The following is a 144,179-nucleotide window of genomic DNA, read 5'->3' on the forward strand; positions in this document are numbered from 1 at the left end:
TATTTAGCTGTGGAATGGGTAATACAATCTGAGAGTTGACTCGTTAATTGGATCTTTTGCCACTTTTGCAATGGAATGAATATTTATAGTATTAAGTAAAATATTAAGAGAGAATGATAATGATAATAGCTTTCATTTAGGGGCTCCTCCATTTTCCAGGAACTGTACAAGGTACTTGTTATACACATGATTTCATTGACTTTCCATCTTCTCTGTGTTAAAAGTGGCATTATACCCCATTTACATGTAGGGTAATTGAGGTTTCAGGAGTTGAAAGAGGTTTGGTACAGGTCACAAAGCCAGTAAGCATGTACCCATCCATTTCTGACAATTTGTCACCACTATATCCCATATACTTCCTTATATGTGGAAGGAGAAGGGAGACTAGTTCTTCTCCTAAATATGACTAACCAAAAGGTGATATGCCGTGACAATGAAGCAGGCTGGTTTGCAAACTGAATATTCATTCACAGAACATTCTATGAATTTGGAGAAGAGAGTAGTTTGATCTGAGAGTGGATTATCATCACACGGTGTTTGTAAGATTTGTGATGCTGGTTGGTTGGAAACCAGCAAAAAAACATGGTCTGACTTTAAACATCCTGAGTGAAAATTTTTATGACCACAAGCTTCATTTTAGGCTCCAAAGTGTTCTTGCTTTGAACACTGTTTGGAATGAAGGCATAAAAGAACAACACTACATTTCTTTTTCTTTTTAATAAAAGTGTCATGTCCTTGAAAGGAATTCTCCATTAAAAGCTGACAGTCTGCTCTCATGTTACTTAATGATGTATATAGATATGTTTGAGCAAGTCTTTCACAAACTTGGGGGAAGAAATAACCTTTCATTCATAGTCTCTGTTTACTCAAAACTATAGTGACAGTAGTTTAATGTTATTCAATTTCTAGACATTCACTTTTAATCCAGGAAGAGCTCTTAAGTTAGCATTATGGATAGCACACTGGATTATTTGATATTCTAAATAAGATGCTGGATGGTATACAATTGCTGCAATTATCTATTATTTAACTTTTTTGAATTGAGTTTAATAAATGCCATGTTGGTATAATATTTGAGTGTCCTTAGTTAATCTGAGCACAACATGGAATAAGCATTTCCATGACTCTGATTTATATATTCATATATTCAAATGGGGGTTCTATAGATTCTGGCACTAAAATAAATGTGTGACCTTCAGGGTTCCCTTATCAAAACACTTGTTTAAATAATGATGCTATCAAGCTCCAGAGAGATGCTGTAACTTGCCTAACATCACACAGTTAGATCGTGATTAGATCCCAGGTCATTCAGACTAATAGACATGTTCTCTACCACACTGAATGAATATCGCCAATGGGGCAACATTCATTACAAATAACTCTAGCTTGTGGAATCAACCCCTGGCTTAGGAAGTTACCCCAACAGTAGCAGCAAAAACTACACAAAGCAGAGACTGCCACCACTACAGAAAGCATGGGAGTAGTGAAAACTGAGAGAGCCCATCCACACGCCACCTCCCCAAGCACGTTGCCTTCTGTTTGATCAGCACCTTCACAGATGCACTTGTGTTTAATCATCAGTAACTTCTAATGTTAAGCTCCTATTCCCATTTTTTTTCCAGAGGAAACTGAGGTTTCAAAGGAATTGTTTCCCCAATTTTCCTAATTAGTAAAAGACAGTATTAGCCTCAATTCATATCTTCACTCAGCCCATCCTGCACATTCCTAAAAGGGAAAACTGTGTTTTAGTCTTCAATATGCAACAATATGAAGGTGCTAGAGAAATTTGCATTCTAATATTCGAGGAGGGAGTTCATTGTGGAACAAAGAAAAAACACTAGCACTTTTGAACCCATCTGGTAAACTTATTTCCCCCAAAATAAGGTAAAAGGCAAGCAACCTTGCTTCAGGATTCTACCCTCGATTCCTCTCAGTCAAGCAGAATAAACAATAAAAGGTAATAATACTGTTATTTCTATAGTATCTGCATAGATTCTCTATCTAAGCTCTTGTCTATTATTAAAGCCAAAGTTATTTTGTCTTGTTAAAATTCAACAATGATTTTTCAAACTGTTTTTCATTTAGAGAATGATTTAGCTAAATGCTAAATGAATGCTTTCATTTAGAGAATAATTTTAAAAATATATTTAAATGGGAGCAGCAAAAGCAAAAGCATTTCAGCTTTGTATGAACTCTGTGGAAATCTTGTTTATATTATCTTTAATGCCTCTTTTCATAACTCTTTTATGATCAGAAAACTGTATGAAAGTCTAGGGAAGGCTGAACTTGTTTGGATATACAGAGTTCATGGTGCTTAACCAAACAGGTATGGAGAGGGGAGGAAACAGCCCTTCTCTACATAGGAAAGGGAGACTTGAGGCAATGCACAGTGATTGGAATTGTGTTGCTAGGCTGCTTCTTTATAACAAAAACTCCTTGGAAGTGTCCTCTGGACTACTTAAATATGGAGCAAACATTTCTCCACCTAAAATCTCCAACCATTTTCTGCTAGCTACAGAGGGGAAGGTGAGTGTGCTAAATGCTGGAAAGCCTCTAGTAGATTCTTTTTATTTAAACTCCACAAATACTTCGATGTGAGTGGTTGCCAACAGGTCACCAATACAGGAATCCCAGCATTGGCATGGAGCCATCTGCTCAAGTGTTTGGATCTGAACTCTACAGATATAAACAACAGAGGGTAAGAAATTTGCAGATTATCCTTTTTATCTAATTTCTTTAAGAAAATAAATCATGAGTTAACTATCCATTTCAATTTATCATTTTATGGGCACTTTGTGAGACGGTAATGTAGACTATGATAAGATGAGGCAAAAGAAAACATCTGTAGATTCTTCAAAATAGAAAATGAATGATGAATGAGCATAGGATGGAGGAGATTTATTCAATCAACTGAGGAGGGGATTTTTGGCATGAGGCATATGTGCAAACTATATATTTTTGGTAGGACGGTTTTACAAACTTGAAATTAAAATATGGTCCTATTTCTTTACGTGTATAACCACCGTGATGCATCACTTAAGGACAAGGACACATTCTGAGAAATGTGTCATTAGGTGAGAAATGAGTCATTAGGTGATTGCATTGTACAAACATCTCCAAGTGGACTTACACAAACTAAGATAGCTCTGATATCACTAGGCTATATAATCTTATGAACCATCAATGTGCTGTCCACCATTGACCCAAACATCATCATGCAGCACATGACTATTATTTCTTGTTTAAGCAATTCCTGCCTTATTTGTAGGAAACCCATTTTCTTCCTCCTGGTCTGTCTTCTCACTAAATTGTCCTGAAACACTAGGAGTTTGCACCATCTAAAGAATGGGTCAGGTCTACCCATTTGTTTCAGCAAACTATTTTTGTCACTATGCCCAAAATACCTGACAAAAATAACCTAGGAGAGAAAAAGTTTATTTGGGAGCCATGGTTTCAGAGGTCTCATGTTGGGACTAATGACACATTAACTAACTCAGGCTGACTCCTTGCTTCCTGGTGAGTGAGCAAGATCAAGGCCTCAAAGGCGGTTTCAATAGTTAATGACGATGAACTGGACCACCCTCAGGGATTGGTTAACAATAGTTCCGTGATCAGCTCGTGCTTGCCATATAGTTCTATGGGACTCTTGCCTGCGTGAACACCCCATGCCTTGCTGACCTTTAAGCTGATTGGTTCCCACCTAGCCCCCACCCTACATAAAAGCTGAGTGATTTCCTCAATAAACGAGTTCCTGCTGTGTCGGGTTTCCCTGACGCATCTGATTGTCCTCCGCCTGGAGGGCTGCGAGCAGGCGGTCAGTCGGCCTTACCTATCCAGGTCTGACGTGTCTCCTTCCCTTGCCGCTGGCTGGTCGAGAAGAGCAGCGGGGCTTAAGACCCCAACAGTCTCAGTCCACAGATGGCTGACTCCATTACTCTGGGCCCAAGGCAAGGCACAGCATCATGGGCAAAGGGCCCAGCAGAGGAAAGCTACTGGGCTCATGGCAGGGAGCAGAGACAGTGGTGGTGGGGGGCGGTACAGGGAGAATTCGCCCTTTCAGGGCACACCCGCAGTGACCCACTTCTCCAGTCCCTCGCCCCCAGCCTACTACACAGTCCATTCAAACTAGGATGCACTGATTAAGTTACAGCTCCCATAATCTAATCGTTTTACCTCGGAAACTTTCTGCGTTAACGCAGGAGCTTACGAGGGCACGCCTCACATCCAAACACCAGTTATCATTCAAGTGAAAAGATGGAAATCTCAAATGCACTCCTGCAGTTGCTTCCTGCTGTTGCAGGGGTGATGCTGAGGACTCATGACTCAGCAAGCTCAGGTTCCCCAGCTGTAGTGATGCTAGTGGCTTCAGATCTCTACTCCAGACAACCGGGTCCAGTGAGGGAAAATGACTCTCCCTCAACTCAATTCTAAGCATGCGCCCCAAGACTGAGGTCTTGGGATTGTCAACTTACAAGTGTTTAGTTCTTCCAGTTCCCTTACACAGCCACCTCCTAGGGTATTACTTGGCCGATGGCAGTGGGTTCTGATGCCTGTCCACCGGGGTACCAGAGCTGCCATCTCTCTTTTCACCTCAGTTAGCCTTTTCCTTTAAATTCTCAAATCATCAGGAGTCTGTCTAACTACCCTTCCCGGAAGGTTGGAACCGATAGGCCACTCTTCTGATGCCATCTGCGGCAGTCACTTGAACGAGCTCTACGTTCACCACTCTGAAGATTTCCAGGTACGCTTGGACACGGAACTACTTTACCTATTGTTGAATAAAGTAAAAACTACAAGGTAAGACACAATAATTGCAAGCATCGCTACCAGGGTACATGTTATTGCTGTAAGAAAGTTAATTACCCGGATCTTTTGTTAAAATAGTAATGTATAATTAGGTATAATTGCTCCATTTAATATTCCTAAGTGGCAACTCCAGAGCAAGAGCTGTACATTAGACAGGGTTCTCTCTCTCTCTGTAGCAACCTCTTTGTATTTTGGTCATACTTATTGATTATCAGGATTTTTAAGGGAAAGCTTATTATTAAACAAATATAATGAATTTTCTTTTTTTACTGTATGCACCTGACTTTCATTAAAGAAACAACTTTATAACCTTCCAGAATTGATAAGTGAGATACAGAGTTTAGATCAGATGATGATATTTCTAGGAAGGGTCTATATATGTAGAAATATAAATTGATCCACATGTATAATTTAAATTTTTTTCTAGTAGGCACATTAAAAAATTAAAAAGAAATGGATTTAAACTAATTTTAATAATGTATTTTGTTTGAGCCCAATATATTTGAAATAGCATTTTGACATGTCATCAATACAAAAATATTAATGATATCTTTTACATTCTGGGTTTTTTTTGTACTAAATCTTCCACATTCGGTGTGCATTTTACACTTATAGCACACCTTGAGCAGCCTAGCCACACTTCAAATGATTGGTATCCACATCTGGCTAATGTTATTGTATTAAACAGTGTTAGTCTAGACTGTAGAATATTGGAAGACAGGAATAACATCTCATCTCAGTGTTTCAATTTGTTTTTGGAACACTAGCTCACATTAATAGTGTCATGGTCTTATCAGAGAAAACATTTGGCCTTTATTTTTTTGGGCTTGTCCTATTCCACTTAGCATGATATTTTCCATCTTCACCCATTTATTTTCCAACTTCACCCATTTACCAGCAAATGCCATAATTTTATTCTTCTTTATGACTGAGTAATATTCCATTGTGTATATATACCACAGTTTCTTTATCCATTCATCAATTGAAGGGCATTTTTCCACAATCTGGCTATGCTGTGAACATTGATGAAGGAACTTTGGATGGAGGAAAAAGGGGTGGGAGGGGGTAGGAATGGAAAAACAGTAGAATGAAACAGACAGTATTACCCTATATATATGTATGATTAAATGAATGGCATGAATATACATTGTGTGCAACCATAGAAATGAAAAGTTGTACCCCATTTGTGTACAATGAATCAAGATGTATCTGTAAAAATAAAAAAATATATTTTAATAAAAAATAGTGTAATGGTTAAGTAAATATGAGAAATGTTGCCCATTATATTCTGCATAGAGATGTAGGACAGATGACCTATATATCAAAATCACTGAGAGGTCTTGCAATAAATGTTAAATGTTATTCAATCCAATGTTATATAACTTTTGATTATGAAATTTCTTTGGTAAAGCATCACTTGACATTCCTCAAGTTATCATTCTGTAAAATATACTTTCAACATGCTATCTCAAAGAAGTACAAATGGAATGGGGATGATGGATAATGGGTATAGTGTTTTTGGGGCTGGTAAAGAAAATGTTCTGGAGTGACTGGTGATGGTTGCACAATTCTGTGGCTATACTAAAAATTACTTTCTTGTGTACTTTAAAGTGGTGAATTTTATGTAATGTGAATTTTATCTAAGTTTAAGTAGTATTTAAAAATCCATAAAATGAACTTGTTCATATAGATCTTTCTATAACCATTTTATACAAGCTGCATATTTATAGACAATGAATATGCAATATATTTTAACTTTGAAAGGTATTTATTTCACAGGGTTATTATTACAATGCCAATGTAATAGATGAGGTCTTTCAGGGTTATTGAGATGCATAGGGCTCTTTGCCCCTCAATGAAAGGACCTATCAACTGTACATTTAGTATCACTAGACTTGCTTTTTAAAGGAGTGTGTGTGTGTGTGTGTGTGTGTGTGTGTGTGTGTGTTCTCTTACTGTCAGCTGTCACTTTCATCACAAGTTTGCTTCCCCGGCAAACTTGATACTTTTATTTGACTGTTGGTGGGGTAATCAGATAACTAAGTACCAGAACAAGTATTCTTCCAGCTCAAATATTCTTCCAGCTCTGTTTTCTAGGGATGTTTCCTTAAACTATTTGCTCCCAAATCTGCTAAATCTGGAACTTTTACCTGCCAAAGGGTTGAATTCAAACTTTTCCATATATTGTATCTCTCAAAGAAAATCCAATGATGTGTTCATCTCATTGCTGATCGTGTTACAAATCAGCATGTGGTTATTTTGTTCAACTGGAGATAGAAATCATGAAGAGACAAGCAATATCATCTGAATAAGGCTTATTGGAACTTGTGCTCCAGCACAAGGGAGACAATGCATGGGGTCGGGTTCCTGACAGCTCACAATAAAACACTGTAGATGGAGAGGCTTATGAAACCGAAAATAGTTTCTCAGTTTTGCATGCTAAAAGTTCAAGATAAGGGCACCAGCATGTTTGGGTTATGGTGAGGACTCTCCTCCTGGCTTGCAGATGCCATCTTGGGATCCTCACATAAAAGCAGGGGATAAAGGGAGGATGAGAGAGAGAGCCAGAGGAAGAGAAAGGAGAGAGAGAACACAAATGAGCAATCTAAGTCTCTTACAGGGACACTAAGTCATCAGGAGGGCTCTCATCCTCATGACTTCATCTAAATCTAAATACCTCCTTAAGTGTCCATCTGCAAATACCATCACATTGGGGGTAGGAGCGTCAAAATATGGATTTTTTTTCTGTGTGTGTGTGTGTGTGTGTGTGTGTGTGTGTGTTTCTGTGTGTGCGCGCTGCCGCCTGCAATTTAGTCCATAGCAGGGTAACTTTCATTTTTGTTGTCGATGTCCCTACTGTTATTTCCTATAATCTGACTTCTATTGAAATCCTCACCCTTAGATGGTCAGATATGGAATTATTCTTTCTGTGTTCCTGGGTCCCAAAGAAATCAGGGGATGTGACAAAATACTTGATTTAAGTGGCTCTGAATGTAATAGTTACCCTTTACATCAGCCAATTTCCAAGGTGGCTCCCAAAGATTCCCCATCTCCTGGTACATACACCCTTATGTAGTTTCTTCCAACACTGTATTAGCATTGGTCTGTGAGAACCTACCAATCAAGACATTTTAAGTTCTAAATCTACTTGAGAACTTTTCAAGATAGCTAATGCAAGACAAGAGTTGGCAAACTGCAGGCAGCTGCCTGTTTTTTTAAAATAGCTTTAAATGATTATATTTTAAATGGTCATATACAAGGCTGTACAATATCTTTAGTTTTATCACTTGGTATTATGATTAAATACCAATTAAATCCTGCAAAGCCTAAAATATTTACTACCTGGCTGAACATTTAGAAAGAAAACAGTGTACCAATCATAATGTCAATTAAAACATTTTAAGTTAATTGTAACGAAATTAAGTTATGACAGTATTACAATATACTTAAATATGAACCATCATATAAATGTAATTTTTTAAAAAAATTTAAAATTTTATTTGTTTTAATTAGTTGTACCTGATAGTTGAATGCATTTATACATTTTGATAGATCATACATAAATAGAGGGTAATCTCCCATTCTTCTGATTATACACATTGCAGTAACACATAGGTCATGCAGTCATGAACTTACATAAGGTAATAATGTCTGTTTCAGTCTACTCTCATTCCTTCCCTCATATACCTTCTCCTCCCTTCACTCCCCTCTACCTAATGTAATTTTGTATTGGTTTCTTTACCTACACTTATACCATGTTCTTGTCCTCATTTAAAAAATACTTTTGTGAGTGCATAACATGCTATTATATAAATATGAGATAACTTATTTATATTTTCTCCTATTATTGAACATATAGATTGCCTCTATATTTAGTTATAAGAAATAACCTGAAAATAAATATCATGTTACACAAATATTTGCACCTTTTATTATTTTATTAATATGAAGCCCTGGAAAGAGAAAATACCAGTTTAAAAATTTATGAAATAAACATTTTTAAAGATTATAATGAATATTGCTAAATTCCTTTCAAAAAAGATTATACCTGTTTATTCTTCCAACATTAGTGTATAAAAGTAATAATCTTGTCACAGCACTGGAAACTCCTGGGATCTTTTAAATACACAGCTAAATTTTAACGGGGGGGGGTTATTATTAATGTTTCTTTACATTTTTATATTGCTAATGACATTTTGAATTTTTGAATTTCTTTTGCATTTTATCTGTGCATGTGATTTTCTGCCCCTTTTGTTATAGAAACGCACATCTTATTTCATAGATATATAAATTTATAAATTCTTTACATTATGGCATTGATGTTTGGTCTCTGAAGTATTTTGTAGATGTTTATCCAAGTGCATCCTTTTATGAATAGTTTTTCAGTTAATTCTTTTTTGATATATTGAGTAACATTTTAAGGGAGTTGAATAAATAGAAAATATGTGTGCTTTAAAATGTTTTAAACTCAAAATTCTTGAGCTTAAGATTGTCTCATTAAAGGTAATATATGAGACACTTATCAATTTTGTAGAGTCATACAGGAAGCCATTTATGGAACTCACCGGCTTACTCTAAATTAGAATTTTAAGGTGCGACCCACTGATATTCTAGAAGTGTAGCAATTGTGCCCTGTTTCTTCCTGTGGAACTGCATCTATGTTAGATACAGGATCTAGAAATAGATCTGAATGGAAAAAGTAGGGTCGTATTGAAAACGACCTTTGTATTTCTTACTCGTTCACCACAGATGATGCATTCCTCCATACTTAGAGGTCACTGGGCCCAGTATCTTCTGCTAGATTGACAGATTGGTGTGCTTCCACTTCCATTTGCTACTTTACCAATCTCATATTCTCTTTCCTAATTATTCTCCTATCCTTTTCAGATATGCAGCCACTGGTAGAGAGAGTAAACTCGTCAGAGTCCAATAAACTTTTATACGAGAAAAGCAGTTCAAACAAATAAAAAGGGAGACACAATAAATTCGCCTTGAAGCCTGGTTTCATTTAGGCCTACGTTGTTATTCATGTCTAAACTCTGTTCTAGATGGAAGTTGCCTTTCTGTTTTTGTTTCTTTCTAAATTTGATTATTTTTGTTTTTCATCTGTGACTATCTGTACAAAGATTGTAAGAAGCTTTGATCAGCTTGCTATATGTATTTGAATCTTGCTTCTAAATCTGACTGAACTATAATAAAGAAAAGTGAGAATATGGAGTGTACTGGGTAATTGATAAGTCCATTAGTTTTGCACTACAGATTTTGTCAACTGAGACCAAAGTAGGTCCCTTGGGTGATTTAGAATTAATGAAAATAATGTTATTCAACTGGCACCACGTTTTCTCTGGGATCCACATGGCGGTAGGCTTCCATTGAATGATAGGTAGGTCAGATCCATTCTCTAATTAGGAAATTATGATCATTTTATAAGGTAGCTGTGTCTCTAATTACTCTGATACACAATAGAAGCTCCAGAGAGGAAACTTCCTAAGGATAGAACATTGCCAATAGGCAGAATAAAGGTCTTTTTTTCCTATTCTGGTTTGATTCCAAAGGCCAAGATCACAGTAATTAAAGAATACAGAGAATGACTCAAGTCTTACGAGTTTATTTTGCACATTTTCACTATCTTCCTGACTTTGAAAGTCCAGGCTGTTTCCTGGTAACTATGGCAACATCCCATTTTTGTTGGCTCTCCTTGTACTCTCTTACAGGGTTATCTATTTCATGCTTCCTCAGTGTCTTCCATTTATATTTTACATCCAGGTCTTAAATAAAACATTGAGTTGACTCAAACGTGAATTCAAAACTAGTTACATTGTCCTGATTATTGCCCCCAAGCCACTACTTCTACACTTCAATTTATAGAGGGGTGATCAAGTAGGTAAATGCATGACAGGCTCTGGAGACTCCTTTGTCTCATTGTTTAACTACAACTCTTGTAGACAGGGTGCCTCCTGAGCAGAACTGGCCTATTTTAGCAGGATCTACTCTATGAGAGAAAGGAGTGTTTTATTCTAAAAACAATGGGAACTTCCAGGGGCGGTTAAATAATTTAAGAGAAACATATGATAGAAATATAAAACCTGTCTTTATGTGATTTTCCTCAGGTGAGTGAATTTATTTTCTTAGAAGAAAATGTGAAGCAACATCTTTTGTGCCCATGGAAACATAGACCCTTGTGTCTGAATCCCTGTGTGCCCTCACAGCATTTTTGTTATTGTTTAGGTTTGGACCAGAGATGAATGGGAACAAAATCAGTCAGGTCTGCTCACTTACTAACTGTTATGATTTGGATGTGAAATGTCCCCCAGAACTCATGTGTTGAAGACATGATCCCCAATGCAGCAAGGTGTGGCTTTTTAGGCAATGATCGGATCTATCAATTTGATGGATCAATAATTTTAATGGACTACTGGGCGGTAACTGTAGGAAGATGGGGCATGGCTGGAAGAAGTGGGTCACTGAGGGTGTGACCTGGGGACTGTGTCTTTCTCTGGCTTCTCTTTCCCTCTGTCTCTCATTCCTGACTGCCAGGAGCTGAGCAGTTGTTTCCTTATCACGCCTTTCTATGTGGAACATGGTATTCTGCTTTACCTGAGGCCCAGAGCAATGGAGTCAGCTGACCATGGACCAGTCCTCTGAAACCATGAGCCAAAATAAAAATTTTATTTGAGTTATTCTTGTCTGATATTTTTGTCACAGCAACAAGAAACCAACTAACACACTGACTATGAAGAATGATAATGCAGGTAACTTTTTCTGTGTGAAGCAATGGAGTACTAACTAAAGTGTCCAGTAAAAGTCTCAATAGTCTGAACCCTTGATCTGGGGTCTAGATTTTAGAGCCTTAGTCTGTAGTCCAAACACTGGCTCTTTTATTAGCCATGTGGCATTAGGTAAGTCAACTTAAGCTCTTTGTGACTCAGTTTCCTCATCAGTCACATGAGAATGTTGCTAGTGACACCTAACTTATGATCACTGAATGGATTGGGAGGGCTAATATAGGAAAAAATGTAGGAACCTGGTACACAGAAAACACTCAGTGTTAAACATGTTGTTTGTTCATAATTCTATTGAATATTTTTTATTCCTAAGAATAAATAATAAGTTGCTAACTTAAGGTGACTATCTCTGCTCTTAACAATGTATTTTTAAAAGCAAAAGAGAGAGCAAAAAAATACTGAGTGTTGCTGTGTAGGGAACATTCCTTAAGCTTATCTGACAGCAATCACTGACACCATGGTCTAAGTAAAGCCAAACAGTCTGAACAGAGAAACTGAGGTAATGGTAAAGACTCACCATGGAATGAAGGTCTTTTTAGCTGTTGAGGCTGTTTGAACTGAGGGAAGGCCTCGTTCTGTCATGCATCACAGAAAGCTGTGATGTGAGCTCACCTGCTCTGCCTTGCCTCATGTTGTGTGCAGAAGCTTGCCATTCCCCCAGTCCTTTGTCTCAGACCTGTTGCTGGGCAGAATTGCTTAGGCATGCTTGGTTTGTTTACATTACCTGAACTCTCGACGTATAGTTCACCTATAGGCTGACTCTGTTATACTTTAATAAGCATGTTAACCTGATTGGATAATATGCCTATATATGTCCTGTGCAACCCTAAATAAAATTAGATCCGTGCCTTCAGAGCTTGATCTCCAATGCCTGAGTAAGCGCACTGGGTAAGGCTAGGTAGGGTAGGCATTGTTCGTCCTCACCCTCAGCAAACGCGTCTCTGAACATCTACATTGCTGAATTTGGGTAAGACCATTATAAAGACTTTTTAATTTTCATAATTATTATAGCGAAGACATTTTAATTTTCATAATTATTATAGGGAAGACATTATAGGAAAGACATGGTACCAGTTTAATTACTGTAACCCAGCAAAATACCAAAATTTAGTATTTATGGAACGCTAGATGAAATTTATGGCATTTTTGTAAATTCTGCATTATTAACATCAAATTAGACAAAAAGTTCATATTAGGGATGGTGACAGAAACAAATTTTTATATGTAGAATGTTTCTTAACATTGAAAAGCATAGGCTTCTGACTAGGTATACATGCTCCCACACTACAGAAACCTGGAGAATCCTTTAGGGAAAGTGCAGTGGAAGTTTCCCATGCCCTTGTTAGTATGAAGAAGTACCCTCCATGGTGTGTTATATGAAATGTTCAAAATCTCTAACCCAGGTGATCTTTGATGGTGTGTGCAGGCCACACACATCATCTGGTTCTGTTATCTGGAAAGCAAATATCACAATGGCTAGTGTTTAAACTTGAAAGTTCTTTCACCTTTAATGTTGGCATAGCATATCTGCATGGGATTTTTATATTTATATTTATATTTATATTTATGCTATTCTGAGAGGGATATGCTATTCTGAGGTCAGCTTTGAACTTTTGGTCCTCCTACTTCAGCCTCCCAAGTTGCTAGGATTACGGTTGTGTGCCACCATGCCTGGCTTCAGTTTACCTTTTAACACGGTCTGCTTACATGTTAAATTCACCTGTGATGTGATGGTTAAAAATATATTGATGCCAGCAAAATGCCAAAGGTCTTTAGACCTTCTGTAACAGGTCTGAAGAAATGGAAATATGGGTGTTACAAACCCAGTTGCCCTAATTTCCATCACTTTTTTTGCTATTCTCCGTTCTCACCAGTCTTCCTACAGTCCCATAATTTTTAAAATTGAAACCTGGTAACTAGCCTAACAGAAGAGTCTTAAATGCACAGAAAAACTAACGTTTTTGGAGAGGATAAATATGATTTTGAAAATGAATTTTGTTGTCAGATTTATTAAATTATTTTAGGAGATCCTAATAGAGACCAATTAAAAATGTTACTTAATGGAGATTTTTAACCTTTCTACCTACAGATTAATTTTTAACATGTTTCTTAGAAGTATAATTTTTTTAGGTTGGTGGAATCTTTGAGGATGATTCTCTGGCATCAATATATTTTTAACCATCACATCACAGGTGAATTTAACATGTAAGCAGACTGTGTTAAAAGGTAAACTTAAGCCAGGCACGGTGGCACACAACCGTAATCCTAGCAACTTGGGAGGCTGAAGTAGGAGGACCAAAAGTTCAAAGCTGACCTCAGCAACTCAGCAAGGCCCTAAGCAACTTAGTGAGACAATGTCTTAAAATAAAACTCAAAAAGGGATGAGGATGTGGCTCAGTGGCTAAGCACCCCTGGGTTCAATCCCTGGAGGAAAAAAAAAAAGGAAACTGAAGCACAATAAAATTTTAAAGTTTTTTTTTTTTTTTAAACAAATAGCAATTCATGAATTAGGCAGCTTCAAACCAGATGTAATCCAAAGGTTCTATGGACGGACTGCAAGGGGAAGGCTTTTATAGGGTAAAATTGAAGTAAATATTTGGTTACAGTTATATAGTTGATTTGTGTGTTAGCTAATTTTCTGATTTTCGTCACTGTGACCAAACAAATATGTGACAGAAACAACTTGGAGGAAGAAAGGTTTATTTTGGCTCATGGTTTCAGAGGTCTCAGTCCCTAGTTGGTTGGATTCATTGCTTTGGAACTGAGATGAGGGGAACATCATGGCAGAAAAGCACAGCAGAGGAAAGCTGCTCAACTCATGGCAACTGTGAAACAGAGAGAAAGGGACTGAAGAGAAGATAAACCTCCCCAGGCACAAGCCCAATGAGCTATTTCCTCCACTACTTCATGCCTCAGTAGTTCACTTAGCCTTCAACAGATCAATCCACTGAGGAGGTCAGTCCTCACAATCCACTCACTTCTCAAAGTCCCATCATTGATCACACAAGACTTTGGGAGACATTCTAGCTCCAGATCATAGCAACTTATTGGGTCTGTTCTGCTTGAACATCTATCAGGTAGTTGGTGGCTTCTGATGATTACCCTTAAGTTTCATTTTTCTTTAATATGGGCATTTACAAAGAAATAACTCAAGCTAAGTTTTGCTTATATAGCAATTAAGAAAAGTTAGGGTCACTTATGAGGCTTAACTAGCTTTGTCTGCTCAGAAACTCTTTTGCCTTGTCTCCTCTTAAATTTACTTTAACAACTGCAATCCATTATATGAGGTCAGGGATTATCGAATTTTACCTATGTCAGAATCAATAGGAAGACCCCCAGAGTTCTGGATTTGGTGTGTCAAGAGTAAAGTCAAAATTTCTAATAATCTCAGAGATGATGCTGATGCTTTTGCCTGTTCCTTCATATTCTCAGTTTGGCTGAGTAGATGTAGTAGGCGAGGAGGGGCGGGACTAGTGGATTTACCAAGGTCAAGCTGAATGTGAGGGTTGAAATCTTGAAAATTATTTGCAAAATGTGTTTAACAGCCTATTCTCATAACCCTTTTGTCTTCTTTCTCCTGTCTAAAGGTTCAGTTGCTAATTATTGTCATTCAATTTGGAATGTTTGAAAGTGAATTTCTGCAAGAATGTCACCTTGGATATGGTTAAAAGACTATGCAAAAATTGTAGACAGTAAGGGAATATGGATTATCCTATTTGTGTCTCTTTCAGTCTTTAATGCCATCGTAAAGTGAAGAGGAGGTTTGACATTAGCTGTGCTATGGTTTGTGTTCCTTCAAAAGTTCTCATGGTTATTTTCATTTTTTCAACACAGAATTCTAGCAATCATTAAATTTCACTCAAAGAGTAGCTTCTGGTAACTTAATTTAATGATGAAACAGGTTTTCATGACCTTTTCAATAGCAGAAAATACATTAGTTTCTCTGTACTTTGGAATTTATAAAAAAAATTCAGAAAATAGTTGAACAAACTTAAAATGAAAGACCATGCAGTCAGGGTGACCTCTGTCTTTGAATACCATTGACCAGAATAATGCAATAAGCTAGGAAAAGAAAAACATGTCAGAGGTTATAAGAATTGAAGTTACGATTTCAGGTGTTCCATTTTTCAAGAATTATTTGATTAGTCCTAATCTGCTCTGTGAAATCTGAGCTTTTTGAAAAAAATCTGAGATTTTTATATGCTCATGGCCTGACTGATTTTAGATTTCAAAGCAAAATAATGGAACAGTTTAAGGATATTTGGTTTTCCAACTGTATCTTTTAAAAAATTAATAATTTACTCATTGCTGGAAAATATGAGTTGAGAGCTTGAAATATACAATGAAACCTACATTGTTTAAAAAAGCATCTCTAAAGGTGTGGAATTCTTAACAAATATGTTGGTGGGAGAGGATTCTGTTTTCTTTCACTATTGCATTTTATGCTTTAGATGAAATCTTTGTTGTTGATTTTAAGCTCTCCATTTTCTCGGACATTAAAGACTGGAAAATTAAGAAATATATGTTATATCACTAGGAATCCAATTACTATATTAGTGAAACATTTGTGTCCTTGTTCATTGCTCACCTGAGACTTCAGGATACTGGTGAGGAGAGACTTATTTGAATAGCTTCTCCTTTGAATAATGAACTACATATAATGCTTTCCAGGGGAATAGGAATGATTTTTGGAATTTTATAGATCTCTTTCTCAGTGATCTAGTTTGTCTCATTTTGTACTTCTGGGAAAAGGAGCTTTAATCTTTTTTAGTCTAAAAAATAGATTAATGTTTTAGCTTCTCATAGAATTGGGGACTTCTTTCAGTACTATATAGAATAGTATCTCTCTCATTATTTTGGATAGATATAGGTACTTCTCATCTAATAATGGATACATTGCATTCCCTGGACCTAAAAGTAATATTCAAGTGTTTGAGATCAAATTCATACTCTTTTCTCAAATGACACACATTGTGGCCTTAGAACAGGACTTGTCTCTTGTTAGAATATAAACTTGGAAAAATATTTAATGTGTGCCAAGATGCTGTAAAATAATTAGTAAATTAATAACAATAAAGTGTTGGTGTGATTATCTGACAGTACAACATTAAAATAAACACAACTGCCCAAAAGTTATTTGTAAATATTTATCATTTATAAATCCTTCCTGCCTTCAAAGAAGATTTGAGGTTCCCTTCTAGTTTAAAAACACATATTCATGCACACACACACATGCACACACAAACACACACAGCTGAACAATTCAAAATCATACTAAAATATGATTGACAAGAAACTACCTTGAGAAAAAGTGGAAATGGAATTGAGGTGAAGGTAAGAACTGCAGTTTAACAATCAGTTTGTACAGACTATATTCAGACTGTCAAAATTTGCTGGCAGGTAAGACAGAATGGGAAACAAAATAAACATACTGGTCCTTTTTGCCTTTTAAGAGGCCCAGCAATTCTTCACAAAAGGCAAAATTAATGCAACTTAAGAATTTATCACTGGATCCTTTTATAATGCTGAGAAACCAAAAAGCTTACTCAGATAAAATTGCACAAGATTCTGCAGATAACTGGTCTGCAGAAATTACTTTTAAAATTACTTTAAAAATATTTGAGTTGCCATTAGAATTTCCAGTCTTCCTTCATTCTACCATTTCCTTGTGATTTCAGTTCTTTATTTGGGAGTTGAATTATTATGCTTTTATTAGATCTGAAGGATTTTTAGAGGTGTCTGAAAATTGAGGACTGGTTTGAAAATAAGTAGATTCTTTTCCATTACACAAATTAACTGTGCTATGGGAATAACTGAAACATCCCCTTTCCTCACTTTACCTACCAAAGCTGAGTTGGCAAACTTTTTCTGTGAAGGGCTCAAGAGTAAACAGGTCAGGCTTTCCAGCTCATATGTGTCACAGCTACTTAGTTGTGCTCTTGCAGTGGAAAGCAGCCATGACTGTGTTCTAAAAAAACTTATTTATGGACACTGAAATTTGAATTTCATAAAATTTTCACATCCTAAAATATTTTTCTTTTGATTTTTTTCTATCACTTCTAAAAATAATTTTTATTTTCTTCAGTGCATGGGCCCTCCACAAACAGGGGTGGCTGAATTCCCTTACTAAATACACACTCATGTGTGATAAATTTTAAAAATATATGTGTTATTCTCATGTTTGATGCTGTATTTCTTCTTTGAAAAATACAAAATATTAGTCAAGGTTATCTGAGAAATTTTTATGCATTTATCATGCTTAGAATCTAAGCTAAATTGTATCCACTCTATGTAATCTGTGATCTTCCTCTTCCATCCTCCCCTTCCTCTCCCTGCTCTTCCTCCTCCTTCTTTAAAGATTCTCCATCTCTATGGTTGCACCAGCACCACTGAACCAAGCAATATAAAAGAAACTTACAAAAGAGTCAAAGTATTTCTGCCCTTACCTGCTGATAGTCTCAGAAAATAGAATTTCTATCAACAAAGACCTTGAAAACACACTTAGTTAAATATGTCCAGAATTTTTCCCAATTAAATTGAAATATAATTCATTTTTCAATTTAGATTGAAATGAATAATCAAGAAATAATCACAAATGAAAATTTAGCATCATATAAAAGTAATGCTTTTTTTTGTATCAGGGATTGAACTCAGGAGTGTTTAGTCATATCCCCATTCCTTTTTTAATACATATTTAATTTAGAGATAGGGTGTTGCTAAGTTGCTTAGGGTCTCGCTAAATTGCTGAGACTGGCTTTGAACTCCCTTCCTTCCTTCCTTCCTCCCTCCCTCCCTTTCTTTTTGAGGTGCTGGGGATTTGAACCCAGGGCCTTCTTGTGCATGAGAGGCAAGTACTCTACCACCTGAGCTATCTCCCCAGCCCTGGCTTTGAACTCTCTATCCTCCTGCCTCAGCCTACCAAGCCACTGGGATTATAGGCATGTGATGCTGCACCCGGCAAAAAAATAATATATTTTTGAATGTCAAACACTCTTCCCCTCCTCCAGATAATGATAAAGTAAAAAGTACAACATTTTAAATATAAGTATTTTATTGTTTGTTTGCATTATTTGTTTATAATGCATTTAAACTCTTACCTAAGATTACTAATTAGCATGTTGCCATCTACTGTTCTTTAGTCACTCAGCAAATTAGGACAGAAGAGTGAGTCAGATAACTCTAGGAGGAATATTTATTGGTTTATACCCCATAAATATTTAGTTACATTCCCAGTGGCTTTATATGTGTTGTAGCAATGTCAAATGCACTGTTGACTTCTGCAAGACTTGTGCCAGGGCACTGCAGTGCCTTCCAGATACCCTATGTATCCTATAGGGTCCTTACTCAAACTTTGGACAACACCACATCCTTAGACTTGAATCTCTTTAGAGGCTCTTCATGCTAAAGAAATTGTGCACTGCTTTAGCACTGCCCTAGCTAAGCGATGCAGACACTGAGATAAGGAGTGATAAGAATACAAAAGGTTAGGGGAAGGTAAGACTGGGGAGGAATGGGGGATAAACCACAGCACAACATTGATAACAAGCACTGTCATTCTGGGGGATGATTTTGGTCTCAGTTCCATTGCTGAAGATTATGTAGGGCAACCTCAGAGTTGTTCTATGTAGAGGGCAAGGGAACTGGGCTATTTATTTGTTCAAGGCCTACTTTAGAAGAGATGCAAATTGCTAGGTACCCATGGCTCTCTGGACACAGAGGGAAGGCAAACTGTAGCAGCCTGAGGGTGGTCTTATAACAAGTGATGAAGAGGCTGGTTATTGGTTCACAGGGCACACAGGCCCTGAGGAGGTGGGGTAGAGCAAGACAGCCTCTGGGGGCATTCACAATAGAGGGAAACATGCAGCAAATTTGAATCAGTGATAAGGTCTGAATTCTAGTTCTACTAGTTGTGTGATTTTAGTCATCTTGTTCAATCTGAGGCACGATTTTCTTGTTACAAAATTGGGAAACCTACCTTGTGAAGGATGCTTAAAAAATGAAAACAAAACAAAACAAAACAAAAAAAAACTAAACAACAACAACAACAACAAAAAAAAACCCATGGCAGAAAAGTAGGGAAAGGAACCTGGGCAGAGGAAACAACATGCAGGAAGCATTAAGTCTTAAAAAGAGTGCTTAATATTTGTGAAACAGAATGCCTGGAGGGCAGCGCACACGTGCAGGAGGTATGGGTGTGGAAATGGGGTCCTGTGGGAACACTTAGGAAGGCAGCCTAAAGGCTGCCTGTTCCCTGGAAGGCCTAAAGTGATACCAAATTGAGGATTAGAACAGAAAAAAAAAAAAAAAAAAAAAAAGATACTGATCAATATAGTGGACTGAGCTGACGTGGGAAATACTTTATTCAAACATATAGACATGCAGAAAAAAAAAAAAAAACACCAAATGTTTATTGGCAATATGAAGCCAAATTCAAAGAAAGGAAGATGAGATCTTTTTAAGATGACTTCAAGTTATTTTCTACTCCTCCCACTAAAGGGAGATTAATTTCCTCTCTCTTGAATCTGGGTTGGCCTCAGTGATCTTCTAGACTGAGCTAAGATTCCAGAACTCAGAAGGCTAGGTCATAAGAAGTCTTGCATCTTTGGGCCCAGACTATGAAAACTCACTTCTAGAGCCTATAGCCACCATTGAAGAACTCCAGCTAATTGTTGGACAGACTAATAAAGAAGCTCTGAGATCAGATGGAGAAAAAGAATTGGATTAAAATGTGAAAATCCATTAATATCATTTACCACATTAACTGATCAAAAGTGCAAAAGGAACTTGATCATCTAAGTAGATGCCGGAATCATCTAACAAAATGCAAAATTCACTCATGATAGATATTCTCAGCAACGTAGGAATACAGGAGAACTTCATGAACAAAATAAAGGGCATCTACAATAAAACCCTCTAGTTAACATCATGATTAATGTTGAAAGATTGAATGACTTCCTCCTGAGATGAGGGAAAAAGCAAGGTTATCTGCTTTTGCTACTGCAGGTTAAGGGGGTTGGTGCTTATTATCATTATGGGAAGTTAGGCCAATTTATAAAGTAGTATCCAGGGATCATTTCTTATGATTCACCACCCTCGTCATTGTCTAACACAAAGTTTCCTAGTCTCAAGAGCACTTAGTGGAAAGTTTGTAGAAATTGAAACCAAACCAAACACTAAACATTCCCATATTTAAAAACAATTAGGAAATATTAGATTAAGTAGTTTTCTTTATCTCATCCAAAAAGGAATTTGGGAAGGATTCTTTTCCAAATTTGTGTTTTATGAATGTATTTGATTGTGAAACTCTCTTTCCAAGGATATCTTTTCACTACTTTAAGAAACATGCTCTAACACAAGATTATCTCTGATTTTTAAGATCCTTGGACAGCAAGAGAGCAAGCTGATCTCTCTAAAAGTCATGATGATAACCACGGGCAAGCTCTCCTTTCCTACCAATTCATTGACTCTCAAAGGCTCCTCTGTTCCTGGCTAGCTATTTCTGGGTACTAAAATAGAAAAGAAGGGGATCCAATTTCTTTCTTTCCTATGCCTCTTGAAAAAAAATTAGAGACTGATTATATGACCTTGACTTTCCCCTGAGATTATTGCTGAGGATATTCAAAAGCATTCCTGAAGCCTAAAAACATCACAATAAAATGGAAGAAACCCTGGTAGGAAAAGCAGGATCCAATTCTACTGAAGCTGGGAAATGGCTTGGTTAGGCAGAAGAGGGAAAAGCTGAAGAATTTGCTCAATATTTACATTTTGCCCTGATAATGAGCTATTAAAGTAATCAAGTAAATGTGGCTAAAGGGAGGCATGCTTGGATCTCTACAGAGGGACTAGATTGCAGAAGGCTTTGAATATGAAGAGTTTACCCTTGGTTCTTTTTATTGGGGGCACCATTTGAGGTTTATGAGCTAGGGTGCTGTCCTTCTCAAGCTCAACACTACTAACAATTTTGACCAGATAATTCATTGAAATGGAGTGAAGGAGAGTGTTTTAGTCAGCTTTTTTTTTTTCTGCTGTGACTAAAGGACCCCACCAGAACAACTGTAGAGGAGGAAAAGGTTATTTAAGGGCTCATGATTTCAGAGGTCTCAGTCCATAAGTGGCTAGCTCCATTCCTCAGGACTCAAGGTGAGGGAGGACATCATGGCAGAAGAGAGTGTCGGAAGGAAGCAGCTCACATGATGATCAGGCAGCAGAGAGAGAGGTCTCCACTTGCCAGATACAAATATATGCCCCATAGCCACACTCCCAATGAAACGTTTCCTCCAGCCACATCCCACCTGCCTCCAGTTACCAGTTAATCCGGTCAGGGATTAATTCGCTGATTAGGTTAAGGCTATGACCCAATCATTCTCCTCCAAACCTTGCATCATCTCATACATGAGCATTTGGGGGACACATCACATCCAGACCACAACAGAGAGTGAAGGAGCTGGCCTGTGCATCACGGAGTATTAAGCAGCATCCCTAGCATCTGCCTACTGGATGCCAATAATATGCCTTTCTTCTCAATCAAAAATGTCTCCAGACATTTCCAAATGTATGCTGGGGAATAAAACTGCCACCTGATAGGGAACCACTGGGCTGGTGAAAGACAGAATAATTGGTTCCTAAGGACTGCCCAGTCATGGCATTACAGAGTCAACTGGAGGACAGTAGGACAGATTCTGGGAGAATAGGGGTTGTCGAAGTACCCTCAGTGTGGTCTATTGTTATAGTAAGGGTATCGCTCTAGATCCAAGGCTTTGTGTAGTTACTTGCCACACAGACTTAGGGCTTGGCCACATGACTTGTATTGGTCAATGAAATATTAACAAATATAACACAAAAGTACTTGTTCATAGGGCCTTACCCTTTTGAAACACTGTCACCACATGACAAAGCCCATGCTCTCTTCCTGAAGACATGTGACCCAGCCAACAGCCAGCATCATCTTCTGGACATGTGAGCAAGGCCCTCGAAGACCAATAGCCCCCATTGGCTCATAGGAACTGCTACCACTTGAGTGATCCCAGGTAAGCCAGCCAAAGGGATGATAAAGAAATTATGAACAAATAAAAAGGGTGCTGTTTTAAATCACCATGTGTTGGCTGTGTTGTTATGCAGTGATAAATAATTGATGTAGTTGGTCTAAGGCATATTAATACCAGTGGAAAGAAAATGTATGCATATGATATTTGGAATAATATGTGTTTCTTGATGATTTGTGATGAAGAGTCTCAAGGAAAGGGCAAAGTGGGTCAAAGAACAGAATTCAGAAATAATAGGCACAAAGTTCAGTAAAAATTCAGGAATGAAGTTGAGTGAGCAGTCATTAAGAAATCACCTAAGCAGTTAAAAAATATTAACTCCTCTGTTTTGAAAGAACAGTCATTAATGTCTAAACAGTATGATACTATTTCAAAGATTCAGTTTAATAAGTGTAACTGTAAAGTTTTAAAGCATTACCAAGCTAGTGACTTTTTACTTTGAATGGAAAAATCAATCTTTAGAATAAACAGAAAAGCAAATAGACTCAAAATCAGTTAACTATATTGCACTAATGAAAAAAATTCATTTCAATGTGTTAGTTGTCCAACTATATAGCACTACATTCATTTAGCCATTAGGTTGCTAAACTAGGGCTTCTAATGGAATGAGTCTCATAATTAATAGTTAAATTTGCAGATGGAGGTTATCAGTAGTACTTAAAGCATGATAGAGGCTGTGAATGTGGACCTGAGGTAGTGTACAACTCAAGAAGAAACAGTTCCTCTGATGTTTAGCACTGAGCTTTATGTTTAAGAACCTGAGCCTAGAAGGAACATGTCAGTCAAATCCCCTACTTCTTATCATATTTTAAAAATCCAAGTAATATGCAATAAAGGTAATCCAGAATGAGACAAAAGGGAAATACAGTCATAACTAAAAGAAACAGGAGTAAAAGTGTTAGGATTTGGGTGATATGAAAAACCTACCTGTGGAGGGGCCCTCCTGTTAGATGAATATAGTTTAACGGAAGCTTATAAAATGAAACAAGGGGGTCTTCTTTTAAATCTTGTACTTTGGTTTGTCAGAAAACTTGAACATAAAGGTCTACCAAGTTTCTGGAATTAGAAGAGAATACGATGAACATAACTAGCCGGAATCTTACCCCTCCCTTCCTTTCCCCTTTCTGTCCTTTAAACCTCCAACGCTCATCCCAGCACAGCATCTGCGGCGAGCTGAAAGATGTGCTTTACTAGAGCCATCAGTGTTTATGCCCAAGCACCCTTCGTTCCTGCTGGGTTGGGTTCCCCAACTTCTACAGGGTCGGCTCAGGTCTGCTCCCCGAGGCATGGGAAGCAGAGCCGGCTGCCTCCTCTTGGGCTGGGCGGAGCCAGGCCGGCGGGAGATGGACAGTGCCGCCGCGCTGCGCCGGCGGTCAGCAGCCCGCAGGTGCCGCTGCTCGGTGCGGGGAGCCCAGGGAACACCGACCTCTCTCGGGATCTGCAGTGGACCGGCGGTCACCAGCGTGGAAGCGCGCCGCCCGCTAGGCCACCCTCGACCCGCCCAGACGCCTCGCCCCGCCCAGATATTCCCGCAAGTAGCCGAACCTGCCTGACGAGCCCAACTCGCGGCTCCCGGCAGCAGCAGGTGGCCCCGACTCCCCACAGTCGCGCTGCTCCGTGGCGCTCCGGGGCCCTCTCGGCAGCCCTCGCCGGCGGGATGGAGGTGGACAGGGACCCGGAGGAGCTAGCCCGGCTGCGCTCCCTCTTCGCCGCCTGCGACGCGAACCGCTCCGGGCGCCTGGAGCGTGAGGAGTTCCGCGCTCTGTGCGCTGAGCTGCGAGTGCTGCCAGCGGACGCCGAGGCCGTCTTCCAGCGACTGGATGCCGATAGCGACGGCGTCATCACCTTCCAGGAGTTCGCGCGCGGCTTCCGTGGGGCCCGGCGCGGAGGACGGCGCCGGGGCTGGGGACCCTTAGAGCCCTTGCCTGATGCAGCGGAGCCGGGACCCGAACCAGCGGACTGCGGCGAAGACATGGGCAATCTGGACGCCGCCGCGGATCTGTCCGCCCCTTGGGGCCCGACGAACCTGGGCCGGGCTTGGCAGGATTTCCAGGAGAGACTGGGGGAGGAAGCCAAGTTCATCCCCAGGTGTGTGTGCTTCGGGGGCGGGAGGTGACGATGGTATTTCCTGCCTTCTCTGGTGCACTGCCTTCTATCCTGAACTTTCAGGGCATGCAGACCCAGTGGATCCGGCTCCATTAAAAGTTGTTTTTCTCCCTTCAGCCACTTACTTTAAACTTTGCCAAAAGGAGATCCCCTAGAGTTAAGGAAAGGGAATGCATTTACATAATCAGACTTTAGGGAGAAAGTTTCGCTTGCTGAATTCTGAGCCCTGCAAATGGCACTTTGTTGATTACAGGAGCCACGGTGAAATCCGCAGCCTCCGGCCTGCAGCACCGGTTTGAGCGCGCTCCTAGTCTCTTCAGGGCCCTATTACGTCATCCTCTACTGATGGCCTACTGGTTGCACCCCGGAGGCTAACGCCTGGGCAGTTTGCCAATTTGGCATCCTCTATAGTAGCTTTTGGATTTGTTGTTTTCGCGAGACTAGGTAGAAAAGAAAACTTGGTTAGGCATTTATATTACTGGATACAAATATTCACTGATGCCTACTGTGTGCTAGGCATTTTACAGAGTTCACTTCTTTAATTTTCATAATCCATGGGAAGTAGACTTACCTGACTGAAGAAGAAACTGCCCCAGAAATTAAGGTACTTGGTTGGTTAAAGACCAAGGAGTCGACTCTCGCTTTTTATACACTAGAATAAAATGACAAAATTATACTGTATGTTCATCACCCCTATGATTCTGAGATAAATAAGTAATACCAAGTTACTAACTTAATTCCCAGGGGTGAGGTAATGGCTGCAAGTGGGATTTCAGGGCACAGATGGAGAGAAGCTCAGAGTTTCTTTCAGGTTAATTTGCATCTGTCCATGTCTTGGTGTCATAGTAGGTCTCCAGCTGCTTTTCAGACAATTCAGACCTGTAGTGCTGAATGTTTTCCTACTTCCTGTTTGGGCATTAGCTGACAATATGTTGAGCTGTAGATGTCCTTATTAATATATGAAAGGCTCAATTTTAGCCATCAGTTTGCATATCTGAGACTTAAAACTCAGAAAAGGAAATAGCCTTGGGAATTGTCTTTGGGCTTGTTCATTGGTTCAGGGCTCACACTTGCAGGGCTGGGAGTCCTTGCTTCCTCCCCCTCCCAGTCTAGAAAGTAAGGGGAATACTGGGCATAGGGAGTGACTCACTCAGGTGTAAGAGGGATTGTGTGGAGAAAGTGGGTGTGATACTGATCCTTTCTACTGTTCACAAGTGAGGTAAAAATGCAGTACCTCCACCAGGGAAGTAGAAAAATTTGTAAATTGCTATAAACTATATTTGAGTCATCTTTCATCTGTAACTTATTTTGGGTACAGTTAATTTTTTATATTAACAATCTAAGGAATGAAGCAGGGTGAGTCCACTTCATATTTGATGTGTATGTGTACTCACGAGCATGTGTGTGTGTGTGTGTGTGTGTGTGTGTGTATGTGTGAGAGAGAGAGAGAGAGAAATCTTTTTCACAGGTGTCAAGTCTGCAGCAGATGTTTGACACTTGGCCTTTAAATAATTAGTGATCTTTTTTAGGATCAGAGTAGATCCAGGAATAAGATCCTTGGTGGAATTACTATTATCGTGCCTTTCCAAACTCTCCAGAGGCTATCAAATTTACTTGGGCACCAGTGTCACCGGTTGACTTGTGTCCTAAGTGCCACCTCCTTCCTGAGATTAATAAGTATAATATTTGCCTTCCAGTACTTGTTAGTGGAAAAGAACTAAACTGAGTTGCTTCATGTGATTGTAACTATGGCAACCGTTAGCTATTTTGGTAAATTGTATTGCTTCTACTCTACTTCCTCATACAACTGTTCATCTTTTCTTCCTTCCATCCAAATGCAGTAATAGTTTTTTTGTTATTAATAATGCTATTGCCATTATTTCAGCCAAATTAATCCTACAGACATTATTGAGTACCCAGGAAGTGATAGATACTATCATAGGTACTGTCCTAGGTCCTAGGGGACAAAGAGAAGGACTTAGATGTAATTCACACTCTCAAGGAGTTCACGGTGTGGATGAAACATTTCCTAAAAGTTTCATCAAAGAACATTTAAGGGCTGGTGGTGTAGCTCAGTGATAGAGCACTTGCCTAGCATGTATGAAGTTTTGATCCCTATCATAACCCCCTCCTCCCTGCCCCTCCCTCAAAACCTTTAAAAGGCAAGAGGGTCATTTGTAGGAAATGCCATATATTGTGGATGTAGCCCAACAGACTGCTGTAAGTAGGAATTTTCTTTAAAATCAACTAGTTGTTAATTTTACTACATGATATGTTGGAGCGTCTTTTAATATAAAATATTATATTTCTTCTGAGGGGAAAATTATTTATCTAGGAAGGTGTGCCATCCCATCTGTGGCTTTGTTTCATACCTGAAACTCTATCTTATCTGGTGGTGCCCTGCCCTTAACCTGGGGGGAGGGGCAGTATTCATATCTAGTTTGAGAAGTGTGGTTATTTGATAGAATAATGTTTTATTCCTATAGAGGCAAAATAATAGTGTTAACAGGATTTCCATTTCAAAGATCATTCAAGCAAAATATTAAGTGATTTTGACTTTAAACTGCCCAGTCCCTGATAATTGTGAGATTAGAGAGAAAATAATATTGCATTGTGAAATGATGTTAGAACAGCCTTTGAAATGTGTGCCAAAATTGTTTTCTCTTAGAAAATCCAGGGGACACTTCCCTTAAAGTCTTGGGAGGGGAGAGTCCCAGGGAATGTGTGACCAGGTAACCTGAGCCCAACAGCTGTACATGTCTTCAAATAAATGTTTACTGGATGAATCAAGTAAATTTGTATTCACATTTAAGTATTTAAAGAGAGTGCAGTTAGTTTATACCGAGTTTTCTTCATTTCTTTTGTAGATTCTTCTACTTTCTTTTTGGGGGGCACGGGGGGGGGGGGTTGAACTAAGGGGCACTCAATCACCGAACCACATCCCCAGCCCTTTTTTGTATTTAGTTTAGAGGCAGCAGGGACTCACTGAGTTGCTTGGCCACTCGCTGTTGCTGAGACTGGCTTTGAACTCTCAATCCTCCTACCTCAGTCTCCTGAGCTGCTGGGATTACAGGCGTGCTCCACCAGCCCCAGCAGCTGTGAAAATTTTAAGAACCAGTAGCAGAGGCAAAGTTTCCTTACTAATCAGGGTTCTTTTGTATTTCTCCTCCTTGGGTTCCCCTTCAGCCCTTTCCAGTGTGATTGTTTTCTTTTGTAATGCTGTAGTTGCTTCATTAGTGTGCTTCATATACATGACCTTGGCAAGGTAGGAAAGAGGAGAGAAATGGAGGCAAAGATAGATCAGCACAAGATGGAGGAGGGCGAGGACGCTGTGAGAGGGAACAAGATAGAGATCAGCCAACAAGGGAGCAGGAGGGGAGAAGGGCTGTTTGAGTCCATCATGCTTCATTTTCCTCCTCCTTTCATCCACTGAGCTTTTGGCACTGATCCACCTAGAAATGGGAGAGGAAATTCAGCTCTTCTATCTTTGATCTCAGCTCTTAACTGTCTTCAACTTGTGAGCATGTTGGTACTTTGGTGTGTGTTTATAGTGCTTAAAGATAAATGTATATTTTCATGCATATGGCTGGTAATATGTGGTTGTCATCCAAGAAGATGAGATTTCTTCCAGTCTTTCAACATAGTGATGGATTTTACCCCAGTGCTGAAAGAGGTTGAAGGGTGTTTTGGATTGTGTGATGTTTACCTTTGGCACTGTCTTTGAGATCTATTAGTGTACTAGCCACAGGCTTTCTGGAGATCTCTCTGCCTTTTCTGGATTCTGAACCAGGGTCCTAATATCTGTGTCTATATCTATATATCTTTATCTCCATCTCTTTATTGTCTTAATTGTTGCTGTTCTATTGCTTTTCTCTCTTTAATATGTCTTCTGTCATACTTATATGTATTATTATCCTGATGAGTGGGAGCAATCTGTCTTTTAAAACCACAAATGTTCTTTTAACCTTGGAGCCTTGCTTCTGGGTATGAATCTGTGCATGGCTTAGGTCTCATGGGCTCTACTTGCTGTTGGTGGTCACTCTCATTCTGATACTTGAATTTAATCTTAGATAGTAATTTCTTTTCAGCTTTCATCCTTGGAGGACTCAGTTTTGGCCTTATGGACAGTGGTTTTCTGACTCTCAGATCTCAATGCTCAGAGATTGGCTCTCAGAATTTGAAGAGATGACTTATTCTGTCCTTTTGATTTGGACAAATAAAAAATACTTAAAACTGAGTGTACTTGGGAAAGCTAGACTTCAAGAACTAAAGACTGTTCTCTAGCTTTTCTCTGAAGCTGAACTTTTGAGTTATTCTTCTCCCCAATTATTGTTCAAATTCATGGTTTGTATTGATCCTATCACTGAACATTTAAATCTTTCTCTATTTCTTCATTTCTGCCTGGGTTACCTAGTCTTTTTTCATTTGTAACATGGAAGTAGTTGCATCATACTGATATGCCTTGAATGGAAGTTTGGAAGCCAATAGTTGAAAAGACAGCCTTTAAGAAGCTGGGAAATGTCACCATGCAGTGATAATTCAAAATGTACTTCCTTTTTCTCTCCTAAGAGTGTGTATTCAATGTGTGTCCTTGCTTCATGCATAACCCATTGCAATTTAGGTAGCACTTGACTGTGGTATGTAGTTGGAAGGAAGAACTGGGAAGATATTATGTATTCTGGGTGTGCAAACTGCTTCATTTGATGTTACTAGGCTTGTATCAGGTTATAAAATGGAAAGTAAACACTTTTCCCGGAGGAAAGTTATAATGGTGGAATTTATCTCTGACATATGATATCCTTGGAATTATTTCCTCAAATATACAAGTTCATTGTTTCAACTCACAAACATCTAGGACCTTCCAAGTTATAATTGCTTTTGTCAGAGTAATTATAAAAGTGAAATTTAGAACAGTGAATTTTATCCCTGATAGCCTTAGTCTGTGTCCTATAAAATCAAGATATACTGAAACAGTAGCACAAATATGTTTCTCTCATTCTTTCTCTAATTCACTGTTGGCATTGTCCTTAACATCTCACTGGGTGAGATGTACATAGACCAGATTCTGATCTTTAGGGAGCTCCTTGTCTCACCATTTTAAATACCTAGGAATTTTTGAGACTTCATGGTATCAGATGCAGAGCAATGAGTGGAAAAGTCCTTCCTGGTTTACCAGAATACTGTTCTCTCTGGACTATGGATGCTTCATGTCAGTGTTTCTCAAAACAGGTGCCACAGACCCTTTCAGGTATTTACACATATGTTCAGAAGTTTTAGAAGACAGCCTTCTTGTTTTCTTTTTGGACTTGTTATCAGACAAATTAACGTGAGCACTTTACATGGATGACTCCTGCATTGCAGATTGGCTATACTGTTTCAAAACCTGCCTCTGTGTTTGTGTGGCATGGGTATAGTACCCCGGGCTGACAATGAAAGAGGAAATGTGGGCTTAGCATCTGACTGGTGTGTTCAATAAACTGAAGGTGACTGAAAACACAGGGTGGTGGATTTTCTACTGTCTCAATCGAAAAATGATGGGACATTTTTCGAGTTGAGTGTAAAACTCAAAATGGATCCAGGATCTAGGAATTAGACCTGAGACCCTGCACCAAACAGAAGAAAAGGCAGGCCTGAATCTCTTATCACATTGGCTTAGGACCAGACTTCCTTAACAAGACCCCCATAGTGCAAGAAATAAAAGCAAGAATCAATAAATGGGATAGATTCAAACTAAAGAGTTTTTTCTCAGCACAGGAAATAATTAAGAATGTGAATAGAGAGCCTACAAGTGGAAGAAAATCTTTTCCACACACACTTCAGATACAGCACTCATCTCCAAAGTTTATAAAGAACTTAAAAAACTTTACACTCAAAATACAAGGAACCCAATCAATAAATGGGCTAAGGAAATGGGCAGACACTTCATAGAAGAAGATATACAGGTGATCAACAAATATATGAAAAAGTGCTCATCATCCCTAGTAATTAGAGAAATGCAAATTAAAACCACCCTAAGATTTCATCTAACTCCAATTAAAATGACTGTTATCAAGAACATAAGCAATAATAAGTGTTGGCGAGGATGTGGGGAAAAAAGCACATTCATACATTGCTGGTGGAGTTGCAAATTGGTGCAGCCTCTCTGGGAAGCAGTATGGAGATTCCTCAGAAAACTTGGAATGAACCCACCATTTGACCCAGCTATCCCACTCCTCGGTTTATACCCAAAGGACTTAAAATCAGCATACTACAGTGATGCAGCCATATCATGTTCATAGCTGCTCAATTCACAATAGCTAGATTGTGGAACCAACCTAGATGCCCTTTAATTGACAAATGGATAAAGAAACTGTGGTTTATATACACAATGGAGTACTACTCAGCCATAAAGAAGGATAAAATTATGGCATTGCTGGTAAATGGATGAAGCTGGAAAATATCATGCTAAGTGAAATAGGCCAAGCCCAAAAAACCAAAGGCCAAACATTTTCTCTGATAAGTGCATGACAATATATAATGAGGGTGGGTGGTGGGGGGGGGAGAAGAATGAAGGAACTTTGGATGGTGTAGAGGAAAAAGGGGTGGGAGGGGGTGGGGATGGAAAAACAGTAGAATGAAAAAAAAAATAAAGAAAAATGGTGGGAAGAATGGGGTTTGGTTCATGGAACTGCAATCAAGAAATCTATGTGCAAAATGCCAGCACCTGATTTAGTTTAAGTGAAACTGCATTCTCTGTCAGATTGGTTAAGCATTGCTAAGTTTAATTTTACTGATTTTTGTAAATGTATGTTGGTTTTACAAATATATTGGAGCTGTCAATATCAAGAATTATATTTGATTTTCATGTCTGCTCATAGTTAAGAAATGTGATATTAAAAATATTTTAAAGTCATTTCTAGGTATGTACAGGAGATTTTTCCTTTAATGAGGTCTGCATGATAATCAAGTATGCTAGATATTATTTTAGAGGGACTTGAAATCCTCAAGAACAATATAGGTTTCACAACATTGGTCTATTTTTTTTTTACATATTAATTTCCTGCATTTAAATTGAGGACATAATACTGTGGAAGAAGTTCATCTTAAATTATTCAGTTTTGAACAAGGACTATTTTTGTTCTTATTATATTCTTTTCACACAGAAGAAACTCTTTTTACCTTTCTCCTATAATTTTTCATTCATCCATTCATTTCTTCATTAAGCAAACAGTATTTTACATCCATATTTCCTGCCCCAAATCAGAAAGTTTCATTGGCACTTTCTCTTTGTCCAGAAAATGATAATAGCAATGAGGATCTCAGGAGAGAAGAATCACAGGGGTGTATGGCCTGAGCCCAGCTCTCAATGGTGGTCAGTAATCAGGCAGATAAGCCCCATTCATAGAATGGAGACAGATGTCTACATTGATGTCTTCTAAAGTAGGCCAAAACCCATCCTTTTTCATGGTGGCACAACAGTTCCATCCAGAGGGACTCCGAGCCCCTGTCAAATGAGTCCCAAGTTCCCTTCCACCCTTACCACCCATAGGGTGCAGTTGATGAAATGGAGCAGAGTCACAAACCAGGAGGCTTCCAGGGCTAGGCAGGTACATTGACCCAATGATTTGGTGTCTGTGGCCAGTAAGGGCCTCTGCTTTATCTACTAGGGATTAGCCACACTTCAGCTCTGTCTCTTCTCAGCTGTAGATAACTGCCATGTGGGATGTCTGCTCACTGTTGCTAAGAATGCTGGATTTCAAGTGGACATTTTCAGTTTTGCATAATCTATGAAGGTCAAAAGATGTAGATAGGAAAGACATCATTTGTACTTTGCAGCCTCTGAGTCCATGCCCTATGAATTCAGGTGTCAGGTCTGATTTTGTTTTGATGACCTCTGTTAATCTGAGCTTCTGGTTCTATTGCATCCCGACTTAAAATCAAATGGTGTTACTTCTTTTCCTTTGTAAATTTGTGGGATAGTATTTTAATCAAAGACAGTCTCTATTTTTCGTTTTTGTTCTTGATTATTATTGCACTTTGCAGAGTTACCCTGTTCAAGCTTTATCAAATATTGCTGAGTAACATTTTCTATTTCTAAGTTATGCTGCCCTAATATGTCTTTTGGGCATATTAATATGTCTGAACCCTTTTGGGTTCAGAGGTTGAGTTCTCAATAGGATGTACAGGATTTCTTTTACCCTGATATTTTCACTTTTTTTTTCTTTGAGTCTGGAATACTTGGCTATTACATTGTAAGACATGTATGAAGTCAATTGAAATAGAATGATTTATGATTAAAATTAAGGGAATTTTAGTTATATGTGGATATATTTTCTGGTATTGGAGTGATATTTTCTTTTGTTGTTAGAATATCTTATCTTTCATGCAAAAGAATTTTTATAGGAATTTCAATAGCTACAAAAACTGTGTGTCTTGCTTCTTATCACCCCACCCTGAAGCGTGTTAAATATATCCCCATATGTCTGGTCTTGTCTTCCAATTTTATGTGACTATGTTAGTCAGCTTTTCATTGCAGTAATTAAAATACCTGAGAAGAACAACTTAGAGGAGGAAATATTTATTTTGAACTCATGGTTTCAGTCCTTGGTCAGCTGACTCCATTGCTTTGGGATGTAAGTGAAGCAAAATTTCTTGGTGGAGGGGTGGAGTGGAGGAAAGTGTCTCACCTCCTGGCAGCTGGGAAGTAGAGAGAGAAAGAGAGAAAGACACACACACACACACACACACCAGGGACAAGATGTAGTTCCCAAGATCATGCCCCCAGTGACTTACCTCCTCCAGTCTTTCCCCATCTGCCTATGGTTATCACCCACTAGCTTATTCAAATTATTAATCCAGCAAGCGAATTAATCCACCAGTGAGTTATAGCCCTAAGCACTGTGTACAAATCCCTACCTCTGAACCTTGCTGCGTTGGGGATCATGCTTTCAAAACATGAACTTTTCAGGGGACATTTCCAGATCCAAACCATACCAATGACCAAGCAGAAGAAACATTGGATTTTAATTATTCAAATTTAGGTTTGGGGTATTTTATGAGAATGTTTGGCTTTGATACTCCTTTGTGATCATTTAGAACTACAAACTAATGTCACAGGCTCAAGTGGCCACTTTATTATAGCACAGTCTTTGACCAAGAATAGTTTTGAAATATCCGGGTAGAAAGAAAAGAGGTACAAAGGAGTCGTCCATGCTGCAATCTGAATGCAGTGGTGAAAATACAGGTGTATCGTTGGCTGCCTGTAGCTACCTTGGCTCAGGTTAGAAGTGGTCCTGGGAAGTTGGGAGCAGCAGTGCAGATTTGTTGCCCATCTGTGTAGGCATGGCAGACCACACCTTTTTATCCTCTTGACGTGTGACAGTCATCTTGTAATTCTTGCTTCGAAAGAACAGAGTTACAGTCTGATCTGGACTGAGGTGGAAAAATTCCTAAAGCACCATGTTTAGGATATCCATATTGTTTAGGACATTGCTAGCTCATGCTTCCTGACATGACAGGCTGTAAATATGTTTGTTTAGGAGATCCATATTGTAGGACATTGCTATCTCATGTTTGCTGACAGACATGATGTAAATATGCTTCAATGTCTGTGGTGCAAAGTACCTTTTCTATTCCACCTCAGCCTGTGCTTCAGAATGGCAGCTAGGGGTAACTTAGAGAAGCTAATGAATGAGTGGCAGTGCCCACATTTCTGCTCTAATGTACCAGGTTCACCTACCCTGAAAATCACCTACTCTATTGAATGATATTTGATGTTCTGAAAACATACTCAGGGTATAGGGAAAAAAAGAAGGGAAGGTACAAACCACTCAATATCTGTACAATTCTGTAACCAGAGTACTCAAAAATCAATCATCCTAATGAAATTCTAGCACAATAAGAGAGTCATGTTAGATGCTTAACAGAAGTAGAACTACAAGAGTTCAGAATACCTATAGATGTTGGGGGAAAAAAAAAAGAAAAAAGAAAATGTAGAATTTTTCCCCAAAGGCGACGGTAGCTGGATTAAGCATATATGGGTCATAGCTGCTTGGTTATAGTGACAAGAACAAGTGCACAAAGACCTGGGAGAAACCATGGAATGCAAAAGGTCTGTCTGTGCCAAGAAGAAACTGCCTATGAGTGGGTGTTGTGTCCAGTCTACCTTCCTCTGCAGCCCCTGCATCAGTCATGTTTATGGTCTTGCATTCTGTGGCTGTGACTTGGGGGAAAAAAGCATTAAAATTCTGGGAAAACCATTTCTACCCTAGTGCCATTCACCTGTTGACCCGGGAAATCAGCTAACTGATGCTAAAGGAGGCTGCGTTATGGCAGAGTGGTCCTAATCTTGGGTTCAAATTCATGGGAGTCTACAGCAAGGCACAAAGACAGAGAGTCTGACTGTATACAGATCTGAGACTTCATATTGGTCTAAAAGAACAGTGCATCTTCTCCCCTAAGAAAGTACAGTGATAGCTGCTTTGGGGTAATAAGATTCTGCAGTTCACAAAAGTTCACAGACCTGTTAGACAGACTGTTACAGACCTAATGACCTAATGATCCCCAACTAGAATTAAAACATGGTATAGCTGAGATGTGGGGCCTTAGAAAGTCACCTACTCTGTTGAATGACATTTGAAATTATGATGTTCTTTTCCAGCAATTAAAGTTTTCACAGGCCAGATGCTTACACATGTCAGCATCCAGACTAAGAACCAGGATGTTTCACCACACTGCAGAGGCCCCCTAGAGTCCCCTCCCAGTCACCTTAGCCCCTTCCCTCCAGGGCACTCATTATCTTTTGCCTACATTTTATTGCATATACATAGGTTCATACAGAATATTTGGCATATTTCACTGAGTGTTATGTTTGTGAACTTGTAACTCTTCTATTTGCACTGCAATAGAGTGTTCTGTGTGGAGATATCATAATTTATTTATCCACTTGACTTATTAATAGCTATTGGGTAATCTCCACTTTGTGGCTATTTATGCAGTGCAGCAACTAGCTATCTGACACATCTCTTTTGTAAGTGTGTGGTTGTATGCAATGAATGCATTGCTCAAAATAATTATTTGCAAAATCACTTAAGCTTTCTTTGCTAACTCAGGGTGATCATTATGAAGTCTGTTTTTACCCAGGGCTGTGGTATGGGGATGTCCCTGGGATTTGTGGACATAGTGATTCAACTTGGCCTTTTGAGTTCCTGTGTATGTTTTCTGTTCTTTCTGTCTGACTGCCAGCTGATGTTTTACAATTATTGGTATGTGTCCTTCCTTTCCAGGTACCTTTATCTGTCGAAGATTTCGAAAGCAATTATCAGACTTCAGAATTGTTTTAAAACCCCTGTTTGAATGCAGGTTATTCCTTTACCAAGCATAGATGCATTAGAGATTGCTTTTTTTTTCCCCTTTCAACCTTCTTTTGAATTCCTTATGGTACCAGACACCTGAATTTCAGATAGCTGGAGAGATGCCATTATTTTGAAATGATTAATGTTTGTGTTTTAATTTCTTTCCCATTTTTATTTATATTTAATCCCCCTTTTCAATTTTGTTTATATTGAAAATTCCCCCAAGTAGACATTGTATTTCCAAATTGCCCTTGTTGACATTATGCCATTTGGAAAGATAAACACAAAGCACAGGTTTCAGATAACAGGAGGTGTCTAGCCATGTGGGGGCATGGCTCAGGCTGAGATGAATTCATGGGCCTCTGTCACCTGTATCTCGGACCAGCCGCTTAATGGTCATGGAATTATTTTAATCTTTTTTTTAGTAATTTTGGGAAATGCTTAAAAAACTATATATGGAAGTAGACAAATACAACTGCTTTGTGGGATTCACCTTGTTCACTCAGGTAAATTACTGTAATAACTTTTTTACAGCTCTGTCCTTAGTACTTTGATTTAAAGCAGCCATTAAGCGTTATTTCCATTTCATTTAGTAGCATTTGTGCCGATTTTACTGCCCAGAGGGTATAATATCTGATCAGGTGAGGGAGAAATACAGCTCTGACCACAGGGAAAGGGAACTGGAAACCAAAAGAATGTAAAGGTTTGGAATGAAAAATATAAAGTGAGATAAATGTAAATACAAAGCTCAGTGGAATAGTTTTTTTCCTTATCTGATGAACCTGTGAGCTTAGATGATGGCTTAATTAAGGGAAAACTGGTGTTGATTCTTTTCTCTACACTTCTGGAAGGTTGAAGGTCAGATTCCTTCAGCAGATAATGTTTGCAAATTGAAAGGTTTGTTTGCCCTTTTAGTGAGCTGTGGTTCAGGGAGCTTCAAAGTGGATCTGTTTTCAGAACAACTGATTCTCATATAATGTAAAAAAGTCAGTAAAAATAAGATTTTGAACATCACCCTTCTGAAGAAAATCCAATGCAAAAGCAGTTAAACTTTTTAGCATGATGCAGGGAAAGCAATAGAGTGGACAGGTGATGGGAACTGGGGGTGTCTCAAAGTGTCTCTCTTGCAGAAGATACAGCTCAGCCACCACTGAGTGATTCCAGGGGCCCCTCTAAAGATCCCAGCTGTTGAAATGTCAAATTAGAGATGTCAACAGCATTTTATTTCAAAGGGCAAATGTGTTCAAAAAATTTATAAGAACATCTCTACAACTAAATTTGCTTTGGATTCCATGTTCTGGGCCTACTTTTGCATCTTTTTATAAAACAGACTGAATAACTGTTACCGATTTATCTTTGTGTTTGTAGTGATGTAGATAGATAGAAATCAGTGTTCTTAAAGAGAAAAGCAGGTGATAAATTTTTTGACATCTTTCCAGATAGTAACTACTTTAACAGTATCGTGTATACAAATAGTTATAGGCTATAAATTTAATCAACTCGGATGGGAGGCCTATCAATAGATTTTTCTTTCAAGAGGAGAGTTCCAAATCATAATTATTGAGTTTCACAAGTAAATTTATATATTTGTGCTCATCATTTAATCTCTTTAGTTCCTCAGTGTCTTTCTGGTTTCAGGCATAGTTTTCAATTAATTCTAATCTGCTAAGAGCTTCAAAAGATGAAGGTAGTTTTCATAACTCTTGTTATTGAGTGATTTGATTAGTTTTTCAACTGATTTTTGAGCAAAATGTAATGAAAGCCTGGAGAACTGGTTTATGAAAAACACAAGACCTATAGGATGACTAGCTGAGTAGTTCTTTAAGGTGTAAACATTTCCAAAACCCAAATGATGATAGACCACAAAGATGGAAGAAAGTGACTCTTATAAAATGTTTAGTTTTTGTTATGGTTTGAATATTGAGGTGTCCCCATAAAAGCACATGAGTGAGGCAATGCAGGAATGTTCAGAATTGAAATGATTAGATTCTGAGAGCTGTAATCTTATCAGTGGATTATTTCAGTTCATGGATTAATAATTTGAATGGACTACTGGATGGTAACTACAGGCAGGTGGGTGTGGCTGGAGCAAGTAGGTCATGGGTGTATGCCCTTGGGGATTTTATTTTGTCACTGGCTCTTCACTTTCTGTTTCTTGGCTTCCATGAACTGAGTAGCTTTCCCCTGCCATGTCCTTCCACCATGATATTCTGCCTCATCTTGTGCCCGAGCAATGGAGCCCACTGACCATGGACTATTCCTCTGAAACCATAGCCCCAAATAAACTTTTCCTGCTCAAAGTTGTTCTTTTCAGGTATTTTGCTCACAGTGATGAAAAATGGACTAACATAGTTTAGATACTGTTATTGTGTGTACAAATATATTTAAAAATTTGACAGAGCTTTAATTTTATTTGGCAGAAATTTGTTTGAATGTAGTTGTATGTATCACTGTTCTTCACAGACTTTTTAAAAAATTAATTCTTATGTTAATTATACATACATAGGGGCATCATGTGATAATTTAGTATATAGATATTTTACATCTCTTTCAACATTAAACTTTAAAAAAATTTTAACACATAATAATTGTACATATTTATGGGATAGAGTATGATGTTTCAATACATGTTTATAATATGCATTGATTAAGTCAGGATAACTAACATCTCCTACTTTGTGTTTGGAGTCTTCAAATTCCTCTCTTCTAGCTATACATAAAATACATGTAGGATTTTGTGAGCTCTAACCACCCTATTTGCTGTAGAACATTGGAACTTGTTACTTAGATCTAGTTGTGTTAGGGTTCCTGTTATCCAACCTCCCCCAACCCTCCCTCCTGCACACCTTTTCCAACCTATGTGTGATGCTGTATTATTCACAGTAGCAGGGAATCCTAGATGCCTGTAAGTGGCTGACTGGATAAAGAAAATGTGGTGTAGAATAATATTATTCATCTATAAAAAGAACCAAATCCTGACATTTGAAAAATGAATAGAACTAGAGGATATTATGTTAAGTGAACTAAGTCAGATACAGAAAGACAAATATTGCATGTCTTCTCACAGATTTCTCAATTCAGTAAAAATATAATATGAGCCATAATGCTTTATTATTTTATTTTTCTTTGAATTTACTATAACATTTATAATAAGGTTGCATGTTATACCTTTGACAGAATGAACCTGTGAATGCTTTACTTTGATTCTATGCAGTGGATGGGAAAAACCAACTAGTATTATAATTAACCCAGCTGATTCTTTTTGAAGCATCTCGTTCCACTGATGTAAAACTAAGCTTATTTACTTCTGGGAAGTTTTGTCTGTTAATGGAAACAACATAAATAACTATCACCTTACTCTTTGCATTTGTGCAAAAAATTGGGGATAAAAAAGGCACAGAATTAATTTAGAATAACAGTCCCTTTGCCTAAGGGACAAGGCATGCTTCAGGGGTGGTGTGTAAATGAACCTTTTGTAGTAGCATAAGTCAAACTGCAGACTTTTAAACAGTTTTCTGGAAGACTTAGTTGCTGTTGTTTCCTCGGGAAATATATGTCTCTGGTTTTCCTGTGGTTAATGTCTATCACTGTGGTACAGCATCATGGAAGATAAATACTGACCAGCAATTTTTTTGAATAAAATTAAATTTTTTTAGAATGGTTTTGGATTTAAAGAAAAATTGGAAAGATAGTACAAAGTTCCCATATAACTTGTACCTACCTTCCCTTATTATTTGCATCTTGCTTTGGTGCAGTGGATTTGTTACAATTAATGAAATAATATTAATATGGTACTATTAACCAAAATCCATAGATATTCTGATTTCCTTAATTTTCCTGTTCTCTCCAACTCAGCTGGGTGCAATCAGGAGTAATAACAGATCATAGCAGTGACTAACACCTTTTGATTACCTATAGCAGGGCAGGTGCTGTACCCAGCGTACTTTAGGAGGGGTCTATCCTCAAAACAACCCTAAGAGGTAGGGTTCTGTTCTTAGACCTATTCTAAGGTTGAGAACACTGAAGCACAAAGAGGTTAAGAGTTTTGTCCTGGGTCATGAAACTAGGATTTGGTGGAGGAAGCATTTGAATCTGACCAGGCCATCGTGCTCATCCTGTACCATTTATTCATAACTTCAGAAGCCTTCAGATCTTTTGAAACTGTGCCTTCTCTAAACCTGCAGCACAGAGTCTCTTGCTATTTCTCTTTTCCTGCCTCCATTGGCAAACTAGATGCCTGTGATTTTAAATAGAAAGCAATTTGCAATCTGAATTGCTCCTAGCCTTTGAGTGAATCTAGTTAACTCATCTTCCAGAAACTTTTCATTTTAAAACTTTTTGGGGATTGTTACTCAGATAAAATACCAAGTAATACATTTTTGAGGGTGATACAAATGTGGAAAGAGTTTCACCTGCAGGAGATATATTTGGGCAGGGGGTCCTGGATGAAGCCTTGGTGGTTTATCACTTGGACTAGATTCTCCTCTGATCAAGCAACAGTAGAACAGAAGCCAGGAAAGTCCAGGCCATTGTAGCAACTTGTCCTTCCAGAACTGCTGAGTGAGTAGACCAAGTGGAGGAGACCATTATGTGTTTTCTGTAGAATGAAGAACCAGATAATCATTCTGCAACTGAGTTATTAAAGGAAAAGAGCTATTGCAAGAAGACAGATGGGAACCCTTTCTTGGCATAGGGGTCTGGGCTTGGTGTCTGAGTGGACAGAGGCACATTTCTGTATAGAAAGCAAGATTGAATCTGCAGAAAGAGAGTTAATGTTATCCTGCTCTAGCAACTGGCTGGAAACTTATTTTACGGCTAATTGGAGTTTATTCCAGTAGTAAGTGTACTATATAATCAAAGCACATTTTAAATGAGTAATTTGTATGGAGGGAAAAGGATAAATCTTTGCACTTACTGACTGACAGTGTGGTTTATTCAGGGGATCTAGGAGTCATTATTCTTAACCTCAAAGCAAGAAGTAATTATACTATCAGATTTTAATTGTCTGTAATTTTACCTATTTTGTAGTACAGTAGAAGCTGGCGAAAACTCCTGAATTCCCACATCTCTGGATTAAGTAATAATGGCTTTAGATTTAGCTCTATCTCTACAGATTTGTTTCAGAATCCTTTCTTTAATTCTCTGCATCACAAAGCTGTGTGAAGATGAAGTAGTTAAGGTGCAAACTTGATCATGTCATCTCTTAAGTTTTTCATTTCTTCCCATCCTCTCAGAATAACCCCACTCCCTGTTTTTTAAAATTTATTCTTTTTAGATATACATAACAATAGAGTGTATTTTGACATATTATACATGCATGGAGTATGACTTATTCTAATTAGGATCCCACACTTGTGGTTGTACATGATGTGGAGTTTCACTGGTTGTGTATTCATATATGAGCATAAGAAAGTTGTGTCTGCTTCATTCTGCTGTCTTTCCTATTCCTATGACCCCTCCCTTCCCTTAATTTCCCTTTGTCTAATCCATGAACTTCTATTCCCCATCCCCCTTATTGTGTGTTAGCATCCACATGTCAGAGAGAACATTTGGCCTTTGGTTTTCTGGAATTGGTTTATTTCACTAGTGCTTACAGTCCCTGTACACTCCTTTAGTTCAGGCTAAGGTCTGCAAACCCATCTGATGTAGAACTCACTTTGCCTGAGGTTACAGCTGCCTGTGGTTGTCAGTGCCTAGACTAGGCCACACCCATCCCACTCTCTTCCTGCTTTCTACCTTGGTTGGTTTCTACACATACTCCAGGTCATTCCCAGTCACTTGGTCATCTATTTTGTGCTATCAGAGCATCGTAATCTTCACAGAACTTTTCCATCATGTATGAGCTTTATGTTGGAAGGAACTCAGGCTGATTATAGCATTTTATTTCTAGGTCTTCACATGATGCCCCTTGAATGGCATGAATATTCTCATTCCTGTGCTCAGATGTTAGAATCAAAGCATTAATTCTCTTGTGCCATTCCTTAGTTTAGAATGATGAAGGCATTGGCATTTAATACTGTTCACTTTTGCTCATAAAACCTGCTTTGGGTCTGTATAACAGGTAGCTTGACTAAATAGTTTAGCTCTCTATTTTAATGCTTAAGCAGCAAGACTTAGCATCTGAGGGCCAGTTTTTTCCTAGCAACTCTTGTGGGTCATTGTGTTCCTTAGTGTGGAGTGGTATTGTCTGCCTTTGACTGTTTCTCAGAAATGTCCTGAGACCAGAAATGTCCAGGCATTCTAAATACTAGCCCCATTGCATTGTAGATACATAAACATAAATATATATGAACTCTATGTGAAATTTTAATCTTATAAAAAATCTGTGAAGGTTTTTACATATCTTAAGTTCACTTTTTTTCCTTCAAGTGCATCTGATTTCCCTTTCAGCCTCAGTGATAATGTTTGCAAATGCTTATTTCTCAAGGATTGTTTTAAAATTTTTTAAGTTGTGTATTTTTCATTAGTATTTAGCCCTTACTGCTGTATTTTTTATAAATCATCTTGTAATTTATCGAACAAGAAGAGTAACAGGTTCAGATTTTAAGCATCTAAAACTGACAGGTAATTCAGGGTGGATTGTTTTTCTAGATTTCATTTAATATCTTCAGGAATAATTTAGGGGTTTTTTTGGTGTTAGAGGCTCCTTAGCTCAGAAGTAGAATCTGTCTTGATGCATTTAACTTGACCTTTAATCCTTACCTAGTGTTTGTCAAGCCCACCTACAGCAGGTCTCCATGGTGTCTGTGAGTCCAAGTGTAATTGCCTTAGATGAGGCTTAATGTTCATGAATGGAAAGTGTGTTCAAGCCTTGTCACTACCTGGCATCCTTCTCGGGACTCACATGCACCAAACTGGGTCAGATCCAGAAGGAAACAGAGTTGTGTGTACAGCCATTGTGTGGCTTCTGCTTATTTAATCTTTGACCTCAGGAGCAAAGATGCCATGAGAGGCCAGTCACTACTACACTGTCCAACGAAAGATGATCTTGACACCAAGCAGTGCTGCCAAGACTGTTGTGTCAAAGAATCCATAGGTGTTTAGCTGCCTGTGCAGGGCACAGCATTAAAGTACCACACACAGTGTTTTCCCCAAATAACTTGAAGTAAACCAAATTATATCTCATCTTCATCTCAGTTATGTTTCCATTATTTCAAGGAGTTCATTTGTAATGTGCATAGGCCTTTAAGCAATAACATAAGTCCTCCTTAAAAGTATTTTTAAAAAACTTGATATATGACATTTTATTAAATGGGAGTATGTACTTGGGACTCTAGAAAACCAATTTGTCCTTGCTTTGGGCATGAGGAGCTACTTCATCCTTAGAGAGCCAAACTCTGAAGCTAGATGGACTGAGTTGGAATACTAGCTCTGCTCTCTCTGCCTCAGTTAGACACTGGTGAAAACTTAATGGGGTTACCCTGAGACATAAGTGAATAATACATGTGAATGTTTAAATCAGTGCTTATACTGCATATATAAAGTGCTCAGTAAATGTCTTTTTCAGAATATAAATGCTTCTGACTCTCTTGTGCCCTCTAAAAGAGAGTGGATGGTGGTGGTAAAGATTTACCTTGATCATAAAAGTTTTATAACTTGGTTAATATGAAGCTATCAAGTAAGCAGATCAGGAAGTATATTCTGTTGAAAGAGGATGGTAAAATACTCAAAAAGGAAACCATCAAGCCAACTGTAAGCTAAGCTGACTAGAACAAAGAACCTCTGAGTCTTAGTGAGTTCATATACTAAAAACTTCTTTTTCTTTTATGTGTAGAAGAGATTAATGTGGTTAGGCAGGACTGTATGGTTTCTTTCTGCATGGTGACTCAGGGATCGAAGCATGGTACATTGTGTGACCTTCCCATATTGGAGTTCCTCAATATGAGTGAAGGTAAGGATGAGGAAGAAAGAGGGTAAGAGGAAGGAAGAGTAGAATGAGAGAGAAGAGAGAGAAAGAGAGGGAGAGACAGAGAGAGAGAGAGAGAGAGAGAGAGAGAGAGAGAGAGAGGGAGAGGGAGAGGGAGAGGGAGAGGGAGAGGGAGAGGGAGAGAGAGAGAGAGGGAGAGGGAGAGGGAGAGGGAGAGGGAGAGAGAGAGAGAGAGAGAGAGAGAGAGAGAGAGAGAGAGAGAGAAGAAAAGAGAAGACAAGAGAGAAGAGAGAGAAAGAGACGGACACTGTACTTCCTCTGCTGCCCTGTTCCCTAGAAATGGCCCACCAGGGGTTTTGAGAAATCAAGTTTCCCTGAATTCTGTGCAACAAGAAGCAGAATAGATGAGGATCAAGCAATTCTGACACCAACAGTTAGCCATACAACATATCTTCTACTACTGAAAGACATTTTTTCTAAATAATGTATTTATATACTTCATTGTAAACTCTTCTTGAAAATCTGTAATGCTAAGACCAGCAGATGACCCAAGAGAATTTATGAGTCATTATGTTCCATTTTAATTTTTGAAATTTGCATAAAATAAGGGAATCTACTGAGATACCTACTTCTGAACATTTCATTGTTGTTCAGTTAGCCAGAAAACAAGAACTCCAGGGGACAGTTTCTTAGTGGCTGTCCCTGGCAGTTGGCTTCCTATTATAGAGAAAGTTTTTAGGATTTTTATCCTACCCTTCTTCAGTAAATGACAAAGACAAAGAAGTCAGTGATCCTCTTGTGCCTTGAGGTTACATGGGACAACTGGTCTCAGAAGTTGAGATTTTTTTTACCTGTTCTCTAATATATATGGGTCGCTCTTGGAACCAGTATTTGTCCTTAGCTCTGATGGGAGAGGAAATGGTAGCTTTCTGTTTTAAATCCCTAAATGAAGTGACTTACTCCTCCAAGTTTATTAATACTATTTAACTTGAGCAGTTCTTTTGAATCATAATTAGCCTCTGCACAAAGTTGGTAGACCCTGCGACTTTATAGTCACATGGGTACTTGGGGCCATGCTTAAGGTTCAGAGTTAATACGTACATTGTGTTTCATAGTTCTTTGGATTAATTTTGAATTCCACTTTTCTTCTGCTAAAGTTGAGATGTTTAGCACATTTAGGAAACAATAGGTCATAGTTGATTGTGTGGTCTCCAGCATGAGACTGAGTTTGAATCCCACCTCTGCTTCTTAATCACTGTATGACCTTGGACACTGTGGCCTACCTAGGCACAGTGGTAACCAACACCATTAGACTGGGGGGATTAAACAACAGAAATATATTTTCTCATGATTCTGGATATTGGAAGTCCGAAATCAAGGTGTCAACAGGATAGGTTACCTTTATGGCCTCTTTCCTTGGCTTATAGGTGTTACCTTCCTCTGCATCTTCATGTGGTTTTCTTCTTATGTATGTCTATGTCCGAAATTTCTCTTTTTATAAGGTCACTAATAAGAATAGATCAGAACACACCTAAATTACCTCATTTTAATTTACTTACTTCTTTAAAGACCCTGTCTCCAAATACAATTGCATTCTGCGATATTGAGGGTTAGGACTTCAACATACGAATTTTGGGGGTAGGGGACCCACCTCAGATCATAACTGGCCACTTACCTGCCTAAGCTTTAAAATGGGTTAATAAAAGTTCTTCACAGAGTGTGCATTTAGAGAACATGCATACAAGTTGCTTAGTACAACACCTGAAATATGGTGAGCACTTGCTAAATAGTACTGTAATCATAATTTTTATTTTATATAACTGTCATCTCTTCCAGGGGGGAGATGGCTCTATGCATATCTTTTTAATTGCCGAAGCCTGAGATTATCATTGTCTTTCTTGTGCCCACATAGAATCTGAACAGACTACTTTCAACAGAGAAACAGGGCAAATGTCCAGGGAACATGGATTGAGTGTATAGGTATGAATCTGTGTTCCAAATTTCTGAATGGTCTTCTGTGGATGTCACTTTGGGTCATTGGGCTGTGGAAAGTTCTCAGGCATCCTGGTTCCTGTAGTGGCCTATTTCATGGCTCCACCAGATCAAGAGAAGCAATTTCTTCATGTCAGGAGCAGGGAACAGAAAACTTTTTGTCTTGTCAGGGGGGGGTAACATAAAAGTGGTAGATTACAAAGCATAAGAATTACCCAAGCACTGGAGGTGATTTTTAAGTAATACAATATGGGAAAGCATTTAGCTTTCCTGTGATTATTCACCATCCCTAACTTTTCTAGTCTTGATAAAAATTTATAGAGTTCTTTCATAGTAATATTATAAGTCAGTTATTTCAGGCTCAAGGAATTGCCTGCATCTTAAATCCCTGGCATTTCTTCTTTCAACTGGTGTAAATGTTCTTTGCTATTAAAAAAAAAAAAAAAAAAAAAAGTGGTGCTATTGTCATGTCATGATTGCAACTAGCAGAGCTGTCCATTAGTGTTGGAAGAAGGAAGGTCAGATTGCATGTCCTCTGACATACGTTGACCAAGAAGGTAAATATGCAACCCATCAATTGAGAAAAGCTTTGGCTGTTGTGGTGTGTTGGTTATGCTTTTGTTGCTGTGGCCAAAATACCTGACCAGAACAACTTAGGGGAGGAAAATTTTATTCTGAGCTCATGATTTCAGAGGTTCAGTCCAAGGTTGGCTGAATCTATTGCTCTGGGCCACAGGTAAGTCAGAACATCAGGATGGAAAAGCGTAGTGGAGGAAAACTGCTTTACCTCATGGTAGCCAGGAAGGTGAGAGAGGGAGAGAGGCCCCACCTGCCTAGAATTACCACCCAGTAGTTCAAAGTATTATATATTCAAATATTAACTCAAATAATATATTCAAATTATTGATCAAATGGATTAATTCACTGATAAGATTGTAGCTGACATGCATTAACATGGGAGCTTTTGGAGGATATCATAGCCAAACCATAACAGGTGAGGACTAGTGTGATTATTAAACCATGGTGTCCGCTGATAGTAGCTGATTATGCAGGCTTTATTAACTAGGAATATGGGCACATGCATCATAGATCATGCTCAGTTCCATTTAGGGCATCGACTCCCAAGCTGAGGCAAGAGAACCACTGGTTTCACCAACCAGTTCCTTTATCTTCTTTGAGGTCAGCAACTGAATCTTGTCAGTTTTTCTTTTGAAATACTGTTGAAATTTTTTCTTGTAATAAAAAGGTATTTTATGAGACATATGAGCATTGTCACTGTGATACAATAGGAGATAGGTACTTGGTTTTTGTCTCAGGTTCCTGGCGCACGGTTCTAAAAACCCATCGGTAACTAAAGTGATGAGTATCTTTGTCCTGTAATGAGATGACTGCCGACTCCAGGCCCCTATATAGCTTCAGGAAGGAGCTGGTTACTCAGAAGATACCAGGCATGATCAGAGCGTTGGAAGTTTTAGCTCCATCACTGATGAGCAAGGAGAAAGGGGCTGAAGATTGAGTTAATCACCAGGTTGCCAGTGACAACCTGTTGTGCTTACGCAGAGCAGCCTCCGTTAGAAGCCCTAACCAGAGGATAGTTAAAGCTTCTGGGCTGCTGAACACATGGAGCTGCTGACTGAGAGGGCATGGATGCTCTGCACCTTCCCCTGGTTCCTTCCCTCTACATCCCTTCTCTTTCTGAGTGTGTACTTTATAATAAACCAGTAAATGTAAGTGAAGAGTTTTCTTGAGTTCTGGGAGTGTTTTTAGCAAATTCTTGAATACAACTAAGAGGTCATGGGAACTGACTGGTTAGAAGTACAGGTGGCCACCTGGGGCTTGAGAATGACATCCGATGTGGGCAGTCTTGTGGGTCTGACCCTTAACTGTGAGATTGTGCCAACTCCAGGTAGTGTTAGAATTGAATGGTATTGTCGGACACCCAGTTAGCAGCTGCAAAATTAGAGAATTGATTGGTGTGAGGGAAAAAAACTATACATTTGCTGTCCAAAGCATTGTGAGTAAAAATAGTGCAAATAAACATGCAAATAAGATTATTCATGAAATAACATTTTACTGACCATAAAATAATAGATATATTCACTCTTGTGACTGCAAAAATTAAAACATGTCTTATTAGGGATTAATGAAATATGGAATTAGGTAATTGGTTTGATGTTATCTGACTTTTCTGTAAATTCGTTTACCTTTCTATTTAAAAACAAAAACAAAAACTCAGCGGTGACAGTAAACAAATACCCTTCCTTAGGATTTCTCTCCTCTGCATTTCTAATGCCCTCCCATCCCTCCATCTTGTAATATGGAGAAAAACACAGGACATCTCACTGCTGTCTTCCTTTAATCCTATTGCTGCTTTTTCTTTTCTTTTCTTTCTTTAGTTATATTTTTCTTTCCTAAAAGTATTCTGCAGATTTGCCTCTTGCCCTTTTAATTGGTTCATTTTAATTGTTTTGACAGAAAAGAGCAAGTTAGCACCCTGTATCAAAACATCAACCTTGTGGAGCCAAGACTAATTCAGCCTTATGAACACGTGATCAAGAACTTCATCCGCGAGATCAAACTTCAAAGCACAGAAATGGAAAACCTGGCTGTCGCTGTGAAGAGGTATGAAGTCCGTTCTTTCTAAGTGGCGCTAAGGGTCCTCTAACTTGCTCTCTGGGCTGGGTAGCAAATGAACTGAACTGATATAGTTCATAAACTAAGCCCACACAGGGCAAGTTGAGTCAGGCAGTAATTTATTGGGTCAACCATCAAATCTATCAGTAGGTCAATTGTGATCCTATTATATCAACTGTTCTGGACCAGTGATTCCATATGGAGCAATTTGGAGATTTATCTTATCTTATCCAACCCCTTGAAGCTTATAGAAAATTTCATCCTAATAGGTAGGCCAGACTCCATTTGAAGCCTGACCTTATTACAGATGTAAGACCTCATGGGAAAGTTACCTAATCTGCCCAAGTCTCAGTTCCTGCATTTGCAAAATGAGGATGAAAAATATTCACAGCCTCAGGTTGTTGAGACTCAGTAGGTGATATCGTGATCAGAGCCCCTCACAGTGGGCCTACCACATGTGGGTGCTCAGCAATGCTGCTTTTCCTCTCTCTAGCCCTCCTCACTTAGCTCACTTCCTGAACTGAAAGCTGAAGCAGTGTTTGAACTCATATAGAGTTGTTGTAAGCCATGTCTTTCTTACATAGGATATCTTGTTAATTTTAGTAGCAATTCACTGCAAAAGGAGAACTTATGTGGCAATCCAAACATCAGTCTCTTTGCTCCCCAGTTCCTAGGTGTCCTGTCTCACAGCATCCTGCTCCCCTCTGCCTAGAACTTGTAAGAACAGCCCCTTTGATGGCATGCTGCCCTGCCTGAACTGGGGCAGGTGAAGCTACAGGCCCTCAGCATAATGCTGAAACTATCTGGTTGAGCTTTTGGAGTAACTGGAGGGAATTACAAGATAGGAGAGAAATTGTTTTAAAATTATGATGCTAAATAGAACTGTTTGTATAGTCCTAGAGTCAAGCAAAAGTTGAACTCTTCACAGGGGGTTTCTTAGGAACGTTTTCACAATCTCCCTGGTGCTGATCTTTGCCCTCAGGTTTGAATTCTAGGGGGCTTTCAAGAAGGTGATCCTCAAAACTCCAAATTCTGTACTGCATCCCAGAGTTTGAACCAGAGCCCAAGTTGGCCTCCTTTGAGGCATGACAGGCAGATACATTGATTCTTGAGAGTGTCCACTGTCTGTTAAACACTCACAGTCATATGCATAGGTGTGCATTGCAGGCCCACACAAAGATGTGTGTCACACACATGCATCCATGCACCCTCTAAAGATGTACCATGTAAACTGAAAAGAGAAGAGAAAAAGAATGGCTTGCTGTATCTAGAAAGAACAGTTGGAAAAAAATGATCATAACAAAGGGAGAAAAGGCATGTGACCTTGTTGTTTACAATCCAGATTTGGTTTTTAAAAAGTAGTGATGGACATGATTATTTCGATAGATGCAGAAATAGCATTCAATAAGATACAGCATCCCTTCATGCTCAAAACACTATAAAAAATAGGGATAGTGGGAACATTCCTTAACATTAGCCATCTACGCTAAGCCCATGGCCAATATCATTCTAAATGGTGAAAAACTGAAAGCATTCCCCCTAAAAACTGGAACAAGGCAGGGATGCACTCTTTCACCACTTCTATTCAACATTGTCCTTGAAACTCTAGCCAGAACAATTAGACAAACCAAAGAAATCAAAAGGATATGAATAGGAAAAGAAGAACTCAAACCATCCCTGTTTGCTGATGACATGATTATATATTTAGAGGAACCCGGAAATTCCACCAGAAAACTTTTAGAACTCATGAGTGAATTCAGTAAAGTAGCAGGTTACAAGATCAATGCTTATAAGCCCAATGCATTTTTATACATAAGTGATGAATCTTCAGAAAGAGAAGTTAGGAAAACTACCCCATTCACAATAGCCTTGAAAAGAGTAAAATACTTGGGAATCAATCTCACAAAAGAGGTGAAAGACCTCTACAATGAGAACTATAGAACACTAAAGAAAGAAATTAAAGAACACCTTGAACACTAAAGAAAGAAATTAAAGAACACCTTAGAAGATGGAAAGATCTCCCATGTTCTTGGATTGGCAGAATTAATATTGTCAAAATGGCCATACTAACAAAAGTGGTATACAGATTCAATGCAATTCCAATTAAAATCCCAATGATGTACCTTACAGAAATAGAGCAAGAAATCATGAAATTCATCTGGAAGAATAAGAAACCCAGAATAGCTAAAGCAATCCTTAGCAGGAAGAATGAAACAGGGGTATCACAATATCAGAACTTCAACTGTACTACAAAGCAATAGTAACAAAAACGGCATGGTATTTGCACCAAAATAGACAGGTAGATCAATGGTACAGAATAGAGGACACGGACACAAACCCAAATAAATACAATATTCTCATACTCGACAAATGGGCCAAAAATATGCAATGGAGAAAAGACAGCCTCTTCAACAAATGGTGCTGGGAGAACTGGAAATTCATATGCAACAGAAGGAAATTAAACCCTATTTCTCACCCTGCACGAAACTCAACTCAAAATGGATCAAGGACCTCGGAATCAGACCAGAGACCCTGCATCTTATAGAAGAAAAAGTAGGTCCAAACCTTCAACTTGTTGGCTTAGGATCAGACTTCCTTAACAGGACTCCCATAGCACAAGAAATAAAAGCAAGAATCAATAACTGGGATAGATTCAAACTAAAAAGCTTTCTCTCAGCAAAGGAAACTATCAGCAATATGAAGAAGAGCCTACAGAGTGGGAAAAAATCTTTGCCACTCATACTTCAGATAGAGCGCTAATTTCCAGAATCTATAAAGAACTCAAAAAACTCTACGCTAAGAATACAAATAATCCAATCAACAGATGGGCTAAAGAAATGAACAGACACTTCACAGAAGAGGATGTACAAGCAATCAACAGATATATGAAAAAATGTTCAGCATCTCTAGTAATAAGAGAAATGCAAATCAAAACCACCCTAAGATTCCATCTCACCCCAATTAGAATGGCGATTATCAAGAACACAAGCAACAATAGTTGTTGGAGAGGGTGTGGGGAAAATGGTACACTCATACATTGCTGGTGGGGTTGCAAATTAGTGCAGCCACTCTGGAAAGCAATATGGAGATTCCTCAGAAAGCTTGGAATGGAACTACCATTTGACCCAGCTACCCCACTCCTCAGCCTATACCCAAAGGACTTAAAATCAGCATACTACAGAGATACAGCCACATCAATGTTCATAGCTGCTTAATTCACAATAGCCAGATTGTGGAACCAACCTAGATGTCCTTCAATTGATGAATGGATAAAGAAACTGTGAGATATATATATATATATATATATATATATATATATATACACACACACACACAATGGAATATTACTCAGCCATAAAGAATGATAAAATTATGGCATTTGCAGGCAAATGGGTGAAATTGGAGAATATCATGCTAAGTGAGATAAGCCAATCTCAAAAACCCAAAGGAGGAATGATCTCACTGATAAGCGGATGATGACACATAATGGGGGGTAGGAGGGGGGCAAGAATGGAGGAAGGAGGGACTGTATAGAGGGAAAAGAGGGGTGGGAGGGGTGGGGGGAAGGGAAAAAATAACAGAATGAATCAAACAACATTACCCTATGTAAATTTATGATTACACAAATGGTATGCCTTTTCTCCATGTACAGAGAAACAACATGTATCCCATTTGTTTACAATTAAAAAAAATGGGCAAAGGACTTGAATGCAATTCCTGCAAACATTGCATACAAATGACACATGAAAGATGCACATGAAAGGTGCACATGAAAGATGCTAAATATCACTATTTATTAAAGAACTGTACATGAAAACAAAAACAACAACAACAAAAAAGGAGGCTTGAGCCTTCCCTTTGCTGTTCTCCCGTGTGACCACATGATCTACCCCTCCAGCCTGGGTTGTTGCCCTCTGCCATGAGATGGAGAAGCCAGGGGCACCCTCTGGAGAGCAAACATTGAACTATTTGGACTTTTAGCCTCCCAAAGTGTGAACTAAATAAGCCTATTTTCTTTATAAATTATCCAGTCCTGGGTATTTCATTATGTTAACAGAAAACATACTAATACAACAGCTCTGGGAAATTAAAAAAAAAAGTAGTGATGGAGATGCCTTAGTTCTAGACTTCAAGTAGCAGGTATTTATAAATAGAACTAGTTAGCTTTCCAAAGTTGGTTAACACAACCCTGGGCAAACTGAGGAAGAAAACAGGAGCAGAAAATGATAATGTTACTGAGAATTTTACTTTGGATCCCCTCCCCACTCGTTTGTAGTTTTATGTAGAAGTTAAATTAATACACAAATTGTGCTGTGAGAGAAAAAAATAAATCAATAAACAGGATGGTATAGCAAAAGCTCATTAAACTCAAAGATGGGAGATCTCATGTAAGTCCTGTCCTCTGTCCATTATTAGTAACATACCATTGGTCCAAGGGAATCGACTCTTTAAACCTCATGATGGCTGCTTTCCAGTCACTGGTAATCTAGTTGGGTATGGAAGGTACCCATGCATGTGAAAAGTAGATAGTTGGACATGTAGTTCAGAGAGAACAAAAGAAAATGTAAGTTTTTTTAAATCTGAAATCTCAACCATCTTAAAGTGACAGGCATCTCTATACTAGACAATTTCTAGTAAATAAAATAATCCTGGAATGCCTCTCATTGAACTTTTTTCGATTTATAACTTTGGCAAATCAGTATCTTCTTTCTCCATGGAGATATGATTTATTAATTGCATTAATAAAAGAAACAAAAATTTTCTACATGGTAATCTTATGTTTCATATAATAAAAATTGAAAATTATAACCATTTTTTTTACCATAGAGTTTTTTTTTTTTTTTGGTCCAGGTTATAACTCAGTCACAGGAAAAGAAAGAATTTTAAGAATGTATTGAGACTCTCTTGGTAGTTTGGTGTTTTTACCACAGTCTATAACTTACTATCATGTAACCAGATATATCTCATTTATTTAATATCTAGTCATTTTTTACTTGAATGGTCACATTGTCAATCTTATTTTATTACATGGAATGAATAGGGAATATAATTTAGAATGGGGTGTCTCTCTTCCTCTGTAAAATAACAGTGCTTGGAATGGATGAGCTCTGGAAGGTTCTTTTCATTGTCTGGCCCAAGTGTGCAATGAAACATTGTGTCTTCGTTTGAATTTCAGAGCCCAGGACAAGGCAGCCATGCAGTTGAGTGAATTGGAAGAGGAAATGGACCAGAGAATTCAGGCTGCAGAGCATAAGACCCGGAAAGATGTGAGTTTATGAGATGGGACATTGAATCAGCAGATCTTTATGGAGCACTTTGTGGGTGGTGCCTTGGGACACTCCTCTCAGCCTCAGGGTGTGGGCACAGAAGGTCCAGGTTCCCAGGAGGCTCCCAGCAAGGGGATTTTTACTGGTGGTGGCACACACAGCATCGTTTCTCTATCCTGCAGTGAGAGCGCATGTGGCTAGCAAGTTGCTACAGGCATGTGGTCTTTGAAGCCTCAGTACACCAATCCAGGAACTTATTGTGAGCTGAGCAGCTTTGGCACTGGGAAGAAACCTACCGGTCAGCCTGTCCCAGCAGCCACTTCACACCATTCTAGTCATGGTCCCTCTGGAATGTCATGTCCCAGCTCACTGAAGATTTCCCCTAACTTTTCCAGTCACCATGGCTCCCTGCAGCTGCCCAGGGTCTTGGTCCAGTGGCATTGCTGCTTAGAGCTCTGCTTTTACTCCAGCTGTTTTCTTAGCTTTGGCCATCGTTACCCCATTCCTTCCCACTTTCCCAAAATGCAAAGCTCAGATAAAGTCTCACCTTCTTGATGCCCTGCCCTAGTTCTCCGACCACATTCATCTTTTCCTGACCTTGATAACTATTGTATGTAGAGGGTCTGTTGCATTGTTTCAGGTTTTTAAAAAATATTATAACAGCTTCATTGAGATTTAATTGGCATGCAAAAAAATGCACAGAATATGTAAAGTGTAGAATATGTAAAGTTTGGACAGGAAGCCATCTTCACATGAAACATCTGTGATGTTCTCTTTCGTGCTCCGTACTTAAAAACCTTCCTTCCCCTCCTTCTTTGTCCCTTCTTGCCAGGAAACTACCCTTCTATTTTCTGTCACCATAGATTAGTTTGAACTTTTAAGAATTGTATATAAATGGAATCTTGCAGTATGTACTCTTTCTTGTCTGACTTCTGCTCAGGGTAATTATTTTATAATCCTTAGATATTATATTTCATGGCCATGTATCTATATTCTTTTTATATCTGGGTGGTGTTCCATTTCATATCTGGTTGGTATTCCATTTTGTGGTAGTATCCAGTTTCTCTATCCACTCATCTACTGAAAGATACTTATTTCCAGGTTTTGGCTATTGCAAATTAAGGTGCTCTGGATATTCATATACAAGAACTTATGTAATCTTATGCTTTGATTTCTCTTGCTTAAGGTCCTAGAACGGAATAGTTTGATCATCTGTGTATGTGTACGCTTATTTTTGTAAGACACTGACGAACTGATTCCCATAGTGGTTGTACAGCCGTGTATGAGAACTGTGTCCTTTAGCATTGTAATGGGTGTGTAGAGGAATTTTGTTACAGTTTTGTTCCCATTTCTCTAATGACTAATGGCGTTGAGGATCTTTTCATGTGCGTATTTGCCATGTGTGTATTCTTTGGTGAACTTTCTGTTAAAATCTTTTGCTGGTTTTAAAAAATGTTTTCTTGTTACTGAGTGTTGAGAGTTCTTTATATATTATGAATATAATCCCTCATCAAACACCTGATCTAGAAATGTTTTCACCCAGTTAGTGTCCTGCTTTTCAGTCTTCTAACAGTGCCTTTTGTAGAGTAAATATTTTTAATATTGATGAAGTCCAATTATAAAATATTTCTTTCATCAGTCATGCTTTTGGTATTTTATTTTTTTTTAAATATTTGATTAGCCCAAGGTTGCAAAGGTTTTCCCTTATGCTTTCTTTGATAAATTTTATTGTTTTTGGTTTTATACTTAGGATCAATTTTGTACATGGTTCAGGGTATGAATATTCTTTCTTTTTTTTTTTTATTGTAAACAAATGGGATACATGTTGTTTCTCTGTTTGTACATGGCGTAAAGGCATACCATTTGTGTAATCATAAATTTACATAGGGTAATGTTGTTTGATTCATTCTGTTATTTTTTCCCTTCCCCCCACCCCTCCCACCCCTCTTTACCCTCTATACAGTACTTCCTTCCTCCATACTTGCCCCCCTCCCTAACCCTAACTCTAACCCTAACACTAACCCTTCCCTCCCCCCTATTATGTGTCATCCTCCACTTATTAGCGATATCATTCGTCCTTTGGCTTTTTGAGATTGGCTTATCTCACTTAGCATGATATTCTCCAATTTCATCCATTTGCCTGCAAATGCCATAATTTTATCATTCTTTATGGCTGAGTAATATTCCATTGTATATATATATACCACAGTTTCTTTATCCACTCATCAATTGAAGGGCATCTAGGTTGGTTCCACAGTTTGGCTATTGTGAATTGAGCAGCTATGAACATTGATGTGGCTGTGTCTCTGTAGTATGCTGATTTTAAGTCCTTTGGGTATAGGCCAAGGAGTGGGATAGCTGGGTCAAATGGCGGGTCCATTCCAAGTTTTCTAAGGAATCTCCACACTGCTTTCCAGAGTGGCTGCACTAATTTGCAGCCCCACCAGCAATGTATGAGTGTACCTTTCTCCCCACATCCTCGCCAACACCTGTTGTTGCTCGTATTCTTGATAATCGCCATTCTAATTGGGGTGAGATGGAATCATAGGGTGGTTTTGATTTGCATTTCTCTTATTACTAGAGATGTTGAACATTTTTCCATATGTTTGTTGATTGCTTGTAGATCTTCTTCTGTGAAGTGTCTATTCATTTCCTTAGCCCATTTGTCGACTGGATTATTTGAATTCTTGGAGTAAAGTTTTTTGAGTTCTTTATAGATTCTGGAGATTAGTGCTCTATCTGAAGTATGATTGGCAAAGATATTCTCCCACTCTGTAGGCTCTTTCTTCGCATTGCTGATAGTTTCCTTTGCTGAGAGAAAGCTTTTTAGTTTGAATCTATCCCAGTGGTTGATTCTAGCTTTTATTTCTTGTGCTATGGGAGTCCTGTTAAGGAAGTCTGATCCTAGACCAACAAGGTGAAGATTTGGACCTACTTTTTCTTCTATAATCTGCAGGGTCTCTGGTCTGATTCCGAGGTCCTTAATCCATTTTGAGTTGAGTTTCGTGCATGGTGAGAGATATGGGTTTAGTTTCATTCTGTTGCATATGGATTTCCAATTCTCCCAGCACCATTTGTTGAGGAGGCTATCTTTTCTCCATTGCATATTTTTGGCCCCTTTGTCTAGTATGAGAAAATTGTATTTATTTGGGTTTGTGTCCGTGTCCTCTATTCTGTACCATTGATCTACCTTTCTATTTTGGTACCAATACCATGCCGTTTTTGTTACTATTGCTTTGTAGTAGAGTTGAAGATCTGGTATTGCAATACCCCCTGTTTCACTCTTCCTGCTAAGGATTGCTTTAGCTATTCTGGGTTTCTTATTCTTCCAGATGAATTTCATAATTGCTTGCTCTATTTGTGTAAGGTACATCATTGGGATTTTAATTGGAATTGCATTGAATTTGTATAGCACTTTAGGTAGTATGGCCATTTTGACAATATTAATTCTTCCTATCCAAGAACATGGAAGATCTTTCCATCTTCTAAGGTGTTCTTTAATTTCTTTCTTTAGTGTTGTATAGTTCTCATTGTAGAGGTCTTTCACCTCTTTTGTGAGATTGATTCCCAAGTATTTTATTTTTTTCGAGGCTATAGTGAATGGGGTAGTTTTCCTAATTTCTCTTTCTGAAGATTCATCACTTATGTATAAAAATGCGTTGGATTTATGGGCATTGATCTTGTAACCTGCTACTTTACTGAATTCACTTATGAGTTCTAAGAGTTTTCTGGTGGAATTTCCAGGTTCCTCCAAATATATAATCATGTCATCAGCGAACAGGGATAGTTTGAGTTCTTCTTTCCCAATTCGTATCCCTTTAATCTCTTTGGTTTGTCTAACTGCTCTGGCCAGAGTCTCAAGAACGATGTTGAATAGAAGTGGTGAAAGAGGGCATCCCTGCCTTGTTCCAGTTTTTAGGGGGAATGCTTTCAGTTTTTCACCATTTAGAATGATATTAGCCATGGGCTTAGCATAAATGGTCTTTACAATGTTAAGGAATGTTCCCACTATCCCTATTTTTTCTAGTGTTTTGAGCATGAAGGGGTGCTGTATTTTATCAAATGCTTTTTCTGCATCTATTGAAATAATCATGTGATTCTTGACTTTAAGTCTATTAATGTGGTGAATTACGTTTATTGATTTCCTGATGTTGAACCAACCTTGCATCCCTGGGATGAAACCAACTTGATCATGGTGCACTATCTTTTTAATATGTTTTTGTATGCAATTTGCTAAAATTTTGCTGAGAATTTTTGCGTCGATGTTCATTAAGGATATTGGTCTGAAATTTTCTTTCCTTGATGAGTCTCTGTCTGGTTTAGGTATCAGTGTGATATTGGCTTCATAGAATGAGTTTGGGAGGGTTCCCTCCTCTTCTATTTTATGGAATACTTTGAGAAGTATTGGAATGAGCTCTTCTTTAAAGGTTTTGTAGAACTCGGCTGAGAACCCATCTGGTCCCGGACTTTTCTTTGTTGGTAGGCTTTTGATGACTTCTTCTATTTCAGTACTTGAAATTGGTCTATTTAAATTGTTTATGTCCTCCTCATTCAGTTTAGGCAATTCATATGTCTCTAGAAACCTGTTGATGTCTTCGAAATTTTCTATTTTGTTGGAGTATAGATTTTCAAAATAGCTTCTAATTATGTTTTGTATTTCCATCCTGTCTGTTGTGATATTTCCTTGTTCATTCCGAATTTTAGTGATTTGGGTTTTCTCTCGTCTTCTCTTTGTTAGTGTGGCTAAAGGTTTATCAATTTTGTTTATTTTTTCGAAGAACCAACTATTTATTTTGTCAATGTTTTGTATTGTTTCTTTTGTTTCAATTTCATTGATTTCAGCTCTGAGTTTAACTATTTCCTGTCTTCTACTACTTTTGGTGCTGTTCTGTTCTTCTTTTTCTAAGGCTTTGAGCTGTAGTGTTAGGTTGTTTATTTGTTGAGTTTTACTTCTTTTATTAAATGCGCTCCATGAAATAAATTTCCCTCTAAGTACTGCTTTCATAGTGTCCCAGAGATTTTGATATGATGTTTCTTTGTTCTCATTTACCTCTAAGAATTTTTTAATTTCCTTCCTAATATCTTCTGTTATCCATTCATCATATAATAGCATATTGTTTAATCTCCAGATGTTGGAATAGTTTCTGTGTTTTACTCTTTCATTTATTTCTAACTTCAATCCATTATGATCTGATAGAATACATGCTAGTGTCTCTATCTTCTTGTATTTGCTAACATTAGCTTTGTGGCATAATATATGGTCTATATTAGAGAAGGATCCATGTGCTGCTGAGAAGAAAGTGTATTCGCTCTTGGTTGGATGGTATATTCTATAAATGTCTGTTAAGTCTAAATTATTGATTGTGTTATTGAGATCTATGGTTTCTTTGTTCAATTTTTGTCTGGAAGATCTGTCCAGTAGTGAGAGAGGCGTGTTAAAATCACCTAGTATTATTGTGTTGTGGTCTATTTGGTTTCTGAAATTGAGAAGGATTTGTTTGACATACATGGATGAGCCACTGTTTGGGGCATAGATGTTTATGATTGTTATATCTTGCTGATTTATGCTTCCCTTAAGCAGTATGAAATGACCTTCTTTATCCCTTCTGACTAACTTTGGCTTGAAGTCCACATTATCAGAAATGAGGATGGATACTCCAGCTTTTTTGCTGAGTCCATGTGCATGGTATGTTTTTCCCCATCCTTTCACCTTTAGTCTATGGGTATCTTTTTCTATGAGATGAGTCTCTTGCAGGCAACATATTGTTGGATCTTTCTTTTTAATCCAATCTTCCAGTCTATGTCTTTTGATTGATGAATTCAGGCCATTAACATTCAGGGTTATTATAGAGATATGATGTGGTTTCCCGGTCATTTAGTTCATTTTTTAAATTTTATTTATTTATTTGTTTGACACAACTTGTTTCCTCCTTTATTTGACAATTCCTTTAGGATAATTCCTCCCTTTGCTGATTTGCTTCTTTGTTTTTCATCTCTTCCTCAGAGAATATTTTGCTGAGAATGTTCTGTAATGCTGGCTTTCTTTTTGTAAATTCTTTTAGCTTTTGTTTATCACGGAAGGATTTTATTTCATCGTCAAATTTGAAGGTAAGTTTTGCTGGGTATAAGATTCTTGGTTGGCATCCATTTTCTTTCAGGGCTTGAAAAATGTTGTTCCAGGCCCTTCTAGCTTTTAGGGTCTGGATTGAAAAATCTGCTGATATCCGTATTGGTTTCCCCCTGAATGTAATTTGGTTCTTTTCTCTCACAGCCTTTAAAATTCTGTCTTTATTTTGTATGTTTGGTATTTTCATTATAATGTGCCTTGGTGTGGGTCTGTTGTAATTTTGTGTATTTGGAGTCCTATAAGCCTCTGGAACTTGATTTTCCATTTCATTCTTCAGATTTGGGAAATTTTCTGATATTATTTCATTGAATAAATTGTTCATTCCTTTGGCTTGTTTCTCTAGGCCTTCCTCAATCCCAGTAATTCTTATATTTGGCCTTTTCATGATATCCCATAGTTCTTGTAGATTCTGTTCATGATTTCTTACCATCTTCTCTGTTTGTTCAACTTTGTTTTCCAGGTTAAATATTTTGTCTTCAATGTCTGAGGTTCTGTCTTCCAGGTGTTCTATTCTATTGGATATGCTTTCTATGGAGTTCTTAATTTGGTTTATTGTTTCCTTCATGTCAAGGATTTCTGTTTGGTTTTTTTTCAATATCTCTAACTCTTTATTGAAATGATCTTTTGCTTCCTGTATTTGCTCTTTTAACTGTCGATTGGTGCGATCAATCAATGCTTGCATTTGCTCTTTCATCTCATCATTCAGTGCGTGCATTTGCTCTTTCATCTCATCGTTTGCTTCTCTGATCATTTTAACTATGTACATTCTGAACTCCTTTTCTGTCATTTCTTCTGCCATGCTGTCACTGGGTTTTATTGATGTAACATCTAGATTTGTTTGCAGCATTTTCTTTCCTTGTTTTCTCATATTGTTCAGGTATCAGAGGACCGCTGAGATATTGCAGATTTCCTCTATTGACTTACAATGTCCCTGAAGATTTCTATATATATCCCCCCTTAGCCTTCAGTAGGCTGAAGTCTTGGAGGAAGTTGATAATGCGGTGCTCCACAAGAAAGCTGCCTCTCTAGGAGTGGTGGCCTTCAGGTGGGGTATAATCCCTGCTAGTGGGCAGAGGTGCCTCCACTTGTTGACCAATGATCATCCAAAGGGGACCTAGGCTGTGGGCTGAGGCAAGGCCTGTTTGGGCCTGAGTCTCTGGTTTTACCGTCCTTGTGGGGAAACCTCACCCAGCAGGGAAGACTCACCCAGTGGGGAGGTCTCGCTGATCAGTTCCCTCCTAGAGGTTCCCCTCAATTTACAGCTACCGCCTGGGCTGGGCTGCCTTCCTCTGCAAAGTTCCCAGGGACCCGGCCCTACCTCCTGGGCCTGGGAGCCTCACCCTTTGCAGATGACTCTCCTTAGGCTGCCCTTCCTCAGAGAATCTGCCCGCAGGCCTGGAACCTTCGCTCCGCCCTAAGCCTGTCTCTGTGCTGCTCTTCCACCAAGAAGCCTCCTAGATCCTGGGACCCTGCTCTGCACCTAATCGCCTGGCTATGCGGCCTCTCCTCTGAGCAGTCACCTGGGGCCCCGAACAATCGCTCTGAGTCCCAGAGACCCGCCACAGGCCTCTTCCTCCAGACAGCCGCCCAGTATTCCGATGCGGTCACTAGGAGTCCAAGAAACTCACTGTGTGCCTCCACCTCCACCAACCACCCGTAGCCCTGGGCAATCAATCACTCTGAGTCAAAGTGACCCTCCCCGTTCCTCCTCCTTCTCCAGATAACCCCCGGCGTGTTCAGGAGCGGTCGCTCTGAGTGGCTCTGAGTCCACGTGACCCGCAGCACAGGTCCTCTGGGCAACCGCCCGGAGCTCTGGTGCGGCCACTCAAGACCAAGCGAGCCACCACGCTTCTCCTCCAGGCAGCACCCCTGTGTTCAGGAGCTGTCACTTTAAGTCCAAACAACTCACCACTCGCCTTCTCCTCTGAGCAGCCGCCTGGAGCGCTAATGCAGTCACTGCGAGTCCAAAGGATCTGCCGCGCTCCTCCTCCTCCTCCTCCTACTCCTCCGGGCAGGCCCCGGGGTTCAGAAGTGGTCTGAGTCCAAACAGCTCGCCACGCAGCCCCTTCTCTGGCAACCGCCTGTAGCTCTGGTGTAGTCACCCCGAATCCAAGTGGCCAGGCTTCTCCTCCTCCTCAGGGCAGGCCCCGGGGTTCAGAAGCGTCGTTCTGAGTCCAAACAGCTCGCTGCGGAGCTTCTCCTCTGGCAACCGCCTGTAGCTCTGGTGTAGTCACCCCGAATCCAAGCGGCCGCACTCCTCTTCCTCCTCCTCGTCCTCAGGGCAGGCCCTGGGGTTCAGAAGCGTCGTTCCGAGTCCAAACAGCTCGCCGCGCAGCTTCTCCTCTGGCAACCGCCTGCAGCTCCAGTGCAGTCACTCCAAATCCAAGTGGCCACTCTCCTCCTCCTCCTCCTCAGGGCAGGCCCCGGTGTCCTGAGTCCACACAGCTCTCCTCGCCACTCCTCCCCTGGGCAGCCGCCTGAGCCCCAGTGGTTGCTCCGAGTCCCAACGCTGTGCCGAGCGGCCTCCTTTACGGCGCTCCCAGCTGTCCGAGTTCACTGCTCCAGCGGGGGGAGGGGCGTCTCGCCGGCAGTTCTACTTCACAAAGTTTCCTGCGTTCCGGGACCCCCGTCCCATCCGGGATGCCCCCCCAGGGGGTGAGAGTCACCCGGCTGCTTTGAGTTGGTCCCAAGCGTCTCAATATCTCCTCTTTTGAATCCTGAGTCCTGGAGCAACATGAAATGCAGCCACCCTCTAGGCCGCCATCTTCTATTCTTTCTTTTTAAAAATATTAATGGGGCAAATAACACTGATCAATTTAGAATGTTAAGGCAAACTTGCACCCCAAAATAAACCCTGGTTGGTTATGATGTATTATCCTTCTAATATATTGTTGAATTCAGTTTGCTAAATTGTATTTATCATATCTGCATCTGTACTTATAGGTGACATCACTTTGTGGTTTTCTTCTAGTGTTTGTTCAATTTGGGTATCAGGCTGATGTCAGTCTCACAGAATGAGTCTTCTTCCCATGTCATTTTGTGAAGAGCTGATCAGAATCACCACCATTTCTTACCTATATTATGCAATAACTTCCATCTGGTCTCCCAGCATTTGCCTGTTGCAGATGGGGAATGAAATAGAGTAGGTAGAAATGATTTTCTTTATTGAGTTCTGAGTAGAGTGTATTTAAGCCATACAGGCTGTGGATTGGGGTTTGTAGCCATGGACCCAGTTAAGAGATTTGCATCTACATTGGTTTCGATGTCAGAGATGCTGCCTAAATTAACACCTCCTTGTGAAGCCTTAGTGTCTTGCTCCACCTGTGACATGGGAAGTACTTATTGCCTCACAGGTGGATAAAGTTAAGATAACTCCTTAAAAAATAAGTTACCCTCAGGGAAAATGTTCTTCAGCTCAGTCTTTCACATAGATTATTTAATTTACATGGACTATTCAATTTATGCAGATCATTTAATTTTCGCTGGAGTATTTTTTTAGATTATTTAATTTATGGGGGTTATGTAATTCATATGGATTATTCAGTTTATTTGAATTACTTAATTCTCACAATCATGCAATAAGAAAACGGAGGCACAAGGTAAGCAGTCTATCCAACCTTGACTACCAATAAGTGAGCAGTAAGATCCTTGAACTCTGGCAGGAACATATGGCAGCATGCATCTCTGCAGAGAGTCCTGACTACACCCCCATCAAACTGGCTTCTTGTCACTTCTATGGCCCTATGTCACAGTGTTAATGGTCTTAAAGGTATCACTCCAAGGTGATGTGTGTATATGGATCTTGAGATTCTTCCATATCCGTAGGTCTTAATTCCAGATCTGCTGCACATCTCAAGCCATCTGGCTTCCTCCTGCCATCCTTCTCACACTCCCTGTGTGGGACAATTGAATTCAGCTTAGTTTGACACGGAGTGCTTCTCACTTATGGGCTTTTGAAGGTGTTAATTGTATAAGGCTAAACCTACTTAAATAAACAAATTCTTTTCTCCTTTTAGGAGAAACGCAAAGCAGAGGAAGCCCTCAGTGACCTCAGACGTCAATATGAAACAGAAGTAGGAGACCTGCAGGTTACCATAAAAAAACTGAAGAAGGTAAGCATATGGTAATTAGACTTCTAGGATAAGTCTCAGTATCTCTGTGTGTCTAAGCCATTAATAACTAAAAACATTGGAATCATATTGAAGCAGTAGACAGAATCAGATTTCAGAGTCTTCAATTCCTTGGACAGATGATTTTTAAGGGCCCCTGAGTTCCTTTTCTGTTTTGAGGACTACCTGTCTTTTGCATAGATCTAATAAATATTTCTGATCCCTTGTCTGCTGAGCCCCATGTTGCTTTTCTTAGTCTTCACTGACCAAGTTCCCAATGTCCAGAGGACTGCCTACTCCATGATAATGCAGGCACTGTCTTTATTGCTACCCCTAGCTTACTGCAAGGAGTATGGTAGGTATTCAGCAAACATTTATTGAATGAAATGAACATTGCTTTCCTATAAGTAGAAAGTTCCAGGTCTAGTGGGCCCCTGATCAGCAAGGCTGAGAAAAACTTGTTGAAATGTGAACAAAGGTATGATTGGGTTTTGGCCTTTTTCTCTTATTGATCCTTTTTTTTTTTTTTTTTTTTTTTTTTTTTTTTTTTTTTTTTTTTATACTGAGGATTGAACCCAGGGGTGCTCAGCCACTGAGCCATATCCCCGTTATTTAGAGATAGAGTCTCACTGAGTTACTTAGGGCCTTGCTGAGTTGCTGAGGCTGGTTTTGAACTTGTGATCCTCCTGCCGGCCTCAGCCTCCTGAGCTGCTGGGATTACAAGTATGTGCCACTGTACCTGGCTTCTCCTCTTGATTCCAAAGAACAGGATAAGTTTCCCTCGGGAATGTGCTGGCAGATGTCAACAGGTGGCTCTGGAAGGGGGCAGAAGGAGAGAGAGGGATTTGTCTTATTTACTGATTGCAATGGTATAAATACACCATGATTGATCTCAGGCTACCAAGGTGATACCACTTAATGGGTATGAGAACTAAGGTGTATGGGAACTAAATGTGTTGGGAACTAATGCTTCAAGCTGACTCTCACCTTGTGGCAAGAATCACTTCTTGCATGCAGTCATTTCAATAACTAATGAAAATAGTTGAAATAAAAGAGACAACTAAAAAGTAATCACCTTTGAAAGTGGCAATGAGACTCTGTGGAGGTTAACTGTGTTTTGTGTACTACAATAATTTAAACCTCTAGGATGATAAAGAATTCTCTTTCATAGTCTTCATGGAAAATTATCATCCACATCTACCTTATACCTAATTATCAAAAGTCATTAGACCATCATACTGTGCTTGTGTCACCGAATTGAATGGACCATTCTGTGGTTTATGCCAGAACCTTAGTGTCCTCTGGTCACTGTCTTCCCTTATTCTGTGACTTCCCAGGTCTTTAGAGTGAGAGAATATATGCAGGAACATATGCCCTGCCCTTACACAGTTTATCATGAAGACCTGAACAGTGAAAGGCCATAAGTCAGGTGTGGTGAGACTGTACCACTTCTCTCTTAACATGAGAACAATTTGCTTCATCTTTCTGATCCTCCATTTCTCATCTGTAAATGGGATTGATAATGCACTCTTCTGCCTAATTACCCTAGCTGTCATTTTATTGACTTTATGGTTTATCAAGCTCTTTAATTAAACTTTATTTATTAAGCTCTATTAAGAAATCTTATTATAACTTGTTTTGTGATGAAGCTGTAAATATCCTATTTTTACAAATGAGTTCCAAATAGGGCAAATTACTTGTTCAGAATTTCACAGCTAATGACTGATGGAATCATCTTACTGTAGTTTGTGCCTTCTCACATATACTAGACTTTTTCCCTACCTGGAATGGTTAATGTATGAAAAAACAAGGTGATTTATGTGAGAGTATGTTAAAGGCTATTATAAAATCATAGAGAGTTTACAAATTTATTATTGTCATTTACTTATGTCATTGATTCTGAGCAACTCTTTTTGCCCCATGATTTTTCTTCTGCAAAGTCATGTAAATGCATGTAAAACTCAGTGGTTCTTCTTAGTCACAGGCAGCTGTGTGGCAGTCATGTTGTAGTTATGTAAAAACCTTCCATTGATATCATCTTTGCAAGATGAAGGAAATATTCTGGAACTGAAGTGCTTACACTTGATGAAATGTGAGATACTTTTTTTTTTTCGTGGTGCTGGGGATTGAACCCAGGGCCTTGTGCTTGCAAGGCAAGCACTCTACCAACTGAGCTATATCCCCAGCCATACATTTTGATCAATGAGTAAACATTCCAGAAATGGACACCCGCAAATCCCCTCCATTTCAGGGGATGGAAACTCTTTGTAGAAAGAACATTTTTGTTCCCAGGTTGCAGATGTTCCTGAACCAGTTTAGTCAGGTAATACTAGTGAGTCAAGCAGCAAGCAGAACTCATGTATGCATTTATACAATTGTGTGTGTATGTGTGTGTGTGTGTGTGTGTGTGTGTGTGTGTGTGTGTGTGTAATTTCATATCTTGCTTACATGTTGATTTTAGTTATTTAATAAATATTTCTTGAATTCACCATGATGAAAACATAGGTGAATATGACACTAACTCTGCTCTAAAAAATCTTAGACTTTAGTAGGGAAGGTAAGACATTTGTAAACAATGATAATATAGCACAGGAAGTGTTACTTGCAGAGAACAGGAGTGTCCAGACTCAGATGCAGCATAATTAAACAAAGCAAGGACTGGATTGCTTTATTGTTGAGTGGTTTCCAAAATAAGCCTTTTCACTATTTCTAAGAAAATTAATCTAACAATAAAACCTCTTTTTCAGGTGTTTAAATTAAGACTTTTAACTCTGGATGGATTCTATGACATCAAATGATTTATAAAGTCATATATAATGTTGAAAATTGAAGAATTCCAGAATTCCCACATCTCTATTCAGGGATATTCCTAAACTTAATTCAGTTGACAGTAAATTTGTGAAGTAACAACTATTAATTTGTCCTTTCAGCTTGAAGAACAATCAAAACACATAAGTCAAAAAGAAGATGTGGCAGCATTAAAAAAACAAATTTATGACTTATCAATGGTAAGAATCGTCATTTCCCTTTCAGAAATACATTTCCTGCTAGACAACATACACATAATCATGTGATTATTTCAGTGCTCCAAGAGTGGGAGCTTAAAGAGAAATTGATATGTTAGAGAAAGTCTTTAAAATACCTTTGGGCAAAGGTGTTATATATGCAGGCTTTTCCCTTTAGCAATATGCTATCTATTATGAATGGTTTTATATAATTTTATTTAAAGTAATGAAGACATGGAGGTTGAATTTTACCCAGCGTAGAAACCCATTCTTTTGACACCAACTCTACTTCATATCCCTGGTTGTACGATAAGGTGCCCTAAACTTTCTCCAGCTTTTTTCTGAGTCTTTTTACCACCAAATATTAACTTAATTTTTTAAAATTTATTTTTATTTAAAAAAATTTTTTAAAATATTTTACGGACATTGATAACATTTACATGAGTTGTGCTATTACTAATCTTGATTTTTTGGTAAGCATTCTTGGATTTTTCTGATCAGTTCTTGGTTTCTTGTTGTAAAAAGAAATCCTACCATTTCACAATATTGCTGATACCTTAAGGCTTCTTATTTACTTTCTCAGTGTATAGAATTTGTTTCATTTTCCCCTTAATAATATTAATTTTGGAGTCCACGAAATTTTGTCTTTTATTGAACTGATGGTTTTTTGAACTTGTTACCTAGCCAAGTGCCATCCTAGAATTTATTTTATTTTCATTGGGTTCTTCCTTGAATTGCAGTATTTTCCATATTACAGATTTCTTCCTTGTGGGTTGTCATTCTCATTTTGCTATAGTACATTCTCAAGAGAAATTTCTCCAGAAAGGATGTGTGAGAGATTTATTTTCTTGGTTTTGGAGTATTCGAGTATGTATAATTTCCCCTCACCATTTCATTTCTTGAGATTTTGTCTAGATAAATAGGATTTTCTGGGACTTCTCTGGGATTTATTTATTTAGGTCTTTCTAGTTGTTTGTCTCCCAAAATCTGGGAATCCTTAGTCTCAATTCACATTTTGAAGTGAAGGATTAGCTTGATCATTTTAGGCAGGTGGTATGGGAATCCTGTGCAGCTAGGTAAACTGATCTATTAACTTCAAGGTCTCTCCCCTAAGATGGTGTTACCTAGGAGCTCAGTGTGTGAAGCTGGCTACCAGAATGTGAGACCCCAGTTCCCAGAATAAGTAGGGTAGGGATATTTAGAGAGCATCTTTAGCATTCCTAAATTTTAAATAAATTGTCTGTCTTATTGCCCTGGGAATATGTCTGTTGCTGTTCTTTACTGTGGTAAAGGAGGGAGAAGACTTGGGTGTGTTGCCTTAAAATAGAATTTTAATCTCTATTTTCAGCCCCCCTTTTCATTTCCATTTTCAAGGGTTTGACCTACTCATTTGCCTCCCTTTGTGTTTTACAGAAGAACCTTCAACCTGTTTCTTTTATATTGCTGTGTTAGTCCATTTTTGGTTACTATAACAAAATACCAAAGGCAGGATAACTGTATAAATAAATTTATTTTGCTCACAGTTCAGGAGATCCAAGGTCATTGCACCCGCATCCCCTCTACTCTGGTGAGGAACTCATGGCAGATGGCAGGAGCATGTGTGACAGGGAGAGATCATATCACCAAACAGGAAGCTGGAGAACTGCAGCTGGGTCCAAGAATCCCTTCTGAGGGTGGCACCCCCAGTTGACCTAAGGGCCTCCCACTAGGCTCTACCTCTTAAAGGTTCCTTACCCTTCTACACCACCAAACTGGGGACAAAGCTTCCATATACACCCTTGGGGTACACACTTAAATTGTATCTAGGCCTTACCAAGCACCTTTTCCCTTACTCTCTTTCTTTCACGGCACATTTTCATCCAATTCCTTTTTCCATAAGTGTGTTTAAGTCATTTGACTGCTGATGGGCCCCTCTTCCATTCCCTTTGATGTCACTGGTTCATTTCCTTTAGTATTCCGTATTATTGGGGTTTCAGAAGGGGAAAAAGATAAGCTTATGTACTCAATCCCCCATCTTGAACTAGGAACCTCCAACAATTTTTTTTAAGTGAAAAGTATAGAAATTTCCTAACCACACTTGTTAGAGTGAGCAATTTAAAAATGTTAGGTGATAAGATTTATTATAAAAAATAGCTGGTATGCCTGGTAATAGGTATAATAAGTTTCACAGAATGTTTATCACTTTTATAGCTCTTACTAAGTAAAGCAGGTGTTCAAATGTTTGGTCTCAGTTAATTTGCCAATAGCATGTTAACGTACATCATGATAAACTCTTGACTATTGTAGTTTTCTAACAAGTGTCAAGTATTAAAAAAAAGATTTTTGACACTTTAATAATTTTTAATAATGTCAAATTACCTTGAATACATAATTAGTTCTTTGAAGAGTAAGATTTGAAGAACTGGGAAAGGATAAGAGTGACATGTGAAGGTTATATTATACTTTGCTTCATTTCTCCCAGGAGCAAGAAACTCTGAATCTAATGCCTCACCCCATTCCTTTGTCTAGGAAAATCAGAAAGTTAAGAAAGAACTTTTAGAAGCACAGACAAACATAGCCTTTCTTCAGAGTGAACTAGATGCTTTGAAAAGTGATTATGCTGACCAGAGTCTAAATACTGAAAGGTATGAAACTTTGCATGTTATTTTTCAGTTTGGATGGAATATTTATTTAGGTGGTCATCAAGGAGATTGAAGCGTGGCTATGTAATCTATGCACTAATAAAGGGTTTTTCATTAACTTTGCTGATATGTTCTGTACTATCTATAGATTGTACCTTAACTGACAGATTTCCTAGTTTTTTTTGTGTTGGTGTATTTAATTAAAAAACACACATTAATTGGTTGAATTATTGGCTGCTTACCACAGTGCAGGGCTTAATAAATGTTTGTATCAACCAGGAGCTACAAGAATATACCTAAAGTATCAAGAGTCAATGCATGTTGAAATGCTTTCCCAATAAGAATTCTGGCCTGCAACATAAGAACAAGAAGAGTAGTCCTCTACATTTTTGTTTTTTTATGCTTTTGTTTTGCAGGTCAATGTTAATAACATAAAACCTAATACACAATAGAGACATGTTTATACATCAGAGATATAAACACTCGGAGAAAACATTTTTTGTTTGCAAACTTTAATTAGAATTAAGTTCTTGTAATAGAAGACAGTGAAGCATTTGCTAAGTATGCTATATATAGATCCTTAAATGTAGAGGAGTTATGAGTTTGAAATATATAAAATAAAAAGATAAGGTCTGTGCTTTCCAAGGACTTCAAATTTAGTTGGGAAAACAAAACAAAAACAGAAAAGTTCAGAGTAAAACAATGTAAGAGCTAAATAGTGTTAGAAACAGTACTACCTGCAATGCCATGTTTGAGATTAATCACAGAAGAAATTTTCTTTTTACTGAGTCTTTATTAAAGAGGAAACAGAAGGCAAGTTCAGGTGGAGGAGCAGGTTTATGTCATCAAGGGCAAAGAGGCAGCAACTAACACTGGTAGCAGTGCCATCTGCCATTTGGTACTTGTAGTACCACTTCGTCCACTAGGGACCTTCATTGTCTCCATTTTACAGATGTGAAAAGAGAGTCTTGTCTCAGGTGAGGCATTGACCAAACCAGAACATAAGGGAGAGATAAGACTGGTTGGGGGAAAGGCAGTCAGACAAAAAGGGATACTTTGGATGGAAAGAAAAACAAAAGTTTAAAAACAAAACATGAAAGGCTGTAGCTTAAGGACCCAGAATTTTTGTTTAAGGGACTTAAATTCTTATAGACAACTGGGAAACTTTTAGATTTATCACCCAGGGAGCGACTGGATTCCTTATTGTGCATCAAGCTTGATGAACTAAGAGGTTTGGGAAGCTACTGATGGGTTTTTCTGCTAAGCAATGGGGGTAGAGACGGGCAGGGCCAGAGGAGAATGACACAGCTCTGAGTGTAGTTTGAAGAGGAAGTTAGGGCTTCTGTAATTAAAGGACAGGGATTGCAGCCTGTGCTTCTCCTGAGCCTAGAAAGCTGGGTTCCCCAGATTCCCCTGTGACTTAGGGTAAGTAGAGGTCAGAGCAGGTACTCAGGGTGAGGTGGGAAAGGAGGAAATAGGGGGAACTGGGGCTAGATAAGGCTTGGAGGGGGCGGAGAAGGTTCTGAGAAGGATCAAAGATTAAAGTTCCATTACTTCTCAGAAAGGGAACTTTTTACCATGACTGACCAGAAGAGGGGACTTTGGGGCAGTCAGGGTTCAGTCTCAGTGAGGAACAGAGGCAGGCCAGAGGGTGTAGAGCAGAAAGAGCTGGTGGGTGCTGAGCAGTGGATGAGGAAGGGAAGCTCTACGTTTATTATGTCGGATGTGGGGCAGAACTTTGCACAAGGAAGCGCAAGTTATGGGTAAACCCTTAGATTCTGGGAAGGATAAGAGGCTGCTAATGCACAGAGCAGGAGAGAGAAGAGAGTGGTCACGGACACATGACTTTCGAAAGGTACAAAAGGATGTGGGAAGTTAGGTATAGATAAGGCAGGACTTGACCCTAATTCTGATTTCAACACAAAATATAATTTTACAGGGATCTGGAAATAATCCGAGAATACACAGAAGATCGAAATAGTCTTGAGAGGCAAATTGAAATACTCCAGTAAGTTTTCATATAAAACGCTCATTGCACTGACATTTTACTTAGTTTTTGTTAGTAACACATGTGCCGCGTAGTGTATGGGTTGCTGTATTCTGAAGTCCAAATGGGTTTGAAGGTCAGTGTATGTTTCTTCTCACTGTGGTGCATTCATCATGTCCACTCAGCTTCTGATGCATTTAATCCTAAATAAATTATTCAAATGCAGGGAACAGCAGAGTTAGTAACAGGCCTTGCAAGTTAGGTGGTATGATTGGCATATCTTTATTATGCCTCTCTAAAGAGCAGTGATCCTGACCTCAGCTTTCTCTGAAGCTCTGCACACAGAGCATGTCAGCCTCTCACCTTGGTGAGTGACACAAAACCAAGCCTACACCATGGTTCTTTCTCAATTTATTGTGCTCATTCAGAGGTATCTTTTTCTTTAGTTGTTTTTTTTTAACTCCTCTTCCTAAGAAATGCTTAACTTCATAACTAGGCTGCAGTAATTCCATCTCCTGAGGTCAACCCCACAAAACAGTGACTTTCTCTTCCCCTTTCTTCCTTTTCTAACTCCACAGTATTCTATTTTCAGTTTACCAAATGAAGTAATGTCAGGATTGACAAGGTGTTTTCTTCACTGTTTTTGAATGTTTATTAAGTCTCAACCTGTGACAGCTGTGGAGTTCTTTCACTACAATAGTTCTATGAATTTGTCCACTGTCCATTCATTCATTTAGTAGATTTTTCAGTTAGCGCTTTTTATGGGTCAGGTGAGCCAGGAGTTGAGGATAGGGTAGCAAGTAGGAGGAAAAGAACTCTCTCCTCGGAGGACTAGTCCAGAGAAGAAACATGGAAACTAATTGATAGAAATAAATATAAAATGCCAGATGAGAGAACTACTACAGTAAAGGAAAGGTACTTATTCCCCAAGGGAGCTTTGACCTGCCCAAGAAGCTCAAAAATACGTTCTTGGAGCAAGTAAATAATTGAGCTGAGCTGAAGAAGGAAGTGGCTATAAGCAGGGGAAATTAGCCACTCTGTGAGGCAATGGTTCTGTTCCTCATTTTGTAGCTGGGGAGGGCTCTGATGTGAAGTGCCTTTGATCAGGTCATATGGAAGTACTCCAGTTGGGATTTGAATCCAGATCTGTCTGAGATCAGTATCCAAGTGTTTACTTGGTATTCAAGTCCCAACGCTCCATGGGTAGGTTGCAGGAGTAGCCAGGAGGATAATGGCCATGTCTGGCCCACTGGGTTGTATGACCTGGCTGTCTTGGGTTCAGGCATTTGGGGAATCAGAGACCTGCATGAAACCTATTTAAATAGGAAAGGTACCTGAGGGAAGAGTGGATTCCACAGCTTAGCTAATTCATTCCTTAAATACATTGAGATATTTAACAGAGATACTAATCAGTTGTTGTACTTTAGATAATGAATTGTGATCTCAGAGTCTGAGGTTTTTGAAGGTGAGTGGCAGAAAGCTGCAAAGGGTGGCAAGTAACTCTACGTTCTGAACATTACTGTCTGAAAGGAAAGCGGTAACACTAATTTCCACTAACACTTAGCCTGTCCATTTCTTTGCTGCGTAGAACAGCTAACCGGAAGCTGCATGACAGTAACGATGGACTTAGGAGTGCTCTTGAAAACAGCTACAGCAAGTTCAACAGATGCTTGGTATGCCATATCATTTCAGAATTCATTTTGCTCTTCCTGGGTGGTTGAAGGATTTGGAGGTGATGAAAGTCACGCAATATCTTGGAGGAGAATTTCACGTGGATCTTATAAAGAGAATCTCTCCACAAGCTCTTTTCAAAAAATCAAGAGACAACGGTTTTCCAAATTAAAAATATGCTACCCATCTACAGAAATAAGTGCCTTGATGTTAACCAATTCTTAAGTTTCTAAGAAACTAGAGAAAGAAGTATATGGTCTTTGCTCCCGAAGAGTTTATAATGTAACAGATAATTAAGATGTATATAGATGGATAGTGATAATATAAGAAAAAATGGGAAATGCCATGATGTTAAACATATTGTTTTGCCAGTGAAGAGGATCAGGAATGCTAGGGGGTGAGTTTAGACATGTTGACTATTCTTTATGATAGTGAGATCATCAGAATGACAGTTATTTGGGTGTGTGTATAAAATATTTGCATGGAATATTAAAATGTATGTATCATAAGTGTATAAATAACACATCACTAGGGAATATGATTTCAAATTCCCCTTCAGAGAAAGCTCTAAAGCCCATTTGGAAGTTTGAGGTCCTTTCCATTTGTCTTGAAGCCTCTTACACCAATTTTTTTAGAATTTATTTTTATTGTTCACAAATGGGATACATACTGTTTCTCTGTTTGTACATGAAGTAAAGGCATACCATTTGTGTAGTCATACATTTACATAGGATAGTAGTATTTGAGTCATTCTGTTATTTTTTCCTTCCCCCACCCCTCCCACCCCTCTTTTCTCTCTATACAGTCCCTCCTTCCTCCATTCTTACCTCCCTCCCACCCCCCACTATGTGTCATCATCCACTTATCAGTGAGATCATTCCTCCTTTGGTTTTTTGAGATTAGCTTATCTCACTTACCCAAAGGACTTACCCCACTTTTGAAGGTCAGTTTAAGCATAAGATTATAGTGCCATGTTTGGATATGAAAGAGTCAGTCACTAAGCCAAATTATAGTTCCAGAAGAGATAAAACCAAGGAAGTTGATGTTACAGTGTCCTGGAAAATCTGGGGAACCTGGGTATTCTATTATGGAATTTGTAGTAGAGAGTGGATTTAAGATCTGATGACAAAGAGGGAAGATTGTGGTCAGTTGTCTTGCTGCAGTTTTTCAATTGATTTTTATGCTCACATTTGCTCATGGAGGATGCAAACTTTTAGTTACATCAGAAATTAAATTGTATGTGTGTGTATAACATGTTTACATGAATATTAAATATTTATGTGTTGCAGCGCATAAATAATATATCACCAGGGAACACAATATCTAGAAGCAGTCCCAAATTTAATGGTCATTCTCCTCAACCTCTGGGATATGACAGGTATGTTGACACCTGTTTATTGTTTTGTTTGCTTTCTAGATCAAAGTTAAAAGGAGGATAAATATCCTTGTGGTGAATTAAAATAATGGAACATATTTGGAGTACTAGTTTATATTTTTTATACTAGTTTATGATGTTACTTTAAAAGTTCTAAAATGTGAACCATATAAAAACTATAAGTAAAAATGTTTCAGAGAGTGAAAAATTACTTCCTTAAGATGCTGTGATTTGTGTTCATCCGTACCTACCATTACCTCATTTGCAATCATGTCTTGTTTCTTAGAAGTGGAGTCCATGAGAGTTGTTTTGGAGTTACTGATGTTGTGGTATATGTGGTGTATGATGTTGAGACTATTTTCATGCTCTGTCAATGTTTAATCGGTCAGTGTAACATGCGAGTTGTTTTGCAGAAGAGGAAACTTTCAAAACAAATAGAAACCTGGCCAGAACAGGTTTATGAGCTACTACTGTATTAAAGGAGTCACAGAGACATTCCAAAAGTTAGAATTTAGCTCTGTTTGTAACCAAATAAAGTGAAATATTGGGCCTCTTATTTCTTGAGACTCAGTACTAACAAACATTGCATGTGAGTATGTATAACCATATGTTCAGTGATGCTCATTAAGAAGTAAATTTTTGAAAGTGGAAGTGAAGACATGAACTAGAGGTTTCCAGCTCATCCTGTCTTTGCAACTTTCAGACTCATGTATGTTGCCTTTCATTTGGGTACTTTGGGTGTAGAGAATAATGTACTTAATATCCTTGCGATAACAGATGGTCAAGTTGCCCTTAGGGAGGTGTGTTACCAAAGTTTTATTGGTGATCGCTTCTAAGAAGATACTACCTAAAGATCTTGGTATAAGATCTTTTCATTGTTCACTGATTTCTTAAATAATAATTTTAATGTATATTGATTTATAAACTGCTGACCACTCTGTTACTGAGAAATACAGATTTTTGAAAATATATATTCGTGATGCATTTTTTTGAACTAATATTTCAGATCAGTTCTAAGCAAGTAGTAGGAAAAGGTACATAATGAAAACTTAATTTCAGAAATTTCACCATGATTTATTTTTGAAAGAGTAGATACCATGAATAAGATTCACAAGTACTGGACTGAGAGCTGCTCCACAGTGTGTCCTGAGAGAAAATGTCACCAGGGCCTGGAAGTGACAGTGTGTTAGACTTTCTTTGCTGTGACCAAAATACCTGACAGGAACAACTTAGAGAGGAAATGTTTATTTTGGCTCATGTGTTCAGAGATTTAGTCCACGGTCAGCTGAGTCCACTGCTCTGGGCCCAAGTTGAGGCAGACCATCCTAGCTGAAGGGTGTGGTAGAGGAGGGCTGCTTTCTTCTTGGAAGACAGGAAGCAGAGAGAGGAAGGGGAAGAGGCCATGGGGAAGGCGCACCCTTCCAGACCAGGCAGCAGTATAGCTCCTATATGCTGCTCATGTCCACACAGAACTGGAGGCCACCAGGGCCTGCGCTGCTGTTCCTTTCTGGATATGTGGAGTTATTGACGTTGTATTTCTTTCTGATGCTAATATAAAAAACTTAATGAAAGCATATTATATATCACATTTTATTGCTTGTGTAGCTTTATTTAATTTTAAATTGCAAATTTGTTTTGGCCTTGTATTTTTTTGTAAGAACTATAAACAAAAATCTAACTCATTTTATAATTTTACTTAGTTGATTATAATGAAAATCTCAGGGCAGGTAAGAGTGGTTTACTTTAAAAGGGATATGTATTTGAGTTTGAGAAAGTCTGGTTGGCATCTTTATTTTTAATTTAGTGACTAGATATTCATGAGATAATCTCTCAATTCAGGATTTTTGTTTCCTTTTTTTTTTCTTTTGTCCATCAAAAATACAAATATGTTAGGGCAAAGAAAAAAGAGTATTAGTGAAGACATGAAACTGAAGAAGTTAATACTATAATATAATGAAAAAAAATTTTATATGCCTCACAGGTGGACCTAAATGCAGATTCGGGAGAATTTTATAAATTATAAAGCAGAGCAAAAGTGTGTATACACAAACACACACCTGCCTAACTACATAAATTAACATCTGATGTAAAATTCCTGCATTAGGATGAAGGTGTTATACTTGAGCAAGTATTGAGAGAGAATGGTGGCCAAATCGCTGTTTTAGTTAATTTAAAAAATTTGCTAATGGCACAAAAATGTTTTTGTCTCCTCGTATTTACATGGCTTCTACTTATTTACTTTAAGATCACCCTTTTTCTTCTAAGTATGTCTGTCTCTTCTTATTTCTCCCATTTGAAGACCCGTCAACCCTACCCACTCTCCTTTGCAATGAGTCATGTAGGCAGAGTCTAGAGTGGTGCCTGGTTATGTAGTGGTAATGCTAAATAAATCACAGCCCTTGCTTTTATTTCAATATAAGCTTTGATTCTTAGGAAAAAGGAAAAGTGAACTTGGGAAGTATGCAATTTCTTTGAGTTCTCTTGTTCAATGTTAATTTTTCCCTCACTCATCAAATATTAGGATTTCACAACCGAAAGAATCCATTGAAGTAAGGAATTCTAGGCTTCGTCTGCTGAAGCATCTTCTAAAAGGGCTTTCCCAGCAAATGTGTCCACATGGAGTGGCAGAGAACTCATTTCATATCAGACCATTCTGGTAGCACACATTTCTCATTTCTCATCACATTTCACCATGTTGATCAAAAATCTGACTCTCAGAAAAGTTTATCTGTTGATCCTTACTTTGTCCTGTGCAACTTCAGAATACTAAGAAGACTGCTTCTTCATTTGTCTGCTCTTGAAGTATTTGAAGTGAAAACCTGTCAAGTCTTGAGTACAGTGAACTGTTCCATGAATCCAAGGTCAATGTTCCCAGCCTGGTTCTTAGCATCCCTTTTAAGTAGAGATGCTGTCCAGAAATAGACACACTATTCAGAATATGGTCCAATGACTTTGAAATGAAAAGGCTCACATGTTCTATGTCCATTTTTATTAACATGGCTTGAGATTGCATGTGCATCTCTTTTATATCAGCAAACAAAGACGGTGATTTTAAATGTTTTATTTGAGGGTCTTTATCTTACGTGACTGCTGCATAGAATGTACTGATGTTGCTTTGAACATTTCATTTCCCCTGATGCTTCAACATGGGTCTTGGCAGTTGAGGATGCTGGTATTCTTGACCCCATCCCTGCCAGTCTGTCACTCGTGCATTCTTGAGGGTTGCAAGCCCCCAGGTAAAACAGTCTCTTGCATTACCAGGTCATCCCGCTCTTCCTACGTGGATGAGGACTGTGACTCGTTGGCCCTCTGTGATCCTATGCAGAGGATGAATTATGAAGTCGACAGCCTGCCTGAGAGCTGCTTTGACAGCGGCTTGTCTACCCTGAGAGATTCCAACGAGTACGATTCTGAAGTGGAATACAAGAACCAGAGGGGATTTCAGAATTCACAGAGGGTGCAGGAGATCTGTGCCGGTGATGCTTCAGACATGGATGTAAGCCAAGATACCACTGCTCTCTGAGGCAGTGTTCCACCATCTTTGACTTGTATCTGTCGGGAGAATCTGTTGTAAATGTCATAAACATGAAGCTTAGTCGGTAGTGTTTTGTTTTTTCCATCAAATTAGGAAGAAATTCTTACAGATTTGCCATTCAGGGCTTCTCTATTCTGTAACAGCATTGACTGTAGATTGAGCTATGTAGTTTTCTTCTCTTTGATTCATGATATATGGGTGTAATGAGAGACTTTGTTTTTAACTGCCTTTTAAAAACTAGGTTCCTGATATAAGGGATGAAGAAACATATGGTTCAGAAGGTGTGGCTTCTGTTTTAGACTGGAAGCCCCAAGGATCTGTTAGTGGAAGCAGCACAGTCAGTTCCTCAAGAAAGCCCATCTCAGCTCTTTCACCCCAGGTAGGTAGCTTCTAAGACACTTCCTTCATGAATACTGATGATTTTCTGTGCCATGGTCCTTATTAGGAAGAAAACTGGCACCACCTTTATCACCCACTGTGGCTTTTTTCCCCTAGACAGATGTGGCGGGTGATAATTCCAAGTCTGGTGGTTCACAGAAAGCTTACAAGATTGTACTTGCTGGGGACGCTGCAGTGGGGAAGTCCAGTTTCCTCATGAGACTTTGCAAGAATGAATTTCGAGGAAATACAAGTGCCACATTGGGTATGGCTCCTGTTTCATTTGGTAATGAGAAAATGACCTTCTTAGCTTGGTTTTCTTTTTTTGAGGGATTATATACACAGATACACAGACATATTACTTGCTCCCTATGTACATTCAAGTATATATGTATGTGTGTGTGTGTGTGTATCCTTGTCTACAGAATGGTTCTTCTGTTTTGGGTAAAACCTGACATTATTGAGGAAAACTGATAAAAGATAGCAGTGCCTATTTAGCCTGTCAGATCAAACAAACCAAGTTTAGAGCTGGAGACACTGGATTCATTTATTTAGGGTACATATCCTTAATTCCAGCCTGTAGAGAATTTACACCCCAGTGGAAAGGAATGGACAAAAAACAAATTTAAAATCAAGAGATTTGGAAAGAAGTGCAGGATTATACAAGGTGACCAGGGAAAGTCTTTCTGATAAGATGCCAATGATATTGATGAAGTGACCAGTTTGTCATTTCGGTTGAAATCATAGCCAGATGTTTGCTTCCTTCTCCACCTTAGCAACAAAAAGTTGTATCTAGATTTCCCAAATTTACATAATAATCAGTAAAAGAAGTTGAGGATATGCAAATTATCATCTAAAGAGTTCTTTGATAATCAGATGTGTTAGAACATATTGATTGCCATTTTCACAATGGGTGACTTTGTAAATTCATAGTTCTCTGATACACCCTTTGAGATAACAAACCTGAAAGTTCACTTCAATTTAATTCATAAAAAGACTACAGTATTTGATTTGGTTGCTAAGAACCATAACATTTTTATATAAACACACACATGTGTATACACATGTATATATGTGTACATGCATTGTACACATATATGTGCATGAATATATGTATATATGCAAACATATACCCCTATACCTATATGTGCATACACAATAATATGTATGTCCATATGTATATGATATACATATATATAATGTACATGTGTACATGCATAGGCCCACACATGTAGATATATGTATACATATACAATATGGTTACATGTACACTCACATGCACATACACACACATAAATATGACAGTTCGTCTAATAACCTGTAAAAACAGAACATAGATTTTTCCCTTTTCTGTAGCATAAGGCCTTCCTCACATCAGCCAGTCTGCAGACGGGGTATCTGTGTGCACATGTGTGATCTGACTTATAATTAGTATTTGAAGTTCACTCTCTTGAAGGCCACGTTCATTCCTTTCTACCTCACTGAGCTTTGACTTATTGGCTCTTCTCTCATCTTAAAAGAGGGCTCGAAAGTAGCAAGCTAATGGAATGATTTACTCTCTTCTATTTCTTTTCAGGAGTTGATTTCCAAATGAAAACTCTCATTGTAGATGGAGAGCAAACAGTTCTGCAGCTCTGGGATACAGCTGGGCAGGAGAGGCAAGTGCTTTTCATAATGCTTCAGACTCCACTTAGTTTTGCAAAGACAAGCCTTGTAGGATGCTTGATGTTCTTTATACTCATAATTATACAATTTTAATAGGCCTTATAGTTATGTTACATTAGTATTAATTATAAGTTATATTATAATCTCTTTAATGCTCATCTTCTTCCATGTCTCCTCCTTGATGTGAGTATCAGTTGTATGAGAAGAGGGCCTTTAAGCTTCTTTTGAACTGATGTTCATGTGGAACAAGAAGAGTGCACTTTCCTAACAGGAGAATCTAGGTGAGGCACCACTCCTGAATGCAGTGTCAGTGTGAGGAGCTACTTAACTGTGCAAAAATAAATGGTGGAGAAGAGAACCTGTCTGCCTACCCTCCCACTGAGGGTAGAGACACAGTCTAAATTACAGACTTGCATGTGGTGATGATACTTTATCTTGCGTTCATTGCCAATGACCAAAAAAAGTATAAAGCATAGGTTTTAATCTTATCTAACTCTTTAGAGACAGATAATTATATAACAAATAAGAATGGAGTGCCTGCTTCTGTTCTAGGCACTTGATTCAGCGTGCTGAGATTCAGTGAGCGAGCAGACACAGATACATGCCCTCATGTAACTCAGAATCTCTAACAGAATGGACTTTTAACATTTTAAAGATGTCTGTGGTTGATATGGCCCTACATAAAATACTTCTCTGTCCAACCTCCTCTGTCTTACCTGAGAGTTCTGGTAGCTTAAGGCTAAGGTTGAAATTTTTAAAAAATCGTACTTTCTCCATTGTTGTGTTCTGCTTTGGGGTTAGATATTCTTGGGATTGTTTGGTGGAGAAAATAATTGGCTTTTCTAAATCAGTCACCCATATCTGCATGCTGGTACCTTTCAATGGTTCATTGGAGGCTGTAGAGATGTCTACTTCACAGCAACACATTGTTGTTAGAGTGTTCTCAAATGGGGCTAATTTTAGAAGATCAGCAAACAAAAATGAGCAGAAGGGAAATAAAGAATGAAGCAGGACCCAACTGATGGAATTACGGGGCTTTTCTGTTTCCCAGGTTCAGAAGCATCGCCAAGTCTTACTTCAGGAAAGCAGATGGCGTTTTGCTGCTGTATGACGTCACTTGTGAGAAAAGCTTTCTTAATGTTCGAGAATGGGTAGACATGATTGAGGTAAGAAATCAAAAGGAAGAAACAGAAAATTACATGGGGAGTTGTAGATCATCTTGGAAAATGCTATTGCTTTCTGTTGGGGTGAACTTGACTAGAAGCCTGTGATCCAAGCTGTCAGGAAGAATGGTGTGCTGAAGGCAGAGTTTCCAGTGGCACTTGGCACTCTTCCTCAGGAATTGCACAAGGTCCCCCAAGGCCGAGGACACTACTGAAGGTAACTTCTGGGAATAAAACTTCCGGGTTCTGTTATAGATAATATTGGAACCCCATGTAACTAAGTGAAAGTCCAAGTCACCTGAAGAGAAGCAGCTTTCCCAAACAAGTTGGGGGCGTGGTTGGGTGTGTCCTGTGGTTAAACGTGTGTAGGAGCTTCCAGTGGGTTAAAACACAGGGGAAACACCACCTGGATTTGAGCATGTGCTGAGGTCTGAAGTCTGCAGGAACTATGTTCTCAACCTTACTGTGGGCGTGATGGGGTCTTTAGACATCACAGAGACCTCTGACATACCAGTTGGTATCTTAACTTGTGGGATAATATCTGTGGTAAAGTAAGTTTGTTAGTCTTTCACTTGAGGAGCTTTCCTATCATTTGGTTTCATGGCCAATAATTTTTAAAGGTAGGAAATTATTTTGACCACATTTACTGTGCAGTTAACAGTTATTAATCAACAAAAGTATATTTCAAGCTGTGGTTCAGCATACTCTCTTGACAATTAAACTAGTAGTTAATGCAACTTTTCAAGTAAGTATATTATCTATAATTTTAAACAGACCTTATCAGTAGTGGATTAGCAGGACTGATTGCCGTCTGGTCTCAAGTTAGCCTCTGGAGTTAAAATCTCTAACTAGAGAACTAATAAGGGAAATGACTGACTGTGGTTGTGGCAACAAGATTTCAACAATGATAAATAAATATGCACTTTGTTCTGCCAAAATTTCATGACCTAATATCATTATGAATGCAATGAAAATGTATTCACATTTATGTGATATTTTGATTTCACAAGAATTTCCATAGGTTATGCTAACCTCTCTAAAAACTGAGAAAGGAAGTTAGAAACATACTATTCTCTCTTATGATGAGGGACCTGAGGCACAGGAAGTATATGGACCTTGCTTACATTTATTTAGCAGTTAGAGGTAGAATGGGAGCTCGATTGGATTTAGGGATTCAACCATTGCAGAACACAGAGTGAGCAGCAGATGATTAGAAGTCTTTAGTGAGTATAAAGGAATTCAAAAGTACTCTTAGTAAATACAGGAGAGGCATCTGCTCAAGGAGAACAAATAGAGTTCCCTGGGCTAGAGCAGTGAGACCTGAGCAAAACATTTTATTGTTGCAATTTGGGGTTTAAGCATCATTTTAAATCTTTGCATTATACTTAAGAAAAGGGGGCACAAAAGGCAAGTTCGGTCTCAGTGAAAAAGCCATTACATAAAGTGGCACAGCCATGTCTTGCTTAGCACCTGCATATGGTCCAAGTACCCTTTAAGCCATCAGTATCACCTTTACATAGGGTCTCAAAGGGAACAAAACTTCAGGCTGGATGAATTCTTAAATTTGTTATAGGAGTGAAAAATAAATACCATATGGAATTTGAATTCTGCCTTAGAAAAAGAATGGGCACAATGAAGCTTCTCCTTGGCTTTATCTAATTTGAGGCAATTCTATGGGCCGTTTATGTGACCACGGTAACATGGGTGGAAATGCATGGTGCCATTATTGAAGCAGGCCAGAGGACTGAAAAGCAGTAGCCGGTTCACTGTGTGAACGGACCCTCTGACTTGATTAGTTGTTATACTTCGATTGAAAGCTACTGGGTTAACAATCTTATTAACAGAAGTATGGATAAAATGAAATTATAGCCTTTTATTTACCTGTTTTGAATAATTTACTGATTGAATGTTTAGGTCAAAACTGAAAGGAGATAGATACTTGAGATGCGAGATCTCCTCCTGAAGAGATCATCAGAAAAAAGAATTTTTTTGTTTTAGTTCCTTCCTCCTCTTTGCATATGTGCTCTGTTTTAGGGATATATCTGTTAATAAAACAAAGAGGCTTGTCATTATGAAGCTTGTATTTCAGTGGGGGAGTCAGATAACAAGTAACAAGGAAATAAAAGGAAATAGTATGATAGTAAGTGATAAATGTTATAGAAACAAAAGGAGGATTGGGCTGCGGTTTCCATTGTGTGGTCAGGGCAGCTTCATTGAGAAGGTGATGTTTGAGTCAAGACCTGAAGGAGGTGCCACTTTTCACCTGTGTGACTCTGGGGAGTCATTTAGATGCTCAGCTTCATGGCTAACTTAAGTGTATTTTGATTAATACTTCCTGTTGAATCCTGAGATCACTAAAGAATATGATTCATGAGCACATGAATGGGTGGGGCAGCTAGTTTTTGGAAGGTCATTTCTCTTCCTTCTCTCTTTTGCTTTCACTGTTTTCTGGTACCTTCAATCAGAGGAAATTTATTTAAAGAGAAAGGAAGTCAAATATGATTTCACTTTAAGGCTCTTGTCTTAATCCTGTATCAGGTATAGCACCAAACTAAACGAGTCCCTGGATAGCTTTAGGCAAAGAGTAATTTCCACATATTTGTGTGAGGGCTGCCACTTCTCTTGTTTAGGAGCCAGAATCCACTTTTTCTTGGCTAGTCAGGTTACTGTCTTTTATTGCCATTATCGCCTGCTGAGATAGATTATGCTCTCCTTAGCCATTTCAACTTATAGATAAGGAAATTGAGGCAGAAACTTGTGACTACTTGACTGTTCTTACACGACCAGTGAGTGACCAGCTGGTGGGAGGAGCAGGGCCTTAGAGTTAGCTCTGCACTCATACCTTAGGGTTAGTGTTGCTGTGAATGCTGGGAACGTGTGGCAATTTGCATATGCTAATTTGGAAGCTCTAGCCTTAGAATCAATTACTTTGACCAACAGTCAATTTTTTTATAAGAAAACTGTTGACCATTAGGACTTTAATTGCTTTGGTTGGAAACCAGGGAGCAGTGAGTGGTGAACTTTTGAACCCCATTTGTCCCATGACAGCTGAAGAATTACTTGTGTTTTGCACCTGTGATAATGAAGTTGACTAGGACTCATCATTGTTTGAAGTGAAGCTGTAGAAAATTATGTGGGCACCCCAGACAAAAATAATTCTGTGGTCATGCCTCTTAAGTTTATATTGGTTTGTCGTGTTCTGTCTCCTAGAAATGAGAAATTAGTGGATGCACATTTGCTTTGCTGTAAAACTGATTAATCCTGGTGCCTTTTACCCTTTTCATTAACCTAAGGGTGGAACTTTGTATAATAGGGAGTTATGAGGTCACTTTGAACCTAGGTCCTTACGTGTTCTTATTTCGCCTCCCTGAATTTCACTTTTCTTATTGGGAAATGGGGGGGGGAGGCTAGATGAGCTTATGTTGAGGTTTTGATATTTTGAGGTATGAAGATGCTATTTTAAATAACACAAATAATTATCGTATTGACAATCTGAGTTGTACAATGATAATAAGCATGCTCTTTATTCTACCGAAATGTGACTCAACATGACTATGAATGCATTGAAAGCATGCTCACCTTTATGTAACATTTTTTCTGAAGAAATTCTGAAAATATCATTTGACACACAACTGGACAGTGGCAGCTGCTGCCGCTGTTACCATCATCACTGTCGTCATCATATTGTCTACCGTCTGATGCGTGCCCGTTTTCTTTTTTTTCTTTTCTTCATGCCAGGATGCAACCCAGGAGGCTGTTCCTATCATGTTGGTAGGAAACAAGGCTGATCTTCGTGACTCTGCTGCTTCAGAGGGTCAAAAATGTGTGCCTGGATATTTTGGAGAAAAACTTGCCATGGTAAGAGGGAGGTTGGGTCTGAATTGGAAGAGAATCTAAGGGCTCAGTAATGTTGGAGTCAGTGGTGTTTCACTTTTGTCTACCTATGCTTACGAGGTTCTTTGGCAAACCTCCACCTTGTTTGTTGGGGCGACTGTCTTTACACAGAACTCCCAGTACTCCACCCTACTTGCACAAATATAAGTAATGATGGCAAGGAGCAAATCCCTGGTGGAGGCAGAACATTCAGAACGTTCTTGTTCCCCACTGTCACTGACAAAGAAGGGCCAAAATAATCTTGCCATCTTCCTTTGCCCTCTCCCCCCAGTTCTTGGGATCCTTCTCTAGTCCTGGAATCCAGGTAAAGGAGAAAGAATGAGTGTTCTATTTTGAAATGATGGGTTTGGTTCCAGAGGGTGACCATGCCAAGCAGCAGAAGACAGAGCGGTGTTTGACACTGTAGTGTTTAACCTAGGGGGAAGAGAATTGGGGGGCTCCTTTTTTTAAAATTATTTTTTCCTTTAAGATTTGTGCTTAGTTGGAACAGTCACATTTGTTTTTGGCTGTGCATTTAAACTTACTCCTGTAAGTTCATTCTCCTGCTGAGTATTACTATGGGCAAATTCTCCCCCCATTACTATGACTGTGTCAGAATGCTGCATGGCCTTCTCACCACTTGTCTTACCCATGCAAGGAATCAGCTGCACCTGGAGTCAACTAATTCACACTGTGACAGTCTGGTTTGATGTTGGTATTGCTGTCTGTTCTCAGAACCAGGAAAGGACTACTTGGTAGCCTATGAACATGAGCTGTGAAAAGTAGTTTTATTTTTCTAGTTTAGGTTGGAAAATCTTGTTTTAGACCTTAGAATTGAAAACCAATTCTAATAAACATCAGAAGTAGATAATGAAATGCAGAAGCGATTAGTTAAGGCACATGCTTAATTATATCCACTGTGAAACAAAAATCAGAGCAGAGAGCAGAGGACAGAGCCACGTGCTTATCTTGGTGGTGTTACTGTCTGGCGAAGGAAGACATTGAACCTACGTAGTCCACGGACCAGATGCTCTTCCCCACGACCCCTTTGAGATCTAGTAATTCTTGTCTGCCTGGTCATTTTATTCTCCTCTGGATTTCTAAAGTTTTCTTCCTCAAACATCTCCTGCCTTTCACTCTCCTGTATTCTCAAAGACAGTCTCTGTTTCATCCGATAACATCTTGGGTGTTGAAGTCAGCAGCAGTACTGTACTGTTTCTAGTAGACAGGCATTCACTTTGTCACATGTGTAGATTTTGTATGGTCTTGGGGACTTCTAAGGAAAGTCCCATTGTGGAATGTTTCAACCATCAGATCCTCCCCTCAGCCCACACAGGAATATTTAACCCACACTCAGACCTACAGCACATCCAGTTCTCCTTCATTAAAGGAAAAATATCTCTAAGCTTATTAGAAAAAGACACGGAAATAACTCTAGCTGTTATTTGGTGGCGAATGCTATGCAGAAAAAAATATTGAGCATTGTGAGGTTTTATGATAGGAAGACCTGGCATAGACTTTTCAGGGTTAGAAATAGCTTAATCTTAACTTCAATAAGGGAGGGTTACCTAAAAATCCAAAAATAGGTAGGAACCTGGTGAAGGGGTAGTGAAGGGAGAGGTAGCTTAAGTGCAAAGGTCCTGGGGCTAGTGCAAATTTGGGGCACTGGAGCTACTGAGGGAAGGCCAGGGTAACTGGAACTTTGTGAGTATGGGGATAGGGCAGAAAGTAAAGCTGGGAGATTGGGAGGGCTTGTTAGTCACAAGAAAGCAATCGAATAGTGCCTGAAGAAGAATAGGAGGCACTGCCAAGTTCAAGCAGAAGAATGATATGATCAGTGATCATATACCTAATGCTGGAAGGTTAATTAAGAGAGGACTAGAAAATGTCCACTGGTTTTAGCAACAAGGAGACTGTAGGGTCCTGAGAGGAAACAGTGATACTGTGAAGGTGGACATGCCTTAACTACTGGCCAAAAGCAAACATGCTTTTGATGAACACGTAATTCTTGCGTGGCTACCTTAAGCTATCATTTTTATTTCTCTCAAATGATTTGATAGAGAACGTTTGGTAGCAAATGTATAATAAGAGTTGAAAGTGAAAAATCTTTTTAAAACATAAGGTTTGGTGTTTTCAATGCACAATAAAATTCCTCTGAATAGTGAACTGTTTGTGGAATAACTATGCTCAGACTTATTCTTTGTTTTAAGTACTGAAACTCTGAATTCAATTTCTTAGCTATTAGTTACTCTGCATGCTTGATAGAAAATATATTTTATCAATTTTAATAACTAAAATATCAGGAAACCCAATTAAAGGCTTCACTTAATTGTGTAATCTTCTTTTCTACAGACCTATGGGGCGTTATTTTGTGAAACAAGTGCCAAAGATGGTTCCAATATAGTAGAAGCTGTTCTCCATCTTGCTCGGTAAAGTTTCACCTTATGCTTGGAAAACTGGATGTAGGATTGAATTTTCACTTAGTTAATGTGATGTCAGATTTCTTGACCATAACACACAGAGTATCCTTTGCAAAAAGCTGTCCTGTTTTTCAGACATGATAGGAGAAACAAATACACACTGATATTATAAGAACTGGTGATGCTGCTGGTTCACTGTGAAACATTGGCAAAATATCCTCACTGCCAAACATAAGAGGTACATCTGAAGTGGTGTTGTTATGTCTGCAAGATGTCTTCATAAAGCTAAGAGTGGACTTGTGTGAATCATCTCCAGAAACCAAATCTTAAATACTAGAGTCTATTACCAATATAATTATGTATTGTGGCATTTTACTGAGTAAAAGGGAGGAGAACAACCAACAGAGCAAATTGTATATCATGCCAGTTAGAGTCACTTTGCCAAAATTATTACCAGGTAATTATTCAATTAAGGCAGTGGTGTTGATAATGGATATTTTCAGATGTCTATTAGAATGAAAATTACATTATTAAGGATGTATATAAATGTGCCTGCTTTAATTTTTGAAGTGTTCTCAGGAAAGAACATTTTTGGCTACGTTTATTTCTTCTACTTAGTTTTTCTGCCACAAAAGGAAAGATGATTCTTTACTAGCCTAAAGGGATTTTATATCGCGCCCCCCCACCGGAAAGGGAAAAGAATGAAGATACCATAAAAGAAATGCAGGACAGTGATCTCTAATTGTAGACAAAGCAAAAATAAAATTTTAGGCATATTATTCTTTTTCTGATGATTTGTGAGATTTTTGTGATAATTGACCTCTTCTGCTGGTAAATATTGACAGTTAAAATATTTTGCATTATTTTCTATGCTACTTTTCAATTGATGACTTCATATTCAGAGTGCCTAATTGACCGACATTCTATTAGTAGAGTGCTTGAGCTAGGACCTTGAGCTAATTGGCTGCCCTCACCTGAGAGAATGAGGAAGCAGGTCTAGGATCTCGGGCAGCCTGTATAGCAGTAGTTTGTGGCAAGGCTTGGCAGATGCCCTGAACTCGCACTCAGGGTCTTTCTGTCTGACATCAGTCCATGAGAAATGGCCACCCCCCCCCCATATCACTAGAAATTAACTTTATTTAAAACACAAACAGTGTTAACTTTGTATGTAAACTAAAACAGGTAGAAAAAAAGACAAATACCTAACATGTATAGATTCAGTTGAAGGACATAGTTTCATGGGGTTTGTTTGGCCTGTTTAGTAGGAGAATCCTGGACTGATATCACATTTTTCAGGAAAAACCCCATTCATTATATTATATCCTTGAGCAGCTCAAATAATGAATTCCATATTCCTCTGTGTACATAGGGAATACCAGCTGTTTTGACCAAGCAAGCTATTTTTAGTACAGGGGGGAGAATTCAATGAAATACAGTGTTTGCCTTTAAGACAGAGTAATTGCTGAATTAGTATTTTCACTTTTTCAAATGCTTGTTTTGGTGTTTCATGAATATATACCCAAGGATTCCTGGATGGAGGTGATTAATATAGCTGCTGGGACAGATATTGGTGGAGCAGGGCCCAAAGGTGCTACAGGAAATGATGCTACAGGTCAATCCTTACACAAGTTGAGCATCCCTAATCTGAAAATCTGAAATCCTAAATACTGTAACAGCTGAAACTTTGGACACAGACATGAATAGTCAAAACATTTTGAATTCTGGAACACTTCAGATTTTGGCTGTTTAGGTTACTCAACTGGTAAAGTCTATGCATATATTCTAAAATCCACATAATTGAAATCTGAAACACTGTAAACCCAAGCATTTTGAATAAGAGATACTCAAGCTGTCCATGGTTACTGGCTGCTGCCTAGCATATTGGAGGATTGTGGAAGGAAAAGACTCAAAGTCCATTCTTAAATCTACTCCTACATAGCTATGGAATCTTCAGCAAGTCCTGGCCTTATTTTAGGCATATGGAATCTGCAAAATGAGGAAAAGGGATGAATAAAATGACCTCAAGATCCTTTCCAATACTAACAGTCCATGATTCTGTATACAGTAGCTTATACTCTACTGAATAAAATAATCAGTATTTAGTGCTCAATTGTCTTATGGGGCCATATTAAAGTTAAATGCATGCAAAATACCCTGGTCACACCCAAAGTGTGAAGTTGATTCTCTTTATTGTATCATAAAGCGGGAGAGGCTGCAAACTGCCCGCTTTCTCCCCATCTGCTCATATGTGGCCTGTTAGGTCAGTCAGGCATTGGCCCTATTTGTTGTGTAACTTAGACACCCGTGTGTGTTTATTTACTTAAAACAATTGGTGTTTGAAGACATTTTGATAACAAAGTCATTTCAGCTGTGTAATGTAAGGCTGTAGTTATTTTTCAATCTTTAGACAATTAACGAAATCAAACAAGCTGCGAGTCACTTATGGTGGAGGTTATTGCATTATGACCTGGTTTGGGCCTCTAGTTATATTAGTGATGTATTAAATATAAAAATTATAAATAAAGTAAATATGTGAAAACTTTAATTGATTTATGCCATCCTCAGAGTTACTTGTCAGAGTACTCAAGTCTAAAGTAGAAATGTTACAGTCTCCACAGATAGCATTATCATTTTTTAAAGTTTTCAATCTTTAGAAAATTGCATGTTATGCAGAACACGTAAGTTCTTGATTTAGAGCTTATGGGGTGATCCTAGCACGGTCTCTTCCTTACCATGTAATATCATAAAATGTGAAATAGTATCCTATTGGGCATGTGTTTGCATTGTCTGAAACATTATTTGCTTTTGAAGAGAGGCCATGTGTATGTGGTTAATGGCCTGAACTCTACCTGCTTATTCTTGGAAAACCTCTGAATCCCAGGAAAAGTTTCTCCTAGCAATGTAATATTCTTACAGTACTTCTAGGTCATCTTTCACAACCATGTCCTATTAGAATTAAATTTGCCAACAATAGAACCACAGGCTTTAAACATTTTGCAGTAGAGTCAAGTTGAACAGGCATTTAATTGATCAACAGCCTAAAATTGGAGAAAAATACAAAAAGCTCACACTAATATACAGGTCAGCTCAAGAACTGAACCTTTTGGCTGTATACCTGACTATAAGATTGAGTCATTTAAAAGGCAATTGTTTTATTTATCTGATTGACACATAATAATTAATTACATATATTTTTAAATGCAGTTGTTAAGCATGTGCCAGCTTTTGGTGGGATCACTTAATTTTCCCAGGCATAAACCTGTTTTGGATCATGTCTTTCTGATTTCCTTAAAGTCAGCGTGCCTGCAGTTTTGATGGATTAAAAAAAAAAAAAACAAAACAAAAAAAAACAAAGTCCAGGTGAAAGATGTGGGTGTATATTTTCCTTCCTTAATATTTGCTTTCAGGTTCAATAATGTCAGCATTATTATGAGAATTTAGCAGGTGATAAATTCAATAAGATATCAGTGGAATAAAAGGCAAGCCTTGTAGTTTGACATTAGAGGGAAAATGTAAATAAGATGTAATATATATATATATGTATACATACACAAAGGCAGGCAAGTCAGCCATATGGTTTGTAGCTGATAAGAGCCCATTGGGTGTCCCAGAGGGAGATAAGCAAGTTGTCCATGGAGGATACTATGCTTATCATGCCCATTTTACAGATGAGGAAATGTGGGAGTTAGAACATTTAATCAGCTTGATCAAAGTAACACAGCTGGGAAGCTGTAGAGTCAGGACTCTTCACTACTACCCTGAATCACTGCTTGCCACTTAAATGTTGGTCACCTCAGGATTTATTCTGCACTCACTACTTCCCTTCTCTTTCTCTCCTCTCTCTCTGACTGATATCTTCCAGCTCCGTGGCTTCCAAAACGGTTTCAAGCTGATGACTTCCAGTTTCTCTTTTTTTTTTAAACCCATTTCTTTTAAAAATGCCATGAGCATGTTCTGAACCCTCAGCTGAAAGTTCCATAGGCACAGTAACTACAGGTCTAGCAATCATAGTGTGCTAATATTCCTTTAAACTTGTTCCTTATCCTGGGCTCTCTTTCTGAGGAGTCTACCAATGTTATAATTAAAACCTCGTCTCCCAGGCTCAACCTTGATTCTTTTCCCTTCTTCTCTTGCTTCAGCACCTACCTGCAGTGGGTTCTGAGCCCTGTGGATTAACAACACTGGTGTATTTCTTTTGAATTCATGCATCTCTCTCTCTCTCTCTCTGCACTTTTTTCCCTTGGTTAGTCCAGGAGTTTCTGCCTCAGATTTTCTCCAATATGAGTTCATTCTACTTGGTAATTAATGTATTCTGTATAAATAATAATCCAATTAATATTTACTCTGTAGTTTATAATCCCACATTGGTATCCTACTTACAAGATAAAGTCTGAGCTCCTCAGCATGGGACTGATAGGCCTTCATGATCTGATCTTACCTGCCTTTCTAGTTGAATATCCTTTTCCCAAAGTGAATAGTACTGCTTGTAGACACAGCAAACTTTGTGTCCAATTGTGGCCAAGTTTTTTTTTTTTTTTTTTTTTTTTTTTTTTTTAATACCTCAACCTTTATACATGGGACTAAGAGTTTGCATTTGGAAGTTGCATTAATTTCTGTTGCCTTTAATATATTTCCACAAATGTAATGGCATAAACAATATATATTCATCTGATAGTTCTAGAGGACAGAAGTCTGGACTATCTTTGGGGGCATTGGCAGTGGATTTTTGCTTTCAATTTCTTTTTCTGAGACTTTGTTTCCTCATCTGTGAAGCGAGGGTAGTAATACTCACCTGTCACCTGTCAGGGTGTATGTGGGTGTGGGTATATCTGCATGGTGTCTTAGCACTTTTTAACTGTTCTACAGCAAGAAGTAGTTTCCATTTGTTTCATTTGTTTATTTTTTCTGCTGAGATATGTAGTTTTTGACTCATAAGTCAGTGACTTTCAAAGGTTAGTGTGATAGTCATCTTTTTGTTATTGTAACTAAAATAACCAACAAGAACAACTTAAAGGTGGAAAAATTTTATTTTATTTCATAGCCTCAGAGACTTAGTCCATGGTAGACTGATTCCATTGTTCTGGGCTCAAGGGGAGGGAGAATTTCATTGTGGAAGGGCATGGAAGAGAAGCACTGTACACCTTGTGGTGGCCAGGAAGCAGAGAGAGAAAGGGAAAGGGGCTTCAGGGAAGATTAACACCTCTAGGGCATGTCCCCAGTGCCCCTCCTCTTCTAGCCATACCCCACCTGCCTACAGTTACCACCTAGAGAGTTCTTTCAAACTAGGATGAACTCATTATATGATATGTCTCATAATCCAATCATTTCATATTTGAACATTCCTGCATTGACATAGAAGCTTTTGGGAGACACCTCATATATAACCATAACATTCCATCCCTGGGCCCCAAAACCTCATGTCCACCTTACAGTGCAAAGTGTACTTGGTCCATCTCTACGTATCCCCATAGTCCCATAGTCTTAATAGTTCTAGCGTTGACCAAAATTCCAAGTACAAAGTCTCATTTGAGACTCAGGGCAAACTTGGCTGTCAGCCCCTGTAAAAATCAGAAGCAAGATGCCTATATCCAATATACAGTGGCAAAGAGTAAACATTCTCATTCCAAAAGAGAGGAATGGGGACATAGAATGAAGGGATGGTGCCAAAACAAGACTGATACCCAGTCTGGCAGACAGGCCCCTTAACTCCAGAAACAGCATGTAGGACATGTGGTAGTGAGACATGCTTTTCAAAGGACTAGGGCAGCCCCACACATTAATCTTGCTAGTTGAAGTGCACATTTTTTTCTTTCCTAACCTGATTGTCTCCACAACCAGCTTTTGTTGGGGCCAACAGTTCATGTTACTGACATATCTTACTTCCTAGTGCCTCCATTCCAGCTTTTGCTTCACCTTCACAGCTTCCAACATTGCTCTCACAGGGGCAACCCCCAGAGATTTTTGACCCTGCCATACTTTGCTTGGTCCCCTAGGCCTTCCTTTGAATTTTTAATGGAAACCTCCATGACCCAGTAAGTCTAGCATCTGCATTCCTAGAGAACCAGCACCACGTGGATGATGCCAAGGCCTACTATGAACTTGCACAATACTTGGGCTCCTTGGGATCATGACTGCAGTGACCTAAGTGCCTAGGGGTACCGAGCACAGTAAAAAAAACTTTCTGGAACCCTCTGTGCAAGTAGCATTCCCCCATGGTCTTTTCGCAAAATAATTTTCCCATCTTCATTTTTGAACTTGCATTGAGTGTGGTCTTATCAATTCCTGAGATGCACTCAAGCCATCTTTATGTTGTCTCCTGGGCAAAGTACTTAGCATCTCTTCAGGAACTATAACCTCTATAAACTCCTTAGTTCTAGTGTTATATGCACTTTTCTGACCAAATTGCAAGTTTGAAAATTCTTCAGCTCTGCTTTCTGCTCTTGATTCTCACAGCAAACCTTGCTAAAGCTGCAAGAAGTAAAACTCATGTCACTGTTTAAATGCTGTGTTGCCCTGAAATTTATTCTACCAGATTTTTAAATTCAGCCTTACACAAAATCTCAGGACACAGACAAAATGTAGACAAGTTTTTCTCCAGAATGTAACATGAATGGCTTCTAGTCCAGTTTCCACCAGAATCCCCCTTCCCCTCTTTAACTTGATGAGCACAGTCTTTACTGTCTCCATTTGTATTGACGTTAAGGTTTTTCTGGGCTCACAGTAGAATTGCCTATTACACTCTACTTTCAACATTTTAACGCCTCTCCAGTCTTCATTTCCAAACTTGGCCAAACTCCTCTTGCAAACCGTTTCAAAAGGCTTCTGAATCACATGGTCAGGCTAGTCACACCAATGATCCCACTCTTGGAATCCATTTCTTGCATTAGTCAACTTGTTGCTGTGACCAGAATACCTGACAATAGCAATTTAGAGGAGGAAAAGTTTATTTTGGTTCATGGTTTCAGAGAAATGTTTAGTTCATAGTGGACCAACTCCTTTTCTCCAGATTAGGCGGAACATCATGTGGTAGGGGCAGTGGTAGAGGAAGCCTGCTCTATTCATGGCAGCCAGGAAAGAGAGAGAGAAAGGGGAAGGGGCCATAGGAAAGATAAACCCCTATAGGGCATGCCTCCAAGGACCCACATCTTCCAGCACACCCCACCTATAGTTTCCACTCAGTCATTCAAACTAGGATGGACTGATTAAGTTCTAGCTCTTATAGTCCAATCATTTCACTGCCAAATATTCTTGCACTAACACAGTTTTGTGGGGATGCTCATATTCAAACCCTAACAGAATGTATAAGAACCTTCTGCAGCTGCATTGGCCACTTTGGTAGCTACTAGTTGCTTGAAGTGTGGATAATTCAAATTGAGATTCCTGTATTTAATACATATATACTGAATTTGAAGAAAGTATGAAAAATATAAAATATGCAGTAATATTATTATTGATTTCATGCTATAATAATATTTTGTAGTGTCAAATAAAATTGTTAGTAATTAATGAAAGAAATTTCACCTGTTTTTTACATTTTTAGTATAACTACTAAAAAATTTGAAATGACATGTGAACCACATTATATTTCTATTGAACAACCTTTACTTTATTGAAAAGATTCCTAGTAGTTTCTGTTAAGAACTCCATAGTAAAAACTATCCACAAACTTCGTCACCTTAAGCAAAATGTATGTTTTATTTCTCATAATTACCAAGGATTGCTGATCTTGGCTGGAAGATTTCTCTACTTTTGTTCTTGGGTGTCTTATGTTTTGGCAGAGAGATGGCTCTTGGGCTGTAGCTTTGGCTGGATATCTGCTACCAGGGTATTCCTCCTTGTAGCTTCTCTCCATGTAGCATCTCATTCCTCATGACACTCTGGTAGCCTCTCTCCATTGAGGAACCTAATACTTTTTTTTAAATGGCAGCCCACAACTCCAAGGGGGAAGTGCTAAAGTGGCTGAGCATTATTAACACCTGGTTTTGGAAGTCCAAAGCACATTTCCTTCATATTCTATTGATTAGAGTCACCAAGAGTCAGCCCTGACAGGGAGGTGGGGATGGGCACCACTCCAGCTCTTCATGGGGAGCAACAGGCATTGACAAAGAGGCAGAATTATCTGATGCCATCCTGAAGATAAGCTGTCACACTCAGAGAAATTGTTTGTTATCTCATCTGTGGTGGGATGCAGGGTCTTCATATTTCGTGGGAATTCTCAGAAGGAAGGACACTTCCCTAGGGAGCTTTCAGAAGATACTGGAAAGTAGTACGTATTTTATCAGTGTTGCTTCTATTTAGAAAATTAGGAAGAAACCAAAGGAAGATACGTTTTCCTGGATTTTAACTATCCATTGTTATCTCTATTATTATATATCATTAAATAATGTTCATAAAACTACCTTGCTTTGTTTTGGGCAGTGATCATTACTTGTAGATGAAAGCCAGAGTCCAGAGTATTAAGGAGTGAACTGCATGTGGCAGATGATACAGCGTCCTGAAATCTCAGGAAAGAGGAGAGGCAAGGTGTGTCCATGTGCAGCCTGGTGCTCTGAATACTGAGGCACTAGAGCCTGCATGCTTTGAGTCCCACTTCTCAAGAGAAAATTCTTTTTTTTAAAAATTGGTGTATTATAATTAAATAGTGGACTTCATTATGACACATTTGTACATGCACATAACATAATTTGATCAAACCTCAGATAAATTTCTTAACCTCTTTTTACCTTCATTTCTTCATATGTAAAATGGGGTACAATAAATTCATAGGTTTCTTTTGAAGAAGAAGAATTTAGAAGTGTCTAGATGGCTCATGCAAACATTCAGAATTGCTTTTTTTTTCCTACAGAGCCATTTACATGGCTAAGTTTTGTACCTCAGTAACCCTCTCCCCCTTGCCCACACCTAGGGAGGTGAAAAAAAGAACTGACAACGACGACAGCAAATCCATCACCAATCTGGCTGGGACCAATTCCAAAAAGTCAACACAGATGAAGAACTGCTGCAATGGTTAAATCCCAAACATCCTCAACTGATCTATACTTCATTTCCAGAATACTGAATTTTGTGACTGGTTTGGTTTCTAGTAAAATGGTTCATCCTATTGACACTGTCCTATGGAGAGTTAGAGCAAGGGAGATCTGAACTGTACTCTCAGGTCCCTCTGGGACCTCAGCTCTTCTTTGCTATATCCAGAAGAACAATTTGTGCCTTCTGATCCTCATAGAGTCTTAAAAAATATCATGTAAATGTTTTTAATGTGATGAAAAAAAGGATCACATGCTTAAATTCAAGCTCCAGAAGAAACTCACATTACTATATTGATGAGGTAGTGGGCTTTGTAGTTAACCTATGACAATGTTTACTTAAAATATTTGATACTAGAACACTATTATAGCACCTTAGATCTATGTCCTCTCTGTCAAAGCAGCAGCTGGCTTCAAAAACCTTGTAGTCCTTGGTACCTCTCAGATGCTGTAGCACTTTAAGCACAAGGAAGGAGAACATGATGACCTGCAGTTATTAAGGGCTCTGATTGTTTCTACTTTTTAAATACTGGAATATTGATTTTTTGTACTTCTGATGTGAGAACAGAATTTAATTGAGAAAAAATGGTTATATTTTAGGCTTCAGTGGAAATGAAGATATCTATTTTTATACATAAAGAAAACATGTTTGCAAAAAATTTGTATATAGAAAGAACTGTACTTTATAATCTCGGAATAGTTACAGATAGTTTAAATTCAGTATGAAAAATTCTAATGAAAACATGTAAAACCACATACTACTGAAATTACCAAGCCCTGAAAGGTTGTTCCTCTTTATTTAAAATGTACACTGACCAGTGGTTACCAGAGACTGAGGAAAGGGGAACTGGGTATGCAGTTTCTTTTGAGAGTGAAATAGAATTAAAATTGTAGTAATTGTCGCATAACTTAATGAATATACTAAAACCACTAAATGTTATACTGTAAAGAACTGATTTTGTGGCATGTGAATTTTATCTCATTAAAATGTATTAGCACTTAGAACAGTTTAATGTTTTACCAAATGAAAATATTCATGCTGGTTTCAAACCTTCCCGTGGTTTAAGATATAATCTGCAATATAATACAAATCCCCTAACTCCCTAGTTTCATACAGTAACTTTCTTAAATAATGAAGAATAAAAGAAGCAGTATGTATGATTTTTTGGGGGAAAGGAATTGTAAAAGAGGAATTGCCATTGAGAATGGTGAGCTAGGGTCCTTTGTTTAACATAACTTCTGACTCTTCATCACCAATGAACTGTTCAGTCTTGCTCTCCTTCCAGAACCTACGGGGTCTCCCAGACTTCCCCATCGGAACTTCTCTAAGAGCCATGGAGGCAATATCAGGCCCAAGGGTGAGCCTGGCTTTCAATGATGTGAACCAATTAAGTTGCTTCCAGCAAGAGATTTGAACTTATCTTGGCTCCTGCAGGTCCAGACTCCAAGTATCCTGCTGAAAAACCTAAATAAGAGCTGTCATTTGTTGTATGTTAAAAACATTTCTTTTTGTTAAATTAAAATAATTCTATGTAGCAATCATTTTCCTATTTATGATTTTTTATGGTCAAACTCCTCAAGTTTTTTTTTTTTTTTTTTTTTTTTTTTTTAAGACTTAGTATTTTTGCTAGGAAGTTTTTGCTCCTCAGTAATTCTGTCATGAATTCATGTTTAATGTTTTATGGTTTTTGGTCCCAGAGAAGGATTCCATTTCTGATGATAGTGCCTTGCTTGTGGGACATTGTCAAAACAAATTGTCAAAATAAATGGAGGTGAGATGAGTGGTTATTTTTGTTTCATGTGGTATGGTGAAACAAAAGTTTTACTGTACTGTGCCACAGTGGTGTGTCTGGAGTCCAGTGAGGTTGGTTGGAGGTGTGCTGACAAATAGGACACTCATTTGGGTTTTGTTGTTCAATACTGTTTAGTATACATGTTACTGTATTACATGCATTTATTTCCTTCAAAATGTCTCTTTTTATTTGTCTTACGATCTGTAAATAAGAACGTACCTTTAGCTTAGAAGTCTTATCTTGATCTTTGCCTCTGAATCATGCTGCCAGCATACCCATATTGATTAGGAGATTGCTTAGGAGCTTTTGATGGACAAACCAGTCATCTTCAGCTATCAGAGCACTTATAAATATTTTGGCAGTTTAATCTAAATAAAGAGATTTTTATCTCTGGTTAGCAAAGTTATTTAAAGAAAGCTACTTTAAAAAGATTCCTTGCTGGGGGATCATGATTGTTTACCCACATTTTGTTTTGTGAAGGTGTTCTCTGATTTAAGATGTATTTTCTATGAGGATAAGAATATTTAATGCTTTTAACTTAGACTTAATTGGACATGTTTGATTATTCCTATGGATGTAACTTATCTTGTCTCTGTTTTTCCTTTGAGAGATTTTAAAATCACAGTCATACTACACTCCTTTTTATGTACCCTGACACATTGAATAATATTTTAATTTCATTATGGAAAATAATGTTGGATAAGGAGGCATTTTTCACTGCTAACTTTAAGCCCCATGCATTTCCATAATTTATTTTTTCCACTTGCTGCTTTATATGATGTATGTGACATTTGATTATTTAATACTAGATGTGATTTGCATAAATCCAGGCCACATAACCCTCCTGCTGAAGATAAAATTGAGGTTAAAGATAAAGATTTATTTTCATATTTATACAGTGATTGGCTTCAGAGTGATGGTTTTGTAGGCTTTTATTGTATGTGTATGTAAGAAATTTCATATGTATATATTAAGTAGGCCTCTGAGAATTGAATAATTGTTTTATGATTTTGATTTATAAGGTTTACATTTTCATGGTTTGGGCCATATTTTGTTTATACTGTTTATTTCTCTTCAAACCATTAATAATTATACCATAAAGTGTAATTTTATAGCAATGCAAATGTCTAAGGAACTACAAATATTTTGTGCTTTGTAAATTCAATAAAGTGTACTTCTTTTTGACCTATTGGCTGCTTCCTTTAGCTTTACTGCAGATACTCCTGAAGAAGTTTTTCATTGTAGGATGTGTCTTCATGCGCCGGTACCTGTACAACCCTTGTCTGTTCTGTCTATGCCAAGCTGACTGGTGGGAGAAAAGAATGAATGCCCAGTACTTGGTTCTGTGACATAGTCCTGACATCTTGACCAACAGGGCAGCAGGTAGGTGTGGGGCAAGGCAGCTAGGAGTAGTAAGGCTTTGGAGAAGCATTTTGAATGTGCTCTAGCAGCATCCTCATCCTGTGAGGGCTTGGTCCCTTTGTCTGATATTCGCTTCCTCCCCTTGCCTAGCAAAATCCTCCAGGAAGTTTTTTGTGAATTTCCAAACTAAAATGAGGCTGGCTGTTCTCACTTCTTAATGTCCTTATTGCCCTTATACTTATTTAAGTAGACTTATGCTTCCTGTTCTTATCCATTTTTCTGTTAACTTTATTCTGTGGGCACAGTGCTTAGAACTTTAAGTAGTACCAATTATTGAATAGATTATGTGTTAATCAGCTTTCCATTACTGTAATAAAATACTTGAGATAGCTTAAAAAAGGAAAGGTTTATTTCGATTCATGGTTTCAGAGACTTCAGTTCATGGTTGGTAGGTCCTGTGGTGAAGCATAACGTTATGGTGAATGTCATGGCAGGAAGCACTGTAGAGCAAGAAAATTACCTCATGGCTGGGAAGCAGAAAGAGGATTGGCCAGAGTCCCAACGTCCCTTTCAAGGGCATTCCCCCATGTCACCAGAAGACTTACAACTAGCCCCACCTCTTAAAATTCCTACCATCTCCCAAGTGCAACAGAAACTGGGAACTAACACATTGACCTTTGAGGGACATTTATGGTCCAAACCATAACTGATGATCAAAGAATGGACAGGGTAATTAAGGCAAGCTTTGAATGGTGTTTCAGCAGAATTGCAAACACATGACACACATACATGATAATCATGGACAGTACACATTTAATGGCCACAGGTATGAGCATTACAGCCAGCCTGGTTGGACTCATACCTACTAGTAGGATAACTATAATCCAGGACTTAACTTTTTGTGAATAAGCATGAAAACAATACTTTTCTTGTGGCATTCTTATGAGGACTAAATGATTTTAATATCTATAAAGGCCTTTATCATCTTTTATCACTTTGATCATCTTCAATTAAATAAAAATATTTTTTGAAGCACCATTGATTGTATTAGCATGTTCAGGACCCTAATTATTGCCATTAACAAGTAATAGAACTATAGAGATTTTCCAGTTAACAGGGGAACAGAACATTGCAGAGGATTCTTTGTCACCCTAAGTTAATTGACTACCTCCCACATACAAGCTTGGTGTTTCAAAGGACACAAAATTGGGGTATTCCTATTCTAGGAATATCCATTTTTCTTTGTTTATCTGCACTTGGATTTTTTTTTATATCTGTGTGTCAGGTTTACTTGTGAATTTATACTTACTAATTTTCTGTAGCATGGAAATTTAGTTGTAAAGCCCTTCAACTTGTGGCCTCTCATGAGCCACATTGTACAGCATTTGACTTAAGCTTTTATGAAGTTCTTTGTTGTCTTAGGGTTCTGGCTTTCTGAATGTCTTTCAGTTCAAGTTTTTCTGCATATCTTCCCAGCTCTGCAACAGAGTAGATCTCAAGAGCAGGATAAAGATCCTTTTGGGGAGTCTTTTAAGTGTTTCCAGTGTGATTTTTTAGGGATAAAATAATTTTTTTAATCTGCCACAAATTTTATGCAGTTGTTCCAGAAACAGACATTTTACCATTTAGATAATACCCCCAAGCTTCTTAACATGATGTCTAAAGCTCACTTATTCAGTTAACATTCACTGAACCTGATTATTTATTGATTTCATCTATTTCCTGAGTAGTATTCCAGACAGTGAGATCCACAGTGGATAAGACAGATAACATTCTGTCAACAAGATAACATTCTGGTGGGAGATCAACAAGAAATTGTGAACTCATAAAGAAGATTCACATTCTGTTTTTTCTGGCCTTTCTCCACCTAAGTGCACATTCAAGTAGAGGAAACTTGTGCAGACACACCACACTGACTTACCTCTTGCCCTTTACAGAAGCTGTGCTTCCTGCCTAGAAGAAACACCACTGTCCTCTCAAGTCTGTCCACCCAGCTTCTGCACATCTCAGTTCAGAGACCACTTCCTCTGGCAACAGCGTTCAACCCTACCTCTGAGCTAGATCCGCTTCTCCATGCAAATCTGCAGATCTGTCCACTGTGTCCATCACAGCACTTCATCTGACTGACTTGTAATGATCAGTTCACTTGAGTACCTGGCATGTTGAATGACTTCTGTCTCCCTTTAAGTTTTAGTGAGTGGGGTAAACTTTCTCTTGCATGCATATTTCAGTAGACTCATGACTCTTCCAATTTCTCTAGATCAAGGTCTAGATTTTCTCTGCCACAGACCTCTTTAAAGCCTAGAAACCCCTCAGAATCATGTTTTTAAGTGAACAAAGTAAAATGCTTAGGATTAAAAAGGAAAACAATGATACCAAAAGACAACCCTAATATTATATATACATATGAAATATATATACACATTATATATAAATATATATATTAAACACATATATGTAAAATACATACAATGTCATATAGCCACATATACATGTACATATGTGTGTGTGTGTGTGTGTGTATATATATATATATATATATATATATATATATATATGTATTTTTTTCAGACTGGGAATTGAACTCAGGGTGTTCTACCTCTGAGTTATATCTGCAGAATCTTTAATTTTTTATATTTGGGACAGGGTCTTACTCAATTGCCTAGGTTTACCTCAAATTCATGATCCTTCTTTCTTGGCCTCCTGAGTACCTGGGATTACAGGCATGTACCACTGTGTCCAACTTTACTTAAAATTTTTGCGAAAGTAGTTGTGTTTGTGCTGCTTTATTGGCACACTAAATGACAAGATCTGGTGCCAGGTCTCAGCCACAGTGAATGTACATGGTATTTTGAGACATCTGCAGCATTTTAATGTGCATAGTAAATATCTGTGATTTCTGTTGGTGACATACTCAATTTTGTTGCCATCACTCTTATTAAATCAAATGCTACATTTCAAATAGAATTTAGTGAAAATAAGCATGGATTTTTTTTCCCAAGATAAAAATATATAGATTTCTAGTCATAGATCTAGTGGGCCCAGGGGCCCAAATTAAGAAGTCCTATCCTGAGTGAGAAACATACTCTGCTTAAGCTGCAGAGCATACTCAACTGAGAATTCGCATGTAGAAATCACAACTCCAAGCTTGCATTGGTGGTATTGTCTTCTCCATCCCCCAGTGTGGGCCTGCTCCTACCTGGAAGCCCACTGGCAAGTCAAGGTGGTTCTTTGTGCTCTGTCCTGCTTAACCCCTCCACTGACCTCTAGTTCCTGGTCCACTCCTTTTGAGGTTCCAAGCAAGAGAAGCACAGTGCATAACAACCACAAATGTTGTTTTATATGTTAGCAAGGTAAATGTAAAAAAAAAAAAAAAAAAATGCATGTGGCCAGCAGTTCTTTGTTTTTTTTTTTCTTTTTTTTAATTGTAGATGGACATAATATCTTTATTTTATTTACTTATTTATTTTTATTTGGTGCTGAGGATCCAACCCAGTGCCTCACACATATAAGGCAAGCGCTCTACCACTGAGCTACAACTCCAGTCTCTGGCAAGCAGTTCTTGACTATCAAATGTATTAAAGGTAAGTAAGATGTTCCCCTTGCAGGAATGTGCTGTATGACTCTGAAACCAGCTTAACTCACCTACCCTTCTTATCGCCATGGTGCTGGCTGCAGAAGCAAGAAAAAATATAAAGCTTTCAAAATATAAAACATATGAAAGCAAAATTAAAATAAATCTAGTAGCAAAATGTCTAGGCACACTGTACCTAGGATTGATGATAATATGGTTAAGTATCGGAAATATTAAATGTTTTCTAGGGTGAGATAACATATCTTTTTTAATACTCAGAAACCTCATTAAAACAAGAGTCGAATGAATTTTTTCTCCTAAAGATATCAACTTACAAGGACAGAAGAAAATAGCAACCAAATAGTGAAGCTGGAAAGCAGATGGATGTTGGGAAAGGAATTTGCAGACCTAAGAAAGCTGACTACCAAGCCAGTACTGGGGGAAAGCTGAGAACGATCTAGATTTACATCATGGATTTCACAAAAGGTTCAAGAGCAGGCAGATGTCGGCACCTTGGGGACTGGTAGGGCAGGGGGACATGGAGCAAGAGCAATTTGAAGAACAGTTCCATCCTTAAGTAATGTCCCATCCTGTGTCACCATTTTCCTGACCAATGTCTGGAGATTTGTTTTCTGCAGGAGTAAAACAGGGCTTCTAGGTTGAGGGGTGGATGCCAGGCATAGCTAAGTGTGTTGTTACTATTCAAAAAGCAGGGGGGTTAATGTGGAAACAGATATTCTGTGTGCTCAATGCTAATGCTCAGATTTCCAACCCAGATTTCAGAACGCTGATACCTCTATCTTCCAAAGACTTTTCTCTGAGGTACTGACTAGCCAAGAGGAAAGACCCAAAGATACTGATATTAGGTAACTGATAAATGGCTGCCTTGATCACCCTACAGCGAAGTTCTAAGTTGGCAAATTCCTCTCCACATTCAGAATCTTCAATCAGGATTTTAGCTACCTCAGACTGAGCAATCTAAGGATCACTGTTTAATCATGGAATTTCTTTAATATGGAAAATGCAGACCACATAATAGAGAAAATATCAACATAGGGAAACAGAATCTATGCAGAGAAAAAGCAGTTATCATTAATGTATTCAGAGAAATAGAAAAAACTACTGCAGCCATGAAACAAGAGGAGGGTATATCAATTTATAGTATTCATGGAGCAAAAGTGACCTTTGGGAAATTAAAAACTTTACAGCAGAAGGTAAAACAATGATGTAAACCAGAAGATAGATTTGAGCAGTCTTGTAGAAAGGTGAACACAGAGAAAATCGGAGAGGAAGTCCAACAACCAAAAATAACTGTTCCAAAAGGATGTATCGGAAAAGACATGGCGATATAATCAAACAATTCAAGACAAAATTTCCAGAACCATAGGCTGTTAGTTTCTAGATTGAATGAACCTACCTAGAACCCTGGGAATAGATGGAAATATATCATCATTAAATCCGTAACCTAGAGAAAAATAGTCTCCAAATGTCTGTGAAAAGGGAGGAAATTAGAAAGAAGATCTTAGAATGGTCGCACATATCCCAGCAGAAACACTGGAATCAGAAAGACAGTGAAGCAATGCCTGAAATTATTTCCAACTTATAATTCTACATTGAGCCAAAAAATGAATGAAATGTGAATAATAATGACATTTTGAAGATATTCAAGATATATTTAAAGAGACTTGTCTCTCATACACTGTATGCCCTTTTAAAAGAAGTTATTGGAAGACATGCTCCAATAGAGGAGAAAATAAATGACTTGGAATACAGGAAATAAGAGATGCAACACAGGAATGATAGGAAGTCCAGTCCCAGGGAGATAATGAAAGGAGAGCCCAGCAGGAGAGATTTCACCAGTTGTGCAGGGTTACTGGTTCATATTGGAGCTCAAGAACCATCCTCACAAAGTGCTGATGTCCTGTCTTTTCATCTGGGGTCAGAATGCCCTGGTTGGCCTGACCTAGATTCTTATGTGCACTTCTCTTGAGCTTGCCACCTACTGACACAGTTCCTGCTTTCCATTTATGTCTCCTGGGAGATAAGGAAACAGAAAAGAAAGAGAGGAAATAAAAGAGAAAAGAGGAGAAAAGAGAAGAGGAGAGAGGAGGGGAGGGGAGGAGAGGAGAGGAGAAGGGAAGGAGAGAACACAGGCAGCAGCCCAAGGGGTTCTCCTCTGCCTGTGTTGGTGCCAACGTCCAATGCTCAGCTCACAAGGGGGGTTCCCCATATGGCCCATCCCTGGGGAGTCCTATTTCTGAATATGAACCCATCAGATTTTCTACTGATATACCCAAAGGTTCTCTCAAAAATTCTTAGGGAACTAAAAATCAATCTTTTTCTCAGGAAAGAAAGTGAGGAAAGAAGGAAGAGAGAGGAGGGGTGTGGCAGGGAGAGGAATGTTAGTGTTTTATGAAACACAACTTGGAAACATTCTCTTAATTAGATATTTGAATTTCATTCAAAAACTTTTAAGTTACTTGCCTACCTTTTGAATAATTACAGACAAATGGGTCTGCACAGCACTATTTACATTTCTTGGTTAATAATCTAGAAATCAGAAAAATCAGATTATCGAACCCTGTCATAGACAGTTGTCTTTTTTCTACCAGCATCTGAAAACCATTTTTCTTTAGGGAGGACTGATATCATACTGACATTTGTGGCAAGCAAAACTCCAGATACCATTGGAGAAACCAAAGGAATGCTTCTTGCCTCTCCTTTCCCCTAAAACCTAGGTCGTAAGTGTGTCACCCTGACTTAGCTCATCCTGGCATCCCCCCAGCCTGTGGCACTAAAGGGGGGTGCTACCATGGGGGACAGTGATTGCACAAGTCCCAGGACAGGGGTGTAGCAGGGGTCCCGCAGTGGGAAACAGCTGCTCAGCTGCAATATCTCTGGGGCCTGGTGTGAGCTATCTTCCCCAGGGCCTAGTTTCCCTGGATTCTGCTTATTACCTATAATCTGCAGAAAATTTCTTGAGCCCTCCCATTGATTCTGTGAGTGACCAGATAAGATCACTTTCTTCTAAAGTTAAAAAAAGAAGACAAATAATGTGAAATATAATTGATCTATTAATTTCCCTAGTTTGTTTACATGTGGCACCTCTTAATTTTGATATCAAAAGGCCAACAAAACCATGCTTTCCATATACTACATCTTTCCTACTTGATCTACATTATTTTTCTATCACTAACAAATTACTATGAATGTTGCAACACAACTTTATTATCTTACAGTTTTCAAGTCTGGAAGTACAAGAAAGGGTCTCTCAAGGCTAAGATCAAGCATTCATTCTGGAGATTCCATGGGACAATCCATTCCTTGTCTTTTCCAGCCTCCGAAGGTTGTCTGTACACGTTGGTTCATTGCCCCTTCCAACAATGGCATCATTCCAGCTTGTGTCTTCATGTTTCCTCTGTTATGGGGCGCAACTTAAGAACAGACCGATCACCACTGAGAAGTCCAAATTTGAGAGTCTTTTATTAAGCCGGCCGGCTGACTGTCTCACACAATGCCCCAAAAAATGGCTATTGGGAGAACAGCCCCAACCACAAGATTGTAGGGGTTCTTATACCAAAAATCACATTAATCATAAGTATCTGTTGCTGTGATTCGAAATCACACATTAACATCATGAGATCATCGACAGACAGGGGAAGTGGGTCAAAACGACCCTTACCTAGGTACAAACTAAGAATGGTTACTAACATCCACACAATCACCGTTCACATGGTACATTGTTTAGGAGCAATAGGGATCAAAAGAGAGCAATGTTTCTTTACATAGGAATTATCATTCTGTATTGTTAAACATGTCACACTAAGTAACTGATGATGGGCACAGAGGCGGGGTGTTCCCATGGGAGAAGCTTATTTCCTACATAACATGGAGTCTCAGAGCAAAATGGAGTCTGTTTAGTCATTTCCCTTAGAATCTGGCCTATAACATTCTCATGGAGCCAGATCTGTCAGACCTTAACATCCTCCTCTGACCCTCACTCTCCTGCTTCTTGCTTTCCCTTATGATGTCACTTGTCACTACATGGGTATCACCTCAACAACCCAAGATAATCTCTCCATCTCAAGATTCTTAACTTGATCACATGTGCAAAGTTCCTTTGGTCAGTCATGTGACATGTTCAGTTTCAGTGGATTAGTACTTGGGGATCTAAGATCTGTTCTTTGCAACAGCCACAATAATTTTATGCCATTGCCATTTTTCCTCAATTAATTAGGTGATTGAAATTTTGGTAAAGCAAATATTATTCTTTAGTAGTTTTCTTTTTAATCTTCTCATTGTCAATAATCACACAGCCCAAACATATGAAGTGTTGGTTTTTAAAAATTCCTAAGTCCCCTTTGAGAACAGGAAATGAGCAACTTATTATTTGTCTAAATGACCACAATTTGACATGGAGTAGGTCAACTAAATATTTACATAGTGATGATTATGGAGAAAAACTCTTTGAAAGAATGTACAGAAAATAAAACAACAACAACAACAAAAAGTTTGCTCCCTGTTCTTCTTGAAGGACATATCATTAAGTTAACAAGATCCCAAAGGAATTCATCTTCTCTTCAACTGAAGAAAATGGAGCCCTGGATACATCCCAACTGTGTAAAATGAAGAATGTGAGTTTTTCAAAGATCTTCACCAGGCACTGGGCTAATATGTACTTAGCCTTTTATTGATTTAGAAGTTGTTCAAATGGCTGTAAACACATATATTCCTTTGAGGAGTTTCTAACAACTGAGATTTTTGACTCAACAAAACTTTACTGGGAGCAATAAGTGCACAGATGAATTACTATAATTATGAGGCACATAAAAATAAATAACCATGGGAAAGATGGTCTGTCATGAAGGATGATAGAGTCCCCTCAGAACTTAAATCAGACCTTCAGTTAGCTCCTTTCTGTTAAGCAACAGATAGGATATACATTTCTTACTGTCAACAGGTAAATTCTATTTCTTCAATATTCCACGTGCCTTACAAGCTTTTACATGTTTTCTCATGTTATCCTTGCAATAGTTCCTGTTTAAATGGGTGAAGAAACAGGCTTAGGAAAATAGAGTGGCTTAATTAAATTGATTCAAGGCCTAAGTGGCAGAACTCAGATTCAAAGTTACATCTGCTCTGCCTCAGTCAAGATGTATCTTATAGTTTACCCACATTTTAAAACCTTAATGCTATAGGGGAAGAAAATATCTCTTGATGTTATGGTTTGGATGTGAGGTGTCCCCCAAAACTCATGTGAGACAATGTAGGAAGGTTTAGAGAAGAAATGATGGGGTTCTGAGAGCTTTAATCCAATCAGTGAACTAATCACCTAATGGAATTGAGTGATAACTGAAGGCAGGGGGTGTGGCTGGAGGAGGTGGGGCATTGGCGGCAATGCTTTGAGGTATATTTGTATCTGGTGAGTGAAGAACCCTCTCTGCTTTCTAATCATCATGTGAGCTGTTTACCTCTGCCACACTCTTCTGCCATTATGTTCTACCTCACCTCCAGCCCCGAGGAATGGAGCCAGACACTTGTGGATTGAGACCTCTGAAACCATAAGACCCCAAATAATCTTACTTCGCTATAATTGTGCTGGTCATGTCTTTTAGTCACAGCAGTGAAAAGGCTAACTAAAACACTTGACTTAATGATTATTATGTTTATTTAAAAAAAAATCACAGGAAACATCATTCCTTTCTGTTGTGTTAACTCATTGAGCTGGAGTGCTTGGAAGGGGTGGCTGCCATTGTAATGTGGCGATTCTTGGCGATGGACCAGAACACAAGCACTTCTTGTTTTAGAACGACTATGGTTTCTCTAAGTTGCTTTCCTTCATCAGCCTTGGGTATCTGGTACACTCAAGTTCACCTGAGAACTGTTTTTTGATTTCCCAAGTGGATGGTGGGCACAAGAAAGAGTCTTCTCTTCACAGACCTAGTCCAGGGACCAGACACCCAGGTTAGAGTCATCACATGCAGGTGCTAAGAGGGATTTTAGAGATTGTCCGAGCACTTTTTTTTTAATTGGTGGGGTAATGGCTCTTCAGGAATAGTCTGAGTTATTTCTATGGTTTCTGAGCTCTACCCAGAGTCTGACTCTCCTTTCTTCAGGTCAACAGTTCAGAACATCACGCTTGTTTCTGCTATACAGGACTGGAAATGACACAGCCTTGTTTCCTTTCTCTTTTTCTTTTTCCTATCCTTCCTTCCTTCCTCCTTTCCTTTCCTTTTTTCTTTCTGTTAGATACAGGACATGAGGGGCATGGAGGCTCTGCTTCGAATCTGAGAAGGGAAAAAGGACAACTGGAAGCAGGTGGACCAATTACTAATGATTCCCTTGTTAAGCTTAGAAGTAAAATTCTTTCACTCATATACAAATGAACTCCTAACCTAAGCTTCTGGGGGTATTTAATGCAAATCACTGTCCATCAAGTAATTTTTAAAATAAGCAAGTTAATATTCATAATGATAGAAAATTAACCACTGGTCTTAAAGGAAAATGACTTCACGTGGGTCAGTTGTATATGTGATGATGGAAGCAGAGATTGGAATAATGTATCAAGGAATGCCAAGGATTGCCAGTAATACCAGAAGCTAAGAAAAAGGGACAAGTTGTCCTCTAGAGTACTCTGGGTAGCATGGCCAACACTTAGAGTTTGGACTTTTGGCTTCTAGAATTGTGAAAGAATAAATCTCTGCTGTTTTCAAGCTTCCCAGTTTGTGGTAATTTGTATTTCCCTAGGGAAACTATTAAAGTCATCAAGTATTTCATAAATCTGGCCATAGTTAGCATGTTACAATGTTGTTCTGCTCGGGATAGTTGGGAAGCAGAGAGAGAGAGGGAAAGGAGCTACAATAAAGATAAACCTTTGCATGACATGCCCTACCTGCCTATAGCTATCACTCAGTCTATCTAAACTAGGGTGGATTATTTCATAATCTAATTGCTGTTGCACCTTGGATTAATTCTGCATTAATACAGGAACTTTTGGGGGACACCTCACATCCAAATCACATTCCACTCCAAGTCCCCCAAAACTATATCCATTTCACAATGCAAAAGGCATTTAGTTCATTTCCAAGAGTTTCTGTAGTCTTAAAAATTCCAGCATTTCTCAAAAGTCCAAGTCCAAAGGCTCATCTGAGTCTCAAGGCAAACTCTTGGCTGCAAGCTCCTCTAAAAATCAAAATCAAGTTACATATATTAAATATATAGTGGCATAGAATAAATATTTCCTTTACAAAAGGGAGGAACAGGTACATAGAAAGAAGGGATGGGACCAAAACAAGACCAAAACCCAGCTGGGAAAATGGGTCCTATAACTCTGCATATAGCATCTAGGAGATATGGCTTAGAGATTTGCTCTTCAGAGGGCTTGAGCAGTACTGTCTTTTGGACTTTGGCAGTTGTAGCATACCTCACCTCTTTTAGCCTGGCTCTGTCCATAACCAGCAGTTTTTTCTCAGCAGTTTGTGTTATTGGCATCTTCTTAATTCTTTGGTTCTCCATTCCATTTGGCTTTCTCTTCACAGTTTCATGCATTGCTTTCTCAGGGGCAGCCCAGAGGGATTTCAACACTACTACACTTTGCCTGGTCTCCCAGGTCTTCCTTTGAAATATTGGTGAATACCTTCACTACCCTGTTAAGTCCTACATTCTGCATTCCTACAGAACCAGTATCATGTGTATGACACCATGGTTTACCACCAGTTTGCAAAGTAGTCACGTCTCCTGGGACCATAGGCCTCCTGTGCAAGCAGGGTTCCTCCATGGTGTCTTCTCAAAGGAATTTTCCTTTTAACATCCTTCAGCCTACAATGGGTGTGGTCTTACAAGTTCCTGAGATGCCCTTGAGCCATCTTTTCTATTGTCTCCCTGCAAAGTTCTTAGCATTGCTTTAGGGACTTTAATCTCTTCAACAACTTTCTTGATTCCAGTTTTATAAGCATTTTTTCTAGCCAAACTGGAAGTTTAAAAAATTTTTCAGTTCTGCTTTCTGCTCCTGATTCTCACAGATAACCTGGCTAAAAGTTGTGGGCAAAGGCCGAACAACTGATTGAATGTGGTACTGCCTTTAAATTTCCTGTGCTGGTTTGATCGGTCCATCACTTTTAAATTTAGCCTCACACAAAGTCTCAGGACATGGGTAAAATGTTGACAAGTTCTTTGCCAGAATGTAACGGAAATGGCCTTTAGTCCAATTCCAAATAGAGTCCCCATTCCCCTCTTTTAAACTATGAGCACAGTCCTTACTGTCTGCATTCTGGACTCTGAGCTACCAATAGAATTGCCCATTAAACTCTGCTTCAACATTTTAAGGTTTCTCCATTCATCTTCCACACACCAGCTCCAAGGACTTCTGAATCACATGGTCAGGTTAGTCAAAGCAACACCCCTACTCTTGGTACCAATTTCTGTGTTAGTCAACTTTTTGTCATTGTCATCAAAATACCTGACAAGAGCAATTTTAAGGAGAAAAATTTTAGCTTGTGGTTTCAGAGGTTTAGTCCCTGGTGGGCTGACTCCATTGCTCTTGGTCCAAGATGAGGCAGAACATGATGGTGGGGGAGAAGTGCTGCTCCACTCATGGTGACAAGGAAACAGAGAGAGGGGAAAGGACTACAGGGAAGATGAACCTTCCCAGGGCTAGTCCCAGTAACCTACATTTTCTAGTCATGCTCCTCCTGCCAACAGTTACTACTCAGTCCAGTCAAAGTAGGTTGGACTGATTATGTCATAACTCCCACGATTCAATCATTTCACCTCTGCATGTTCCTGCTTTAACACAGCAGCTTTTGGTGGACACCTCACATTCAAACCATAAAATAATGTCTCATGGTCTAGCAACTTAGGAGTTTGGTGATATCCCCCACATACCCACATGTTGTTTTATCAAACGGGGGTCACACTGACAATGAGGACAACAATGTCACCCAAAGAATGCAGACATTGGAGACCAGGCTCAGAAGGCACAGATCTGATTTTACTTTCATTTATACAAGACATATATAGGCACATTATCCAATCAGGTTAAGACACTTGTTAAAGCGTGTAGAATCAACCTATCAGTGAGCTATATGTCCTACTAATAAAAATAAACCAAGTATCCCTAGGTGGTCTTGTCCAGCAAGAAGTCTGAGACAAAGGACTGGGGGAAGGGCAAGGCTCCAGCGGACAGAATGAGGCAATGCAGTACGGGCGAACTCGCATCACAGCTTGCCATGATGCCTGTTAAGCGAGGCCTTCCCTCAGCTCATAGCTCAGCCTCAGTAACTGCAAAGGCCTGCAGTCCATGGCGAGTCTTTACCATTTCCTCAGTTTCCCCATCCAGACTGCTGTCAAATAAGCTTGAGGAATGTTCCCTATACCCACAGATATTGTAACTTTCAGAACAGTAATCAAGGATGGGTGGCATCTATGATGACATCTGTGTGCTAAACTTTCAAAGCAGGAATTAATCTTGGGGAAAAACTGTGAGGAAAGAAAATGTTAATAATCTTTAGAGTCAGGTAGTAATTGAGTTTGACCTCAGACAATTGAAGGCCAAAATTTTAAGTTACTAAAAGGACAATAATATTTAGGGTTCTTTTTTGACTTATATTGGGGTCTTTTGCCAGAATGAACAGATCTGAAGAAAACAAATAGAAAAAGAAAGTTGTATATGAACATACACCTAGTGGGAAATGTGTCCATTTCCTTTATGGACTTTTTGATAATATGAGACTCAAAGGAAGATGGAGAATAAAATATGGAAAATGGAATAGGGTGGAATAGTTAGCAGCAGAAAGAATAGGGTTAGAAAACTGTACCCAAACAGTGAGAGTCAGCCTGGTTCAGCCCAGTGAAAACTTGGTGTTATGCTGCATCTTGATAAAGCCTGACCTGAGTGCTTTCCAATCTAAATCTTTCCAATCTAAATTTCATAAATGGGACCAGAACTGGTCCAATTTTTAAAAATCTGCCCAAAGATTGATAATTTAAAATTTAGCAGCTCTTAATTTTGAAGAATTTTATATGTCTAATGAAAAGAGACAAGTGGGAGAATAGTAGGTAACACAATATAGCAGAAGGTGTGAAGGCCTCCATCAGAACAGTGCATCAATGTCTCTTGATGTTGTCCCCATCATCCCAGTAAGGAATGTTTTAATACCTGCTTTCCTAATTGCCTTCCATCTACAGAATTTTAATGTCACAGATACATTCCGTATCTTTTTGTGTACTGTACACATTTATATATTTAAAAAGTAAGATCTCCTGTTCCCCTTCACCTTAAGAAGCAACTACTCCTAGCTGGGGGCAATATCCCCACTATTGAGAATTCATAGTTTAGATGAAAACGGTCCTGGTAACATAGGAATTCTCAAGTTGGGACAGAGGATATTGTGCCCAGCATTGCATAGAGCTTGGACCTATAAATCTGGCAGACTTGGCCTTAAATTTCATTTCTGTCACTTTCTAATTCTGTCACCTTGGGCTACTTCTATAACTTACCTCGACTTTTAGTTTCCTCAGTTATCTTCTCTATATTAAGGATAAAAAAGTAAAGAAAAGTAGTATTCACATTGCTTGACACCTATTCTGTGACTGGAGTGGATATTTTGTCTCACTCTTTGCCAGGCTACGTCCCCTGACTCTTCATAGAACGTCAAATGAAATGGGGTGTGTCACAATTAAAGGTGAGACAAACATGAACAACTAGTTTTTTTTCATCTTCTTCTTCTTCTTTGCAGCATCTTTTTTATAAAGTACATGGCAACCTTGTGTCCCTGGAGCCTGGGCTATTATTGGGAGGGCCTGCCTTTGCTTCCCCTTGCCATCCTGTTCTTACCAAGGAAAAGAAGGGTTGCAGGCTCCCACTGGCTTCCCAGGCAGTCCAGACAAGTAGAGTCAGAATGTAAAGCCCTTTCCAGGGAATTCAAAAACACAAATGGAAAAAACATATTTTCATTTTTTGGGAAGGTGTACCAGGAATTGAACTCAGGGGCACTTAACTACTGAGCCACATCCTCAACCCTATTTTATATTTTATTTAGAGACAAGAGTCTCATTGAGTTTCTTAGCACCTCTCTGCTGCTGAGGCTGGCTTTGAACTTGCAATCCTTCTGCCTCAGCCTCCCAGGCCACTGGGATTATAGGTATGCACCACCACACCAAAAGGGAAAAAATATTTTTCAAAAAGAAAGGAAAAGCATAAGATTTCAAAGTGTTTTAAGTCAGCAGGGAAATGCACAGATGAAAGTTAGCTTCTATTTAGTTGCTTCTCTGGCATAAGATGATTCTGGACCTGTGTGGTGGTAGAGACAAAAACACAAAGGAAAAACGTGATAGAGAAACTCTTCTAAGGAAGTGAATGAAAAGGGAAGAAAGTTTCTTCCAGTGCTGGTGGTGATTAGGAAGGAGTTGAGAGTGGTTATTTTCCAAATGACATGATTGAATATAGTTCCAGGTTTTAGGAGATGACGATGAGGCATCTCTACAGCTGAGGACTCTTGCTTTACTTTTACCTAAAAGGCATCTGAATTTTTGGCATATAACGAAGTACTAAAGTCTGAGACCTCAAAGGACTACACAGCTTCAGCTTTTTAAACTATTCGTTAAGAAAACTGAGACCCTAAAGAAGTTAAATCATTTTCTTATGGCCAATTGGTTCATGAATATCACAATGCTAGACATAACTAAGGAATTTAAAAAATCTCAACTCTACTGGTCTTCTCATTCCAAGTCAGCAATTAGCGAAGCCAGGACTCAGAAACAGGCATAGGATGTAGAGTTGACAGGACTCAAGTCCCAGATCTTCCTTATCAGGTATGTTATAGAAAAGTTATTTAATCAGGTGTATTCAGATGATGACATTATGGAAGAACAAAATTCTCCTTGATTTGAGAAGTCAATGTCTGCAGATAGTAGATAGGTCCTTCATCAATAGGATACTTTCTCAAACTCCAAACCCAGATCTCTTCACTTCCAGAATATCAGTCCCTTTGATTGCATGCTTATGAAATGGGTCTAACCTATTGAATACACATGATGCTAAGAAATAGTAATTAATTGTTATCCCAGTCAATTTTTTTCTTATAAAGTTGGTTCAACTTTATTCATTATAAGAAAAATGCATATTAAAATTATAATGATATATCACTTTTTCTACTAATTAGCTTGGCGACTTCAAAGAGTTTCATAAATTGCATTGGAAAGTGTTTGGCTAAACAGATACATCCATAGTTTTTAAGTATTATGGGTATGTCCTATTGAAAGGTGGAAGTATCTGTCATCATTTAAAGTGCACATACTTTATGACCCAGCAGTTTCATTTTTTATTAGTGCATTATGGATATAAATAATAGTGGGGTTCCCTTTGACATATTAATATATATGACATAGTTTTCTTTATTTGAATCCACAGTACTTCCTCTTTCCCTCCCCTCCTTTCTTCCCCTGATCTCCTTTGTCTACGCTATAGTTTTCTTTTTACTTATTTATTTTTCTTTCTATTTTTGTGATATGTTTATATGTGCACATAGAATAATTTGGTCAACTCTGTTTCCCAATGCTTCCCCTTTCTTCCCTCTCCCTCCCTTTTGGTCTCCTACTTCTACTCTATTGGTCTCCTTCTTATTTTCATGAAATTCCCCCTCTTTTCACATTTACAGATATGTTCTCATACATCCAAAATGCCTTATAATTACAGCAATGTGAAATTATGCAGTTACCAGGAATGGGCCAGGTGTACATACATTGCTCTACAACTAGTTCTAGAGATGTGCTGTTAAGTGAAAAAGAAAGGTAAAGAGTGATATGTATATCATGGTTTGGGATCTAAAAGATGTAGACACATGTATGCTTATGTATGCACAGGTGACCTGTGGAAGGTTCAAGAAGAAAATCAAGGCAGAGGAACTTGAGAACTGGGATGTAAGAGTGATAGTGAGCTTAGCACTCAGGATATCATTTGGAACTCTTAGAGACTTGCTCCAGGTACATGAATTACTTAATTTAAAACTAAACACAAAGACCAAAGAAAACTCAGCCAAGCCAAATACTTGTGATTACTAGAACTGTCACAGACTTTGCTCCTGCCCATCTGCTCTAATTTGCTGGGCTCCTCACCTAGGTGTGCGTACTCTCACTCTTCATTCCCTGGGCGGACAACCAGCCCCCTTTGTCCTGACAGCCATCTCAGACACACTCTTCTGGCTTCCTTTTCTGGATACGATACTATAAATGAGCTCTTTGCTGAAGTGTTGCAACTCCTGGTCAGGCAAGCCTGGGCACCAGAAGCAGGCATGTTGGGGCTCCAGATATTGCCTAGGTACCAAGAGAAAATGGTGTATATGGTTGTCCACCGCACAGATGTCCTACTGGGGGGTGTTGATGGCAGCCTTTTGTCATTGGCCCAAGAGATCTTGGTTTCTTCATTCACTGGTTTCTTTGTTGGATTGTTTATTGGTTCTTTGGTCATTCATTCATTTAATATTTTTGAACAAGAGAAATGGAAACTATAGTCCACTGGGTTTAATATTAGGAATGGATGGTGAAATTTCATGTCCCTTTATCCTGTTTTTCCCTTACCCCATGGATAATTCAGAGCTTATTACATCCTAATAGCCTGAGATTTAATAATTAAACTTTCTGCCAATTGAATACATTGCATGAAGAGTGGCAGTTTCTGGGAGTTACATTGACCTCCTGGTCACCTTCAACTACCGGAAGGTTCTCCAAGGTACAACAGAGAAACATTTAGTTTAATGACCTTTGCAGATGAGACTTATTTCCCTTGGCTTAACTTTTTTTTTAGATGAGTAAAATTCTTATTATAGAGGTTTTTCAGGGTTTTAATTCTCTCAGAGGCAATTTTGGAGAGACAATGAATGCCTCCAGGACATCAACCCCTTTCTGTCTTCAACCACCAGGGATCTTGGGTGAGGTTAGAAGTGCTGCCAGGAACCCCATCAATATCGAAAATGCCTCTGGCTTGATTAAGCCTCGGAAATGCCTCCATTGATCTTATTCAAATATTTATTGAACACCTACTTCAGATGTTGGATACTAATTAACCTCAGAAAAGTCCCGTTTGACTAAAGCCTGGGAGGGGGGAAGAGCATATGAACACTGGGTGGGAAAAGGACATTCCTCATAGAGGTACTCATGAATTCTCAGGCTCAGCTCCAGCCACAGAAGGATCCAGGAACAGAAGCCACCAGGTGCTAGAACACTGATAAGGGTTTATGGCCCCTGTTATCAGCTATGTGATCTGATCTGAACAGACGAACAAGAAATAAAGTCTATGCAGTGGCAGTAGAGAAACCCTCCTGAACACCACACAGGCAGAAAGCCTTAGTTTCTTAAGTTGTCCCTTAGACAGTATTCTTTCTATGAATGTATGAGACTCTATTAAATTTGGTATGTAAGAGAAGAGATTCTGGAGACAAACTACTGGCTTTTGGATCCAGGCTTTATTTCTGAATTTGCTTGACCTCTCTGTGCTTCCTAGTCCTTCTGTGTAAAATGGGGTTGTGATAGTAACTACCACATGTGGTTCTTTGGTTTTACCTGAGTAAAGAACCAAAGTGGAACTGGTACCACAGTAAGCACTCAAAAATGTCAAGTTATCTTAACAGTGGCCAGTTTTGCCTTTCCAAAAAAGATCGCATTTTCCAATAGCAGGGTTAAGTTGCCTGTTTTGAATTTGTATTTTTGTGCTATAAAACACTCCCCCCCCCCATTTTATGGCTTTGCTCTGTTGTTCATTCTGTTCCACATCATGTTTTGATCTCATAGAATTGAGACAATCAAAGGGAGCCACATGGTCTGTGTCACCTGGGATGTGTTACTGAGTGTATGTGTGCTTCTTAAATTCTAAAAGGAGCCCATCATTATTGGCTTAACACATCACAAGAGATTGCAGCTGCAAATCTCTGAGCTCCTGAATAATTTGTCTCAGAATTTTGCCCAACTCTTATTGCAAGTATCATTAGCAACATTGACAAAATCATTATCTTTCCCAAAGCTTGTCTAAATTACCTTTGCTCTGAACTTGTATATTCATTGTATTAATAGTTTCGAAATAACATTTTCATGAAATACAGATTCCTCATGTTTATTTAAAATGGTTGCAACTTTAGTGTACAAGTAGACACTGCTTGTATCAAAGACCTGGTCAACAACAATAATAAAATAGAATTCTGAGTTTGCCTTAAAAATAGTGATAGTTATCAGAAATATAGTCAAATCTATCATAAATACTGTATTTCTGATAGATATAGTCAAATCTATCAGAAATATAGTCAAATCTATCAAGGGCTTGTCCTTTTTTCTGTCTCCACAGTACTTCTGAGCTGATCCCAAATAACTTGGGAATATATTTTACTTTTGCAATTGAATTATAACTCCCACTGTGCAGACTTATTCAGATTTTTGTAACATTCAATTTCCATTTTTGTCAATTCATTTCAAGCTTCAGTTCAAACCTAACCTTTGTAAAGAACAGAACAACAGAGAAAACAGTATTATCTTATTGCCCCTGGGAACCATTTCTTGAAAGGCCTCTCATTTAAGACCAACAGTAATCTTGATTAAACGCTTCAATGCACACACTTTTGTTTTTGCAGCATATATTTTATTTAAGTGAACCTGAGGTAATTAGTTCAGTTCTTTTACCCTATCCCATGCAGTGGTCCTGTTTTATCTCAATTTAACTGAACTACTGAAGTACTCTGATAGCATTAGGTAAGTTCTTCATATTTGACACTAGGTGGCAGTGTAGCCCAGGACAACATTCTCAATTCTCAGCTTCCTCCCTTCCCCCTCCTTCTGGGTTGGCAGCACAGGTTGGATTGGCATGCGGGGAAAATAATCATTAAAAATAAATGCAATCAAAAGAAGTAGGTTATTATAGTGGCACATTGGAACTGCTTTAGTTAGAAGTCTGTCAGCCTCCCATTAGAAATGTTGTTTGGGCGGAGTTTTTCCACTCAACTGTGAAAATTTGCTAGAGGTTAAAAGTGACTCTCTCTGGGACTCAACCTTGTAGCCTATTTATTCCTAAGAAGTTTGATTTTAGATGATTGGGTGGCTTTGAAGTAGCAGGCAAAGACACACAGATGGATTTGTTTTGCTTAAGGCAATTCATAACTGTTTTGGTCATACTGAAATGCACTGTGATCCAATGACATATTGCCTTTTCAGTGGCCACATCAGACAGGATGTCCTTATTAGGACTGCAAAATTAAATTCTGAAAAATACTGCTGTGTAAGCAGGAAAAATAGGTCTAGGAGTGAATGCTTAGTAAGAATTTGTATGGGTTTAGCAACAACGCCCACCTCTACTTTATCAGAGGCCAATCCCTTCCCCTACCTCTCCTTCTGGGGTTAAGTTTCCCCCCATGAAGCAATGAAGAGTCATTTTCCATGATCATTAACATTAGGATGTTAAGCTAGGATAGTCTGGGTTATTCTGTGATAACAAGACTTAAAAATCTCAGTGATTTAACATCACCAAAGTGTATACTGAAGACAGGACACACAATCTCTGAAGTAGTACCATCCTGTAACTGCACTACCTGGAATGTGCATCCTTGACTGTCTTCACCATGCTCTGTTCTGGAGCTCATACTTAACCACTTCTGTGCCCAATTCACTGCTCACAGCTAATTATAAGACCCCACTTCTCTGCAAGGAAGTAGGGAAATACTGAGAAAACATTACAGGCCCCAACTTAAGTCACTTTCAGCTCTGCATTATGATTCTATGATTCTTCTTTTGGAGGCTCAAACTTAATTATTTTTTAATGCCATCAACTGTTAATACCAAATGCATTCTGCAAAAGCAAAATTTAATGGAATACCTTGATGAATTCCCAGGTTCCCATCAAAGTGCAGGCTTGTGTGATATTTTCTGTGAAGCCCTCTTCTCTTTTTTTTTTCTAAGTGAAATTAATTGCTTCTTCTCTGTACTTTGAAGGCACTGTTATGGTTTGGATAGGAGGTATCCCCCCTAAAGCTCTTGTGTTGTTGCGGAAATATTTCGATGTAGGTAGGGAGGGGTGGATCCCTAGGCGTGTGCCCTGGAAGGGTCCATTCCCTGCTGTACAGTCCCTTCCACTTGTTCTCTTCTTCCTGGCTGCCATGTATGGAGCACCCAGAAAACCACTTCCAACGTAGGAACTCATGCAAGAGATTTTATTAAGTGGACAGGCAGGCAGAGTGTCTGCCTGCAAGGTGAGAGGGAGGGCGGGAGGGAGAGAAAGAGAGAGAGAAAGAAAGAGAGAGAGAGGGAGGCAAGGGAGCTATTCGTAAGTGGAATTTCAAGGGCTACTAACATACTGGACCAATGACTGACTAGGAAGTTTGCGGGCTACTAATCTAGGTTGTAAAATGGTGTGGGGGAGGCAGAATAACGGCGGCAGCAAAAAAGCAGGGGAGAAATGACTGCAGCCTTTTTAACCCATTGTCCCTTCACTTCTGTTATGATGTTCTGCCTCTCTTTGGGCTCAGAGCAATGGAGTTAGCCAACCATGGGCTGAACTTCTGAAACTGTGAGCCAAAAATAAACTTCTCCTCCTCTAAATTGTTTTTGTTGGGTATTTTGGTCACAGTGACAGAAAACTGACTAACAGGCATTTTGTTCATGCTGATGGTTTTGTATTTGTCACAGCCCAAAATGTTACTCCTCTATCACCTCTGACAGAGTCAAACGTCTTTGATGGTAGACTTATTTTTTATCCATCTTTATATTTACCATTGATGTCTAAAAAGAGATAGAGGGAAAAATTGGATGGGAAAATTGGATGGAAATATTATTCTATGGTTTTTATAATGATAGAAGTAATGTTTTGAGCTGGATGTGCTAAAAATGCTAATTAAGTTTTTGATATATTTAATATACAAAGATGCTTTGTCTCTTAAATTCTGAAATCATTCCATGAGGTAGGTAGATATGGAGACTGCATTTTACAGAGGTCAAATAACTTTTCAAAATTCATGAGATGGAAAATACTGGAGCTTAGATTTGAATCTGGACCTTTTTGAATACAGAGTCATACATCTGAAACATTAGCTTTAGATCCTAATTTGCACATTTTGAGAAGAGAAACAAAATTTAAAACAGCAGTGTGGTTAAAAAAAAAAGTTTATCATGCAAAGTAGTATCATCTTGGAGTGAATCCTCCTCTGAATGACAAGAGACTTGGAGTATATTCCAGTGCAGATTTATGATTTGGGGGAAGACTCATCATTTGCCTTATCCAGTTTCCAGATCTATAAATTGAAAGCTAAACCTGGATCATTAATTTTCACCTTTACACATTGTAAAAGGAAAATGCTGAATCGATAGGTCCAGAGGACCTGAGATACTGCAATTCTATGAAGCTTCCTGTGGTTGCTGGTCTATGAAGCACATTTTGAATAGTCAGGAGCTATGGGGTTGCTAAGGTTTCCTACTATCTGATATTGTATTTATAAATTCTCTAATTGAACTGCTTCTTACTTTTAAATAATTGACACAAAAAATGTAAAGCAATTGATCTGGTTATCTGAATATACAGGTACTTGATCGCCCATGCCCATTCTAATTTTCCTTCTTTCAGCAATGAATCTAGTTTCCTAGAAAATTCTCTTCAACCCAAATCCAGGTGAATTTGGGAGGCATCACTATTTAAAAATTTCTGACCACAACAATCGGTTCAGGGAGTATCACAAGAAAGATTTAAAGTCAGTGCAATACATTCAAATGTGTCTCCTGGAAATTCAGGGACAGAGACAGACTTTTTCCTGGAGACTTGAACTAGAAAGGACTATTGCTGCACAGCCATCTTACCTTAAGACTGCAACAATAGTGAGATACCCATATCAGGAGAACACATCTAAGATGTGTGGGAGAGAAGGCAAGTCCTGGGCAAATCTTTAGAGCTTTACTTGCAAAAGTAGCTAGACGAACTCAAGCACACATGGTTACACACATTTACTAACTCGTGTGTGAGTTTATGCACACTTCCTACGTGTGACTAACAAACTGAATACTTGCCAACTTTATGGGTTCAATCTCCTCCCAGATAAGGGTCTTGGGCCCTGGGATCTGGGTTCAGCATTAGAGAACTGGCCTGAGGGATATCTTGCCAGTAAAAGACTGGGGCCATCACTATAAGGCAAGCAGAAAACACGGCAGAGGCATGAATGTAGTAAGAGGTTGGGAAATTGAAGGGAAGCCACTAGACCGCACTAGAGACTTAAGAGCATAGCGTGAGGTTTGAGGAATGAGAATAAAGCCTGCAGAGAATCTATGAACTTCTGGAGTCCTGTCGAGGTCTCTCTGAGGCAACTCTGGCTTCTGCAGGGGGTAAGGAAGCAATCATGAGGTGGACCACACCAGGAGGACATAGAAGGAGGTCGAACTGCCCTCTCAGTCCCCCATAAGGCTGAGACAGTCTACAGGCTGCAATTTGTTTTGGCTAGTAAACTGCTGCTTACCATGCCCCCTGCCCTGGGTTCGTTTATTTATTTTCCTGATAGAAGCAGTAATCTCAAATTGCCTCTCGAGACTGGACAGCCATTATGTATGTCACAGATGAACTCCTCTTAGGACAGACGACTTCACTTTGACCCGAGGCAAAGGCTATTTAAATTTTATTAGGGAAGCAGGCCAACCACCCTATTAGACCTTTGGGTGATTAAAAGAAAATCATCCTATAAAACGTTCCATTATATATGTCTGTTAAATGACCATGGCTGCTGGATGAATTTAAAATATCTGAAAGGCAGATAGCGTAACAGTAACAATTTATCGGAATCAAACTAAACATTTAAACTTGGTTTTATGGGCTACCATGGGATTTCTGTTTTTCCTGTTTATGGACAAACGCCTTCTTTTCCTTTCTCCCTTCCCCCAACATGGTTGCTTCAGCATATTCTGAAATCCATGTTCCAGTGATTGTTTTTGTCTTGCTTCAGTGACTCTGGAGCATTTATCCATGTAATAGCATGGCCTTCCGCTCCACTGCTCATATAGCCCTCACGCCTCAATGAATTTGCTTGATGGGATGCAGACAAAATGCTGCTTAGTATATTTTATGTATTTAAATGAATATTTATAGCAAACAAAGGAGGCAGACATTTTTAAAAAGATATAATCATTTTGAGGCAAATGGCTAATTAAGTTTTTATCATATATAATAACTTACATTTCAATATATCCTTCATCGCCTCACAGGACAGTGTGTTGTGCCATATTTGAATAAGCCTTGCATACTGGCATGTTGATTTTTTTTTTTAAAGAAAAGAGTATGTTTATTTACTTTTATAACACTGTAGTGGTTCAATCCAATCAAAGATTTAAACAAGATTTTGGGGGGGATTAGTTACTAAATACGGTTTTAAGGTAGACAATTGAAATAAAACTACACCAAAATAGAATCAAGGAAAGCATGTCTTTATGACATACAAATACTTGGGTTAATAAACCAAAACATATCCTAAAATGGGATAGCAAGCTCCTATCTTAGGTTAATTTTTCTGCAATAGTCATTCACATGTGCAAGGATATAGGTGTAAGGTTATTTTGAACAGGAAATCTTTGGGAGAAATTAGACAAAAATGCCTTAAAAGAATGTCCATATTACTTATAGGTTTATAGTGAAATATAATACAATTGCTTTAGAAAAGTATGATATAGAGCTGTACTGGCTAGCCAAGAAACATTTCTAAAAGCAAAAATAGACTCATAGTAGGTATATATGATGTAAACACAATTTTATTATGATAGTAATAGTAAAAACAATGCTTTAATTTGTGTTTCATAAAATTATGAAGGAAATTATATCAAATTGCTATCAGAGATGTACGACAACAGATGACCTTCTTTTTTCAAAAACAATTCCATATCATGTTATTTTGAAATTTATTTTATAATAAGAAAAGCAAAATAAATGTTTTCTTCAGTAAAGGGTTCCAGCTTGATGTATACAGAAATAGTTCTGACTTATCATTGGATACCTGGCCATCAAAAGGGAGTTATAAGGAAAAATGAAGCAATTTCTACTGATGTGTATGGAAGAAAAGAACAGACATTTCGCCATGATAGAAATCCTTGAACTTGTGGCCTGCCAGGGAACTTAGCAACAGCGAATTCAACTCATCCTTTTGAAGATGGGAAAAGTGAAAGATTGGCAGGGATACCATTATTCAGGAGCTCGTGGTCAGTACAGGAGATGGCGATGGAAGTGAGGTTGAAACTCCAGACACCCTACACAGCACCTAGCCATGAGGACCTGCTTCCCAGCTTAAGGTTTCATGGTATCTGAGTATTGAAATATGTCTGTCATTGCACTTGAAAACTAAATAATATGTTAGCTCATTAACTTACTAATCTGAAAACATCTGTGTCTTCATAGCCTGTTTTATTACTGTGCTGCATGATTCTGATTTTGAGTGTGGGAAATGAATTTGTCATGACCCTTCCTTGCAGCCCTATGAGGCAGGAGCCCTTATTACAGTACCTTCATTTCCCACGGGAAGAAATGAGGCACCAAGAGGGTAAGTAATGTGCCCTGGGTCATTCATTGGGTCAGTGCCAAAGTTGTTAACAATCAAGTCTTCATTGGAGGGTTTTATTGCAGCCACGTAATATCTTTCTGCACTGAAACCAAGTGCTGAGAGTCCGGATCACTTGTCAGGCTACTCACAAACTAATATTTTGAGGATTCCAAAGATTTGACTTTTGCCATAGAAAAGAAAGGCAAAATTATAAAGTTAGAAAAGTACATAATAGGGATAAAAACAGCATAATTCATCAGTCACCATTGAACCAAGATTTGCCTATCTCTGAAGCATGTAGTACTTATAAAATGTGCACACAGCAAATACTTCCATCTATAAGGAAGCTACAGAAATGTCCCTTTGTCTGCTTTGTTCCTATGGAATTGTGCAAGGCTGCATAGAAAGGTTTTAGATTTGTCTGTCTCAGACTTTTCTGATATAGCAAGGAATTTGTTTTTATTGGATCACTGTGCATAAGAATATTTCAATTATGTGTTCAAAATCTAAATTAAATCTTTGATTAATTCACTAGAAAGAGTCACATAAGGTGAATCACATTATTCAGGCTCTCTGGAGACACTCCTTTGAACCTACCAGGATGCTCAGTTCTCAAGATCACTTGTGAGAATTCACAAGTGGGGTTGTTTTGTTTTGGTTTTCTCCTCTTTAGGTCTTTGGGAGAGTTTGTTTATTAGTGCAATGAATTTCAGTCGCGTGATTCCTTATGCAACACATACATGCATGCTTAAAGCAGTCCTCCTTGGTGGAATGAACTGAAGCTCCTAACCACTCTACCAGGGCAGAAACTTGGCCATCAAAGAAATGAAATGAACTTTGCAGCTGCCATCATCTTAGTCGTCTTCAGAAATTCATACAGAATTTTGTTAAATAAAAACTGAACCAGGAAGGCAACAAGTGTACCATTAGGATAATATGGCCAGGGGGAGTTAGTTATTCAGGTGGTGGGTTACAGTGGGGGCTGATGATACCCAGAAGGCCCATAAGATGCTCCAACGGATGAAATTGGAGAATATCATGCTAAGTGAGATAAGCCAATCTCAAAAAACCAAAGGACGAATGATCTCGCTAATAAGTGGATGATGACGACACATAATGGGGGGAGGGAGGGGTTAGTGTTAGGGTTAGAGTTAGGGTTAGGGAGGGGGGCAAGAATGGAGGAAGGAAGGACTGTATAGAGGGAAAAGAGGGGTGGGAGGAGTGGGGGGGAAGGGAAAAAACAGAATGAATCAAACAACATTACTCTATGTAAATTTATGATTACACAAATGGTATGCCTTTACGCCATGTACAAGCAGAGAAACAACATGTATCCCATTTGTTTACAATAAAAAAAAAAAATCCAAAACACAACACCAAAAAAAAAAAAAAAAAAAAAAAGATAAAAAAAGATGCTGCAGGCTTCTGCGTTGCTGCCCAGGTTGAGTGTGGTTGAAGGTAGGCTGTGGCTTCTTCAGACCAGGTGCCTCCAGAAGATGACTTATGAGGAGACCCTCTGTGCTTGTCTCTAGGTTCTTTAGGAAGAAACTAAAGTTATGCTAGTGAAGAGAGATGAGCAGACTTAAATCACACCCCTCTCCTCAAAGAGAATCTACCCTTCCTCCCATGCTGAGTTTACAGAAGCCCCCATTGCTATGAGCTGAAGCCAAAGACCGACTGTCACATGCAAAGGATTTGGAATAGCTGTTCTCAAGCTCTGCCTTTCTGTATGTGGGTGGCAGCGTGGGGCTGATTTGCTGTGTCCTGAGCAAGGGCTAATGACACTGATAGGAAAGGCTTAAAGGGGATGCTGCGGAAGAAGCTGGAGAAGGATTTGGGGAGTAAGGAGAAAGGTAGGTATAAAGTGTTGATGGAGGGTGTGTGAGGGGGGATAGGGCAGGGTACCCCCAAAGATCATTTGTCAGTGGCTGGGTCTAGGCAGAGAAACTAGCTTGAAGCAAAAAAAGAATGCATATTTAAAACTTTGAAAAGAGATTTTGGTGTTGGGGGAATGACTCTGGAAAGGCAAATTGAAACAGATTATAAAACTTATTTGCTGTGTGTTCTTAAAAAAATAGATTCTAATAAGTGTTAGCTATAATATTTAGAGTAACTCACTTGCTTTTTGGTCAGTATTACCTACTGCATTATGGGTAAAATATATGACCAAATCATAAATACAGATGGAGAGGTGGACACATTTTTCTTTTATGAGCAACACTTAGCTAGGATATGACTGTTTGCATAGCATTGTTTACAAATCGTTTTAGCATGGGTTATCTGTGCTCAGTGGAAGGAGTCAGTAGAGGTGTTATCGATTTTACTGAGATACCATGGAGACCCAGAAGGACTCTGGCATTTCCAAAGCCACAGTGAAAATTAATGGCAAGGCTGGGACCAGAACCAAGGCTCCTCAGCTCCATTCTGATATCATTTTCTATTGAACTGTACTCTATAATATTACTTTAGCCAGAATCCTTTCCCTGGCAAATATTTCTTTCCTTTCTTACTCCTTTCACAAATATACAAGGAAAATATGGATCAGCTGAGTGACAGGGTCATTTGGTACCAATAAGGAAAGATTTGGGGTAATTTGTTCATCCCCATCATTCTCAGGAGGATGTATTTTTCTCTCTCTCTTCTTCACTCCCACTTCGCACCCTCCAGCCCCATGGATCAACCCTCTCCAGTTTACAGAGCAGTACTGAGTCTCGCTTAATATTGTATCATGTAAAAGGTCTGGCTTAGATTTATTTTATACTTCAGAGAAAAAAATAATCACAGAAGAGTATTTCTTTTCATTTAGGGTAGAACTTGTCACATTTAGCTCAAGAAGCACTAGCTGAAATTATTTATTATATCTTATCTGGGTTCTGCAAAAAAATTAGACATTGTTTTGAAACATCATTGAATTTGTTCCTTATTTGGTGGAGATATGTCATTAATTTATGCAATTGCCAGGACTAGCAATCAAACTCTGTGTGTTTGAATGTACACACCGTAAAGTGAGTTCTTTCTAGTATCGGAAGAGTGCAGGATTTAGAAATATGTAATGTCAGAGATGATTTGCTCTTCTATTTATTTTCTCTCTTTCAAGAGGATTTGTTATTTTAAAAAGGAAGACTACAGTGCTTCTACTTTGTATCCTTCCCTGGTACAACACATCAATTTTGAAAGATACAGATTCCCTTCCCCCAGAAATGCATAAACCTTCAAGCTCAGAGATTCCAGCAGACAGCTGACAAACCCTTAACTTTACTGAATGTGATGCTGTAATTAAGGAAATGTGGACTTTGGAGATAATCATCAGTTCTTCCTTATGCACATTTAGCTGGGATTTTGACGTCTTCTATATTTCTTTCTTAATGACAAGGTTGGGAGTCTTCCATGTAATTGAAATTACCCCCTTTGAAGAATTGATGTGTTTGTTAAGTGATCATGTAATCTTGTGATGAACTAGTAATGGAGAGATGAAAAGAATGTATGTACTGGCACAAACTGGAAATAAATAGACAATCATAATAAATTTCTAAATACAACCTAGTACTGTACATTTAAGGTAGCCAGGTGTTGCCTATTGCAGCATAAATTGAAAGACGCTTATAGTCCATTTAGGTAGTTCATCAGTAGATTCCAGTCATATTCTATGAGCTCAGTCACTTGGAGTGAAAGACCATTTGAACATACATGGGTTTATGTCGGGAGCAGGGGTATATTGCTCAGTATCTTTCTATAATAACTTTGCATTTTGAAAAATCCCCCAAAATACTTGCTCACAAGTCTCTGGGTCTAGTGCACTTTGGGTGAGACTGGACCCTGAGATCCTGTCTCCTGAACATGACACAGTTTGGGTTTGGGTTGTTTCCATGTGTTTCTTGTGTCTTCTTTTTTGGTACCAGGGATTGAACCCAGAGGTACTCTGCTACTGAGTCACATACCCAGCCCTTTTATTTTTTACTTTATTTTGAAACGGTGTCTTGCTAAGTTGCTTAGGGCCTCACTAAGTTGCTGAGGCTGGCTTTGAACTTGTGATCTTCCTGCCTCAACCTCCGGAGTTGCTGAGATTATAGATGTGCACCACGGTGCCTGGCTGTTTCTCATTTTCTTTGGACTAGGAGTTATCCAAGTCTGCTCTTCATGCAGCAAATGTTCCAACAACAGAGGAACCTCTCACTTCTCTTATCCTCATGATTCATCGGCACTTTGCACGACCAAGTTCAATGCAACTGTAGCACTGCAGGAATTCTAAGTCACAGTGCAAAATACCTGGATGCATAGAGCTATATTATGTTTAATAATGGTAAATAACGATTGCAGCTGCCAGAAGACCAATAGTCTACTCTTTTAAGTTCTTCAGTTGGATCTCATGGTCCTTTTCCTTGAGAATTATTGAAATGTATTGGTTTATCTTTTGTAGTCTTTTAACTCTCAGATTCTCAATGAAATGATACATGTGGAACAATTAATGCTGAATTCACTTCAAATGAAGATCATCAACTGTTCTCTTGAGTGGGGTTTTTGTTCTCCCAGAGGCTCCTGCTTGGTATTATTCAAATTTGTTTATGGATACATATAATTAGGGCAGAAGAAATGTTTTGATTTTTGTCTCAGATGCTAAATGCCTTGTATAAAATATGCAAGCCTCTTTGCTGTGGAAGAGTCCACATATCATGAGTCCTCTCTCTCCTGAGAGGAAGGAGGGAGAGATACCACCTCCTTCCCCCAGCATCTTCCATTCCCTTCTCACTCTTAGATTTCTGGCCAGTCCCTTGCGGTACCAGGTGAAGCTTGAGTTCTGGAACTCTCCAGAGCTAGCGTGTATCATAGGAGAGCTGCTCTTGACTTCCATTCTTCTTGGATTTGGAGTTGAGTCTGTCCTGGAGCTTCCATTCTGGCGATCTGTTTCAAAATGCAAACTGAGATGAGAGCTTCAATCCACATGATTAATCTCAAGCCCCACTTTACATATAAGCATTTCACAAATGCTTTTGGGTTCTCTAATGATTTTGATTCACATTACCTGGATGTAGATATGGAGAAATGAAGATGGAACAAAAAGGCTCAACTTCTCAGCTCAGCTCATCGCACTAGGTTTATGGTTTGAGGAAAGGGAGCACATCTCTGCATTTCTGCATGGAACGTGGCTTACGGAACATGCAGGACTATTCTGCCACCTCCAGGGAGTGAACCACTGTTGGCTTCTTGGGCGATGGAACCCCAGAGAAAGCTGCTCACTCCTGGAGGCCATAGCAGCAGTGTCAGAGTTTTAGAGTCCTCCTCCTCAGAGAGTGCAGATGACACCTGATATTTCAGCAGTCATCAAAATGGAAGAACAAATGGAACATGTTTTGGGAGACACCTCTGAGGATGCCCAGAAAGTATTAGGGGAGACTCAGGCTGTGCGCACATGTATAAGTAGGAAGGCTATGTTCTATAGAGAAGCAGAAGTATGATCCGGGAAACCATTGCTTGCTGACAGTTTTAGATCCTCCATTTATGTTCACAAATAAGGCAATTCAGGTCACTAACAAGCAGATAGGTTAAATACCAGTTGCTGAGCTCTTGGTATCATCCAGAGAGTTCTCCAGTAAGTACCTGGTTTAAGGATCATGTATTGCATGAGCGCAGCTCCTTGCCACTCCCATATTTGGCCTACCTTTACAGCTGTTCCATTTTCTGTTCTCCTTTCTGAAATAGGCTTTTCTGAGGATGCCATGTCTGAGTCCTACCTCATTCTTTGGTATTTCACTAAAGCACCTCTTATCGGACCTCAGGAATAGGGAGAGTTGGTTTTTGCCCTGTTCAGGCTAAGCATTTGGCAGGGTTATTTCCTCTTTAGTGTGCAATGTTTTGAACCCAATACTTTGAGGGCAAAAATCTGAGGATTCACCTTGGAATCTGGCCAGCTTCCTGGCTTAGAAAATTTAAGCAAGCCATGGTCCTTAAAACAACCCTATAAAAACATAGCAGGTACAGTTCTAATATGTCCAAGTATTTTGGAATGAAGTACTTTTGAATGTTCTTATTCCATAGAAATCATGGAAACCACATTTCAAATGCATTTCAATTACAGACTCACACTTCTGCAATATAAATTTTGTAATGTCTTGCCCACAAATTAGACTGAGTTTTTAGACTCTCTTCAAATCATGCAAAAGGGATAAGCTTGCTGCCTACAGATTTTTAGAGAAAGTCATGGAAAATGAACTTTTTAAGCAGCATCATGCTAAAAGAGTTATTCTGAAGCATAAAACATTTTCAAGGTTTTCCTAAGTACTCCTTGAAACAATGGTGCCTCGGTGATTGAGATTTGAACTCCTGTGATCTGCTTAATACTGACAAGGTTATTCTAAGGGCTTTGAGCTCTCAAACATGAGCAGCATTTCATTACCCCAGATTTTAACATAACTTCTGAAATGCCAAAGGTGCCTTGCCATTCCCAAGCTTGGTGAAATGTAGCCTGTTCCCGTAGGTGGGAGGATCTTACTTTTGAATGTGGTCCACCCTGAATGTGAAATGCTGAGTCTTTATCACCTGAGTATCTGAAATGGCCTTTCTGTTCTTAATTAGTGGATGCTGTTTCTACCACTGACTACCTGAGACTGATGTGATAGAGAATTTGCCTAGTTCGCAGGGGGGCCTGGGAGAGCCATTATCAATCACAGTGTGTTAGAAATGAAAGATTGAAGAGAAAATGATTAAAGCCCCAGCGGCTGCCTTCGCAAATGAACTTCAGGAGAAAAAGCAGTTTTAGCGTAAATGTGGCAAGTCTTCATATTGGCGCTTGATGAAATTAAAGGCGATGCCAGGTAATATAAACCGTTGTTGAATCTTTCTTTTATTAAAACTGGGCTAAAACAAGGAGTAGGAATTTGTCAGGTGCAGTAATTACTTTGGTACTTTACTGATGAAAGCTCTCTTGGGCAAAGCCCTCTTCTCATCTATTTCCCATTTCCTCTGAGTTCTACTTTCAGCTGCTAGAGAAGAATAAATACAAGTGGAGGACAGGGTAACTTCACAGCCTATTTGTGGACTGAATATTTCTGAGGGTAATGCAGTGGTGTTTTCCCCACTCTTTCCCTTGCCCTGAATTACTACCGTGAGGTAACTTCTAGATGATCTGGTCCTTAAGAGAACATAGACACATACAAGTTGGTGACTATAGGAATAGGAAAAAATTAAAACTTGGTGGACAGCATTGGTTGCATGTGCAAGTTTTATAATCCAGGTGGACAGGAAAGGGAAAGAGGAATCTAGGAAATGAATAGTTGTATAAAACAGACTTGGAAGGAAGAAATGACAAATCTTTTAGGTCACTGCTACTCAAAAGTGTGTCCTTTGAAGCAGTATAAGCCTCTCCCGGGAGCTGCTGGAAATGCAGACTCTCAGGCCCCAGAGATACTGAGTCTGAATCTGCAATTTAAATAGATCTGCTGGTGAGTCATTTAGAATTAAAAACAACAACAACAACAACAAAACTATGAACAGTCCTTAAACTGTGTGATACTAAAGGCAAAAAGGCCCCCCAAACCCAGAAGATACTCACAGGTTCTCAGTAGGCATTCTCAGAGAGCATGCCAGTTGAAGAAATTATACATCCCAGGCAGGTGAAGATAAAAACAAAGAGTTTGGGCAATAGAAAAGCACACAGAATTTTTACAGTTAAGGCCACGAAGCTCTTTCCTGCAAAGACTGAAAACTGTGCAGCAGTAAAATGAGTTAATACTCTGCAATTGAAATATCATTTATGAAAAAGGTCTAAGCAAGGGTGACATGAATGAGTATTAGACGTTGAGCTACTGGAAGAAGAAGAGATGCTGTTAAGAGACAGGAGACCAGGCAAGAAGATAGGCATGTCACTCAGGATAAAGATGTGCTTTGAATCACTTTTTGCACATAGCTCTAACAAAAGCCTAAAGAGGTGGAGTTAACAGTAAAACTAGAGGACAGTTAGCCATGTTAATTCTTTGTAGTTAACTGTATTTCCTAATGTTTTTATGTGTGTACTCAAAATATCTCTTTATTATACTCTACATAATTCATTCTTAAATGAATTTTTTTTCTTTACAAGCATGAACTCTTCCCAGCTCCATTTTATATGCTAGGAGATGGTGACGATCTGTACCTTAAGCTCTCTTGACTCACTTTCTGCTGCTATCAAATGGGAAGAACATACTTAATCTCATAGGGTTGCCTGAGAACAAAATGAACTAGTATGTTATTTCCTTAGAAGAGTGCCTGACACAGAGTTCGGGCTCACTGATTATTAACTATGACTATTATTTATTAAGTCCTAAGCCAAACGTACACATTTAGGTATTTTAAGGGGAGATACCTTGAAATAGGAGGATTTAACCAGCATTGAGTCACTCCATTGGGACCCAGAAAAGACAGATCATATCAATGGAATGCATTATTTTTAGGTGCTCTGTACCTTAAATATGGGTAATAACATGAACATTGGATAGAATTTTAAGTAGCTATAAATGAACTTCAATGTATTTTCATATAGTCAAGAAATGGACTCTGGATATAGAAAATCCATTACTTATCTTCACTTCCAGAAATCTCATCCATTCTCTTGGATTCTTTTTATTCTCACTTACATTGAGGGTAAAATCCACATTAGCAGTTCCTGGATATATAGTCGCAGTAGTGTGGCTGAATTTCATTCTCGAAGAATAAATTGAGGAATTGAAATTAATTTGCAGTTTTATTATTCATTGCATTCCATACAACAGAAATACTAGAACAAAATCAAAATATGGTAAACTTGTAAAATATTACAAGATCAACTGGAACTCATTAAGAATGAGAGTTTATTCTTAAAAACAGCCTTAATACAAAAGCGTTCCCCCCACCAATCATTTTGCAGTAGTTTTTAATGTGCCTTTTGAGGATTCCCCCCCCCCCATTTTCTCCTCCTCTTTACTTACCCTTCTTGCTTCTTCTCCTTCCTTGAATGGCATTTCTGCAGGGAAATGCCATTGGAAAACACAATTTGTCATAGATGATGGCAATAATCTCCAAAAGCAATGCATTTTTAATAGCTCTCTTTGAGGAAGCATCACAGCCATGTAAAATAAATAAATTTGACTCACATTATAGACTGGATATTTGAAAACTTGGTTTCCTGTGAATTTGCCTTGATGTTGTTCCAAGGCCATCCATTTCCATTCTCTAGGCCTCAGTGTCCTCTGTGTGAAATCTGGACTCAGATATAAAACCATAGAACCAACCAAATATACAGCAGGTTTCTATGATTAGAACCCTGCACGAAATGATTATGGAGGACGTTTTTAGCCAATTAGTTTAATTTCACCTGATTGAGGAGAATTGGGGTCAGCAACTACTGTGAGATCACCCGTCTTTCCCTTAATATGTGATCCCTAAAAAAGAATAATTTATTTCTCTGGTTTTCCTTCAGTCTGGGTCCATGTTGGTCAGCCTCTTTGTAATATGGACTTTTCTTTTTAACATTGGTTTTCCTGCATCTGCTATCTCTGTATCACTAAGATGCTGTTGTCAAGTCATACAAGTCAGGAGAAAGAGGTGTTTAGAAGGACAACATGTTATACTCATAGTTGCTTGGCCCATGTGGTCCAGGTTTGGCAAGAAGGACATGGCAAAGACCTGGGAGAAGCCCTCAACCAGCGGGGATTGCTGTAATTGAATTCCTGGGCACCCTCTTTGCTGCTTTCTGCCCCCCAGGCAGACTTCTTTGCTTTTGTTTTTTTTCCCCTCCTATTTTCTTTCTGGCTTCCATAAATAATCTGCAAAGTGAACAATTGGCAGCCAGAAAATCAATTGACCCTTATATCTTCTCTAATTAATTTCTCATTGAGAAACACTCACAAGGCATTTGTTAGGAATAAACAAATTCTTCTACCTGTTATGGTGCTTTTATTAGATGACAAAACAAGGGTTCAGGGTAGAGCAAGCAGGCAAAATTCTATAACCCGGTCCACTCTCTAAAGGATTCCTCTTGTCTTGACTTTTACATCTGTAGAGGCCAACATTTCCCCAAATAGCAAATTATTAATATATATAATAATTATTTGGAGTTTGATATATTATCTTTATTATTATCTATACTTTCTTAGTATGCTTAGTTTGGGGTTACAAAAGCAAATTGTGGGCACTATAGATAAATAGAAAACAGAGATGAAAATGATGTGAAAAATCAGGGTGTACTTGAAAATTCCTAAGGCATTGAAATATGCAAATGAGGAGCACAGCAGGCACATATTGGATGCTTGATAAATATTTATAATATAGAATTTTCAAAAATATTTCTTAATTATAGTTCTATCTATAATAGTTTACAAGATAATGTATTTGCCTATGCTTGCCAACACTATTAGTTTTTTTTTTTCATTTTTAAAATGTGAAAGATAACATGGTTACTACATGCCTATAAGAATGGCTAAAATGAAAAAAATCACCCAAAATACCAAGTGCTGTTGAGGATACAGAACAAATGGAACTCTTATCCATTGCTGGTAGAAAGGCAAAATTGTACAGCAACTCAGGAAAACAGTTTGGCAATATCATATATTATGATTATGATTATACCCAGCAGGCAAACTCTTAGGCATTTCCTCCAAGACAAGTGAAAAGGTATGTTCCTACAAAAACCTACATACAAATGCTTATAGCTATTCTATACAAGGAAAAAGTGGGAAATATTTCACATGTCCTTCAATGGGGTAGATGGATAAATGAACCAACACATCTCTAGGATGGAATACTATACAGCAATGCAAAGGAACAAACTATCAGTGTCTGAAACTACCTGGATAAATTGCAAAGGCATTATGCTGAGTTAAATTAGCCAATCTTAAAAGAGTACATGCTTCATGACATTTTCAAATCAAAACTGTAGAGTTTGGTGTGTGTGGAGGGAACATGGGACTCTAAAGAGAGAAAGTGGGAGATTTGGTGGTACAAGAAACCTACCCTGTCTCCTGATTGTGCTGGTAGTGACATAAATCTTTACATATGTTATGATTCCTAAATTGTGGATCCAAAGAACCAAAATTTTGCAGTATGATAATTTTTAAAACATGAAAAAATAATATATTCTTTTTTTGTGTGCATAATGTAGATTCATACCATTTGTGTAATCATACATGTACATTGGGTAATGATGTCTGTCTCATTCCACCATCTTTCATACCCCCGCCCCCTCCTCATTTCCCTCTAAGTAATCTAAAGTTCCTCCATTCTTCAGTCACCCCACACCCACCCATCCCCATTATGTATCATCATCCACTTATCGGGGAAAACATTTGGCCTTTGGTTTTTTGGGATTTACTTATTTCACTTAGCATGATATTCTCTAATTCCATCCATTTATCTGCAAATGTCATAATATTATTCTTCTTTATGGATCAATAATATTCCATTGTGTATATATACCACAGTTTCTTTATCCATTCATCTGTTGAAGGGCATCTAGGTTAGTTCCACAATCTACCTATTGTGAGTTGAGAGACGGGAAAAGGCACACTTACACTGCTGGTGGAGTTGCAACTTGGTGTAGCCGCTCTGGAAAGCAGTATGGAGATTCCTTAGAAAACTTGGAATGGACCCACCTTTTGACGCAGTACCCTACTCCTCTGTTATATCCAGAGGACTTAAAATAATATATTCTTATTGATTATTATTAAACAACAGGAAAATGTAAAAGAAAAGGGAAAGGTTTTCACCCTTGACTTTTCTGCAGTTTACATTGGGATGTGTGCTTTCATGGTTTTCCATACTGTTGGAACAGGTGGAAATCTGTGCCTCAGTTTCCTTCTGTGTACAATGGTGCCTATGGTAGTGCAGGTGTTTTCAGAGTAGTGTACATATTTTAAATATGCAAGCGTACTTCTTGCATGTGTAAAATAGATTTGCATTATTCACATAGTTTTGGGGCTGCCTTTTTTCCCTTTGACATTACATTATTAACATCCCTTTCTGCCAGTATGTGAAGATCATCCCAACCACTATGTATTTAGAAGGTTGCTTAGTAGTCTATCACATATTATAATATATAAGCCATAGATTACATAAATTAAATACCTAGTTTAATATTAAAATGTGATGCTATCTATTCTAATTAACATAATCAATATAAGTAAAATATAGTCAGTAACATTCATAATCAATATTCAGTAATATATATTCAGTAAAATTACCCTTTTTAATGGAAGGGTTTTTGTTTTGTTTTGTTGTCCTTGCTTTTGTTTTTTGTTTTTGGAAGTTTCGATCTACCAATCCAATCGCAATGAGTTTCCTCTCTTCCAGGACTTATTTCAAACTTGATGATTCATTGCTATAACCTCCCCACTCCTTCTCATTCCATTCTTTTAAAAATCTTGCTCTGTGATCCAGTGGGCTTTGGGGAGCCAAGTGGAGCTGGTGTGTATAGTTAGTCCACAATATTTAACCACAAGCTCTTATCTCCTAAGATCCCCTCTTACAAAGGAGTTAGGGGAAATATTGGATAGGTGGGAACAGTTGAGAAAGAAAACTGGATTCCAGCCAGGAAACGTGGGTGTTCAATTGTGCATAGTCATCAGTTAGCTGGGTGAAGTGAGAGATTCGCTTTATAATTTCTGGTTCTCAATTCATGTGGTTGTAGAAGGGTATGTATTATTTGAGTTGAACTCTAAAATTCCACATTACCTCCATGACAAATGAGGAAACTGGGACTCACAGAAATGAAATGATTTGCCAATGATCTAATCAGGAAGATGCAGAACTGAGCCTTGAACCTACATCTTCAGAGTTTGCATCATGTCTGTACCAAGCAGACCTGAGCAACTCCACCTGGGATCTGGGAAACTGAGGATGGAGAGAAGGGATGCAGCCTTACTGAGTACCTTTTCCTACCATGGGAAGCACAAGGGTGGGGGCGGAGAGGCATACCTGCGCACAGGACTGTCCTAGGGGGTCTTTGTCTCTGGAACCTCACACCCCTGGGCCCCTGTTGACAGGGCTATGTTCTGGAGGTCGCCTGTCCCTGTTTCCCTGAGGTAAGGTGGGCCTCTGCTCTAGGTTTGGCCCAGCACCGAGAAGACAGCCTGGCAGATGGTGGTGCGGCTGGCTGCACAGTGGTTGGCTTCCCAGCACTGATGAGCTCGGCTGTGCTCATTCTAAAGTGGATCTGACAACATTCCTCTCCTGGCAGCCATGTCTTCTCTCCTCCAGTCTTGTGCAAGCAAATGGCTTTGCAGTAGCTTCCCTCACGTCCTGGTGTAGGCTGGGATAGGAGCATTAGGCCTACACATTTGCATACATCTCATGTATTTAAATATTTTTGCAAGCTCTCTCCAGATTTCATTTCCTCCTTCTTTTCCACAGGTTTCCCTTCCAGTTGCATAAACACAATTTATTCGTTTTAGTCAATTTTAGGATTATTTAAAAGCAAACAAGCAAAGAAACCATCACTCCTCCAAATGTACAAATAAATTTGCAGACAAAATCAAACCAATAAACACATGTATCCTATAAACCCATTGAAAGTGCTTTTTCAGCAAGAGCATAATCAGCTGCATTTATTTGTATTGGGGCTTCTGAGATTCTGATTTGTACCTCTTCATTCTTTCCTTCTCCTATATTGTGGCGTTGTTCTTCCTCTTCCCCTCTCCACTTCTGGTTCTGTTTGTTCCCCTGGAGTTATACAACCTGACCAATCTATTTGTGACTCCAGGCCAGTCATTCTCAACTCTAACTGTACATTAGAATCACTTGAGAATATAATCTGTTTGTTTGATCCTAGGCATACATATATTTGAAGGTACCCCAAGTGATTTGCAGGTAAAAAGTGATGAGTGAGCTAAGCAACTCACTGAGACCCTGTCACTTAAGTAAAATACAAGGTATTGGGGATGTGGCTCAGTGATTGAGTGTCCCTGAGTTCAAAACCCAGTACCCAACCCTGCAAAAGTGATAAACTATAAAGCATTTAAAAATGGGATCAATTCCTTCCTTTTCCTATCTAGCTAACTGAAACTTTTCCTTTTCCATCAATTCTCAGAGAGGAAATAGAATGTTCTAAGTAAGTAGTTATTGCCTTTAGAGTCTGTTCTGGCAATGTTCATCACTGTGTCTGGCAGAGAAAAACCTTCTCTAAGGGTTTACAAGGCATTTTAGGGGCCACAGGATGAACATAAGGTACAATAAGGTTTTTTCATTTATTCTTTTCTTTCTCTTTTAAAAACAGATTTATTGATGTATAATTGCTCTTCAAAATTCTGAACATATATAATGTATACAATTTGATGAGCTTGGACACACACTAGTGAAATGGTCACCACCATCAAGGTAAAAGCTATATCCACCACCTCCAAAATTTCCTGTGTCTTTTTCTTTTTGTGTGACAAGAACAATTAACACAAGTTCTACACTTTTAACAAGTTTTTAAGGGCAGAGTATCATGTTGTCAACTATAGGTAGCATGTTGTACAGCAGATCTCTAGAACTCATTCACTTACATAACTGAAACTTTACACCAATTGTTAAATGTCTCCAAAAGGTACATGTGTTATAGACTTGGTCTTCAGCTGATGGTACTGTTGGGAGGTGGTGGAGCCCTTAGGAGGTGGAGCCCTCAGGAGGTGGGGCCTAGTGGAAGGAAGTGAGGCCATTGGGAGTGTGCCTTTCAAGAGGATACCAGGATCCTAGCCTCTTCCCCTCTGCTTCTCTTTGCTTCCTGCACCATGAGGTGAACCTCTCTGCTTCACCATGTACTCTCCACTATGTTATTCTGCCTCACCTCAGGTGTAAAGTGACAGAGCCAAGTGACAATAGACTGAAACCTCTAAGGCCATGAGCCAAAATAAATCTTTTTGTCTTCTAAGTTGATTATCTCAGGTATTTTATCACAGTGATGGAAAGCTAACTAATGCACTAACTGAACAACTCCCATCCCTCTTTCATTTGTAGTTCTAAAAACAGAAGATGAAGTATGAATAAAATGAGAAGCGGAAAAGAAGCTCTATTGCAGAATTTTGAGTGGGAAGATTTGCTTCAGTCATTGCACATTTCAGTACATATGGTATTACTATTTTGAGTGTTTGTGGGCCTAGTTCTTTTTAAAGTACTTTGGGACATCCTGGCTATAAAGACACAAGGCGTTTTGCGCAGGTTGTATGTTTAAGCTCATGGGAAGAGGATCATAAAGTGTGTCTTCCATGTCCACCTTATGCTAGGTATTGAGAAAACTCTTTTCTCTTTGCCTAAGCACCTGTGTTGAATTTGGTAGCTGTGGTGTTTGGACTGATTTAGCAGTAATTAATCTCCAGGCTAATTATGAGCTCTGTTGTCATTTTGCTAGATGTAATTAAACTGCATAGCTGGAGAAAGTTTGGAAACTACGGTTTCCAAGAAAACTCTTCCCTGTAACTTGGCAAGGAGCTCAAGAGTGACAACATAATCAGCCAATTAAATATAAGCTGGAAGCCCGATGTCCTTCAGGATGAATTTACAAGAAGAAGACAAATGTGTGTTCACAAGAGGCACCTGCTGTTTTACTGCTGTCTTTTTGGAGAGAATTTGGAGTATTCTAGAGGTTTTCTCCCATTAATCCTTTTGATAGTTTTATTAAACAAGAAACAGGATAAGCATTTTAGACCCTTTCAAACAGATGAGATGAAGAACATCATCAAGGTCAACTATCTTGTAAAAGGGCATCATGACCATGAGTTAGGAGAGATTTTAATAATACATTTCCTTGTAGTATATGGCACTCATCTATATAGATTTCTGTAACAGTTCTCAAATATGTAAGAGTTATACTAGCATGAAGATATACATAGGTCCTTTGGTAAATATATTATTTAAGGTTTTTTGAGGACAATGATCTGCTTTATTTTTTTAGCTTATGGGAAGGAGATACAGACTATATGCCAATTGTAAGTTAGTGGAGGGAAGCTGTTGCTGGATCACACTGGCCTTAGCCTTGCTTGGTCAAGTGTATCTACTATAGTTGCAGTGTTTCCAAAAGTGTATGCAGGAGTGTATGTACTCCATCAGTCACATTCAAGAATTCAGGATTATTTGGTGTTATACAGGAACTCATAGGTAGAATTTTAAAATTGTAGGATATGGTTCATAATTACCTTTTATTTATAATAAGACTTCTCTTTCACAGTAGTAGAAAATGGGTCCTTTTGAGAAGAAATTTTTCTTAAACTACAACTGTATAATATCAATTGTTATATAAATAATGATAAGGTTGATATGTGAGCAGAGTCCAAGTCATGAAAAGGGCACATGAATGACTAAGATTTGGGAAACAGGACTCTTGATCATTGTCTCCTAGTCTTGCTCAGAGGTCTATCTCCTTGATTCATGTATTAGTTTTTCATTGCTGTGACAAAAATATAGGAACAACTTAGAGGAGTAAAAGTTTATTTTAGGTTCACAGTTTCAGAAGGATAGCTGTCTGATCCCAGGTGCAGATTTGCTGGAGTTATATGGCTGAACGTGAAGGATTCTTAAAACTTAAAAGTAGTCCACTGATCTGTGGATGTGAGAACTGCTCAGAGCTTCTAATGAGTTTATTAAACATGGTTTACATTAATATGATAATGGAAATTAAGTCATTTAAGAAACAGAATTACTACCACATTTTGAAAGTTTTCTCTACCTTGAAAATATTATCAAATTTTAATCTTGTTTTGATAGACCTTGAATTATAGGACTAATTTATTTTATCTTGGAGGATATGTATATTGATGTCAATTCAGATCATTCTATAATTCAAATAAGTACCTCTCCGTTATGACATTTAGGAATTTTTTTAAATGTACTACAAGAATATCTGATTGAAGTGTACTATGAATCCACTTAAAATTTCCATAATTTTGTGTTGTTAACCAAAGCCCGATATTTGAAATTTTATATATATATAATTTTATGTACTTTTCTTTTGTTTTCTGGTAATCCCAAACATTTGACCATGTTCACTTTCTGATACTTATGACATCATTACTGTATCAAAGAGTGAAGACCTTACCAAAGCAAGCCCTCGGAAGTGTTTGCTGGTGGCAGACTCAGTTAATTCTTCTCAAATAGTGCAAACAGTCTGGAGAGGCTCCTTTTTATTGATTTGTTTCCAAGAAGACTTGCTGGATACTGCCCACCTCAGGGGTTTCATTTCACAATTTTTCTTGGCTACACTTCCCGTCACACATTATATTTATTCACATCTTATTTATCTCAGGCTTTCTAATCAATACATCAATTAGCAAATACTTGTTGAACATTTTTTATGGTAGGCATGTGTTGTTTGTTTTGCCTGGAAAACATTTCCCTCTTCTACAGTAAACTGCTCTTCATGGTTCCTCTGGGGGTATCATCCTTCAGGAGTTCTTGGTCACGAGCTTTAGATGCCCCTTTTGCTCCAGTGATAGGCATGTGACTTAGAATGGCCAGTCAATATATTCCATTCCTCCAACCCCAATAACTCACGTGGCAAAAGACACACAACCTAAAACACTCCATGTGGAATAAATTTCATGACTTTTTGCTAAAATTTGGGGGGAGAGAAGCACTTTTTCTGATAGTATTACTAATCAGATACAGTATTTCTGGGGCTATCTTTAATTCCATTAAGAGGGTCTTTGGATAATGAAAGCCCAATGAAGAAAAAAAAAAATCCAGAGCCTGCAATTAAGAGAAAAATTCTTAAATCTTCCTTAGAAAACCTGATCCAACAGTGCCTGAAGCCAGTATCAGGGTACTCCTAGATCTTAAGAGTATACAAAATGGTATTCTTTAACCTAGTGTTGTTTTTCTGAATCTTACTAAATAAGACTATAGACTAAAACACTTGTTATATGCAAAGATTCTGGAAAATAAAAAATTCTGGCTTCTGAGGGTTTACAATAAAGTGGAAAAGTACAGGAGACAATCTCATCAAGTTAACATCACTCTTCTCCATGTGCTATTTTTCTCTTTATCCAGAGCTCACTGCTCGATGTCAGGACTATTTACATCTATCTCTTTCTTCCATGATAGATTATAGAAGAGAGAGTAGATTATTCATTGACGTTTTTGTCCCTCAATATCTAATACGTGTGCTTTGAGCATGGAAAATGTTCAGTAATTTTTTTATTGAGTTTTCTTGAAAAGATAACCATTATTACTCAGGGATTTATAACAAGCACCAAATGAGCAGTGGAGAGCATGGGGTACTACTGTTTGGAGTTAAATAGTGTGTGTGTGTGTGTGTGTGTGTGTGTGTGTGTGTGTGTGTGTGCGTTTGTGTGTGTCCCCTGAGTTAGCAATTTGAGTCAGACCCTCACTCAAATTGCCACCACAGATGATTTGGGTTTTGTTTTGTTCTTTTGAGTATGATTTCTGGGACTCAGTACTAGACAGAGGTAGCTGTGTAAGATGGGAGAAGAGGGTTTGGGGACACTGGATCTAAGAATGGGCGTTTTTACAAGGAATATACTTAATTATCAAAATAATGTTAAACAAACTTGTCCTTTCACCAAATATACATTCTAAGTTTGACAACGAAAAAAAAAATGAAAAAGAACAGACTCCCACAATTCAAGTTTGTGCAATAACGATCATATCTTGATTGTAATCATCCTTTGGCCTTTTTTTTGCTTAGATTACTCTTAACTAGTTTAACACAGTTGAATTGTGGTCTGATTGTTTCATTATTCTCAGAGTTGTGAGTCTTTGTTTTTCCTAAAACAAATTGAAGTGAATTTCCTCCCTGATTTTCTTTGTTTTCAAAATGAGAAGCCCTTGAAGCTACTTTCCCCAAGGTATATAACCAGACATCTACATTGAACCTTCCTTTAATTTTTTTTTCTGGTACCAGAGATTGAACCTAGGTGCAATTAACCACTGAACGACATCCCCAGCCCTTTTTTATTTTATATTTTGAGATAGGTTCTCACTAATTTACTGAGGCTGGCTTTGAACTTGCAATCTTCCTACCTAAGCCTCCTGAGCTGTTGGGATTACAGGAGTATGCCACCATGCCTGGCCTTTCTTTTAAATTTTAATTAGTTCAGACATGAAGGGGAAGGTCTTCCTCTTACATGAGTGTGTATTTGAGAACCAAATGATGGATTTATTACATTACAGAATACTCAGAGAAGGAACAAAAAATACTGGGA

The 144,179-nt window shown here is 38.6% G+C and overlaps 1 protein-coding gene across 3 annotated transcripts; it reads left to right on the forward strand.

Moving 5' to 3' along the window:
- Positions 1-23,778: 23,778 nt before the first annotated feature.
- RASEF (RAS and EF-hand domain containing) lies at positions 23,779-98,390 on the forward strand. Of its 3 annotated transcripts, XM_079112302.1 has the most exons (17): positions 23,791-24,721; positions 48,407-48,553; positions 53,742-53,832; positions 63,976-64,071; positions 66,999-67,076; positions 69,582-69,697; positions 71,634-71,702; positions 73,270-73,354; positions 74,642-74,730; positions 77,989-78,223; positions 78,504-78,641; positions 78,758-78,905; positions 80,217-80,298; positions 81,357-81,471; positions 85,207-85,326; positions 87,694-87,770; positions 96,667-98,390. In XM_079112302.1, the coding sequence occupies exons 1-17, from the start codon at positions 23,814-23,816 to the stop codon at positions 96,770-96,772; spliced, it is 2,700 nt and encodes an 899-aa protein (XP_078968428.1). In that variant the 5' UTR covers positions 23,791-23,813; the 3' UTR covers positions 96,773-98,390. The 3 variants fall into 3 exon arrangements, with proteins under 3 accessions (XP_078968430.1, XP_078968429.1, XP_078968428.1); XM_079112304.1 differs by lacking the exon at positions 87,694-87,770 and having other exon boundaries at positions 23,779-24,721; XM_079112303.1 differs by lacking the exon at positions 71,634-71,702 and having other exon boundaries at positions 23,780-24,721.
- The last annotated feature ends 45,789 nt before the right edge of the window (positions 98,391-144,179 follow it).

The sequence above is a fragment of the Sciurus vulgaris genome, assembly GCF_902686455.1.
Source record: "Sciurus vulgaris genome assembly, chromosome: 15".
NCBI lineage: Eukaryota > Metazoa > Chordata > Mammalia > Rodentia > Sciuridae > Sciurus > Sciurus vulgaris.

Excerpts from the sequence above, each read along its gene's own strand:
- RASEF (XM_079112302.1), top strand. The coding sequence starts at position 23,814 with ATGTGCTTTACTAGAGCCATCAGTGTTTATGCCCAAGCACCCTTCGTT. Across the intron at positions 73,355-74,641 it reads GCAAGTTCAACAGATGCTTG|CGCATAAATAATATATCACC; the intron begins GTATGCCATATC and ends TATGTGTTGCAG. Across the intron at positions 78,642-78,757 it reads TCTCAGCTCTTTCACCCCAG|ACAGATGTGGCGGGTGATAA; the intron begins GTAGGTAGCTTC and ends TTTTTCCCCTAG.